Source organism: Danio rerio, chromosome 9, assembly GCF_052040795.2.
Source record: "Danio rerio strain M-AB ecotype USA chromosome 9, GRCz13ab, whole genome shotgun sequence".
In the NCBI taxonomy this organism is placed as follows: Eukaryota; Metazoa; Chordata; class Actinopteri; order Cypriniformes; family Danionidae; genus Danio; species Danio rerio.
In genome coordinates, this window is record NC_141029.1 from 14,806,397 (window position 1) to 14,927,500 (window position 121,104).

The following is a 121,104-nucleotide window of genomic DNA, read 5'->3' on the forward strand; positions in this document are numbered from 1 at the left end:
GCTAATGTGTTCTCCAAACATTGAGAAGATATTTCACCCCCTAAAAATAAAATCAATATCCATTACCTATAAGATGGATACTCTTCAGTTGTGCACCATGAAAGATATTTTGATATTCCATCCATATAATTGTCTCATTGGTGACCAAAACTGTTTGGTTCCCAATTTTTTCTTCTTCTAAAGATGAAAGTCATTTACACTTTTAAATAAACGATGAACATTTTGGGTGAACTAACATTTTTAAAGCTTCTCAATGGCTGGTGGAACTTTAATGACACCTTTCCCACAGAAACACTGTTCATAGTTCATTGCTTCTATGCAGTCTGGTGCCCCTGTGTCTGAGATGAACTCTGGAGCTCAGTGGGCTCTTTTACCATTTTCCTGATTGATTTCAGCCATCATCATTCATCACTGCTGATCCATCAGTGTTAGCCGCTCTGCTACGGCTCCTGCGGTTGTTCTTCTGTGGAGACCTCTGACTCTGGGGTTTGCTGCTGTTTTAACCACATGGCTGCGTACAGTCCCCCTTTGGCCAGCAGCTCCTCGTGCCTACAGACAGAGAGCAGTCAGAGACAACATTAGCAGATGGACCACTTATAGAAATCTGCCAGAGAAAAACTGGAGTAACAAATATGGTGGCTGAAGGACAGGAATCCCAAATCATCTACCTTGATATGTTCTAAAAGTAAGTAATTTTTTGTGTGTGTGTGTAACAGAAAAGTATGCAAGCTTTGGGACATACTAGTTCCTCATTAATGGACTGTTATGTTGGCTTGTTACGTGCCCTGTCAGTCAACTTGCCACATCATCCACATTTCTTTCATATTTAATTTCCAATCAGGAGATGCAGCAGCAAGTTAGGTCTCAGGTCTTTCATGCAGAGAAATCTCCTTAGGGGGTTGCATAAATAAGCATTTTGAAGTTAATGGCCACACATGCCTTTGTAAAAGTTCATGATGTTGTTGTAGGTTAAATATAATGTGGAAAACATGAAATGAGTATGTTCCAGAGGATTAGATTAATAAAGAATCATTCAAACATCTTTATCTAAACTTCTCCACTTAACCGTTGGTCTTGTGCGCCCACTTTGTTTGTAGTTTAACACTTTTTATCCATATTTGTAGTTCTAATCAAATTAATGTCCAACATGCAATGCATTGTGTATAATATTAGCCGTTACGGCTGATTTATACTTCTGCATCAAGCACACGGGTATAGTCAGGTGTAGTCTTTGTGTAGTCGCATGGCACTCGCCGTGGCTGACACAGACACACCTCTCGAAAAATGTAACTGTGTTCACATCAAAAGCGGAGAGTGTCAAAGTAGCTACAACTTTATGGTAACAAGCTATGACGTGGGTGGGTGGTAACCAGTCCAAATGTAGATGTCCATTGTTTGAGAGTCCAACTCTCCAACATACATGGATGAGTTTAGATCAAGGCTGATTTGGCTACAATTTAATATGTTTTTATATAAGCAAATATTGTAACACGTAAATGTAGATGAACCCTGTATGGATTCTCTGTTACATGTAAGAGCATCTGATTGGTCAGAGGATCAAATGAAAAGCTGAAAGGTATGATGATGTCATAGATCGTTAACAGAGATTGGCGATAAGAAGAAACTGCATGTTTATTTCAGGGGGGATTTCAGGGGGATTTAAAGCACAGCCTTAAGTTACTGATATTATTGCTTGCTTTTTATATGAGATATTATATGAGTTATTACTGGCTAAATAGAAGATTTGCTTGACTACAACCTAGACAGAAATCAACTGCCCAAGGCATTGCCAAGATGGATGCCAAAGTGGACTGACTTGCCTTTAAGTGAATTTAGAGCCATTTAACTTCACAGGGGGTCGGTAGCTTGAAAATGAAAGCGTCTTTCTGACTCCAGAGATCACTTAGGGGTGAGCAAACTCTGAAGACCTTTCCCATTTGTTTTCTTTCATTTTCTCAGATTGCTAAAACAGTTACGCCAGTCAAAGGTCAAGTTTGTTGAGGCATCAATTACATGGACGTACGACATCAAAAGTGATGCAGACACAGTATGAGGTGTTAAGCTCTGGGAGTGAGAGAACGTCTGAAAATGCTCAATGGAAGATCACAGTAGAAGTTTCATATAAAAACTCCAGCATCATCCTGCTAAATTTAAAAATATATTTTTTCAATAAATTGCCCTTCTTTGCATTTTACTTTAATGTTTTCAACTCATCTAGGCTAATTTATAATCACTAATATTCATGACTTTAGTTTTAAGCCATTAAGAAAATTGAATTAAGTTTGCAGTACATAGAACAGAATAGAATTGAATTTGATCTTAAATTCAAACAGTATTTTTAGCTAAACTAGTATGATTTATGACTTTTTTTTTCATTCTATTCTATATTCTATTCTATTGTATTATATTACATTACATCACATTACATCCACATGTTTTTAGCTGAGCAGAACTAGAAAGATTTACAGCCTTTAAAAAATTACTATTACTTTTCCAATTGTTTGTACTTACTGGACATTTTTTAAACAAATTATTTTCTGTATTTTCCACTGTTTACACTATAAAGTTATTATAAAACACATCTTGACTATTTCTCTCAGAACACAACTAGAATGATTATATCTACAAGTGTTTCACGATTACCAGTTTCAAGGTAAACCATTGTAAATGTTCTAAAGGTTAGTGTTAGGCTTGGGTGATACTCAAATTTTGATATCTTCAAATCATTCTGTCGTCCTCGCTATTTTACGTCAGTATACGGTATTACAGTGCATAATAAAAACGATTATTATTATTATTATTATAGGATCAGACAGCATTACCAAACTGTTGGCTTGTGCCTAAACCTTTCAGAAACTAAATACTGTATATGCGATATTTTGAAGTATTTCCATCTTTCGTGGTCACCTTTTTGTTGCACAATTTGCAAATTGCAAATTGCCACAATGAATGAATAATATTATAACAAATATATCAAATATATATATATATATATATATATATATATATATATATATATATATATATATATATATATATATATAGACTAACAGGGTTGTGCTTATTCTCTTAATGCATTATGGGTGTGTTTTGAGCATAACCTGCATTAAACCAATCATAGTGTCATCTCACAATCCCTTTAAGACTCAGTTTGGTTGCAACATGGAGCATTTGCTATTTAAATGGCCGACTTAGTAAGTGGACAAACTGAATGCTTCACTAGCGAGAAAAACGATTAAACAGACCATCTGCAGCATGAGGATAAAGAACGAGCCTCCTCCATTAGGCCTCTTTACTTTCTCTTTCTCTTTACTGCTTATACAACTCCATTCTAGACCGGGACACCCATGAGTCCACAAAGCGGCACAAATGGATTTACCATTTAAACAATGTGGTGAAAAATGGGAAAATTAGGGTTGCGCTGGTCTGAAAATAGCTACACATAGCGCCAAACACTTCTTGCACCTTATTACGCTGGGTATATGATAGGGCACCAAGTCATTTTGATAAAACTACGATAATATTGATAACTGCAATAAATCTGATCACAATATTAATAATATGAAATGTTCATACTGTTACATCTGTAATATCTACATACATTTTGTAATATCTACATACATACATATTTATTTGTAATATCTACATACATATATTTTTTTCATGCTTTCCACAACCATATGACCCCTGCATCCACCATCCCCATTAAATTCCCAGGTTTTTCCCAGAGCGCAGCAGTCTCTATTCAGGAAGCTGCAGCACAAGGTGTATCTATTAATTCCTCTATTCCGAAAGCATTAACCCTTCACCTCCCTGAATGGACGTTCCCACCTCGCTCTCTTCCTGTGAGCGCTTGTATTCCGATACGCTGTTCCTGTGGGTTAAAAGCCTGCGTGGCTCGTGTTTACATCGCGGTGTCAGTCAGGGTTGAATGTTTGAGGTGTGGAGTTACATCCCTGACGGCTGTGTGTGTCTTGTGGATGCTCTGTTGGCTGAAGCTCATATATCAAAGGGTTAGAAGTGAAGGACAGCGAGTGCAGGGTTAACGCCGGGGCTGAACGGCCAGGATGAATGGAGAAGTCCATTAGCGGGATGCTCACTATGGTTTAAAGGAGTAGCACCTGAGGGCCTAAAGCGAGACAGGACACACGGATCGGGCAGGGTGTGGACCGCTCGGACACTGAGAGACTATATCCTGTCTCTGGGAAGATGAGGACGCACTCAGACGCCCCTCGGGTTAAGACTACAGATGGACTGATAACAAGACGACCGCCTCTGGGACGCACACAAACTCAAACGCAGATCTTGGGTTTCTTAGGGGTGAAGAAGAAGACCCCCGTCTGTCCCAACACGTCTTATATGGTTCACTCTCCACCGAACTAAAGGAATTTCACTCAATTAGGAGAGAGGGTGTCACGTTTCCTCTTTTATATTGGATGTGAACGTACTGAGGGGGGGGGGGGGGGTCATTTTGTTGTTTGACTCTGTACAGTATGTTTTTTTTTTTCTTGAAAGCACAGATGGTGGACGATACACATGTACATGCACTACTGACCTTCCTTGTTCTGCAATCCGGCCATCATGAAGAACAAGAATCTGATCAGAGCTGACGATGGTGGATAATCTGCAAATACAAATGAATGTCACTGAAACCGACTAAGACAACGACAACAGTTTGACATTAAAACACATTTCATTTAAATGTCAATTTCCCTGACTTTCAACTGACTAAAAAGCTACATTTTTTAACAGAATGAACAGAAAAACAAGGTGCTGTTGAGCTTTGATAGTATTAAAATCGTTTTGGCCATTATAAGAGCAACATCAGATAATTTATCATTACCATTGGTTTTTCAGATGTTCAGTTTCCAGTCATTTAGTCATTATAGTCATCATATTTAGTCAATCAATTAGTCATCATAGCTTTTCAGTCAGTCAATGATGCATCCAATGCAATCCAAACATCAGCCAGCAAATACTATGGCTTTGTTTAGATTCAGCTGGCCGTGTTCTGCATCATTGGTATCACTTGGACTTTGTGAACATCCCTGATGGCAGAGTCTGTCAGTGGGTGAGTTCCTCCTTATAGACCATTTCAATGTGGTCAAGTCATTGGCGCATGAACATTTCCTGCTTATCAAACTATTTCCCAACTGTAACAAGAGGCAATGTAATCCTAACTTAATGTTAAAAGAGATTTCATACCATTATATTTCAATATGTGGCTCTTTTTGGATTCTCGGAAGCTTTAGAAATTAAAAATGTAAAACAGAAAATACATTGGGACCATTGTTTTTGTTTATATCCCCAAAATGGTCTATATAGTAGCTTTAGAGAGAAAAGAATCTGTGTTAAGCTCTGCAAATAGGCCTGTCCCAACTTGTGGCCTTTGCATGTCCAGTTTTCACGGGTCAATAAGGACAGAGTAGTGTGAACACCAGGCATAAATGTAACAAAAACTATACATTTAAAGCCAAAATGCACAAGTGTAAAGGCAGACTCAGTAGCTTTGTCTTATTTCAGAGGTGGCATTCTCCGAAGGATGCAGACTACAAAGGTGAATCCTTCGAAGTCTACACAAGCTGAACCAAGCATTTTGAAATAGGAATATCTAGCCTACAGAGGACAAATTTGGTCACCTAACAACCATAAGAGCTGCAGTGTTTAGATATCCAAACAAAATAAACCAAATAAATACATTTAATCTGGAGTTTTCTTTTAAAAGCGTCCTGCCGTTATCAGCGTGCAATGAATCTTGGGATGTTCGATGCCACAAAGGATCCATCGGTTGTGTTCTTGATTACCTGGAAAACTAAAGACACATTGTAAGGCTCCATTTGAAGGAGCCTTCGAATGGTTTTGAGATGAGACTGTCTTCGTCGCTATGACACAGCACCCTTCGAAAGCATCCCTCGGGGGATGCAGCCTCTTAAATGAGACACAGCTAGTGTGTCATTAACTTGACTCACTTTAACTGCATCATTTGAATCAGTGAATTAATAACTCAATAACAGATTCAACCAGATCCCTCTAGTTCAGGGGTTCCCAAACTTTGCAGTTCGTGACCCCCAAAATAACAATTCTAATAACTTGCGACCCCCATTATCCTTGGAGGTGGTTATAAATATATAAACCTTGCACACAACGGTGCACACACACCAATTGAAACAATATAACCACAAGCATATTGACAACACAAAATAGTACAATAGTCTAACAACCATATAATTGTTATAGTAATATTAACCTCATTTAACGAAATTGGTAGACACAATGTTTACAGCATAAGACCATTCTTGGTTTCCAAATAAATTTTTGGAGATCATTATCCACGTTCAGTTTGTGGCCTTTATTTTTAATGTATGGGAGTACCGTAAAGGTGTCAAAGTTTAACATTGTCACGTAAAATTTATCTGCTGCAAATAGCACTATTGCTGTGTCATTAATCTAGCGAATAACCCCAGGGGTGGCAACATAATAGAAAAGTTGACGGCTTTTTATTTGCATCTTATTTTTTATATAACTATTATATACTACTTTTATCTTCTGCAGGTTATGGATAAAATATTGTAATTTTAATAGTAACTCTGTGTACGCAGTACTGGTGTGTGATGTCATTTACTTCCGCATTCTTTAAATTTTAAAGGTCCATACTGGCCTAATACCGCAATAAATGATTCCATTTTCTTATCAGTTGGAACAGGATAACTTTTGCATAGATCATGATGACTTTTATCTTTTTTCTTAGTTTCATACTGACATGTGCAGAACCAACAGAGTTAATTACAGCAACCTACAGCGTATTTTTTGTAGGGATTCATTATAACACAGATAACATATACAAATATTTTAATCACTTCCAACAGTGTTTTATGAAAATTCAACGGGTTTTCTTTAAAATGATACCAAACTTTTGCATTTACACCTCTGCATGTGGATTTGGGAAGCTTTTGAACTTGGGTAGACAAAATCCAGGAGGGTTTTAATAACATAGAAAAGATTTTTGGAAATTACCAGGCGACCCCCATCATTGTCCCCAGGGGGTCCTGACTCGCACTTTGGAAACCATTGATTTAGTTCAAAGATGAATAATTCAGTGTGATTTGGGATTATCGTATCTCAAAGTGTGACGATTAATTTCAAAATACTGTACGTTTTTACGCACAAAGTTTAAAAAAAATAAATGAAAAAACATCTGTTTTAAAATGAAGTAAAAGTTTCCTAAAATAATAAATATAAAGTTTAGTTATTTAAGTACAGTACAGAATTACAAATGTTGTTTGCCACCGCTGGAAAGCTTTCCGGAAGTAGAATACAAAAGAGGATGGAATACAGTTAGCTTAAAAAAAAAAAAATCGCTGTTTTGTTGTCTTTGCCTTTAATGCCTGTCAGTGTGTAACAGCTTAAAAAAGATGAATTTCATCTTTCGTTTAAGATTTTTATAGAAGGTGATTTGTTAGTGTTTTATGTCATGTTACTTTAAAACTTGAAAGGGTTTCTGCTACTAATATGTCATTGTTTTGAAGATTAAGGGTTTAAGGGTTAGGTGGACAGTTGGGCAGTAAGACTATGTATTCCTTATTTTAAGGGCAATCACTGTATTCTTCAGCATACTAGCATAATAGTCTTTTTTTCATCTCATGCGATATTAAACAGCATTTGATATTAAAAGGTATACTAGGTCAAATTCAATTGGTGCAATTCAAACATATTTACATTAGATGTCACCTACGCTATCGCTATCGGTGTCTATGGAAGGAATGGTTCAAAAGAGTCGCCATTTTAGTACAGGGTATCACTCCTTTGAAATGAATGTGGGGCCAAGGTGAATTGGAGGACTGGCCACCCAGAGCCAGACACATACAGTATATATATATATATATATATATATATATATATATATATATATATATATATATATATATATATATATATATATGTATGATCAGGACATTTTACATCACTTTTCTACATCGATGGATAAGTGACCACATGGGCATTGCTGATAAAGAGGGTGTTTTTGCGTGCATGAAGATGTATTTCCTCCCTCCCTGTTAAATTTGATCTAATACCTGTCCTGAAACATTTTTTCCACTTTCACTTCTCATTCTAATGGAGGGAGCGATTGATTTGTAAATGAATCTCAGCTATGAACGCATGACGTAGTCGACAATAATGAAAGTTTCTGGCACCACAGCATAGTCATATTTCATTTACATTGTTTGCTTATTTTATTCAAGCAAACTAGCATAAGCCTACTGTAGTAGTGCGGGGGTTGGTGCTACTTTCCTTATGATCAGTTCACTAAGTGGCTGTATTATCACCAATACTTGTTTAGCACAAAAATTTGTAACATAAAAACTTAAACAAAATCTTACCTATGAAATGTTATACACTTTGTTTACTCGTTATTACACCCGTACACAGCGATAAAGTCCTGGATCTTCACCTAATCTTTAGTCTTAGTCTTGACTAGTGCGTTGAAAAAAATTTGTCCTGGGAGCACGGTACAAATCTGGTGGGGCTATTGACGTATGCTCAGGGTTCGTATGCGATATCTAGTGTATATATCTATTAGGGCTACAACAATGAATGGATTAATTCAATTAAAATTGATTACTAAAAGCGTTGGCAAATTAATTTCATAATCGATTTGTCAAGCCGCGCAACGCAGAGACATTCGATTATTAAAACAACTTTAGTTTGAAAGCAAAGCAGAGTGAACAATAAGACCAATAAGCTTTGGCGAGTTTGCTGGTGCTGAGCCAGAGAAAGACGTGTCACATTATCACAAATTTTGCAGTGTTTTTAACCACCCAATGCTTATTTTATGTTTTAGACATGTAAATACATACAAGTACTAGTAAAACAAGAAAGTCTATGGAAGTCTAACAGTCCATTCAAATGTAATTTGCCGATGTGCATTAGGAATGTTTAAGGGCAACATATTTGTGCACTTTTTAAAGATTTTAGTTGTTTTTGAATAAAGGGTTGGAAATTATTGTTATTTTTTCTTTTTTTTATCCGATTCATTGATTAATCAGACAAAATAATCGACAGAATCAATTATCAAAATAATCGTTAGTTGCAGCCCTAATATTCAAATGCAACTCATACTAAAATTCCAAAACTCAAATAGGTAACTGTCTTTTGTCATTTAACTGCCATTGTAATTGCTTTTTCTATTCTGTAGATGCAAATGGACAAAGTTAAGAGTACTCATAAATATCAACATTTAAACTTAAAAGGTTTAAGGCGATCAGTTTTTATATAACTTATTGGGTTTTACAGTGTCTGTCAGAGGGGAAAAAAACATAGCCGTCCTTTGATAGATCCACAAATCCATAATATTTACAATCTAGCCGTCTAGATCTTATCAGAGACAGGAGAAAGTATTTAAGTAATAAAGCAAAAAGACATCAAAAACATTACAGATGTCACCTTTAAAAGGCACAGACAGGAAACAGCCTTTAAAGTCTGTTCTTGTTACTGCATCACATCAAAACGAAAGCCTTGTTTGTATCCTGTTCACAAAGCAGAAAGATTCAGACGTCGTCGTACTGTAAACGCATTCCCTAATTTAAAGCAGCAGCAGCAGCGTCTTTAAGCACCAGATCCCCCTTAATCTAATCCACACACAGCTTCTTTAATTCACACCCGAAACCTTCTGCAGGTCATCCTCTCAGCTGCCCTTCATCTTCAAACAAAGGAGCAGAGACTTCTTTATTGATCGCTAACCCCAGAACCACCACCCAAAAACAGATCAAAGTGACACCACTGTCTCAGAGGTTGGACAGGATCAAAGCTCACAGACTCTGATCCTGATGTGTTTACAATTTTCTAAAGAGGAGAGCAATGAGAGACTGAGGGAAGAAAAAAAACATTAGAGAGAAGGAAACGGAGACGCCGGATGGGTATAGAGACGCTTTCGGGGAGCGATGGTGGGAGTACGAGAGTAGTGGAATGTGACAAGGAAATAAAAAGGTGACCAGCGGAGAGCGAGGTGTGCGAATGGATGTCAAACGTGCTCGCCCTCCTCATAAAGCAACACTACAAAATAATTCCACGCTAATAACTAGCAGACACACATGTGTTTTTTGTTGAAGGCTGAGCGGAGGTTTATCAAACACTATTATGTGGAGATGAAAAAATTCCTGGAAAATGATAATTGTCTGATGCATATTTGTAATGGAGCTCATTTGATGACTAACAAAGCCTCTGAAAACAAACATCAATTAAAGCGGATCAATTGTAAGGTGCTCAATTGTCATTATGGTTTTAAATAACTATCAGAGGAATGTGAGGAATACATAACTCAATGAAACTAGACAGTAAACAAAATTGCAAATACAAACGCATGTACAGTTGAAACCAGAAGTTTACATGCACTACAAAAAAGGCACATTTTTAAAACCATTTTAAAAAAGTGAGATGTTAAATCACACTGAATGTTTACTATTTTAGGTTCGTAAGGATTACCAATATGATTTACATTTGCTAAATGGCAGAATAATGAGCGATTTTTTTTGACAATTTTTAATTAATTTTTAGACAGTCAAGTTTACATACATTTCCTTTATTATTACTTTTTTATTAGCTTTGCCTTTAAACTGTATAACTTGGGTCAAACATTGTGGGTATCCCTCCACAAGCTTCTCACAATAGTTCTGAGGAATTTTGGCCCATTCTTCCTGACTGAACTGGTGCAACTCAATCAGATTTGTAGGCTGTCTTGTTTGCACACGCTTTTTCAACTCTGCCCACATTTTTTATATGATTAATATCAGGGCTTTGTGATGGCCACTCTAAAAAATATACTCTGTTGTCCTTAAAGCACATTTTAACTAAATTCACACTATGCTATCCGAAACATGCCCAGGCCTGTTTCACAGATCTTTTTAGAAGTGTGAGGGCTATGAAACAGTCGTTTAATAAAGTCATGTTTCGTCTTCAGTTTCAGGCTCAGTTCAAAAACTGAAGTTGAGACATTACTTTTTTAAGGGACCGTTTCATATGGATTCATTGATCATTCTTATTATTCAATGAATGCAAACTGTCATAGATTATTAAAGATGCAACCCCCTCACCCCATGACAGCTTCACATTTGGCAAACCTCCAAATTCCTGCAGCACAAGGACTTTATGATTGTTTATGAGCATCAAAAGTGGCTGATCTGTTCAGCTAAATATTTGATTGCGTGTCACTGCATCCCAAATGACTAAAACGATATAAATAAAGAAATCTCCACTGAGCTGAGTGAAAGAGCTTCTTACTGAACAGCGAATCATCGATAAAGTAATCACACTCGGGTCCAAATGTAATGTAAGTGCGGGCTGTCTGAGGAGACGGGAGGCGTGACAAGCTTGCTTCGGCCCGGTTCAAGGCAACTGTACATAGTGTGAGTACGGCCTAATATGGCAGTATGCTTAGGGTCATGGTCTATCTGGAAGACCCATTTGGGGCCAAGTTTTAATTTCCTAACTGATGTCTCAAGATGTTTCGTAATTATTTCTACATAATGCTCTTTCCTTTTGATGCCATCTATTCTGTGAAGTGGACCAGTCCCTCATGCAGCAAAATAGCCCCACAACATGATGCTGCTAAGCTTCCTCGTTGTCCTCCAAATGTAAGTCTTTATCCCAGTGTGGCTTTGCAAATTGTAATCTGGCCTTTTTATTATGCTTTTGGAGTAATGCTTCATCCTTGCAAAGTGGCCTTTCAGCCCATGTCAGTACATGACTCATTTCACTGTGGAAAATGAAACTCTCTAACCAGCTTCAGCCAGCGTCTTCACAGCGTCATTTGCTTTTGTTCTGCAGTTAATACATACAGTTCGCACCATATCACGTTTATCTCTGGGACACAAAATCCTTCTCCATCCTAAGCGGTATGATGGCTGGACATTCCCATGTTGTTTATACTTAAATAATAAAATTGGAGTAACATTGTTTGAATCTAAAATTGTTTGAATCTAAAAATTGTACCAAAAAAAAAATCTTGGCCGATTCTTTTGATTTTCCCATGTTGTAACTTGTAACACACGGAAGTCGTGTATTTGAGGTTTTCCTTAAATGCTAATCTACAGTTGTGCCTACAAGTAACTCAAATGTTGTCAATTATCCAATCAGAAACTTCCAAAACTTTGACACCATCATCTGGGCTTCTTCAGAGGGATAATAATCCTATTGTTAGTAAATCTTTGACTTTCAAGAAAAGTTATAAAAACTTCTCAAAAATATCTCTCTCTATTAAGCTATTAAGCAAATCTCTCTTCTGCTATTAAAGGTTCAGGACACCCTGGATAACTTTTTTTTTATATTAACAGATTTGTGTGTGTTGAGCATCAGTTAAGACAATGTTAGCACCTGTCAGCTTAAATTGTGGGGAAAACTGGATAATTTTGAGCTTTTGTCAGCTAATTTCAGCTTCCGGTTTTAAAATGATTTTTGGGGCGGGATCAAAATCGGCGACGTAGCGCAGTACTGCAAGTGCAATGATGACGCGTCGGTTTCTCATTATTATTCATAGCGCAGTTTTTTTATCCTACGAGAAGAGCCGGCTGCTTAATTATTCTTGAGACCTGCCAGACCTGCCAGAGTCAAGCCCGAGCTGTGAGACACGTCACGGACCCACGACACGGGCACACAGTATTTAGCCATACATGAAGGCTCATATGCGTTTGTTTCCATGATCCACGCGGTTTGTTGCATGTTTTCCCCCGCGATCTTGTCAGGGCCGATCATACAGCAAAGCTGTGTGTGTGTGCTGCTAGCATTTTTGTCGGGAGAGCAGTACGAGAATTAGAGAATGGCGGACGCTGTCTTTTATCAGGAGTTCATTCACATTCAGACACATCACTGTGCTGCTGTGTTTGCCTAAATCCTCCAGATTACCAGCAGGGCTAACAGTTAAAATAGACAGGTCAGGAGACCTGCTGCACTGAGTCTGCTGGATACGGGGATTGAGGGAGAAGTCCCCATTTATACGGTTTACATGAACACACTTATCTTTATAGTTATATAAATTGTGGTTATGTGTATATGAAATTACGAATAACAAATGTAGCAGGGCATTAAATCACTATTTATTTCTTTGCATTTTAACTTTGTAAACTATAAACTCATGCGTCTCCTCTTTGTGTCTCATTTTGTGAGCTAACTGACAACAGCAGTTATTCGCTCCCCTTCTCCCCTGCTGGCTACGCCCACTCCTGCCCGATGCTCCCAGGGCTCCACGCCCATTAATCATGCATCTTTAAAAAAAAAATCTGAAGTAGACTTTAACCGAAAGTGGGGGGTGTCATGGCCCTTTAAGCAAATAGAAACAATTTTGGTGATCTTAACTTACCTAAGATAAAACAAAAAATTTTAGTCACATTTAACATCTGACATTTATTTTAAATGGTTTTGTGCTTTTTTATAGTGTTGTAAACTTCTTTTAAATAACTTTATATAACTATATATAACTATAACTACACACACACACACACACACACACACACACACACACACACACACACACACACACACACACAAAGTCAGAATTATTAGAATTATTATATCAGACATACTGTGAAAATTTCTTTGCTCTGTTAAACATCATTTGGTAAATATATATAAAAAAAAACAATAAATAATCAAAGGGTGGCATATAAAAAAATACTAAAAAGATAAGAAAATAAGTGTACAAAATATAATATTTTCAGTGCAACAACGCTCAACAAGGCATGCCAAATGACGTGACAGGCAACCTGCTGCCTTCCCCACCCACCTCCAAACACTACTCCAGTCAGGCAAATGCTGCACTAGCTCGCAAAATACCTATAACTTTAATGTAGTCCTCCTATAACCAACAGCGGGTCTGGCGTTTGGGAACACTTTGGTTTCGGTCATTCATAGCTGTTTAGAAGACAGGGCTCAAAATTGCGACCATATGCGCCCGACATTTTATCTATGCGACGTCAAAATATATTTAGGAGTGCATAAAATTTATGTTGTGCGACCCGTTTTCACAGCAAAATGTTCACCGCGTGTGCAGAATTAGGAGGCATTCACGCATTAAGCATCTTTGCACCTAAAACAGCAAACGCAGTGCTTATGGTTTAAAACAAAAAAGTGAACAAAGCCCGCAATGCTTTGCCCCGCCTTCAAGCTCTTCTTATTGGCCCACTGCACTAGAACAGAAAGCGAATAGATTGGTTAACATCAGCTGTCAATCACTCAGTTAAAATGACAGGGAGCTACAGCCGCGAAAACGTAAAAGTCCGGATACGAGAGAATGAAAACAACACTGACAGATTTAGTTTTAGAAACCACCTAAAGTTACAAATAATGGCACATCTGACTAGTCATCATGTAATGAATGTCAATCCAACACTTACACTTTTCGAAGAGTGGATAAAAGACTTCCAGTGGTTAAAGTCCGCTTTGAAAATGACTAAAGCATTCACCATAAAGCCGGTGGGACAGTTTTCAGGTAACAGTGTTTGCCACTGAATCACCACATTTTAAGCACGAGATGTTTAATCCTTCATTTAATCATCCCGATGCTGTCAATCGCGCGACTAATACCGAATTCACTATCACAAAAGAGCATGCATTCACTGAAACAAAAGTGATATTGCAGCTCATGAAAAGCCCGTTACTGCTATTAAGATGACGTATGCAAACAATAAGTTATATCTCAATATCATCTGTGCAATATCAGACACCACCCGTGAAATCACAGCACAGTTTTTATTGTTAACTAATAATAGGACTGGTAAATTAAAATCGGAGAAGTTCTCTGGCTTTTTTCTTTTTTTTGCTGTGTCGAAAACATACCGAATCGTGACACCACTGTGTTATATCGAACCGAATCGTGATATTTGTAAATTTAATGTTAAATTCTGATGAATTTAATGTGTCTGTGCTAAAGAATACATTAATTTCTTAAAATTACTGTCCCTAAACATTTTATTAATGATACTTGATTATTATTAATTATTAGTGATAGCTACTTTATTTCTTAACGTCTTATTAGAGCCAGTTTATCTAATGATACTTTCATTTGCACTTTAATGCGTGTAAAGTAATGTAAATATTGATAATCAGTTGACAGTAGTCAACGCAACAAAATACTTTGTTTGTATTTTTATTTCGCTAAACTTTTATTTCACAACATCACAATGAATAGTGACATGCAGTCCTAGTTATTTTGAACTGGGGAAACAAGTTGATCTGTGCCATTTATGCAGTGCATGATTAATTCATGATTTAGTCAGATCTGACTGTACAAGTTCGAGTCTGAATAAAAAGTGAAAAAATTCACTAAATCAAATGATCCATCAGAGCCAGTGTCTCAAGTTAACAACTCACTGAATTCTGATGTATAAATCGGAATAAGCCGGAGACACTTTAGAGCTTCAGTCTGTAGGACTGAAGAACAAAAAAGTTATTTCAGCATTGTAAAAGGAAATTAGATATTAACTGCCAGTTGTTTGTGAACTAAATGTTCTGCTGAGGCAAAAGCTGTTTAAGGATTTCTGCAGTATAAAATGTACAGTACATACAAGATAATTTCTGTGATGTACAAAACCCGAACAGAATCCAGAAATAAAATGGAATTGAATGTAGTCAATTAATTTGCCAAATTTTGGATTAAATCATTTTCAAAACCCCTTAACAAATGTACAAAAGCCTGCTATTTCCAATGGTTTCATTGAGATATACAACGACAGAAATGCCTTTTCCCTGTTTGCATCATGCAATCACTATAGTAAGACACAAAATTATATTAATGAATACTGATTTAAAGTTGAAATGATCATCTCGAAGAGATTAACTAAGACTTTAAAGGCAAAACTAAAAAATCTGGTTCTAAAAGCTAAATACCCCACTACTCCAGCACTCCAACGGTTTTTAGAAATCAGCAACTGTTCTGCAAGATCTCTCAACACCCAATTGACTGGATGCAAAAGGTCACCTGCAATGACCACCTGAAGTCAAAAAACAAAATTTTGTCTTGCAATGTACTATAGCAACTGAAGTAGCATCATCGGATGTGAGCCATGATTTTGTAGAAGCTGTGTGTGCAGAGACTGATATTCCATCCCAGAAAATGAAGAAGTTGTGTCTGTTTCTCATAAAGAATGACAAACAAGGAGGATTGTTGCCTTAAAACGAAAGCAGCCTTTGTCAAAGCCATTTACCTCGCATCTTTGAGCAACACACAGAAGCCGTACTGAACAAGATCAGTGGGAAGAAAATGCTGGCAGTGGATAAAATGACAGATTGTCATTCAAGATTGCTGCATTTTAAACATTTATTTTAATTTGATTTCAAGATTTAAATGGGTTATAAAAGCATTTGGAGTACTAAAACTTAAGTTAACCATTTCCTCCAGGTGCTTTTGTTTCCCCCACAAGTCCAAAGACATGTGCTTTAGGTTAATTGGGTAAGCTAAATAGTCCGTAGTGTATGTGTGTGAATGAGTGTGTATGGATATTTCGTATGATGGGTTGCGGCAGGAAAGGCCGTCCACTGTGTAAAACATATGCTGGATAGGTTGAGGGTTCATTAATAAAGGGACTAAGCCAAAAATAAAATGAATGAATAAATGAATAATTTAATTTAACCATTAAATCATTGAAGGTATCCAGAAAAATGAAAACCAGAAAAACTTAATTTGGAAAAAAATGTAAAGGATTTTGAAAAAAATCAAATAGGCCCTAAAAAAGCTTGAATGTGGATGGGCTTATTTGTGTATTGCCTTTGAATCTGTTTTTATAATGTATGTTTATATTTGTCAGAACATATTTACACACATTTCTGGTTAATTATAACATACTTATGTGTGCCAGTGGCCTTGCGATTAGCAGTGTTGGGGGTAACGCATTACAAGTAATGCGAGTTACGTAATAATATTATTTTTCTAAGTAGCGTGTAAAGCAACCCATTACTTTTTAAAAATGTAATTTACTTTTTTGAAAATGTAATGCGAATTACTTTTTAGTTAAATAGTTTGCTTTAAAAAATAAATTACTGAATTAAAATTAAAGTAATCACAATGAATCAATGTCAATGAGAGAACATGTTCATTATTTTGATCGAAGAAAAGGAAAAGGGGATTATCTTAACGAACAGTGATTTTATGCATATGCAATAATCTATATATACGGCATGTATAGCTCTGGGGTCAGAAAGTTCTCAGATAACATTATCCTAATTATTATTATTATTATTTTTATGTGTTTCCAGTCAAATAAAATAAACAAAAACTCCTAAAAACAAATAACTTTTTGTAACTTTTTCCCCTCAAAACTTCTGTTTAATGTAGAGATACTTCTTAACATTTCTAAACATGATAGTTGTAATAACTAATTACTAATAATTGATTTTTTTTACACTTGCGTGATGACAATATTTTACTAGATATCTTTCAAGATACTAGTTTTCAGCTTAAAGTGCAATGTAAAGGCTAACATGGGTTAATTAGGCAAGTTAGGGTAATTAGGCAAATCATTGTATTCCAGTGGTTTGTTCTTTATACAATCGAGAAAAAAATATATAGCTTAACGGCACTAATAATATAGAAAAAAATTAAAAACTGCTTTTATTCTAGTCTAAATAAAACAAATAAGACTTTCTCCAGAAGTAAAAATATTATAACAAATACTGCAAATTCTATGCTATACTAATAATTTAGACTTCAACTGTACTTAGCTGTATGATCAGAGTTGGTGTAATGCGTTCCTATATTCTAATTACACTTTTGAGTAACGCAGTAATGTGACGAAGTACATTTTAAATGTGTGTAATTTGATTACAGTTAAAGTCAATGTAATTGCGTTACTTATGTTACAAATATAGTTATTAGAAGAAAAAAAAGAGCTTTTTTTAAAACTTGTTTTCCGCTGCAACGTCAGTTAACAAGCATGTGCTTTTAAATTGCTGGAGAGCGAGAGCTAAAATGGTTGCTGTCTAGAGTGGTTGTTTCTTCAAGTGGAAATACAGACATTACTTTGATTTCATTGAGCGTAAAAACAAAAATATTGCTGCGAAATTCAGTCTATGTCCAGCCTCTAAAAAACTTTCGACTGCTTTTAACTCAACCAGTAACTTTTTCAAGCACTTGTATAGAAAGCACTCTATGACAATACTCCTCTCACAAGAAGGATAGTCTAACTCCAAATTTTTTTCGGAAGTGAAGTTATTTTCTGAATGTGAAGAGAAGCATAGCTGCTTATGGGGCCTGTTCACATGTACTGTAGCATCTTTTGCGCGCGCGAGTTCATTATTTCCAATGGAGGTGCACAGCTTTCTCACACATATTCGGAGCGTATATTGCACGTGCTTGCATTTTCAAGCCACATCAGTTAAAAACCGTGAGTCACGTGACAAGTAATGACCAATTAGCTTTATGCTATGTACGGAATATACACATTTTGGTAGACTAATTACCTCAGGTATCCAGTTTTCCTCATGTCTTCCTTAGTGTTAAAAACAGACAAAAGGGTTTGAAACAAGTGAATAATGAGAGAATTGAAAGTTTTTGGTGAACTCTTTAAGTATTTTGAATATATCAAGCAGCTGTGATTAGCCCATTAATTACTGAAAGAGCTGCAGTTTATTTGACATTTTTATAGGTAAATTTTATGTTTTAAAAAGTAAATTTAAAGTTATTAGTAATCTGATTACTCATGAAGTAATTAGTAATGTAATCAGATTACAATTTTCCAGTAGTTATCAGTAATTTATAACCTGTTACTTTTTTTCCAAGTAATTTATCCAACACAGTGAATGATATATATATTTTTTGTTTTTGCCCTTTTACTAAAAAAAAACTAAATTGTTATTTTACCTACTTAACATTTTATTAGGAAATCTATTATATTACTCATTTATTAGACCATTTCCTCCACTAACGGTGAAACACCAAGCATGAGTCAGACTCTGAAATACTGCTAAATCAAAGTAAAAATTAAAATATTTAAATCCTTGACTGCTAACACCTGGTACGACAAGACCAATCACAATTGGAAAGCACTGAAAGAAAGCAAGCATAAAAAGTATGTGTGGTCAGATGACTAAAACCACATCCAGAGGTGGTCAGACACGCATGTGAAATCACATCACATCTGTAGCATAAACGCAAATTCATTCTGATGAATCACTGGCAGCAATGAAAGACCGCCCACTCACCTGTCAATCATCTACAGCACCAAACAGATGTTTGAAATGTTGCTGTCAGTGCATATATAACCATTACACCAGAACAAAAATAAAATAAATAAAAAATGGAGAAGCGCATAATTTAGCACTGCCAAAACTCAAAACAACTTCTTCAGTGTGTCTAAATTACCATGCAATTTTATGCAACTCAAAAAAAGTGCAGTGGGTAGCACAATAGCCTCACAGCAAGGTCACTAGTTTGAGCCCCAGCTGGGCCAGTTGGCATTTCTGTGTGGAGTTTGCATGTTCTCTCCGTGTTTGTGTGGGTTTCCTCGGGGTGCTCTGGTTTCCCTCACAAGTCCAAAGACATGGGGTATATGTGAATTGGGTAAGCTAAATTGTCCATAGTGTATGTGTGTGAAAGAGTGTGTATGGGTGTTTCGCAATGTTGGGTTGCAGCTGGAAGGGCATCCGCTGCGTAAAACATATGCTGGAAAAGTTGGCGGTTCATTCCACTGTGGCGAACCCTGATAACAGTCTTTCTCTATTGGTTTGGCTCATTTCTTGAAACAGGAATTACATTCTCAAAACAACATGGACAAACCTCCAAACCACTTGGCAATTGCTCACAATATCTCATTCATTTCAACAAATTGCAAATGTCGAAGTACATCTTTGCAAATGATTAGTGAATAGTGAATAGATCTAGTTGATCTAAACATTGGTGATTCTCAGTTTAATGGTTGTTCGCGCCAAAATATGTCAGCATCCTTTCATTGTATAAGTCATCACATGCACAGTAGTCTGTTCAATTGTCAAAATTTGTCAAGAACATAATACCATGAATATCATGATTACGTGGAACATTTGATACATTTACTACAGCAACTGACAGTCAGGTAAAACTAGAACTTTACTAATGAAGGAGGAATTTCACACATCTCAGATGACCATACAAGCACTGAAGGCTGCATATAATTTTCATTGTTTTTTGTTTGTGTGTTTATGTTATTGTATATTTAGTTTTAGTCTGATATATGGAAATTAATTTGTGTGTGTGATTGATAATGGTTACAATTTCCTTGGGAGCATGAGTGCAATGTGTGATGTCAAACCTTGAGGCTACTCTTACTAAAATCCATTTTATAAATAATAAAAACAATCTTCTAAATTTATTTTATTTCGTTTTATACACAATAGCATTGTCAAAAAAAAAAAAAAAAGAAAAACAGTAGAGTAACCATTTTCAAAAACTGGGCTAAGACTGAAAGGTGGACATGAGGGATATTTCAATGGTCCTCTGCGATAGTGACAAAATAGCTAAACATTTTGACTTTTAGTGATTACACAATGCCAAAGGTTTTTTTTTATTGGCACTGACTGCTTAAACGTGAAAGAAATTTAGTTTTGACACACAAGTGACAAAACAATCTTATAGTGTTTAGAATGTAATTCCTGTTTTAAGAAAGGAGTCAAACCAAATGAGAAAAATTGTAATAAAGGAACTAAGCAGAAAAGAAAATCAATGAATGAATGTGCAAATGTTTTGAGTTGTGAAAAAAAATACTGATTTTTAACTACCGTTGTGAAACCGAAGTATTAAATCTTTAATAAAATCAAGAAAAAATGCAATACACTCTGTTTTATAATCCTGCAGATATTAAAAGCATGTTTAATGGACTGAGGCGCAGACACGTAGGTGTGAACTATGAGCTAAGCATGTATGTCATGTACAGCTTTATCTCATTGGTGAGACAGCTGCTTGCTATTGTTTGGATTATCCTTCATGCACCTTTCATTTCGTTGAACTGGGGCGTTATTCTGAAGACTCTGGGTGTATAAGGACAAATAGATCAATTTAATTAAGGCTAGAGATGTGTCCCAGATGGCCCAACAAAAGCTTTCATCAATACACGATGTTATCTGATGGACAACGCCTTGAATGCAGACCAGCTGATGAAAGGATGCCTATATTTCAAGGCCTGGACACAGCGAACCACCAGGACAGATATAAGGGATTGGTCACATTTTGACCTTCAATAGTTTAGTGAAGTACACTCGGTGGCCACTTTATTAGGTACAGCTTATTAGTACTGCGTTAGACCCCCTTTTGCCTTCAGAACTGCCCTAATACTTTGTCATAGATTTAACAAGGTAATGGAAATATTTTTCAGAGATTTTGGTCCATATTGACATGATAGCATCACTGCAGTTGCTGCAGATATGTTGGCTGCATGTCCATGATGCGAATCTCTCCTTCCACTACATCCCAAAGGTGCTCTATTGGATTGAGTTCTGGTGACTGTGGAGGCCATGTGAGTACAATGAACTCATTGTCATGTTCAAGAGATCAGTCTGATATGATTCACGCTTTAGGACAAGGCACGTTATAAAGATCAGTAGTTTCTGAAATTTCCACAAACATGCCACGTTCAAAGTCACTTAAATCACCTTTCTTTCCCATTCTAAAGTGCATCAGTTTGGACATTTTTTGTTGTTGAGTATAGGGCCCTGAGAAGAATGTATCAAGGTCTTAGAAGCCACCCTGTGGTACAGGCCAGTTTTGATTTTTAGTTTGTGTTTGACATCATGCCAGCTTTTTTGACTAGGTTTTTTTCAAATGACGTCATTAATGACGCACAAGGTTCAGATGGAGGGCAGGAAGTGGTTCTTCTGCATTGCTATCAGAACATCAAAATACTTCTGTTTTATGTTGTTTATAATTGTTTACAAATTCTTTAAAATAAGAAATGCTTTATTTTAAACTTTCAAACGTTAAAGGGAAGAAAGTTCAAGTAACTGGCTGAAAAACAGAAGAAAAGGCGGCATGTAATAAACATTCACTCAACACATTCATGTGTACAAACTTTTTAAAATGCGATAATTCGTTTGACATTACCAATAAAGATTCTATACAAGCCTAGCTATGTGTGTTAATGTGTTATATAAAAATTAGAAACAAGCACCACTACAACACTACACATACAAAATCCAGGTGAATGTAAATAATGTGCCCTGCCATGTAATCGCTATAATGAAATCTCGGTCTCGTTTTGCAAAAATCCAAGTCTTTACTGTTGTTTTTGATGGATTAAACAACCGTAAAGCCTGATTTATACTTCTGCGTCAAGTGACCGGCGTAACCCACGGCGCATGCAACGCGCGTGGCTGTGCATTTATACTTCTGCGCGCTGTCTCTGTCGGTCTGCATTTACACGTCCGAAATGCTAGTTGGCAGTGAGGTGTTAATGTTCCTTTGTGTCGAGTTTCTTCTCTGCTTTTTTGCTTTTCCTGAACACTTCCGGGATGTACAAGTGGCTCAAACTCGCTCATTTTGAGGCAGGAACCGGCGGACGTGCAACAACTTTTAACTATGAGGTAAACACAAAACAAAACTTTCCATCCGGAGCTCCTTCACAGGACTCCACACTTGTAAACAATCGCTCGCGCCATTCGCGCGGCTCTCGGTCCCGCCCAGACTCGTCAGTGCTACCAAGCCGACCAATCACAGAGCTTACGCTACGCATCGTTGCGACGTGTAGTTACATTTTTTGAAAGGTGCACGTCAGTGACGGTGATGGCCACGGCGAAGGGCTATGCGTCAGCGCCGTAGCATACGCCGGTGTTTGACGCAGAAGTATAAATCAGCCTTAACGGTGACGTCTACATGTGCAGCAGTGATGAATATTTGTTGGTGGTAATTTCATTGACTGAACAAAAAAGAAATACAACCCTTGAGACAAAAATAGATCGTTTATTGAATTATTGATTGATTGATTATTGAAGCACTTTTTCCCATTACAATAATAAATAATTAATAATGTAGAGTATGTAGTTTTGTATGCTTTAATCTGTTATTTTGTGATGTCTGGAAGATATATCTGCTTAGGGAACAACTAGTAATTTATAATAAACATGTTTGTAAACCACATAGATAAGTGTATAATGTGTATATTTAAACTTTGAAACTGTAATAAATACTTTAACGTTAGTGTAAACTGTGGGGCATTGTGATTATAGCGTAGAAAACTGATGCCAATTGAATAATTTGTTTATTAGTACAGTTGTGTTCTACCACAGCAACAATATAATACTACGACAGTTTAATTTAAGTAATTATATATAGTATGCTTCCAAACACTATAGTATTTACTATAGTATTTGTCATTTAACGTAATAGTTTATACAGTACAGTATATACCGCTTCCATGACAAGCAAATGTATTTTAGTTCAGTAGAAAATTCTGCCCTCTTCATAATATAAGGATCATACCAACATATATGCTTATTTTCTATTTATATCTCCTTTGAAATATGGTGTAATTCACAAAAATACAGACTTTCCACTATGTCTCCCATTTAGTTTTTTACTTCCTGCCCTCCACCTGAGTTTCTTGTGTCACCAAAACCACATGATTAAAAACAACCTATTGTCTTGGCAAGAAAATATTTATTGCACTATATTTATTTAATATGCAAGATAGTTTCTTGTACGGAGATCCCATTCTCTTTGCTATTTGTTATTAATGTATGCACAAATTACTGGTTTTAAGTCCAAAGGAGATACTGGACAAATTATGAGGTCAATATTGCTCTGCTTTTGCAGCTTCCTGATTTCATTTGATTACACACAGGGCCAGGCACCCAGCAAAACCAAAAATTCCAGACGTTTGTGAAAAATTACAAGTGCTGGATGATCATTTCTAATAGAAACCATTGCTTGAAAACAGAACTTTGAGTCTGTAGTTTAAAGAAACTTTCTTTGTTTTGCAGACTTTATGAAGTCTACAGGCAAAATAATAGTATAATAATATTTGCTTCTGCTGTAAAAATGGAGATAAAATTTGGTAATGATATTCCTCTTTTCTTGAGGTTGACGACAAATGCTGATGATACAAAATTGGACCTTCACATTTACTCGTGAAAGAAAAGAAAGAAAAGAAAGAAAAGAAGATGTAAAAAAAGATGTTATTGAAAATCATTTGAGTGAGTTTCAGATTTTGTATATTTTGTTATGTGGTACATTTTAAAAATATATACATGAATATTAAGTTTTACATTATTAATGTTATTGCAATGCTGATGATTTACTGTTTACTGATCAGTTTAACAACTTCAGAGGCTTGCACTCAACAAAAATTAGTTTTAAAGGGATAGTTCACCTCTATATGAAGATATCCTTACCATATACACACACTCAAGTGGTTCTAAATGTTTATAAATTTCTTAATTCTGTTGAACACAAAGAAAGATATAATAAAGGATGTTGGAAAAAAGCAGCCCTTGATATCTATAGTGGGAACAAAAAATAGTCATGACAGCTTATTTCCAACATTTTTCAGTATTTCTACCTTTGTGTTCAACAGAAGAAACTCAAATATGTTTTGTAAAAGTTGAGCATAAGTAAATGATAACAGAATTCTTACTTTGGAGGGCAACTATCTCTTCAAGTTGCATTAGCAATTCTGTTAATGGATTAAGCAGACTTACCTATGTGCGACGACGAGAGTGGTGTGGTTGGCACACACCTTAGCAAGAGAAGCCTGAATGTTGCGCTCTGTTTGACTGTCTAAAGCAGATGTGGCCTGAAAGTAAAATTCCAGTTGCAGGCTTTAATACATACCAACATCATAAATTATCAACTTTTAGGAAAACATTTGCTTACTTCATCAAGCAAAATAATTCGTGGCGATTTCAGGATTGTGCGGGCAATCGCCACTCTCTGTTTCTCTCCCCCACTCAACTTCAGACCCCTCTCACCCACCTCTGTATCATATCCTGCAATAATGATACAGAGACAAATGTCACCACATGTTATTGTCATACTACATGTATTGTTCCTTCAAAACTTTGATTAATCATTACCTACTGTTCAAAATATATACAGTTGAAGTCAGAATTATTAGCCCCCCTTTGGATTTATTTATTTTTTAATATTTTACATAAAATTATACTTTAACAGAGCAAGGAAATTTTCACAGTATGTCTGATAATATTTTTTCTTCTTTAATATTATATAATATTTCTTCAGTTGAGAAGGTCTTATTTGTTTTAATTTGGCTAGAATAGAAGCAGTTTTTAATTTTTTAAAAAACATTTTAAGGTCAAAATTATTAGCCCCTTTAAGCTATATATATATATATATATATATATATATATATATATATATATATATATATATATAACCATCACTACACAATAACTTGCCTAATTACCCTAGCCTGCCTAGTTCACCTAATTAACCTAGTTAAGCCTTTAAACGTCACTTTAAGCTGTATAGAAGTGTCTTGAAAACTATCTAGTAAAATATTATGTACTGGCATCAAGGCAAAGATAAAATAAATGTAAAAAATCTTCTCTGTTAAACAGAAAATTCTAATAATTATGACTTCAACTTTATGTAGTTTATGTATATATACACACACACACACACACATTTTTGTGCATCTCCTTACTTCCGGGTGCAGCGCAGCTCGTGTATTTTGGGAAATTGTCTACCCCTTCCCCATAGCCCTACGCCTTCAAGTTGAAGAGAATTGGGACACCCTAACCCCTTCAAGTGAACGTGCAAAACGAGGGGTAAGGGTGAGGGCTAAGGGGTAGAATTGATATTGGGCCTAAATGTAGCCTCAGTTTCATGTCCTTGTTAGTAAACAATAACTGTAAGAAAGTGATGACTTGCAGTTGATGATCACATAGTTTGCCATTGTTTTGTGTTTATTTGCTGTTGCCTTTAATCTACTGTACACCACCCTAAACAAGTACTATGCACATGCATGTCATCATTGGTTTATAAGGCTCTTAAATTGACATGACAATGGTGGCATTTTCCAAAACGTCCACCTTAAAACCCATATTCAGATTTCCTGCTTGTATTATCAGTAATACTTTGTTGTCATGTACAGTTGAAGACAGAATTATAAGCCCACTTGTTTATTTTTTACCCCATTTTCTGTTTAATGGAGAGATTTTTTTAAACAAATTTCTCAATATAATAGGTTTAGTAACTTATTTTTAGTAACTGATTTATTTTATCGTTGCCATGATGATAGCACATGATTTTACTGTTTAAACTGATTTTAGCAGTTTAAAAACTGCTTTTATTCTAGCCGTGATTAAACAATTAAGACTTTCTCCAGAAGAAAACATATCAGACATAGGCTAAAAAATGTCATGTTCTGTTGAAAGGGGGCTAATAATTCTGACTTCAACTGTATATGAACAGGCAATACACATAAAAAGTCTCCCATTTTTGGATAAAAATGTAGTCAAGTAAACAGTCCCAAAATCTAGTTATGAAAATTCAGCAGTCCTATACCGTCTGGAAGGGATAATATCTTGTCATGGATATCAGCAGCCACTGCAGCCTCCTCTACTTCTTGATCACTTGCAGAGATGCGTCCATAGCGAATGTTTTCACGGATGTTGTCATTGAACAGAACTGTGTCCTGAGGAACTACACCAATGTAGGATCGCAGGGAGTTCTGCCTCACCTGTACGCATGAAAATAAACAAGAAAGGTATACAAACCAGTTACAATCTGTAATGTATGTTTTATTCACAAATGGGTAGGACTTTACAGACTTTTTACATAATCTTAAATTTACTAGGTACAGTGATATACCTAAAGCTACCTTTAAGCCATGTAGTTACTTTACATAATCCAACACATTCCTAGATCAAAGCCTCTAAGTTCATGTTAAGGTACTGTTAAAAAAAATAAAAATAAAAATAAAGAGGGGGGGTCAACTTGCACTTGATTGAGACATTTTGGTTAGTAATTATGCCATGTACTATTCTTTAACTTCACACAAAGTATATCTATCTCTGCTTAGCGCCACAATAAAACAACAGGTGAACCGTGGACAGGTGGGCATCGAACTTTAAAGTATTTCACCACCTGAGGGTTTGGAGGTCTCCACTGCCTTTGAAAGCCAAGGAGCCAGGTGCTGATGGGCTATGAAATGGTCCCAAGCTCTGAAGATCTGAAACACCAATTATAACGCAGGGTGACAATCTTCACATGCTGCCTGTTATTGGGAGGGGTGCGGCGATAGACCCCTGCCGAGATCCAAAGCCTGGCAAACTCTGTGAGGCAGTGCCAGCTCACATCAAGGGTTTCGAACAGCATAAAGAGAATCAGAGACAAGACAAAGTAGGTCTGGAATGGGCACAAATTTTAAGGCCGCGCTAAGCTGCCCCCCTTTTAGCAATATATCAAGAGTCCCGCTGCAGAGACGCTCTAACACCATTTCCATCTGGAGCCATCTGAAATACCAGTCTGGTATGTTTCTGCTTTAGTCATAAAAATACATATTAAGTTCAGTTTGTTTTGGCAGAGGCAAGAAACAAACCAATGTTTGCTCTTGAGCTTTTTGTATCCTAACAAATTTACAACCATAACGTGCAACATGAGCTGGGTTTCCATCCTAATGTGAAGCACATTTTTTCAAAGTTTGCAAAAAAAGAAAAAATCCCAAATGTGAATTAGGTGCATTTCCATCAAGTTGTTAGAGCAGCTGACTGTAGTATTGGTAACCTAGATGCAACAGTAGAAAAGGAAAGCATAATGGAGTTATGTGGATGTAATGTTCAGCAAATGTGTTTCCATCTCCCATTCTTCACATCAAGGTTGTTTTTTTTGTACAAGCCCAAAGCCACCACAAGCCCTACAGCCTGGATCAATGTTTAAAATATCTTACAGACCATTGCAGACCATTCTTAGTCATTTCAAGTGGTAGAATTTGTAAAAAGTTAAGACAAACAGAATGACATGAAATAGGCCAGGAAATAGGGTGTTTGACCATAATTATTATAAAGACTAATCATTATTTTATGCCTCTTATCTGAAGACCAGCAATGTGTAGACTAAAGGTTATTGCACACTGAATCGGAAAGTTTTGTCAGTAATTTTCACATGTTAAAAAAATTAACTCGACCTCACGGTGTGGGAATTGTATTGACAAACTGCTTCCGAAACTTTTCTGTCATAATTTTTCGAAAATTTTCCCACTTTTCGAATTTAAAAAAAAGCCCTTTCAAATGTGTTTTGACAGTTCAGAGCCACTGTACAAGTGAAAAGCTACCTGTAAATACAGAATTCCTATGTTGAGCTACAGATAACAAACAAATAAAGACAGAATGTGGGGGACAGTTAAGATATGTTGGATTCAGTGAATTTCAGTGATATTTGCCATGCTGCGGTTTGGTTCGTGTCCATGCTATATAATAGAAAGCTTGGTCCACTTTCGGTCTATTGCTTCAACACGCCAACGCGGCACCCATCTATTATAATGTCTATAGGTGCTGCCAGTCTCTGCTCAGGATTTGTTTGGTAAAGTATCACACGTAATGTATAAAAATTCCACTGATTTTCTGAAATAAACTTCTGGATAATCCAGCATAGCCTTTTGATAATGAGCTGAACTCTCCTTCCTCTCTATGCAGTATTGGATAAACAAAATATGTATCGTCTATAACTTTCTACTTTGGAGAAAAGAGGAGAACACATCACTGCTTAAACGGACTCTGAAATGTTTGTTTTTTCATAATAAATTAATTTGCATCGGGCTCAGTGTGCAAGGTTTCTTGATGTGACGAATTTTTTTACAAACGAATATGAAAAAAAACAGTCCACACAAATCGATATTCAATTAAATGAGATTATCCAAACAGATTTGAACTTGTGACAATGACCGTCTCAGACTGATAGTGAGGGCAAGAACTTATGATAACATCTAACATGCTTTCTGTGCTCTAATGGTCCACAAGAGCCATAAACATAACAGCCCACAAGATCCAAATATAAGAGAATTTCCAATGATGTAGAGTAACGAACTACAAATACTCCAATTACTGTAATTGAGTAGTTTTTCTACGAAATTGTAATTTAGTAAGTAGTTTTAAAAATATGTACTTTTACTCCCCCTTAGAACGAAAGAAGAATGAAAGGAAGGGCGGAATGAAGAAAGGGGCGAACAAGGAATGAAAGGAAGGATTCAAGGGAGAACTGAACAAAAGAAGCAAGGAAGAGACGAACGAACAAATGAATGAATGAATGAACGAATGAATGAATGAACAAAGGACCGAATGAAGGAAGGAATGACCGAACTAATGAAGGAAGGAAGGACCAAATGAATGAAGAAAGTATTCAAGGAAGGACTTAACAAACTAAGGAAGGAACAAAGGAACAAATGAATGAACAAATGACCAAACGAAGGAACAAAATAATGAGTGAACAAACGAAGAGAGGAACAAAGGAAAAAATTAAGGAAAAAATTAACAAACGAATGTATTAAGGAAGGACAGAACAAACAAACAATGGAAGGAACGAATGAATAATGGAAGGTAACTGAATGCACTAAAGAATGTTACGTTTACACATCCTTCAAAAACTGCACGTAAACGCATCAACCGATCACAGTATAATACTCTTTACTCACTACTGTTGAGTACTTTTGAAAGGTCAACTTTTTACTCATCCTTTGAGTAATATTTACAAAAGATACTTTTACTCTACTTGCACTACAGAGGAATGAGCAATTTTAGAAGATTTTTAGTTATTAAAATTTACAGAAGAGACCAACTACACAACTACAAACAAACAAACAAAAAACAAACAAACAAACAAACAAACAAACAAACACATTTAAAATTAGAATCATTGGAATTTGGGGTGTGTGAATTGGGGCAAAAAAAAAAAATAAATCTGACTGATATTAAGATTACAATTTCTGATTTAGCAAAACCTATGTATGTCCCACATGGGCAAACCCAGGTGGGTTTAATGTGAGCAACACATAAGCTTCAGAGTAGGTAAACACACAGAGCATAATTAATTCTACAATGCAGATGACGTGGGCAACCAAGGTAGGCTCAAAATAGACAACACACAGAAGTCGCACATGGGTTAAACACAGGTTCGACATGGGCAAATGCAATCAATCCCATATAAGTCCCACATGGGAAAACCCAGGTTAGATCAAACTCAGGTGGGCTCAATCATGGCAAAACACATTGCTTCAATGTGAGTAAACACATAAGCAGCCTAATTGGTTCTACCATGTAGATCCCATGTGTGCTCAATATGGATCCATCATTATAGTCCCAGAAGGGTCAAACACAGGTTAGCCATGGGAAAATGCAGATAATCCCATATAGGTTGTACATGGGCAAACCCGTGTGAGATTAATATGGGCAATACATATGGCTTAAGAGTGAATATACACATTGAGCCTAATTGGTTCCATAATGTACATCCCATGTAAGCTCAACACACAAGGGTCTCACATGGGTTGAACACAGGTTAGACATGGGAAAACCAAATCAATCCCCTGTAGGCAGCACATGGGCAAACCCAAACAGGTCCCACATTGGCAAACACATGTAGATTTCACATGGGCAAACTCATGTAGCTTCCATATGGGTGAACACATGTAGGTCTTACATAGACAAACCAAGGTGGCTCAATATAGGCAACACATATCATATGAATGGGTAAACGCATAGGGGCCTAATTTGTTGTAAAATGTAGATCCCATGTGGGAAACCAAGGTAGGCTCAATGTGGGCAACACACAAGGGTCCCAACATGGGTTGAACACAGTTTAGACATGGGCTAACACAATCAAACCCAGAATGGTCCAACGTGTGCACAACCAAATAGGCACAACATGGAGAAACTCCCTTAGGTCCCACATTCGCAAGCCCACAGGTCTCTAAAAGGAAAACCCATGCAAGTCTCACATGAGTAAACCCACATAGGTCCCACGTAGGTCTGAAGGTCTGCTTAGTATTGGCAACACGTATGACTTTAGAGTGAGTAGACACACATAGGGCTTAATTGGTGAAATTCAAGAAATTCTACCTAATTCTAAAATTCAAGCACACTCAATCACTATAACGTGATGCAACATTTTGATAAATGGATGAATAAATTAGCCCAATGACCTGTTGACTATATTTTGTGTCTACATAGTTTTCAACTCTGGTACATACAGTTTGTTTTCCTCTGCACTCAGCTCAAGAAACTGACCCAACGAATCTCACTGACGTCCAAACAGAATTACAATAGCTGCAGTAAGAAAAGCAGACTGTAATGTTACCCACAACAAGGAATCTCAAATTATTGTTAGATCACATTAAAGAAAAGCCCCCATTCTGAAAGCACTGATAATAACAGAGGCAAGCGTGTGGGGCTCTGGCTGTTCAGTCGACCATTAATCCATGTGGCGAGTGGAACCAGCCTCAGTGTTTTCACTTCAAACGCCTGACGAATTAGATCCCCTTTGAAGTTAGCTTTTTTGTTTTTTTCTTTTGTTTATTTTTTGCCTGTTTTCTAGTTCGCTTAATTCACCATCTTTCCATTCTTTCTACCCATTCATTTGGCTCTTAAAAAAGTCAATGTCCTTAATTTATGAACTAATTAACATCAGACTGGGCTGGGTGAGAGAGGGCTTACTGCAGCCATGTGAAACACAAATGGCTTCCCAGGTCTTTATGGGAGTGTAGCATCTGTCCCTTCACAATACAACTTTTATCCTAAGAGACGGCACTTTCACTCTGGTTTCCGGTCTTTTCAACAGTATTTTCAATCATTTTGTGGAAAAAAAAAAAAAAACATGATCGAGAAAATCAAGTAAACCGTATCAATTACTACTAACCGTTTTATTTTTATGCTGGTAACGACACCTCCCATAATTAATACATTTATACAGAAGAACTCAATTTTCATAAAACAATTGTGATGCTTATTCACAGTAGGAACGTAGCTGTCACAACGTCACTACCTATATATTTAACTTAAATATAGGTATCAAATATATGAACTCCCAAGAACACATAAATATATATATTTATTTATTTATTTATTTATATATATAATATTATAAGCCCCTTTTTATGATTTGATTTCTGATTGTCTGCAGAAAAATAGAGTTATCAAATACCTTGATTAATTTTTCAAAAAAAAAAAAAAATCTTATACTTGTCTTTTATATTCTTGTTTATGTAAAGCATTTTAAATTGCCACTGTGTATGAAATGTGCTATATAAATGAACTTGTCTTGCCTAAATTCAAACTTACAATAACAATTGTAAAAAAGCAAATTGTAAAAATAAATAAATAAATAATAATAATTCAACTTAATGTTCCTCAAACCCCTGTTTATTAAAATTATATAATACTTTTCCACAACATATTGAATTGGGTTTACAAATTTTGTGTTCTTAGTTTTTAGTTAGATTAGTTCCAGTTTTAGGCATGGTGGCTAAGTAGCTTAGCCAGCATCAGGACGTGGACGCACTAGTTCCATTTGTGGTTTCTGTTGGAGAGTTCTGTAACTAACTTAGTCAGCTCTGTTTAGTGATCATTTGACTTTTTCAGTGAAACTGATTTAGCTGCAGTGTTGTCTTGGCTTTACTCGGGCTGATTATTGGTCCATGCAATGCAGAAAGTAGCATGAAATGTAGTTGGTGCATTAGGTATATCTCATACACAATGTCATTGCTGATTCATTCATTTATTCATTTTCCTTCGGCTTTGTCTCTTATTTATCAGGAGTCCCCACAGTGTAATAAACTGCCAACTATTCCACCATGGGTTTTACAGAGTGGATGCCCTTCCAGCCTTTACCCAACACTGGGAAAAACCCATACACTCTCACATTCACACTATACAAAGGCCACCTAATTCACTTACTCTATACAGTATATACAAATTACAGTGTTTCTAAACATTTAGGATACGCGCCTAGTGAGGTTGAAGGAAAAAACGAGAGCGCTAGCATGTACAGTAAAGGAATGACATCCGATGCGGTAGAGATTTTGTTGTTGTCTTAGTAATAGGTTATATTGATTATATATTATTTATATAATGCTTTCAGTGTATTAATACAGCTTGTCACCCAGTGATAAGCACAGTTATTCGACAAAATTGACTTTAAAGTGAACAGCGTTCGTCTGACAGGTCCATTTGCGATAGCACCTTCCCAATGGATATTGGCTAAGACGAAATGGCCTAGCATCCAGCCCAAAATATACAACTATCTCATTGAAACTCCCAGTATTTTACAAGAGAGTTAAAAGTCTACAAGTCTTTGGATGCCTGCAATTTTGCTGTGTGGTCAAGTGCAATAAATAATATTCCATGATTACTAGATTCAAAACTATGTAGTGCTAAAAACCAAGGTTATGCCTAGCCAAAGACAAGAAAAAAGACGGAACTATACAAGGCCACAAGCAAATCAACAAGCAAAACAACTGCATTTTGACAGTGAACTGCACCTGTACAGCAGGGTATTTGAACTGACACTCTTACATTTTTATTCTTAACATTCAGTGTCTGCAGTTTAATTAACCATATTTAACTGTTTTTGCTGCAATCAAAAACGAGTAATGTGTATGATGCAGCATAGCCCGAACTTACCTAATATAACATGAGAACTGTAGAGTCCAGCATTTTTAATTAGATAGTCACTTATTCAGTTCCCTTTTATCCAAAAACGTCTGCAGTTGGCATTAAAAGCAGTGTGGTCTACGGTAAAAAGCTATGTTTTGTTACGAATTTGGCATCCCATAACACAACATGACATGTTTGCTATTGCAACCAGTCTCTTTTTGCAACCGGGAACCCGTGTGACATCATTTGTGATGTAGGTTAATAATTCCTCTATAGAGCATGTCTTTGGACTGTGGGGGAAACTGGAGCACCCAGAGGAAGCCCACGCGTTAACGGGGAGAACATGCAAACTCCACTCAAAAAATGCCAACTGGCCCAGCCAGGACTCAAACCAGCAACCTTCTTGTTGTAAGGCGACAGTGCTAATCACTGAGCCACCGTGCCACCCATAATTGCTTATCAAGTGTAACTGTTCATGAGAATTCAATTCAATGAAAATTCACCTTTATTTAGTGCTTTTACAATGTAAATTGTGCCAAAGTAGCGTCTCATATAAGATCATAGTACATTGAAACAGTGTAGTTCAGTTTTCAAGCAGCCACAATTAGTAAAACTAACACATAAGGGTGGCAGTACTCCATGTTGAGTTTGATTATTTTGACTACTGAAAAATCTTCATCTTCATTTGATGTGTTCATCAAACATATTTCTCAAAAGGACTATTCATGCCTTTTAACTGTAAAAGTTTAATGAGCAAAAACAGCCTTTAAACATGTATTACCAATCCTTTCAAAACCCTGCTTGATTTACAGTACTAGAATCCAGCTCCACTGACAGAAAACCATTCATCTATTTTTACTGTTGAAGCAGTAACATTTTGATGACCCTTCCTGCTGGGATCCAACAGGGCTTCTGTCATGCTCAACTATATGGAACACTTCATAAAACAAAGTTATCGATTCGGTTGTGGTTGATTACGGAAGGCAAGTGGTCGCCAGAGACATTTTCCAGTTTGATGATTTTTCTTTTGAACATTTTTTTGGACCATGGCATCTTATTTTCATGTAACACAATAACATGAAATACAGCAAGAAACTGAAGATAGAAACAAAGATTGGAAAAGGAGACGACCCTTTGCCCCTGCTGAACCCCTGTATTTCTGAGGCACTGTAATTCATTGATGTTACGTCTGACATAGTGGAGTGCTGAGGAAAAGAGACTGGAGTCTATAACAATCCTGTGAAGTGTTAAACAGAGCAACATGTGGATGTTCGTGTAAACAAGATGTTTTGCGTACATTTGGACCAGGTTAAGCGCACATGGGTAGTTCCCTCCCAGCCTTTTTGGTGTCTTTCAAGTAAACGGTTGCAGCCCTGGTTTGTGCGCACATCTGCTTGGATATGCACAACAACGCTTCTCACCAAGTGGATTCAATTTTAGCATGATTCATGTTTTGCATATCACAGTTTTGCTCATGTTTTTCCCATTTTGCAAACATCTGATATGGCCTGTTTCACTGTCTGAGTGTCTAGACGTATTGTTGAGTTCATTTGGCAGTGCTCAGGTAACTTAAACAACTTATAATCAAGGTCCAATTTACTTCTTACATTTTAGTTTTAAATCAAATCTGATCAGAAGTGGATACATTATATATTAGATTTTGTAGTGTAAACGCTCGTGGTCGAAAGAGTTAACCTAATCATTATCTACTGCCGTGACATACTGTATATCCATTATGGGACACGTTTTAAGCAAAAGTACAACAAAACAAAGTTGTTCAATAAAATCTGTAGATATATCTTTTGAATTCACCCATAAGTAGGGCCAGACAGAACCTGCAGAAATTTTTTCGCTATTTCTGCGGAAAAGTTTATAAAAAAAATCTGCGGATTAATGCTCAATGATTTTGAGAGTATTATAACTAAAAACTTAATATATTAAATTATTATAATTATTTTTTTTTACTTTTATTGAATGTTTACAATGCAAATGCTATTAGATCCACTTATTTGTTAAACAAAGCAAGTCTCTTGTATAATATATCTACTGAAAGACAGAAAATATGACTTTACAAACTGTATTGTAAATAAATCTTATCGACATTTTAATATTATTATTATTATATCACAATAATATTACAGAAACTAATTTAAAAACTGACTGACACACTTTTACACAAGCAAAACAAATAGACTCAATAGGTTAAAAATCTGCAGAAATCTGCGCCACAGATTCCATGTGGGCCTACTCATAAGCCATGTAACATGAGTTCCTTCATTTAATTGTTCTTGAGCCTTGAACTTTGCATTTCCACTCAAAAAGCGATCGGGATATGAATGTTAAAGATGCACCAATATAAAAATCTGAATGTGAAAATGGTTGATATCAGAAACTGTTTCAATTTGGAGACAGAAAGTGGATAAACCATTTTAAAACCAGCAGAAATAATACATAAAGAATTGGCTTAAATATATATCAACCTATTTTTTAACAGACTAATAATGATAATATTAAAAAAACAAATATAGCAAATATATTGTGCATCCCTTTTGAATGCATGTGGAAGCTGTAGTACTTTTAAGCTGACCATTTGTAATCGTGTCACAAACCAAAAATATATATAAAAAAAAAAGATGCTAATGAATAAACTACAAATATTACATTTATCTTACATACTATGCTGTAAGTGGCAAACAGCTTAAAGCAGCCTTGTGCTTAGAGAAGGGTGTGTTGTATATTCAAAACAAATTTATTGGCCACACCTTATTTAATGTACAATTCATGTAATTAACAAACTATTCATTAAGATTAATAGTACGTTATTTAATTAATTAACTATTAATTAATTAGCGGATCATTAATAGTTAGTAAGATAGGAGTTGGATTTGGGGATTGGGTAGGATTAGGAATGTAAAATTAGATTATAATTTATAAGTACTAATAAATAGTTATTATTTTAATTAGGCAGGTAATATCTGTCTACTCTCCACCAATAAGTTGGGGCCTCATGTACAAAGACTTGCTTTGAATTAATACTAAAACATTGCCTACGAGCAAAGCTTTAAATGTGTATATGCAGTAAAAAAAATCAGATGTATGAAACACTGTGTATGCGGCATATTCTCTTTGTACATCCGAATTAATGTGAAATTGAGCGCAACATGCCGAGCACAAAACCCCACCCTGCCCCCTCCCCCGTATGAATAAGGTAATGACTCCACTTTGGCAAAACCAAACTAAAAAGCAATGGCTAAAGCAAGCAAAAAAAGAAACTTCACAGAATGTGAATTGTAGGTGCTCTTATTGGAGGTAGACCAGAGAAAAACTGTTATTTGCAAGTTTGTACTCCGGAATTAATAACAAAAGAAAAAAAAAATAGAGTGGGAAAGTTTACCTGAAGCCATTTAGTGGGGTATGAACATCGCACTGTGAACGAAATAAAAAAAGAAATGGTCTGATGTAAAGGTGCAGGTTAAGAGGAGAACAGCGGTGCACCGGACAATGTAGACCGGAAAGGCGGGGGAACAGGGGATGCTGAACTAACACCCTTTGAGGAGAGAATTGCCTCAATTGTGGGCGACACTTTACTGTCTGGAGTAGTATCTGTGTCTGTGGGAGACACAGATGTATTAGAGGAACAATTTGTTAGGGCGATATAGTAGCACCCCTCCACTCTTATCAAGGCAGCGCCACCGGCATCTTAACTGCCCAATCGCCTGCTCTACAACTGACTGAGTGAGAATGGGCATCATATCTGCGCTCTTGGTCAGTTCATGGGTTGTTTTCAGCCTCATCTTTAATAGATAACCGCGGTCTCCTGATATACAGTTAAATAACTACACTCAATAAAATAAAAAAATGAATAAAACTTAGCTAGAATAATATCTTTAAATACATCACTCACCAAGAAGCCACACATCGTGCACTGTGCCACCTTGGAGCCTTCGCATTCGACCACTGACAATGTCCTCTAATAAGGCCAACACTGCCATTGCCATAGTATACATTTGCAAATGCTTTTATTTGTTCTAAATCACATAATTGGTTTAAAAAAAAAATAATAATAATAATATATATATACACATATATATATACACACACACACATATATATATACATATATACATATATATATATATACATATATATATATATACATATATATATATATACATACATATATATATATATATACATACATATATATATATATATACATATATATATATATACATATACATATATATATATATATACATATATATATATATATATATATATATATATATATACATATATACATATATATATATATATACATATATATATATATATACATATATATATATATATACATATATATATATATATATATACATATATATATATATACATATATATATATATATACATATATATATATATACATATATATATATATACATATATATATATATATATATATATATATACATACATACATACATACATACATACATACACACTGGTGGTAGATGAGGAGATTCCACTAAATTTGTAAAACACTTTGAGTGTCCAGAAGTGCTATATAAAATGTAAGGAATTATTATTATTATTATTACTACATATACGTATAAAAAAGGAAAATGAAACAAGAAAACAACAACAAATGTAGTACCCACTCGAGTAGTAGACTATTTCGGACGAGCCCAAGTATCTTATAAGAAAAATAAGTGTCAGTTAAAAGTAAACAAAAACTGAAAACAAAATGTCACCAAAGATAATTCATTTTCGAGGGCACAAAGATATTTGAAGACTCAACGTGTGAAACTACTTGCTGAGTAAAATTATTCTTGAGCTTAACTGATATTCTGATTAAAAAAAATATAGTAAAAATACAGAAAATATTCAAATCAAAAGTAATAAAAAAGTTTTCTGAAAGTGTTTTAGAACACAACTTACTGTAATCATTAACCTTCCTTTTAAAGTTTTTTATTTTTATTTTTTTTTAAGGTAAGCAGCTCTGTGTGTCAGATAGATGTAGGACATACACTTGTTGGGTGTGTGTGTGTGTGTGTGTGAGAAAAATCCTGTCAGCTGTCAGTGTGGTGTCTGTGTTGCCCTGCTCCCATCGCTTTACAAGATCAATGAGTCCCAGCGGGCTCTCCATGCCACCCTTCCCTAAAAAACACTGGCAAACTTTCATTTTCTACCATCAAAAGCCGCTTGTAATTTCTTTGAAAAGCAGCATTTACAACCCTCAAAGTTTCTTATTCGAAAATGTTCAGCATTTAACAAAGCTTTCATGTTAGTCATTATTATCAAACTACAATCTTTTCCTTTCCCCCTGCTTTGAACCTACCCGTGTTATTTACTCTCTGCATCTTGCATGCATTTCAACAATTTGTTTGTCTAACGATTTTCAGGAAACTCAGAGAGACGGAATGCACTTGTGCGTTTATTTCAGTAACAGTGTTCATAAAGCAACACTCGTTCAGCTGTGAACTCAATGAGGAATAGCTGAAATTTCTGAGTCATATTTTCCCCTCGCCTCGTCTGACAGAATGGATTCATGACTCGCGTGTAGCTCTTACAGACATGAGGGCGTCAATGCTCAATGGAAAAGGTCGAATCAGTGACCAAGAGCAAAATGAAAACAGCCTTGAGGAATCCACGGCATCAAAGGCCTCGGGATTCAAGTGTTGATCCATTATTTCCGTCAAAACGATTACCTGAGAAAACAAGCATGAGGAACGGCCAACAGATGTTTCTCACTAAGAGTGTGCGTGTCTGTACGCTGTGACTGATATCTAGAATATTAATTTGTCAGACGAATTCTTGTTCAAGCTGTTACCTCTGTTTTACTTCTACAGTTATATGAAATCAAACAATAATAATAATAATAGTATTAATAATAATAATAATAATAAGTATTTACTTCAGAAACAAAATATAAGATTTTAGTGTCCCTACAACAGATTTCTTCTCATATCACCATCTTGCTGTTTGCATTAGAACTCAGTTATCAGAATAAGTCATATCAGTACTTAAAGTCTAATGAGTGCAGACCTCTGGCAAGACAAAACTTAAGTTGATTTTATATTTTAACTGTTATCGGTTTATTAATAATATAAATTATAATTGTATTTATTTTGGTAGGAATAAATCTATTAAGATCTATTAAATGTGCAGGCTTCCATTTTCATTTTGTGGCTTTTTTACCTTAATCTTTTTTTTTTTCTGTCCAGATTCCAGTCAATTAAGTTTATAAGAACAAGGTTGCAATATTTTACAGAATTCTTTAAGGAATGCAAACATAAAATGTGAGACCACTGCATGGATAGAGCGGCGCACCTCTACATACTCATTTCTGGTTATTTTCAACTATACAACTGGGAAAATAAGTACAGAACACGTCACCATTTTTTTCAGAAAACATATTTCTAAAGGTGCCATTGACTTGAGACTTGTCCTTGGATGTTGGTAACAACCAAAGTAATAAATATATGCAAGGAAAACAAAACTAATTAGTTTACAAATTAAGTTATGGGGAATAAAGCGAAGTGACGCAGGGAAAAAGTATTGAACACGTGAAGAAAGGCAGTAATAGCAGAGACAGCACCTGAAATCTCTTAGTAGTTCTTCAGCAACCCTCTGCCCTTCGTCATTGTAAATCAACATTCGCTGCTTTAGTCCAATGTCTAAAATATTAGGATGATATTTGATAAATATTTTGATAATTTTTTAGGATGATAAAAATGAAACCAGGGTGGACATTTCAACAAGACAATGATCGAAAACACAGCCAAAAAAAAGAAAGCCAAGCTGTAGAATGGCCCGGCTAATTACCTGACTTGGATCCAATAGAAAATAGAAATTAAAGATCATATTTGATAGATAGGACCCACAGAACCATCAAGATTTTTACACGGTTGAAGTTTGTGATAAAAAAGAAAGGTTTTGACCAAAATCTGGTTCAATTTCATGTCAATAGCTCCTAGAAAGACCGTTTTTAAAAGTTAAAGCATATAGAAAATACAAAAAAAAAAAAAATTAATTAATTAATACAGCTTCTGACCATAAATTGAGTTTTAAATATATAAGTTTTATTATGAAGCAAAAATAAAAAAAAAAATGAAAAAAAAAATGAAAAAATTAAATGAAAAAAAAATTTGGCCTGTGAAATGAAACTGAACATTTTATATAACAATATTTTAATCGCATAGTCTCTGCAAACAGTCCAGAGGACACAACAGCATGAGCCTTCCTATATGAAACAATAAATGATATTACGATATGAAACTTTAGAATCTGTAAGGAGTAGGAATGTAACGGTATCAAAATTTCACGATATGGTAATACCTCGGTATGAATGGCACGGTACAGTATTTATTGAATCATTTAAAGGAAAAACAAAACTATTGAAGAGACTCAAAAAAGTGCTAGAATGTTCAGGTTACCTCAACATTGAACAGATCAATGACATACAAATTATCTATTTGTAAACTTTCAAACAGGAACTTAAATTATTCAATTTTCATAACAAAAAAATATTAAACCATGTAAAAAATAAAAATAAAAACACCACTCGAAAGGACAAGCCATGAGTGAGATAGAGGTCTCTTGGTGGTACAAGTTAATGTCTCCATCAATCTGAGCAGTGTGCGGTGTTCTGCTGTCCCCTTGACTAAAAGAATCCCCATCATGTTAGACGTATTCCCCAACTTGTATTTCAGCAAAGTCTGGCAGTGCCTGCATACCCTTTTTTCTGTCACCTTTTCTTCTTGTTTCTTTTCAAAAAGAAACTGAAATGCTTCCACACATCTGATTTAAAACCCGCTTTAGGTTCGACCATTTTTAGCTCTTTTTCTTTGCCGCTACTAGCAGCACCCTCCATTTCTGCATTACTGGATCTGTAGCAACAACAGACCGCAAAGGATGATGGCCACGCCTGGGCTGATGAAAATTGTAGTTTCCGCTACCTCCCATTATCTCCATTCGCCTGAGCAAACTTTTCACCAAAAGACCTATGATTTTATTGAATCACAACCACGGTAATATTGAAAGAAATTGCTATTGCGGTATGACGGTATTTACAATATTGATACATCCCTAGTAATAAGTCAAACATTCTAACTTACTGATCAAACACACTGTTATACATAGCATCCAGGATAGACATAAAAACATTTAACATCCAGGATAGACTTAAAAACATTTAGATTTACAGTTCACCACACACATCCTAACTTTCCACTGTAAACAAAGTATCAAATAAGGTAAAAGATTGAACGCTATCATATTCCAGTGAAGTAAAATACGGTTCATTTATTGTACTTTTGTTCTACATAAACAATTTACACAAACACAAAGCATTTCAGACCCAGTCACATCATATTTCACAATCTGTCAGGAAATTACAACATTTTTTTTTTTTTAGTTTTTTTTTTAAAAGTGCTAAATCAATAGATTTAATTATTTATACAGAACTGGCAAATGTATTTACAATGACTGAGGCAAGTACGCTATAAGTAACTGCAACTTACATACCTTAAAATGACATGCATGCCTTCGTTTCCTTGAGTGGTACGGTTCAGGTCACCTTAGAAAAGCTTACATTTCCACATACCGAATGTACTGTAGCAGCCAATGCCATTATCGTTTAAAGGACAAAGTCATATGGGCTGTTCACATATAGCCTCTTAAGTTCATTATTTCAAATATAGACGTACTGCAATCACACGCAAGGACATGCAGCAGATTCTGTTCTTGCTTCTTAGCATGTTGCGGTTTGTTACAAGATGACGACGAGGTTTGCATGTGCCAATGACAATTGTCTATAAAACAATCAGCATTCGGTTGTAAGTCTACCTTCACCCCTTTTGGTACAATTCTGCTGTGCACGGTACCCTTTGGAAAGGGTGCCAAATAAGTGGTATGGTACAGTTCACATTTTGAAACCTGACAAGTGCTGTATGTAAGTTTGACACCCAGTGGTTGAACTAGGTATTGCATTCCTGGATCAAAACAAATGCAAGTGCAGGTTGCCAGATTAAAGACCAACAGTCTGACGATCAAGTCTAAAGGCTGATTTAAATCATGTTCAATATAAAAACAACAGCATGCGACAGAAGGTATATTCTCCATATTAAAAGGATTTTTTTTTTTTTGTAACCAACACCTTGACTTGATATAGTAAAAATGGCTTCTATTTCTTGCAACTGAACAACAGAAAACTGACAATGATCACCTCAGGTGCACCTCATGAGCTTTATTCCGTGTTTAAATGCTAATAATGTGAGTTTTAATTCCATTTTACATGACATGTATTGCCATATACTAAAAGCAGCAGCAGACAGCTCACCTCAGATCTTGAAAATAAAACACTGTAAAAAACTATGAAATAATGCAAACCAACACAACTCAGAGATTCAGCATCTACATTTGATAATGTTAAAGAGGTTTAATATGTATTAGACAGATTATAAACCTTACCATTTTGTGAGTGAGTGCATATTCTGTGCTTCTGAATGGCTGTATTTAAATTTCTGCCGTGTTCCGTCTGGTGTGAACAGCTTAATTGATCATCACTGCAAATATTGTCATGTAGCACGTTAAGACATAGGGGAACAATGTAACCTGCTCACCTAATGTATACAATCATAATATTTATATAATTTGCTAATTAATAACCTCATGTGGAACCCTGAATCTGTGTCTCATTTCAGAGTCTGCTACTGTCCATCAGAGCTCGCATTTCGGTCAAGAATGCATCCTTTGAGAGCCTTTCAGAATGAATGAATGAAACACAGAGTTTTCCAACAAGGCAACCTGGGGTGCTGAAATATAATTGGCTAAAGTGGCAGTGGGTGGGACCAAAGAACCGAAACAAAGACAGCCATCCCGGCACGTAACTAACACTTTCAAAGCAGGATAACTAAATTTAGCATTGTTTTTCAAAAAAACAAGAATGTTCACTTTGCATGCTTCTTATTCATCTGCAAACATATTATGGTATTTTTTATTCTTTAGAAAAGTCAGAGCATACAGCACCTTTAATGTGTACCTTAATGTTATTATATAAGAATTATCACTGAAAATTTTACTTTTGAAAACATTTACTTTGTAACTCACTACACACAAGCTGCTTACATGTTTGGAGGATTGCCTGAGGCAGTAAATTAACAACAAATACTATTAAACAAAAACTAGTTTTAGGGGAACAATAAAATACTTGTTGCCATACTCGACCAATAAACTCTCTCGAAAAAAAACAAACAAACATTCAGACTGATATGTACCAATAAAGTCTGACTTTAATCAGATTTCAAAAGTACTTAAACAAACAATGTTGATTTGGTGCCTGTCTAAACCAGCTCCAAGTGCCAAAAAGTGCATCTCCCCCAAATAAATATTTTGCATTCATGGATAGTTATGTAATTTCACGCAACATACTTCATTAAGTGCAGTACTTGGCGAAAGATCTATTCATTTGCAAGCGCACGCTTTAGGAGTCCAAACGCTAATGTTCCAGTGAGTTTAATGAGTTGGATCTGGCCAGTAGTGAGAGGGATGAGAGGCTGAGCTGATGACAGCTGCTCTATAAAAGTAAATCTCTCCTCATGCCTGTACTGTGAGAAAGCGCTCGCTCCCTCTTGAGTGTCCTGGCACGCTGACCTACCCTCATGCTTCCTGCTGCGCTCCAAACACATTAACACAGCAGGAATGTGTGGCCATCGTGTGCAAGTGTGAAGGCGGTGGTTTGAATGCTGGCTTGAGGTTCTCATGGATTTGACATGATATCGGAGAGGCTGTGAATGTGTGTGTAGGAGAGGATGAGAGAGACGCAACAATTTACTTGTCCTCCCTTTCCATCTCCTCTTCTGTCAGCCAGTACAGCTTTTCAGCAGTACTTTCTCCATCTAAATGACAAACAACAGCTTCCATCCCCAAATACTCTCAGACAATCGATTTTCTCAACTCACTCTAGAGCAAAAGCCCATAGGAGGTTGGATAAATTATGATTTTTTCCACAAATTTTTTTAAGTACTGTCACTGTTAAAGTGCCACAGCAAAAGAAATGCAATACACTTTATGATACACCAAACTAGTACCAGGTTGGGCCCCCTTTTCCCTTCAGAACTCCCTTAATCCTTGGCATAGATTCAACAAGGTACTGGAAATATTCCTCAGAGATTTTGGTCCATATTGACATGATAGCATCGCGCAGTTGCTGCAGATTTATCGGCTGCACATTCATGAAGCAAATCTCCCATTCCACCACATCCCAAAGGGGCTATATTGAATTGAGTTTTGAGTAAGTGAGATGTGGTCTTCTTCTGCTGTAGCCCGTCCGCCTCAAGGTTTGATGTGTTGTGCGTTCAGAGATGCTCTTCTGCATACCTCATAGTGTAACAAGTGGTTATTTGAGTTCCTGTTGCATCTCTCAAACCAGTCCGGCCATTCTCCTCTGACCTCTTGCATCAACATAGCATTTGCGCCCACAGATTTGCCGCTCACTGGATATTTTCTTTTTTTCGAACCATTCTCTGTAAACCCTAGAGATGGTTGTGCGTGAAAATCCCAGAAGACCAACAGTTTCTGAAATACTCAGACCAGTCTGTCTGGCACCAACAAGCCACATTCAAAGTCACATAAATAACCTTTCTTTCCCATTCTGATGGTTGGTTTGAACTGCTTCAGATGGTCTTGACCATGACTACATGTCTAAATGCATTGAGTTGCAGCCATATGGTTAGCTGATTAGAAATTTTTATTAACGAGTAGTAGTTGGACCGGTGTACCTAATAAAGTTGACTGAGTCTATATAAACAGTACACTATCATTCATAAAGTTGAGATGTGTCAAAAGCTTGGGTAAGTAGATTTATTTTTTTTATAAGTTTGAACTTATATATATAAAAAAAAAGTAAATACAAAAAAGTTTTCACTGTTTCCACAAGAAACTTTAAGCAGCAAACAGTTTTTAGCATAAGAAATATTAAGAAAAGTTCCTTAAGTATCAACTCAGCAAATTAGTATGATTTGTGAATAATCATTTAACACTCAAGACAAGTACATATGCTGAGATCACAGAAAAAAAATATTTTATATTATTCAAGTTATTTTATGAGAACTTCAATGTACAGTGCATCCGGAAAGTATTCATAGCGCTTCACTTTTCCCATTTTTTTAAGGTTACAACCTTATTCCAAAATGAATTAAATTCATTAATTTCCTCAAAATTCTACACACAAAAACTCTATAATGACAATGTGAAAAAAAGTTTTTTTAAATTGTTGCAAACTTATTCAAAATAAAAATCCAGAAAAATCACATGCAAGTATTCACAGGCTTTGCCATGAACATGAAGCTCTAAATTGAGCTCAGGTATATTCTGTTTCTACTGATGATTCTTGAGATGTTTCAGCAGCTTAATTGGAGTTCACCTGTGGTAAATTCAGTTAATTGGAGATGATTTGAAAAGCCATACACTTGTCTATATATGGTCCCAGGGTTGACAGTACATGACAAAACACAAACCAAGCATGAAGACAAAGGAATTGTCTGTAGACCTCCGAGACAGGATTGTCTCAAGGCACAAGGGTGGAGAAGGTTACAGAAAATTTTCTGCTCCTTTGAAAGTTTAAATGAGCACAGTGTGGCCTCCATCATCCATAAAGGAACAATTTACCAAAGCACATCACCAAAATATCAGTGGAGTGGCTTCACAACAACTCAGTAAATGTCCTTGAGTGGCCCAGCCAGAGCCCAGACCTAAATCCTATTGAACACCTCCAGAGAGATCTGGAAATGGCTGTACACCATCGCTTTCCATCCAACTTGATAGAGCTTAAGAATTACTGCAAAGAGGAATGGGCAAAAATTCCCAAAGACAAGTGTGCCAAGCTTGTGGTATCATATTCAAAAAGACTTGAGGCTGTAATTGCTGAAAAAGATGCGTCAACAAAGTATTGAGCAAAGGCTTTGAATACATACGTGTGATTTTTGAGGATTTTTATTTTTAATCTCAAAAAATCATTTTTTCACATTATCATTAGGGAGCATTGTGTGTATAAATAAATTAATTTAATCCTTATCTGAAATTTGAAATGAAATGTGTCCTAAACCAGGGCAGGACAATAATTGGATATCAATATATAACACGGTAGATTTTTTTTCAATAACGGTGATATGAGTTTTAAACTCATATCCGGTATTTTGATCTCAATTTGTTTATATATATATATATATATATATATATATATATATATATATATATATATATATATATATATATATATATATATATATATATATATATATATATATATATATATACACACATATATATATAATTTTTATTGTTATTAATACATGTATAGTTATCTTTTATATTATCATTTGTCGCTGAATGACGTTCAGAGCTCAATCGTCAGAAGGAACGTGATGTCACTTGCGTGTTGACGAAATCACAGACACGTTAAGCTTCGTTGCAGAAAGTTTGCACTAAATACAGATGTATTTGAACAAGCTTCCACAAGTAAGAATTTAGATGAAATAGTGGATAAGAGAGGAAAGACTAATGCAGTGGTGTGGAAGTGGTTCGGCATTTTAAATTCCGATAAACGTATAGTTTCGATGCTCTGCAAAATGTGTCAGAGAGTGGCGCCGACTTGCATCGAGAACACAAATCTTTTTCACCTGATAGAAAATACTGAGTCAGAAGATGAGGCATCATAAAAGTTTAAGCCAACCTCCCTGACAATGAAACCAGTGGTGTCAGAAGAGAATGCAATGAAGAAAACACAGATGCTATGAGGCGCTGTGTAGGATTTAAATCAAACTTCGCTTATTAACACATACATAAAACGTGTGACGTGCATATACACTTAAATGTTCAAACGTGTATGAAACTCGTGCATATACACATAAATGATGCATGCATACACCCACATAAACTCGATCTTGGCATGTAATCGATCCTCGCATAAACACCCAAATTACCACTCACATACACATACTCGCTGCATGTTGACATACAGAACTAGCGCAAACATACAAAATAAAATATACTAATATATTTATCAGGAATATTGTAAAGGTTATAAAATAGAAAGAATGTGATTAATAGAGGTATCAAATCGGTTAAATAATGAAAATGTGTTATATAAATTTATATAAAATATTAGTCGATATAAATAGACTATATAAAATATTTTGTTAAAACTTATTTAATTAGGTAATTATACACAAATATAAATAGACAGATAGAACCCTCAGCTTATATATATAGCCGAGTCTGACAGTTTTATTAATTTGATAGTTTATTTCACATTTTTTGTTTGTAAAGGCTAAATAAAGTAAATTTTTTGTACTGTTTTATAAAAAAAAAAAAATAAAAAAAAAGTTTTAAGAACCTAGATGTTATTAAAGACTTTGCAAATTCAGTTTGCAGACATTTGTGGGTACAGGCATCCATTGTGTGCGGCCATGCCAGTTTTTTTCCAGGCTTTTTAATATCGAAATCAGAATATCCTATCGACCAAAATTAAGAAATATTTCGTCACACAACCTTTTGCCATATCGTCCAGCCCTACCCTAGATAATTTAGACTGGACAAGGTTAGATTGGAAGAAAGTTCAGTGCAGTGATCTAATGAAACAAGATTCCTTGTCTATCACATACTGTAGAAGACAGATTACCAGCAAAGGCACTGATACCTGGATACACTGTTGAGTCAAATAAGCCTGTGGTAGTGCTTTTATGTTGTGGCTGGTGTTTTCTTGGGACACTTTAGCCCTATTGTCTCAATAAAACTACTTCTGAGAGCTGGGACCATGTGTGCCCCTTCATTGTTTGCTGTCAGTGATGGTCATTACCTACAGTATAACGTGTTTTGCCACGCTGCAATAAACGTCAAGGTGTGGTTCTAGAAACATGCTGATGAAATTCTTTTAATACCTTGGTCCCCTAAATCACCTGACATGAACCCAATCAAACATTTATGGTTCAACTTCATCACTACCACCTGGCCATGTATGGGATCTGGATGACTTAATGCAAACGTTATGTTACCAGAGCCCTATCATTACTTCGTTCAATCAATGTCTTGCCATGTGGGCAAAGTTTTATGGGTTAGAAATCTTACAGGTTATTAGGCAGATGGTCATAATGTAATTACTCATCAGTGTGTCTATTATTCAGCTGTGTGAAAAAGTGTTTGCCCCATTACTGATTTTTTTTTGTTGTTTTTTTTGGCATGTCTCACTTTGTTTCAGATCAAACCAATTTAAATATTAGCCAAATATTATGCAAGCAAATACATCATGCAGTTGGAAATGAAGGTTTATATTATGAAGGGACAACAAAATACAAATTACAGGGCCTTGTGTGGAAATGTTCTTTGTTTAAACCTAATCCTAACTGGTTGGGCCACCATTAGCAGCAAAAGATGCAATCAAGCGTTTTTAATAACTTGCTACGAGTCTGTACAGCACAGTGGATACATTTTGGCTCACTCATCTTTGCAGCACTGTTGTAATTGAGCCACAATGGAGGGGTTTTTGTAAATGAACTGCCTTTTAAAGGTCATGCCAAAGCATCTTAATTGGTTTCAGCACAGGACTTTGACTAGGCCACTCCAAAGTCTTTATTTTTTTATTCTTCAGCCATTCAGAATGGACTTTATAAGCAATGTCCTGCTGCAAAACCCAAACTTGAGGTTACTAACAGACGGCCGGACATTCTCCTTCTGGATATTTTGGAACACAGCAGAATTTGTGGTTTCATTTATCACAGCAAGTCTTTCAGGTCCTGAAGCAGCAAAACAGCCCCAGAACATCACACTACTACCAACTAACACTACTACCACCACCAGGTTTTACTGTCTTGTCAGTCCACAGAGGATTTTCCCAAATTTTAAGAAATCATCAATGTTTTCTGGAAAAACTGGGTCATTTAAATTAGTTTAATGCTCTGAAACGTTAAAGTCTGCCAATCATGAAATAACAATGCCAGAGCAAATGGCAGTTTCAAGAATGGTCTTAAATGTTAAACAATTTAGGGCTATGAGACATGGATATTAAGTTTGTTCATTTAAGTACATGTAGTTGCAAAAATACAAAATGTAAAAAAAGCAGTAACAGGATTAACAATTAAAAATAAGAATTAAATATAACAACTGTCAGGTTTTAATTCTAGTTCAGTATGCAATCTGTGTCCTTATCGACAATCACCTTCCATTAGATAAACATACGATAAAACTTTTTGCATAAAAAGTCATGTGAAACAGTTATCCATGATTTAGCAACTTCACAGTTGGATTACTATAATTCTCTACTGTACTGCATCTCTAAATAACTTTACTTCAAGTGGTCCAAATTTCTGCTGCCAAATATTTAACTTTTAATTACTTTCTTTATTGTCCACAAGTGGAAATTTATCTTTGGCTTCACCACACAACCACATTTCATAAATCACATTTAAAAAAACTCAATATAAAACCCTATACATACTTTGAACCAAGTATTTAAAAACATTTGATACACGTTTTTCTTTACTTGAGGTTGCCTAAGGGTGCTTTTACACCTGTGAATCGATTCAGTTGTTCCGAAACAGAGATTACAAATGTTACATTGTTGCTCTTTGAGCGGTTTGCTTTCACACTGCAAAGTTTCTAATCGGACCAAAAGAGCTAAAACAAGTCACGTGCGAGTAAACTCTCCTCACATTGGTCAGAGTGTCAGGGTTTATTTTGCAGTGTCCCGCTCAGCTGTCAGGAGAGGTGGTGGTTTAATGGTGATTGACAAGGTGCGCGAGCGCGCGACGTGTCTGAGGAGAGATGCGGTGGGGAGGGGTGAGAAGGGTGCGCGACGATTGCTATTTGAGGACCGGGAGGGAGACGCAAGATTACCGGGAGATCATCACGCGTTTGCGGGCATCCGGAGACTCACGAAACTTCCCGCCCTACTCATAATTCTCTCTTCATATAGCCGTAAGCCTATTACATATCCATAAAAAAACTGTGATATAACCGCGCTCGGATCAGATCGCTTTCTCACTGCAATCGAACCGCTCCAGGGTTAGTTTCAATCGAGCTGAGTCCACCTCACTCAGGCGGTCCGAGCGATTACTTTGGCGCGGAACAGAGCGCGATTGCCCTGTTCACATATGCCAAACGAACCGCACTAACTGGGCAAACGAGACAGGTTCCGAAACAAAAGTGTAGGTGTGAAAGCACCCTAAAACGTCTTTTTGATGGCAAGAGCTGAAATTTTATATTTAAGGGTTGGGAACAATCTTCAATGATATCATGTGCTTTCTGTTTAATTCTCATTGAACAAATTTCATTTGGTTGTCTTTGTGTTTTACCTACAATTGCACTGGCAATTTTTACTACTCAACCGAGTTTTTGCTTTTCCTTAATTTGCAACAGTCCATACCATGCAATCATGTTAAAACTCACAATACTTTCAACCAAGTTCTTGTATACCATCTCCAGAACATCTTGACTCACACCAAATTGTTGTAACCTCCTAATGCTATCAATAAATGTTCCTAAATATTTAAAACATCTAGCTGTATCCATTTCATGTTCCTCAAGGACGAGAGGTTTCAACCCTTTATTAAGTACTAGCTTATTTCTACTAATCATCATCTCCTTGGTTATATTAAAATTTATCTCAAGTGAACTCATTTTACACCAATTTTAAAGCAAAGTTATAACTATAGTACAAGGTATCTCTGTCTTTTCCGGTTTTAGTCAACCGGCCAATAGGTGCCATATTATCTGCATGTTTAAATAACTCAAAACCTAAATCCTAAATAACCTAAAACCTGAACTCCTGCAATTCCTGAAAAACGGTTGCAAATATGTCACTCCCATCCTTCCATATGTCACTGTACTCCTTCCATTTCAGGACTATGATCAAGATTCTACTGTTTATGTTTAAGTGCCTACACAATTTGTCTCCTAAATATCTATCAGATCTCCTGCATACCTATAATGCTCCAAGAAGTTTGAGATCTTCCATTTTGAATTTATTGAAAGTTCCTACTTCTAAGCCAGATACAGGGGTGACTGAGATTTTTCGATGGTGGGTTTGCCTGTACAACTCATAGTCACCTCTTTACCTGTTTTTAAATCTTTTGTTTTTAGCTTTTAACAAGTATTAATCTGCTGTTAATATTTTTTTTTACCTGTCTGCACTTGCTTCATAAAGCAGTTATTGCTATTTGTACATCCTTCAAGTCTTATCGTTTTATTTTACATTTTACGTACAGCTGTTTGGTATGCCCTAGCTGTTTTAAAGTATAAATTCAATAAACTTAAACTTAATATTATTGACAATACCCTTTAAACCCTGTAATCTATCCACCAGACAGCCATACGCATTTAATTTTCTTTGTTTCCATATTTGTGCTAAATTTGCCAAACATATGCTTGGGAGACGTGTTTTTCTGCATAGGCATGGCTGTGAGCAAAACCAACAACCTTCTGTCCTGGATCAGACCAGCAGTCCAAAAGTGAATCTAGCAGCTCTGAGCCGAGACAAGCGCTGTGCAAGAGGCCACCGTCTCCCTCAGGACACTGGAGTAAAAGCAGCTTACAGCTCCATATTCATTATTTACGTCTCTCTCACTATGATTAATTCACAGGGGGCAGGTGTACTTGGAAATAAGAGGGGAAAAGTAAATCACATTCCTAGAACCTGTCATGTGTAGTGCTGGTTATATGATCTGTGGTTGCATCTTCCAGCACTGGTGTGACTGCGTTGCAGTTAGCATTGTGACAGCTTGTACGCTCTGGTATAACATCACCTCAAACAGGCTATTGTTACACGCTGCACTGTACAATCACTTAGCAGTTGTTTTCCCACAGCTATTCAGAGAGGTAAACTGCACAGTCATGTTTGTGTAAGCAGACAAGAGCAGAGTACTAAAAGTCTGACAGAAATAGATATAAAAGTCTCCCTTTATTCTTGGAAAGACTTCACAGTCTAGTCGACATACGAGACACTATAGTAAAAACATTATTCATTATCAATGGTACTACAGCACCATGAAGAGCACTCTGAGATTCAGATGTCTGAAGCAAACTAGGGAGGAAATGAATTTTTCACATTTTAATGCAAGTTCTTTGTCCTCTTCAGTCAATCAGCTATTCCTCCCTTCTAACACCAGATTTTACTCTGGTTTTCAACCTTGAGGTCAGCAGAGATCCAGGTAGGTTGAGGAACATTTCTTGTACGATTTAAAAATATTTTTTTATATAAATGCTGTCTAGACCTATATCAAATATGCAGGTTTTCTTATGCATGAAAAATTAAGTGAAATGTGACCTGAACACAAAAGGTGACCTCAGCAGGGACTTTGATAAAGGTTAATAACTACACAATAGGGCAGATTCGTTTGATTTATATGGACTAAATGGTTGTGATAGTATATTATGATAGTATGTGACAGTAAAATATAGCTTGTTGAAAAAAAGCATACTAAAATCCAGTAAGAGATTACAAATATTCAAATTACTTTAATTGAGTATAGTTTTTCTCAGGAATTGTAATTTACTTAGAAGTTTTATTAAAATGTGTGCTTTTACTTTCCCTTAAGTACATTTTTAGTGCTGTATTGGTACTTTTACTTCACATTGCTTCCACCTGCAGTCACTACTTTGATTTTTCTTGTCTATGGTGATTGGCTGAGTAGGTCCTGCAATTCCTGTCCAATCAAACTGCACACAGATAATAAAATCACATTATACTGAACAGCCTCAACATGGGCGCTATATAAATGCAGGAAACACTTTGAAAGCATTAAAAATGTATAAAGGAAATGGCCAAAATCTTTACACACAATGACCCAGGTCTGTTTAGACCAGAGATGCCCAATGTAGGGCTCGCGGGTTAAAGTTGGCCCATTGAAACTTTTGATTTGGCCCACTATCCCATATGAAAAGACAGTGAGAAAGATGAAGCGGGTTGGTTTGAATGCCTTTAAAACCAAAAATTTGTTAATAATTTGACAAAACCTATTTTGTTAATTTTTTGCTGAGCTACAAAAAAAAGCTAACTGAAATTAAATGTTTCAATAAAATGTTGAAAATGAATCTGATTTTTGAAAAATGTAAACGATGTCACTCAACAGATAAATAAGATTTTTTTGTATTTACTGTAATGGGTTCATTATTGAAGGTTAAAGAATTATGCTATATCAGTTCATATAATGCAATGTTTTCTAGTTATTTTTAAATATTATGAAATAAATTAGGAAATTACCAAATGGCAACTATATTTACCTTCGACCCACTAGCCTCAAACAAGGTTGGTTTTTGGCCCTTCATAAGAAAATTTTTGGACAACCCTGGTTTAGTTACAGTTACACAATTGCTGAATAGTCTTAAACAATAACTAAATGTACTACAGATTGTTGTTTACACACACCAGCACAAATTGCATATAAACACATTGACCTTTTACAGCATAATACTCACTACTCTTGAATACAACTTGAATATAACTATAAAATGACTACTTTTTACTCATACTTTGAGTAATATTTAGAACAGATACTTTTTTTATTGAACTACAATTTTGGGCAAGTAATGGTACTTTTACTTCAGTATGATTTTTTTTAGTACTCTTTCCACCACTGCTGAAATCTTCAGTGATTGAAAAGTTGCCCATATACTCAAGCCTGTATAATTGTAAAACAGTAGGAAAAAGTGTTTTTGATTAAAGAATGAATTCATTATACTCCAATAGAGTGTATCCGTGTGCCATACTTATTTTGTGTAAGGAATAGGGCACTTGTGTGATGTAATGAAGCTGTTTGGAAGGCACTTTTTCTAATAAAAGATTGCAATTTTATCATTAAGGCTGGGTCACATGACTATAAACAATAAACTTGATCATACTGGCTGTACCCTTCACTAACAAACTTCTGGAAGGGCCTTTTGCTTGCTTTGGTCACATGGAAAATAGGCAAGACAGAAGATTCAGATTACAGATGTGCAGACAATTCTGCAGCAATTGTGTGATGGTTTCATGTCAATATGTACCAAAAACTAATGTTTCCAGCATCTTGGTTAATATACACCAAAAAAAAATTATAATAAAATAAAAAGAAATTAAGGCTGATGGGAGTCGAAACAAATACTAACAAGTTGTAACTAATGAATTATCTGGTTAGTGTATACATTATGTTCCATAATAATCACCTTTGATTTCATAGTTTACCATTTCGAAGCTTGTAATTATTGATTACTTAAATGATTAAGAGTATCCCCATCTTAATTCGAGTAATGAAATATTTAAAGGTTTGAAATATGTGAGAATAAATAGCAGTTCAAATTTTTTTACTAATTTTTTAACCTTTAAGTCATTGTGAAATCAAAAGTGGCAGCATTTACAGTACTTTAATTATTCACATTAAGAAAAGCAATGTGAGCTAACAATCAAGTTAACTAACAGATTTTTTTTTTTTTAAGTCTTGGTTTTCTAGAATGAAAGTCAGAACATTTTCTGGAAAGACATTCCTTCACTGATGATGTCAGTATGGCTGTCTAAACTCCTGTCTAACTATAAGTGAGAGATGGCATGGTGAAAAACTAAACACTACTTGTTATTCTTATTTATTATTATTATAATCCATGTTATTATTATTATTATTATTATTATTTACTGTTATTATTATTTAATCCATGCAAGTTAATCCACTGAAAAAAATGTTTTGGTAATCATAAATGAAAGTCCCTTTCTTACCTTTAGTTTACTATAGGAGAATGATGCACATAAGAAAACCCTGCCCCCTACTAACTATACCATTTTAATTGGAAATACATATACATAGTGAAATATAACCCAAAACCAGAAAAGGTTGGGACAGTATGGAAAACGCAAATAATTCTAATTCTAAAGAAATTCTAAATTTACTTTGAATTGTATTTTATTGCAGACAATATGAACACAAAATATTTCATGTTTTGTCTGGTCAACTTCATTTCATTTGTAAATATACATATGTAACCCATTCCAAAAAAAGTTAAGAGAGGAGCAATTTAGGGCTAGTAATTAGATAAATTGGTTAATATTGATGTGAATTGAAGCAGGTGATACAGACGATGTCAACAGGTGATTGTAATTATGATTTAATACAAAAGAAAGATCCAAAAAGGTCTAGTCCTTTAGGAGCAAAGATGGGCAAAGGGTCGCCAGTTTGCCAACAAATATGTGAGAATTACTAAAATGTTTAAAAACAATGGTCCTCAAATAAAGATAGGAAGACATTTTGAATTTCACCTTAACCAATGCATAACACAATTGAAAGATTCAAGGAATCTGAAGGGATTTTAGTGCGTAAAGGACAAGGGCGCAAGCCTAGGCTGAACGACTGAGAACTCCAATCCCTCATGTGGCACTGCATCAAGAATTGTACTTCATCTATAAGCGATATCACCACATTAGCTCAGGACTAGTTTGGCAAACATTTGTTAAGTACCACAATACGTAGTTACATCCACAAATGCCATGAAAACTGTAATGTGCTAAAATGAAGCCCTTTGTTAGCATTGTCCAGCACAATCAACTTCTCTGGGTTCTGAAGCACCTGGGATGGACCATCACACATGGGAAACATGTACGGTGGTCCGATGAATCAGTATTTTAGGTATTTTTTGGGATAAATGGATGTCGTGTGCTCAGGACCACAGAAGAAAAAGATCATCCAGACTGTTACCAGCAACAAGTCCAAAAGCCAGGGTCTGTCATGGTATGGGGTTGTGTCAGTGTCCTTGGCAAGGTAACTTGCACCATTAATGCTGAAAAGATTTGGGAGAACAATATGCTGCCTTCTTTACGCCCATGAATAATTCAACAAGACAATGCAAAACTACAATCTGCATACATTACAAAGTCTTGGTTGCGGAGGAAGAGGATACAGGTACTTGACTGGTCAGTCCCTAAACGTCTTTTAAATGTTGTGAAAGGGAATGGCAACATTACAAAGTGGTAAATTCTGTACTGTTCCAACTTTTTGGAAATAAATAATGTGCTGTTGTATTGTCTGTGGTGAAATACAAGTCAAAGTAAATTTAGAAATCACTTCTTTCTTTTTTATTTTCGGTTTCCATACTGTCCCAACTGTTTTCGGATTTGGGGATGTACTGTACTTCTGGTTCACAGGGACTTTAAAAATGATCTTCTTAAAAATCTAATGAAGCTCATATTACATAACCTTCTTAAAGAAGCTATATTTTCTTTTCATTAACCTGTCCATGTAATTGTTGTCATGTTTTGCTGACCTTTGCAATGTCTTGACCATCGATGAGGATACAGCCACTCTGTACATCATAAAACCGGAAAAGCAAGCGGATAATGGTGCTTTTTCCTGATCCAGACGGACCAACCTGTTAAAGACATTAAAGAAGATGAACATCTTGCTCATTTACACACACACACACTGTATTTTTTTATTTTACTTCCAGGACACTATATTCATAGGTATGAAATTCAGATTTAATTTTACCAGAGCAAATGTTTGCCCGGGCATCACTGTGAATGATACGTCACTGAGAATCTCTTTCCTGTAAAGAATCAAACAATCAATCCATTTAAAAAAAATAATAAAGATGACTTTATTTTATATAACTTTAAACATGTTTCTTCAGAATCATGATTGTCAAAAGTACTGTTCTCGAATAACAAGCTGATACCACAAAAAGAAAATAAGGTTGCCTTCACTGACATTAGCATAACTTACCCAGCAGTGTAACTAAAGCACACATTCTTGAAATCAACTCTTCCTTTAGTGAAAGACAGGTCTCCTGCGTTCACAGTATCTTTGACCTACAGAAGAGGGGAAATTGGCATTTAGGACAGGAGATCGGGGTATACATAACAGAAGGCACACATACCAGCTGGGCACTGGGTTGACAGTGAATCAGAAGAATACATTACAACTGAGTCCATAGAAAAAAAAAATGGTGGCTTCTGTCTGGTCAAGTTTAAGAATCAGTTTGCAAATGAGCTACGACAGTTTGTGAATAAATGAAAAGAAATGTGAAGATCAAATACGGGTTTTAGTAAGGTTATTTGCATATGAATAGAATCTAAAGGGACTGGGAGTGTCTGGGAGTGACTGGCTGTTGGTTGTGTGATTTTGGGGTGAGGGTTCCCAAAGGATATGAAATCTTGAGGTCATGACTATAAATCAACACTCACTGGCCCACAAGATCAATGCTGGCACATCCAGAAGGGGCAAATTGTGGATTTTAGGAATCAACTAGACAACTGCAGAAGATACACAGGGGGGAAAAGTAATGCACTGGAATTTAAAACCACACTCTGGGTGAATGGATCTAATGTATAACTATTAAAGTTAAATTTAATTATTTAATTAAGGAATTTAAGGAAAAACTAGATCAGACAATTATTTTTTTTCTGTATGAACTAGTTGACTCAAAACCTAAAGTTTTAATGGACTCACCTCTTTTTCCTCTGTTAGCAGATCAAACATGCTCTCCATGTCAACAAATGCACTTTGTATCATTCTGTCAAATACAATAGTGACATTAAATAAGCCAAGGGCAAATTTAAAAAAAAAGCATGCACGTGTTGTAAAGGCACAGATCTCTTTTGTGAGCAGCATTTGCATTTCAAGTAACACATTTGAAAACAATGTGTTTTTGCTTCCACTCAAAAGTGCACATTTATAGTGCAACAGAGGCCAGCTAGCAAAGTGCTATGCAGGTAAACCTCACTCATCTGACCTGAAAAAGTGCTCTAGTGACAGACAGATGCTCTACGGGATATGGTCTTAAGCCTCCTTGTTAGAGCAACCGACTCCCATGCAAAGAATCGCTGGTTCGATCCCAGCTCAAACCGGGTTATGAGCAGTAGGACCAGTGGATTACATGTGATCCACGAGCCCCCCCATGTCCTACTGCACCCAGCCCGGTCTGAGCTGGGATCTAACCGGCAATACTTTGCATAGGAATTGGTTGCTCTAACAAGGAGGCTAAAGACCATGGCCTCTAGAGCATCTTTTAAGGTCAAAGGAAAGAGGTTTTACCTGCATGGCACTTTGCTAGCTGGCCTCAATAGTATGGTGTAATAGTATGGTGTAAAAATGGTCCATGGAGGATTTGAAACTGAAATTCACTTGAACATTTGAGATTCATACTGCATCTTGTTAAAATGGCATATCAGAAGAACCCATTTAAAAAAATGCACAGGGAAATTGTCAACACCCTATATTGTCATTTTCTAGTCTTACCTATAATATGTGCCAAACCAATTGAGTGGCGTGTAGAGCTGAACAATGTAGGTTCCGAAGAGAACATAGTCACCAACCTATGAGAACACCAGAAGAGCGTGAACAAAAATACCCCTCCAGACCAATAAGAAGTAGATTTTACAGTATGAGTGGAGATTACTATACTTGAAACTTGTCCACAGTAACATAGTATGCACAAAGCAATGATCCAGCCAAAAGTCCTAATCCAATAATCAGATTCTGTGTTTGGTTAAGAAGGGCCAGGGAGGCATTGGTCTTCCATTCACATGCCTAAGCAAAAAAAAAAAAAAAAAAACTCAAATCAGCATCTCATATTAATTGGATTTGCTCAAGAAGTGTAATCCTGTTAAATGATTACATCACCTGATATTTCAGGATAGCATCCTCAAAGCGCCTGACTTCAAAACCCTCTGAATTATAGTACTTAACCTGCATGGAGAAATGCATTTTTGCAGGGTTAAGTGTTAACAAAATTACATGACCCAGGGTTTGTCAGCATTTATGTTTTTTTATATTATCGGTTTGGGCAAATTTTACAACCATTTAGAACATTTTCAAAACTCTTAGTACTTATAAACACAACATATCTTCAAATGTGCACTTTTTAAAAAACAGGTCAGCATATTTACAATTGTAAATTGTACACAATAAATGTTTTATCTACATAAAAGTTTAATCTATATATCTCTATACATTTAATTGGGACCTCTTACTCAAATGAATACATTTGTCTTTCATTTAATTAAACTGATTTTTATGTCTAATCAATGAATCGATAATTATGTTCACAGATTTTCAACTTTCGTAAGTTACTAATAGCTGCTAGAGCTTTCAAATCAAGAAATACCAAATAATACATTAAATACTGTTTTGCTTGTCCAAGTAATTTACTTGATGTGTTCTTTGATCACATTTTCATATGGTATAAACAACTTTTTTCAATGACACTTATGTCAGTTTGTATGAAAGTGTAACATTTGAGGTAATGGCTAAGCATAAAGTTTTACATTACAATAACATTCATTCAGCATCAAGGGTAATCTAAGACCTTAAAATGTGTTCTAGTGAAAGAACTGATTGTTAAATGTTGTGTTGAAAAAATATCGTACTGTTTTGGTTATTAAACTAAATGTATGATATTTGGTGATTAAATCACATTTACTCACTACATATCACAATGATCTTGTGTTCTGAGAGGATAATTATGTGGCATGAAAGTATTGAAATCAATGAATAATGAAATCAGGATATCAAGATTTAAAAGAATGCCTGATGCTTTTGCAAGAGTGATCAGTTTAAATGTTTTGTATCAATACATTCAAAAATGTACACCTTACTTATGAAAATAGTGCTAAATGAAAAAACTGTTGGTGCTTACAGTTTCAAAGTTGAGAAGCGAGTCCACAGCTTTTGACTTTGCATTGTTGTCTTGCGTATTCATTTCTCGCCTGTATTTGGTCCTCCATTCAGTGATGATGATTGTAAGAGCTGAAAACAAAAGTCAATATTTACTAGAAATCATAATGTGCCTGTTGACTGTCATGCAAAAAAACATTCATTATGTAAACAGTTCCAATTTAATTGTGCCAATAAATAAAGCATCAAATGCATGCATTTGTACCTTTGTTGAGATAACTACCATGTACAGACATACTACTATCGAAAGATGTAAATAAAACATAATAAAATGAGTTTTAAAAGCTATAAAATGAAACCCTCAGTTTGGTGGGGAGTTGTCATTAAGCAAAAATGAAAATCTTTGGATTTGTTTGATTAGGCTATGTAGGCTATTTTTAAAATTTATATTTTATAAGAACTATTAATAACTGTAATTTTCTAAATGGAAAAAGGTTGGTTTGTTGGTTGCACACTTAGGGCCCTTTCATACACCCAGCGCAATAAGACACAAGACGTGTTTGGTGCAATTTATTGCACAACCCTTACACAGGGTACCCCCAGGATCATCCAAATGAAATTCAAGGCTTTTAAGACTTTTTTTTAAAACCATTTCAAATAAAATTTAATGCCAACTTCGTACCCATTCTGACAGAAGTATGAGGGGAAAAATGTCAAAAGCTGTATAAAGTTTGAACCCTAGAAAATAATTATGTATTTGACTGCTTGAATTAAATAAAACAATTTATTTCAATTTTCAGTTATATTTAATACATACGCAAAAGTGGGGTCGCCCACCCAGTAGCGAATATGAAGATCCAACTGAAGGTCAAACATGACCACAAACCCCTTGGGCTCATTCACCTGGTCAGCCAGTTCTTTAGTCATAAAAGGAGACTATCCAAATTAAGTAACACATGCAGTTTTGTTACTTCCACACAAGAATGTAGCTGTAATCTCAGAGTCAGGAAACGTGGTTTTAAAAACCTCTGTAATGTTCTCATTCGATGTGAAAAAGTGGTGCTCAGAGATTGTTATAAGGACCCACATCACATCTGCCTGCAGAGTTGGTGTTGAGCCACAGTAGATATGGTCACCTCCACTAACCATAGTAATGGGTGCACACGCTTTCGCGCTTTCTGCTATTACTGTATGTGGAGCATGAGGTGCACTCAACATTACACTGCATACATTTTTAATTAGACTACATTAGTAACAGTTAATTTTGTTATGGTACGAACTTAACACTAACAAAGGTAAAATAAATGAATAAATTAAGACCTTTGTAACGAAATCCAAAACTTTATATAACAAATTCAAGGCTATTAAGGCCTTAATTTGAGATGATCAAATTTAAGACTTTTTCAATGCTTTTAAGACTCCGCGGGTACTCTGCAATACACAAATATCTTTAAATATGAAAACAATTATTATTTTAAACATAAATAGAAAAACTACTGCCTCCATGCCTTCATCTCAGGGCACCTTCTTCGGTTTATTTATGACAGTTTGCTTTTGTATAATGTTATTATTATTACTATTATTTATTATATGCATATTTATAGTTGTTTTAATAAATACAAGCTTAGATGCGTCCACCTATCGGGTTTTGTAGACGCATCACTATAGGAATAGGACAAGGGTTTGGAAATAACTCAGTTTTTTGACCACACTTTGTTGTTATTATTAATTTATAATCATTAATTATAAATTAACAATTTAATCATTAATTAATCATTTGCTGCAAATTAGAACTGAAAAAGGTTTTATTGTTCTTTATTCTCGCGCTGCAGATGGTCTTTTTAAAGCCTGGTTTATACTTCTGCGTCAAGTGACTGGCATAACTCACGGCGTATGCAACGCGCATAGCTGTACATTTATACTTCTGCGCACTGTCTCTGTTGGTCTGCATTAACACTTCCGAAACGCTAGTTGGCAGTGAGGTGTAAATGTTCCTCTGTGTCGAGTTTCTTCGCTGTTGTTTTGCTTTTCCTGAACACTTCCGGGATGTACAAGTGGCTCAAACTCGCTCATTTTGAGGCAGGAACCGGCAGACGTGCAACAACTTTAACTATGAGGTAAACACAAAACAAAACTTTCCATCTGGAGCTCCTTCACGGGACTCCACACTTGTAAACAATCGCTCCATCAGGCTCGCACCATTCACGCGGCTTTCGGTCCTGCCCAGACTCGTCAGCGCTACCATGCCGACCAATCACAGAGCTAACGCTACGCGTCGTTGTGACGTGTAGTTGCATTTTTTGAGAGGTGCACGTCAGCGACGTCAACGGCCACGGCGAAGGGCTATGCGTCAGCGCCATAGCATATGCTGTCGTTTGACGCAGAAGTATAAATCAGCCTTAACTGTATTCTCGCTAGTGAAGTGTTCAGTTTTTCCTTTTACAAAGTCCCCCATGTAATAGCAATTGCGCCATGGTGCTACGCAAATGACTCATGAAGGGAATGGGAGATTAGACTCGCGTTAACGTCCCGAGAGGTAAAAAAAAAAATACGTGGCACATTTATGCAGCCAAACATAATTTTTTTAAAATAATATTTTTGAATTGTTTAACTGACACCAATAATCAGTTAAAAGCACCCATAGATATATACATTAGATGTCGCCTAGCCTATTGTTGTCTATTGGACGGAATGAGTCAATAGCGCCGCCATCTTGCTACAGGGTAGCGCTCCTTTGAAATGAATGCGGGATCAAGGTACATTGGAGGACTGTGGCCATCCAAAGCCAGAGATATACACATATACACATATATCTATGATCGGGAGTTTTCCTGGATGTTAGTATGTAATTTTTTTCTAATTACAAAAATTAAAATTTTACATCACTTTTCTACATTGATGGATCAGTGACCGCACGGGCATTCCTGACAAAAAGCTTGTGTTTCTGTGTACAGAAATGTACTATTCACCCTCCCTGTTAAATTTGATCTAATCATGTCCTGAAACACACCTCCTCTCCTGCTTTCACTTCTCATACTGACAGAGGGAGCGATTCATGAATCCCCCGAACGACTCTTTCACTAACGTTAGCCGGCAATAATACAAGTTTCTGGCAGCGCAGCATCTCGTTGTCATATTTCTTTTGCATTGTTTGCTGATTTTATTCACCAAAACTAGCATAAGCCGAGTGTTTAGTGCGAGTTGGAGCTGCTTTGCCGTATGGTGAATGCAATAAGTGACTGTTATCATTAATAACGTTACCTGATTAGCACAAAAGTTCAGAACATACAAAAACAGAAAAAACGTATTATTACCTATGAAATGTTCTGCCTTTGTGCTTTGTTTGCTCGTTACTACACCCGTAGACAGCGCTAAAGTCCCGCATCTTCACGTAATAACACTGTCTTGACTGGTGCGGTTGAATGACACTTGTCCTTGGAGCACTGTTCCAATGTGGCGGCGCTATTGACGCATGCTCAGGGTCCCTATGCGATATCTAGTGTATATATCTATGAAAAGCACCCTTTCGGTTAACAATTACTCGGTTATTATGAACATCCCTAAAAGTAACACAAAAGCTTTTGTTGTGATGGCTTTTTGTCATTTGTTACAGTGTATTTGTGCTGCACTTACTGAGGTAGAGAAACATGCAAATGAAGACAATGAGGCCAAACCAGGCACTGAAGTACGTCACAAAGTAGATGATGGCAATGACAATGTCAGCAATAGTGGGTACAATGCTGAACACAATATAGCTGCAACCCAAACCAAAAAAAAAAACCTCAAACATTTCATTAAGAAAAAGATTTAAACATTTACATTGTAGAAAACAGCATGTAGGGTAAAATCTGTAAGTAATCAGACCTTAACAAGTTGTTGACTGAAGATGTCCCACGGTCAATGCTGCGCAGGACATCTCCGGTGCGGCGACCCAGGTGCCAGCGAAGAGACAAGCCATGCAGATGAGCGAACAGACGCACCTGCACCACACGGCTGGTGTACTGCTGCACATGAGTCCATAGGAAGCTGCGCAAGTTACTGACAAACCCCGATGTCCCTGAGAGAAGTGAGACAGATGATGATTTGCACAAGGTGTGACATTTGAAAAAGAGCTTATCCTTTATTTTTCTAAAAATACCACTAAAAATTAAGCCTCACCTACCCCTCCGCCCTGGAAGAACTTAAGGAGGACGTAAACACAGACTGTGATGGCCAGGGTTCTCCAGTTCTCCATTGCTGACAGCTGATTTACTGGAATAACATGATTGCAGAAACAAAGAAGAGAAAATGAGAGTGCACCAAAACTTGTGCTGGATTAGCTAAACATGATTTGAAATATTTAATGCTTATTAAGGCTGTTTACTTAAAAACAGTAAGATCTGTGATATAGTCAAACAAAAATTTCAAGTAAACAAATTTTGGTTTTTATATTTTAAAATCAAATGCATCCCTGTGACATTAAAAAGAGCTGCGATGCTTATAGTGACAGTTAACCTAAAAATGAAACATGATTTAATTGGACCAGCTTTAGCTTTGAAAATGAAAATTATGAAAAGTAATGGCTGTGACATCATTTCAAAATGCTTCTGAAATTATATAACTTTATATCTCAGTCCAAGGTTGCATTCATTTTTTCTTTAGAGCATCCCAAATATGTTCAATAGGGTTAAGGTCTGGACTCTGTGTTGATCAATTCATATGTAAAAATGTATATGTCTTTTGATTAACCTGGTCATTCAGTACAGTATATTCAGGTAGTCAGCTGAATAACGTGGTTATTTAGCATACTCGGGAAGTCAGCTGACATTCTTTGGGAACATAACATTGCTGAATCTAGACCTGAAACCCTGCAGGATCCTCAGACCACAGCACTGCCCCTACAGGCTTGTATGGTAGGCTATATGTATGATTGGTGCATCACTACATCAGCCTCTCTTTTTACCCTGATGTGCCTATCATTCTGAAACAGTGTAAATCTGGTCTCATTAGACCACTTGACCTTCTTCCTTTGCTCCAGAAGCGTTATTTTTCTGATTAGCCTCACTGATTAGAGGTTTTCTTAAGGCTACACACCTGTTTAATTCCAATTCCTTGAGCTCCCTTGATGTTAATTTCACTATCAAACATAGCCACAAGGGCTACTATTTTTTTTATGATTTGATTTCATCAGACATTTAAGTTGATTGCTGATCTGGATTAATCAAGATCTTTTTTCTGACCACTTTACTCTCTCAAAGATCATGGTTCCCTATTATCCTTATTGCTTTTAATAATGTGTTAAACAATTCTTAACCCTATTTTTAGTAGTTTTAGCAATCTTGTCTTTGCTGGACACCTGCCTGTAATTTGACATATGAAGATCAGTGGACATAGAATGAGTCTTGCAACATGGTTATTACAGAAATGAGAACTTCTGCATCAGTTACATGTAAACAACTTGTTACCAGCTGAAACCTAACAATTCATGCAGTAATTATTCAATGAAAAGCTCTTAGATAGATAATGTAAATCCAGGTGGTTACAGCTTTTGAACAGGCTTTTTTACTTTTAATTTGCACAATCTAGATTTTACAAAGTAGAACATGAAGTAAATAATGAAAAAAACTGAAACTGTGGTCTTAGTGATTTATAAAAAGCTAGTTTAAGGCTACCAGCAATTTAAGAGTCAGCCATACACATACAAGCAAATCAAACGTAATACTTAAATCTAGAGCTGCACCACACTGGAAAAACCTAGCATTGCGACAAATAAATACTTATTGTGATCATCCTGTAGGGGAGTGCATTTGCATAATATATTATAAACATCTATTCTACAAGCATTAATAAATTCAACAAATAAAAATATACCAATTAAATAAACAGTGTTTTATTGACTGAAATAAAATAAAACAGCATTTTCTGAGGAGTCTACCTGTATTTAAGTATAGAGTAATTGAGTAAAGAAAATGTAAAATACCGCCTTCGTTGTATAAATAATTAAATAAAGTGACTCATGATTAATTTTAAAGTTACAAATACTACAATTTTTTAAATCCTTAAAAACTACTTGTGAAATTATCCAATTATAATCCAGACGATGTGACTATTGACGATGTGACTATTGCAAATATTATTGATGCTGAAATGATATATTGTGCAGCCCTACTTAAAACTAAAACTTTACTTCCTGAAGCAGCAGTTTATATATACATACATACATACATACATACATACATGCATGCATACATGCATACATACATACATAGACGCATACATACATACATACATACATACATACATGTCTATATATATATGCACACACAGTTGAAGTCAGAATTATTAGCCCCCTTCGATTTTTTCTTTTTTTCAATATTTCCCTAATGATGTTCAACAGAGCAGGGACATTTTCACAGTTTGGCTGATAATATTTTTCTTCTTCTGCAGAAAGTCTTATTTGTTTTATTTCGGTTAGATTATTGGTAAAATTATTAGCCCTTTTAAGCTATTTTTTTTTATCTACAAACCATTGTTATACAATAACTTGCCTAAAAACCATAACCTGTCTAGTTAACCTAATTAACCTAGTTAAGCCTTTAAATGTCACTTTAAGCGGTATAGAAGTGTCTCGAAAAAATCTAGTAAAATATAATTTACTGTCATCATGGCAAAGACGAAATAAATCAATTATTAAAAATAAGTTATTAAAACTATTATGTTCAGAAATGTGAAGAAAAAAATCTTCTCTCTGTTAAACAGAAATTGGGGAAAAAATAAACAGGGGGGCTAATAATTTTGACTGATATAAAAACTTTTTTGACATTATAGATGTGTTTATAGTTCGTTCTGCTCGATGTAATGCCAACATTTGGGCCTTTTTAATTGAACGATTATCCCTAAGGCTGTCAAAGAAAGAACATACTGCAAACACATTTTACTGCTGTTTTCCCAATAACGAGTTTACACAAAGCATCATCCCTTTAATCACACATGCACAATAAAACTTTACCATCCTGAGTCATGCATCATCACATGCCTTCAGTTCACGCAACCAAAATTTAACAGCTGCTCAAAACTGCAATCTCACTAACTTTCAATGGAAATTCACAACAACAACAAAAACACTTGAAAAGGATGCAGTCTGAGCCAGCAGCCACAGCTTAATGTATCCAAAGAGCGAACACTTTGGTCTGTCCTGGGAGCCGAGAAAGATCCTCAATCCGATTCATTTACATTCATGGCCGTTTTGATTGTGCACTCAGAATCAAATGAGGAAAGAAAAGGTGAAGGGCTGAAGCAAGAAAAGAAATCAAAACAATACAAGAAAACAGCCAGGGCAAAAGCAAGAACTCTCTTCCTCTCTCTTGAGCAGGGGGCGTAGAAGTGGATGGTGAGAGAGCTGATTTTTATCCTTGGCATTGGGGCAAAGAGAGCGGTGGACAAAAAGGCCCTTGTACCAGCGTGTTAACTCGGCTAAAAGCCCCTAATGCCCCCTAATCGTGACTGGCAGGGTTGGTGACCTCCCCTATTACCCCTCTCAATCTCTCTCTGCCACACAAAAGCTCACTTTTCTCCCAGCGCGGCTTTCATGTGCCTCCAAATGCAAAACTGTAACTCGTCTCTGATTATAAAAGCACACACACATCCCTTACTTGAAGAACAGATCAAATGAGCAACGTACAATTAAAGAACGAGAATGATAAGAGAGAGACTGAATAATGAATCAAAACACGGAATTTGAAAAATGGGGGTGAAGGTAGGGGAAAAAAAAGAGGCTAAGAAAAATGGGTGGAAACAAAGTATTGAGCCGTAGAACGGTTTAGCATAGTTGGGTTTTGTCCCACGTTTCTTTTGTAAAAGTTTTGATACTTTGCGGCTTATGCGAACCAAAGGCTTTGACTTCTTAAAGAAGTGAGGTTTTTGGGGGCTGTTCGCTCACCCAGCTGGCCCGTTACAACAAGAGTCTGAAATCTGGAGAGAGGAGAAATCTGACTTCACTAGCATATGTAGCCTTCCACATATATAGTTGAAGTCAAAATTATTGGCTCTCCTGGGATTTTTTTTTTTTATATATACAGTTGAAGTCAGAATTATTAGCCCCCCTGAATTATTACACCTCTTATTTATTTTTCCCTCAATTTCTGTTTAATAGAAAGCAGATTTTTTTCAACACATTTCTAAACATAATATTTTAATAACTCATTTCTAATAACGGATTTATTTTATCTTTACCACGATGACTGTAAATAATATTTTACTAGATGTTTTTCAAGACACTACTATACAGCTTAAAGTGACATTTAAAGGCTTAACTGGGTTAATTAGGTTAACTAGGCAGGTTAGGGTAATTAGGCAAGTTATTGTATAACAATGTTTTGTTCCGTAGATTATCAAGAAAAAATATAGCTTAAAGGGGCTAATAATTTTGTCCCTAAAATGGTGTTTAAAAAATCAAAAACTGCTTTTATTCTAGCCGAAATGAAATAAGTAAGATTTTCTCCAGAAGAAAAAATATAATCAGAAATACTGTGAAAATTTCCTTGCTTTGTTAAACATATTTTGGAAAATATTTTAAAAAGAAGAAAAAAATTCGAAGGGGGCTAATAATTCTGACTTCAACTGTATGTATAAATATATAAATAAATATATATATATATATATAAGGTTTTTAAGAGAGCAAGGAATTTTTCACAGTATTTCCTATAATAGTTTTTTCTTCTGGAGAAAGTCTTTTTAAAGCCAACTTAAGGTCAATATTATTAGCCCCCATAAGCAATTTTTTTTGATTGTCTACAGAACAAACCACTGTTATATAATAACTTGTCTAATTACACTAGCTTCACTTAATTAACCTAGCTAAACTTATAAATGGCACTTTAAACTGAATACTAGCATCCTGATAAATATCTTGTAAAAGTATTAAATGCGGTCTTCGTGGCAAAGATAAAAGAAATACACTATTATTAATTATTAAATCAATAATTATTAGATATTAAATCTTTATGTTTAGACATTTGTTGAAATTCCATGATCGACCATTCAGGAGAGCTAATAGTTCTGGCTTCAATCGTACTTGTTTCAAAGAGCCTTTGCTTAAATGATTTAGCTGTAGGTAAATAAGTAAATCAGATTCTTCTGAACTTTAAAGGCCTCAGAACAGTAAAAATCCAACTATTTCTTCATTAGTGGATGAAAACTGATCATAAAACACCTCATTTCAGCAGTTCAAGTCTTCTCAGGTGGCAAGAGAATTTGTTGAAAGATGCTGTCCTCTACTGGTGACGTATGACAATGCAAAAAATAGCTTTCAGCTTTGGATAACATTTACTAGTATGAAGCTGTGACAGGAGCAATTAACATTTTATTTAGTTTATTCAGTTTAATTCATTCATTAATTTTCTTTTAGCTTAGTTCCTTTATTAATCTGGGGTCACCACAGCGGAATGAACCGCCAACTCATCCAGCGTTTCATATGTCATATGAGTACCATATGTTTTACGCAGCGGATGCCCTTCCAGCTACAACACATCACTGGGAATCATCCATACACACTCATACACTACAGACAATTAGCTTACCCAATAGCGCATGTCTTTGGACCCGGAGGAAACCCACGCAAACACAGGGAGAACATGCATTGCAAACTCCACACAGAAATGCCAACTGACAAAAGCACAGCAAAAACCACTGCACCACCATGACGCCCTATTCAGTTTTAATGTAAACATTTTTTTCTTTTATTTATCATTATTATTAATATTGTAAATTATAATTAATCCATTTATGTAATTTACTACTTGAATGAACTTATATGATCTTAAAAGTTTCAGGTAAAAGTTGTTCTTTTTTGTTTTTGAAAGAAATAAATAGGTTTATTCAGCACTGAATGGGTCAATAGGGGGAATAAAGACATTGATGCTGTAATAGAACTCAATTCAATTAAATCATGTCATTTTTATTTAAACAAATGTGTAATTGTTTTTGTGAAAATAATGAACTGCACAAATCTTTTTTGTTTTTCAATTAATAACAGTATATAATCATTAAAAGGTTTCCTGAGCATCAAATCAACTTGATTTCTAAATCATCTATCATGTGGACTCAATGTTGGTGTACTGATGCTAAGAATTCAGCTTTCTCATCACAGGAATATATATATATATATATATATATATATATATATATATATATATATATATATATATATATATATATATATATATATATATATTTAAATATATTACATCATAATTAATTTATGCTGTAAATACTCAAGATACTCGGATATGTATAGAACTGAAGGGTGGGTAAACGGTGGCAGAATTTCTATTTTCAGGTGAACTGCCCATTTAAAAACTATTAATAACTAGAGCTTAACATGCTGTAATAAATAAAGGTAGAAATGTTGAAAATTGGGGCAGCATGGTGGTGTAGTGAGTAGAATAATCGCCTCACAGCAAGAAGGTTGCTGTTTCGAGCCTAGGCTGGGTCAGTTGGTGTTTCTGTGTGGAGTTTGCATGTTCTCACCGTTTTCACGTGGGTTTTCTCTAGGTGGTCTGGTTTCCCCCACAAGTCCAAAGACATGTGGTATAGGTGAATTGGGTAAGCTAAATTGTCTGCAGTGTATGCGTGTTAATGAGAGTGAATGGGTGTTTCCCAGTGATGGGTTGCAGCTGAAAGGGCATCCGCTGCGTAAAACATATGCTGGATAAGTTGGCGGTTCATTCCACTGTGGCAACCCCAAATTAATAAAGGGAGTGAGGTGAAAAGAAAATGAATCAATGATCGTTGAAAATTGGAATTTTGTTAACATTCAACAAAATATACATTAGTAAGAAATCATACAAGCACTAAACGTTTAAACAGTAGCATACTTGGACTGAGAGCATTTTGCTTCCTGAGGTGATGAGATTTTACATTAAAAAAAAAACTATTTTAGTTGCATATTAATGAAATTCAACCTCTGAAACCTCATAATTAACATTTTATAAGATAAAACAGTAAGAAAAACATAGAAATTCAGTTTTTAGGAATTTTGTCAATTTGGAACTTCTGACAGAGTTGAGGAGCAGTCTTCTTACCTATATTCCTGCTGTAAATGGGTACAAACACATTGATGACCCGCTCAAGACCCAGCAGTCCAACACACAGAATCACTAGAACCTGCAGCCACACACTTCCCCGGGGCCACATGTATGGCACCAGCAGGCACACTTTCCTCCTGAAGTCTTGCCAAGCTGACCTTCTAGAGATCTGTTCCACGTTGCCATCTCTTTCATGCTAAATTATATACACATTTTAGGAACACATAGAGGGTAAATTCATTGACAGTGATTAGAAGTGAAGTGGTTTATTATGCATTGATTGTTGTTCTTACCTCCACAGTCAGTGCAAATGATGCTTTCTCAGTTTCGTTTCCCAAGGCATTTTGTTTTGTGCGTTTTTTGGAGTTCTTGTTTACCATTGTTTAACTTCGTATGGACATTTACGCCCTCAAAAACAGAGTCTGAATACATCATTCCATCATCGTGAATTTTAAAGTGCAAATGTGCGCGTGTAATGTTTTCTTCTGACCGGCGATGTTTAGCTGAAAGGGAAACGCAGTCTGCTAATCATATGGCCAGCTTTCACGTGACTGATATACTTGCAGTCATGTGGCTGGATGTTAAAATGAAACCGCTGACGCTTTTAAACACTCGAAAAGGCTGTTTTTCTACCTTAGGTGTTGTGAAAGAATGGTTGTCGAGCTTCAATTGCCGCTTGCTTGTGTTTTCATAAAAACATACCTCCAGGGGGCGCGTGGTGGCTCAGAAAGGCAAATACTCCGATTAGCTTGAATTTAAAGTTAATTGTGGTCTACAAAGTATAACGTTTTAAATGTTTATTTTATTTTATTTTAAGGATTGACAGATGTAATTACGTCAATGCAATTACATTACACTGCATTCCGTTACAAACAATTAAAGAGAACGGTGATTGGTCCAGACTGAGCAACGTTGAGAAAAGTAACACTTGTCATATGTCAATGCTCAACTTAATATAGAATTTAGTTAAACTGTTAGAAAAAGTACTTACATTTCAATTATCATTGTGATAGTAATTTTAAAATACTGAACGATATTTTTTTGTATCTTGTGAACAACAACAAAAAATATGTTACACAGGTTTGGGTTCACCCAGAAAAAAATATTAAAATATTATTTAATCAAACTTCACTTGTCACAAACCTGTTTGAGTTTGCTTTTGCATTTGAAAAAAAAAAATTATTTGAAAAAATATTTGAAAATAAAAAACCTAACCATTGACTTCTATAGTATTTATCTTAAAAAAGGGACATGCTTAATGCCCTCTGTTATTTTCTTAGCATTTAATGCATTGCATTCCTTAACATTGCTAGTTAACATGAAATTTATGAACTATAATCAATGAATTAAAATGTCATTCCATAATATCATTAGAAATGCCACAATGTAAAAATACACTTAAAACAAATTAGAAAAAAAAAACTGTTAAACTCTTGTAACTAAGTAAACAGCTACTGTTAAAACGTTTGTTAAACTGAAATACTTTGCAGTTTCATTTCAGTTGTTTTTTCTTTTCATTTGCACAAGAATACAAAAATATTTGAAAGAATAAAATAAAGTTTAACAAAATAAGCCATAATTTACAAGAGACAAAAAAGCCCAAAGGGCTCATGTAGATACCTAAATAATAATAAAAAGCAATAACAAAACAATTTAACAAATGCTAAATTCCAATTTTAAGTGAGTAATACGCACAAAGAAAATTACTGAATTAAATATGAAAATTATGAATGAAATATATATACACAACCATAAAAATAGAATTAATCCATACAGAGTTCTTACAAAACAACATTAAAGTGATTCATTATGCATTTCATAAAACCTGTTAAAGAGGAACAATTTTTTATTATATGAGCTAAATTATTCCATACTTTAATACCCCAAAATCTAATCGAGTGATTCATTAGAATCGTGATTCATTATTTTGGCATTTTCATTTTTATGTATCAGTAAATATGGTAGATTTTTCCAGTCATAGGGAATTAGGTCTACAATACAATGAACAAGACCATGAACAACAGTTTGCAGAGCTCCACATGAGAACATTATAAGAAACTTAATATTTCAAATGATAAATTTGTACATAAAACCTGTTGAAATGTATACTTTTAATAATTTATTGGCTAGCTGTTAGCAGATGATTTAATTGCAAGTTATTTATAATTGGAGAACAATAGAAGCAATAAAACAAAACAAAAAAATGAGCAACAAGTGATAGTAATAACAGTATATATATTTTTTTTCATTTTATATTAAAAGAGGTAAAAAATGTCATTGGCAAATTTTCAGCATAATTACACCAGACATGCTACATGACGTTTCAGAAATGTAATTTGATGATAATTTAGTGTATTAAAAACAACTGAGCTGCCTAAAGTTTTTTTGTGGGAAATCAGGAATTGGTTTCATTGAATCTTTCATGAATCTTTCATGAATAGGAATATTTTATAAGTGTTCTTCATTAGCTCTAATCTACCTAAATCTTCTACTAATGCAGCTATTCCATATCAAATTCCATCATGTCTGTATATATGTTTTCACCAGTCCCTTTCTAAAGCGCTACACCTTTTTATTTTATAGTTTGCAGCGCCACCTTGTGGATACAAGCCATTAATACAGCCAAATCTCAGCCTGATTTTACAAGAAAACGTAAGTATTTTCGTTTTGGGTCATCAGGATATTTGTTGTTGTTGTTATTGTTTTTGCGTTGAAGGTGGCCAACTTTCTTAACAACAGCCAACTGACATTTATTGCTAAAAAAAGTAATGTGACAACAACATAATGTATTGCTTTACTGTGGGGAGAAAGACTTTTAATCTGTCATGATTTGGACCACAAAGCAACAAGTTGCAGTTGAGGCTTTGTGGTAGACCGTTTCTAATAGTTTGTCTAGAAATCCATTGGTTATGCAAAATGCTTGTTGCGGCACCTGTCTGGGTGGCTGGTCTCAGATGATCTTGGAGGTGAACATACTGTATGTGGAGGTCCTGGGCTGGTGTGTTTACATGTGGTCTGTAGTTGTGAGGGTATTTATGGATGTACTGTACTGTCAAATTCTACAAAATTCCTTTGGAGACAACTTGGGCTGGAGAAATTAACACTCAATTCACGGGCAACAGCTCTGGTGGACATTCCTGCAGTCAGCATGCCAACTGCACATTGCCTCAAAATTTGCGATATCAAGCAATACACCATTAAAGAGGAGGGAACAAACATTCCACAGGCCACAATTAACAACTTGATCAACTCTGAGAAGATGCTAGGTTCCACTGCGTTCGAAAAATGTTGGCTACCTTTTAATAACTTCACGTAAGACACTGGTATCACTAGTACGTAATAATATGCAATGAATACATACTAGAAACAAATTTTAAATGAGGGTGGGGGGGTTGTTGGATGGTGGGCAGGGCCGGATTAACCAATGGGCCTTAGAGGCCCAGAGGCCCGTGCGCACTTGGAGCCCCTGCGGGGGGAAAAAAAGACCAATTTCGGAGTGTCTTTTTAGGCTATTGCAAATAGTGCACCTAGTTGGAATAAGCTTTACAACCATCGTTGCCTGATTGACAGAAACTAGATGAGTAAAGAGCGAAGAGAATTACGTCGTCAGTGGCGTACCTCCTAAAGCGCACCGCAAAATCTTTTGATGTGATTGATCAACCCGGTTCGAATCCACCATCAGCTGAACTCCTGCAACTTTTTCTCTCCCCATAACATTTCAGATTGGAAATATATTTATTTTTAATAGGAAGGAAACATTTTGTAAAAAATAATGTACTTGTAATATAAAGTCACAAGTGCCTCTTCAAAAATTGAAAATAAGCGAGTAATGCTAGACGAGGTTTTTATAGTGAGTTTGGAATAATTAGATTGGCTTACTAATGATTATAGATGAGAGACCGGCAGCAATCAATCATATCACATGCTCCTCTCGAAATTAGTTTGTGAAACTTCGCTTATGCATTACTTTATTTTAATTGTGGTACCAAGATGATTTTTAGTTGTAGTGTGAATAAAAGTGCACCTTCTACATATGCCAGAAGAGTTTGTGATGAGCCCTTGTTCATCATATGACTTTCTCATCACCTGATTTTCAGTTTACAGTGTAGATTATACTGTAAAATAATGCATAGTGGAACAACAGACTTTCAGTGCTTTGTGTCTTTTTACAAAAGCAGTTTAAGGCCTATTTCTGCTTTCAATCCTTGCTCTTTCTTTCCCCCCACATGGGAGGAAGGAGAAAAGAAAAGCAGCTGCCTTTCCCAAGACACACAAAAGAGGGGTGGAAAAAACAGAGAGGGAAAAAGAAAAACGTGGGTGAAGATGAGTGGAGAGTGTAGCGGGAGAAGAAATCTTATCATTTCCAGTCCACAATGGGCTGGTTTCTATGACAGGACAGTTACAGATCTGTTTTATCTTATCGTGGCTTTGTGTGTGTGGTAATGGCCTTCCGCCTGTCAACTGGTCATTATGAAGGCTTTTGTCCCGTTGAGCGAGTGTGTGCTGTCCATCACGCAGCTCATTTCGCTTCACTCTTTGTTGTGCGCTCCAGTTCTTATTGCCGAGCCTAGTGGGAAAGTGTGGATGCTGTCTCTCTCCAGTGGTGATTTTCCTCTTTGTAATCCATCTGAAGCAGCAAATTGCAATTTTAGGGAGACGGGAGGGTGAAAAAAGAAGGTAAAAATCAATTTAATCCTAGGGAGTCCGGCAGGGAGAATGACTTGAGCCACCTGGAGAAATGATTGGTATTTTCGATTCTGTGCAGGACACAAAAGGGATCAGCTTTATTTGATCTCAATCACTCCATCTATTCTGAAATCATTTTTTCCTCCCGCGCTTTCACATCTGTACTGTATATATTATCCTAGATTTTCAACTCAGTCGCAATCATCGGTACAACTGGGTCTTTCATGGACTGTTTTTAATTTTGAGGATGGGCTCTTCTGTGTAACAGGCACCTGTTGGCTTTCTGTCCAACCAGTGCACATACTATACAGATGTGACAAAGAAACCAGTGTTTAATATATGCTCGTTCATTAATGTGCTTTTCCCAGAGATGGGTTGTGGCTGGAAGGGCATCCGCTGCATAAAAACTTGCTGGATAAGTTGGCGGTTCATTCCGCTGTGGCGACCCCGGATTAATAAAGGAACTAAGCCGACAAGAAAATGAATGAATGAATGATTAATGTGTTAAAATGCAGTGTTTTTTTAAACTGCAGTACAGAAAATGGTATCGTATGGAATAAAAATGATTGATTTTGTTCATAAAAACTAACTTTATAAGCTATTTTTGTATTTTAATTGAGTTTATGTTTTTATACTTTGTTTATTTTAGCTATGTTCAAAATAATAAGTCTCATGGAAGCCTCTAATGCATAGACTTCATTTTTACTAACTGAAAAATATTGTTTCTCACATTTAATATCATACGAATGAAAATCAAATCAATGGTATTATTAATTGGGTGATGTTATCCCTACTGATAAACATTTGCCTTGACTCTATCATGTACAGTAGCCAACATAGGCTCATTCTTTAAACGTAGCCCTACATCCATTTCTGCAGATCGTGAATTATGCAGCCAGAAACAGTGTTGTGCAGGTTACTTTCAAACTGTAATACATTATAGACTGTTACTTACCTTACAAAACTACTGTCTCAGAATTGTGATATGTTACATTACTCTTATATTACTTTTTAGTTACTTTCATCAAAATAACTACAGAATTAGAACTAAACATTCTAAAATGACTGTACTGCAGAGCATTTTACACCCAGTAGAAGGTGATTTGCTATAGCAGAATGACTGTAACCTGTCCAGGCTACTAACAATATAGTATATAATTGGCAATGTGAAGGCTCAAGACAGTGCCAGAAAGGATGACTGTCAGAATTACAAATGATCTAAGTCTGTTAAAAGTATGGTGGGGGTAAAGTGGTTATCTGGCAATATCTGTGAATAGCTTAACTATTCATATTAGACACAACAGGCCTATATGTAAACTCCATTACCATGACAAGATGTAGATTTTTTTTAGTTTCTTATTGTTGCCATTATTTTATTCACTTTAAATTCAGGTTCACAACACAAAACTGTCATGCAAAGTAAGCATGATGAACATAGCTTTCTCAATATAATACTTGTGCACCAATTTCCTCTGTTTGTGGACAAAACTGCTTGTGAGCTCTTAACTATATGCTGCTCGCATGCAGATTTTCTTACGCTCTCTCAAATATTCACTGCTCGTGCACAAATTTTCTTGCGCACTCTCAGGGCAATGCTCGCTCAGTGCGATTATATGCAGACTCACATTTTGTGTTTCGTGTTCCTTCTTCCTTTTATGCTTTTTGATGTGACTTATATTGGTGCACTATTTATTAACAATAACCAAAATACTAAAATAGACTTACATATTACATTTTTAATCTAATAAACCATAACATTTTTGGCTGTATATTATGTGATAAGATATTTCCAGTTTCAAACACTTAAAGACACAGACAATAGATGCTGAATGTAAAGAATCATGGCAACTAAAATAAAGTGAACTAGTCTCTGCTGTCTTTCACATTGTTGATGAGATTTTCCCTTACCTCTTTATTTTGGGGAAAAGTTGTTCCACAGGGCCCCTGAATACATATCGGCATGTACAGTGTTTTAAACAGTACTAAAGTAAACGTAGGCGTAGCAATATGTAAACCATATCAACATTTTTGGGATAACAATTTAACAGGAGAATCTCTGAAGAGCAAAAGCACAAAAAGAGGAGGAAACACTAGGCAAAGATTGTGAGTCTTCATCATCTGACAGCGCGAGAGCAGATCATTCGCACAAGAGCAGCAAGTGTTTTGAGTGCACGGCACGCAAGGAGTTTTGTCCCTAAACAGAGGAAACCGGTGCGTTCGCTCGCTTATATTACATAAATGCGCGCTTGACTATTAATACTGTGCTTACGACATTTGTCAGTGAAATGACTCTGTATGCACGTACATCCATCTCACGAATGTACTGTCTTTTGCCGTTTTCATCTATTTTCATCTATATTGGTCGGTCAATCAGTACTTTTCAAAACCCTATTTGTTGGGTTTAGGGAAGAAGGAGGTTGGGTCAGTCGATCGGTCAGACAGACAGTCATTCAGTCAGTCAACAGCGACCTCTGGTGGATTTACGTAAGTACAGCTGAAGATCTGCGGAGAAGATCTGAAAAAGCGTACACAGTGGTGGATTTGCGAAAACAAAAACTGCAAAAAAAAAATACCTAGCTCCTGGGACGTAATTGACGCTCTCCAGAAATATATATAGCGGTACATTTTCAGAATGAACCTGGGTTGACAGTAGCTAAGAAGATCCACTCCTGCTGCAGAAAACACCCCCAAACCAATGACACTTCACCTCCAACATTACTGAACTCTTTAGGGGTTAGTCTTTGCCCAGTTTAATGACAAACATGATGTTTCCTACTTGCTTTCCTCATTAAAGTGACAAAAAAAAAATTATCAGCCAGAATTAGGGGAAGCTCTTTCATTCACCTAAACCTAGGTGATATCTTTAAAAAAAAGTATAATCAAGTATTGATAGATAATGAATTATGATGAATTGATTGTGGTCAAGGTAAAAGCAATAAAAAAAAAATAGGCACGAGTGTCAAGGAGCAAACGCATTGTGTATGTGTGCTCTCAGCGCACGGATCAATATAACATAATTTTACTGCTTAGACAGACAGTTTTTAATCACTCATTGTTAAAATTAATGTACAGTATTTTATAGAGGATGATTATTTAAAAAAAAATGGAGAAGTTTGCAGGGACCGTTGCTTATTTATTAGGGATGTAACGGTATCAGAATTTCACGGTACGGTAATACCTCGGTATGAATGTCACGGTACGGTATTTATTGAATCATTTACAGGAAAAAACAAAACTTATGAAAATACTCCAAAAAAGTGCCAAAAGTGTCAATGACATACAAATTAGCCATCTATCTGTAAGCTTTGAAACAGGAACTTCAATTTTAATAACAAAAAAAATATTAAACCATGTAAAAAAAAATTTAAGTTTTTAATTTAGTATTGTTGAAAACTCATCACATTCAACATTTAATCACTCACTCACTTAGATAGAGATGGGTTTAAAGGAAAATTATCATATAAATATAATCTGGTAAAAGCTGGTATCTCTGGGCATTTACAATGTCCCCTGCATCAGAAAAAAAAACCTCTCATTTGGTACTGAGGTTTCTGGGACAAGAGAGATATGACTTATATGACTTATTTCTTGAGCGCCGAAAACGGAGCTTTTTGGAAACGCTGGAGAAGCCGTTTTCATTCTAAAACGCTGCTGCTCCGTCTCAGTGTGGATGGGGAAAGACGAAGACATCTGAAAACGGAGGCGGGGCTGCAAACGTTCGCCTATCTGATTGGGGCTTTTCCTCAATATTAAGTAGCCCACACACAGTTCAGTCTCGCATCCTCTTCTTGTAAGTTAAGACTTCGCAAGTTTGATCAAGGCTGCAGTCTCCCCCTTCTCAGTTTGATATGGAAAACATACCGAGGACACGCGTAAATCTTCAAAGGGAACAGTGTACTTTATAAATTCATTCACATCACCCTGGCTACGTTGTTTCACTTTCTCATCAATAAAATGTAAACATGATATAAGGGACTGCCTATTTTCTTTTTAATATTAGCAACTTAACAGACAGCAGAAATGTTGAGGCGCCGTGCTGCATATATGAGCGTCATCTTCACTGTGTGCATATTTATAACAAAACGGAGCCTATAACTGCCTCCTTTCAATTTCAGTGAAAATACGAAACACACCCTCTCTTTTGCTGAATATCAGTTTTAATAATCGATAATTATAAAAGTATAACATACAATAAGTTTATACATTGTAGGAAATAAAGGCAAGCGATCAGTCAATGTACCTGGATTAATCATTAACTTATCTTTGCGCTTAACCAAAACATGTTACCCGTGAACAAGTAACTTAATAGATTCCAATGACCAAAGTCAGGGAATTGGCCTATGTCGTTAGATAAAGACAACAAGATGAATTAAATATCACGCTTAGCAAATATAGCGAGATCAGATCCAGCGGGAGATGCTTGATGAGCAGTCCGACAAGCAGAGCTCTCATCTGGGTAGAAATGCTGGAGCGCTTGCCCGAGAGTGTGTGTGTGGTCACGTGATGTGCGTTTTCAGCGTTTTGGTGTGGACGGAGAGCTGTTCAGAAACGCTGGGTAAAACGCGAGTGTGGACGCGGATCGTTTTCATTCTACAACGCCGTTTTAAAACTAAAATGCACTCTTGTAAAAGGGGCCTTAGAGTTTTACAGCTCTTTTTGATCCCCGCTTCTAGCAGCACACTCCATTTCCGCATTACTGGATCTGTAGCAATGACTGTAAAAAATATGGACGACGCGACAGCCCTTTTTCCCATTGAACGCCTTGAGGGCAAAACGCCTGCTTGACGGGCACAAACTGTCGCAAAAGACTGCTGAAATTGGAGCCAGACATGCGCAGAAGGATTGTCTGATGGAGCCAGAGGAGGAGCCGCGAAAATGAGCAGAGTCGAGCTTCCAATCAAACGCTTTATGTAAAATCAACTACGCCCCCCAAACTTCTCAGCATGCGTTTGCTGTCATATCAACACAAATGGATGTAATAACGTTAACAAATATGAGGGTTTTATATATTCAATCGCGCCAGCTCCAGGCCGCAGCGCATAACTTACTCGCGGCGTCGCGGGGTGATTCCGGCTCGCATGCGGCAGCGCCTGCTCGCTCGGCCGCCGCATCAGGCTCGATTGACTCGGACTGGAATCGGGCAGTGAGTCCAGGCATCCGGAGTAGGTCCAGCAGAGGTAACATTAGTCAGTCTGAGCTCTAAGAGATAAGTCTCCGGCAGGCGAGAATCTAGCCGGAACTGTGTTTTGCTATCTGGGTGGCTAGGCGTGTATCAGCAAACTAATAAAGCCCGAAAAAAGCCCTGAACTTAGCGAATAAACAGTGTTCCACCAGGATCATGTATGTCAGAAACTATAGTTTACTGCTAAACTCATTTTGTCATGGTAAAATAACACAGAGATCGAATAATAACATTTCAGTCTACTTCAGTCTCCTGCCGAAGCTCAGACGCCGCGCTTTGAGAAACTGTCAATCACAGCTGTGTATCACGATGACACGCCCAGCATTAAATTACTGCTAAAAACAAACTGTTTACAAAAATGAAGATCTGCACCTATTTCAGCACAATAACCAGTGCCTTATTCGACCAGAACCATCTTTCGGGACATTTTATTGCAAGTGTAATATTTTTTTTTATTTGGGCTCAAGTCTCCTTCATTAACACGGAGGAGGCGGGCTTTATGACTTGTACTGCAGCCAGCCCCCAGGGGGCGATCTAACGGCCGAAACCTTCACTCAAACGTAGGCTTGCGGCACACTTGATCTGTAGCGACAACAGACCGCAAGGGATGATGGGGATTGTAGTTTTCGCTACCTCCCGTTCGCTTCATTCGCCTGAGCAAATTTTCTCAGAAGACCTATAGTTTTACCGAGTCATGCGACTTCGGTAATATCGAAAAAAATTAATATTGCGGTATGACGGTATTTACAATACCGTTACATCCCTATTATTTATTAAACTTGACTTTTTCTTATTTGTTAAAGTTAGACCTATAATTGAGCTTTTTACTTTTAAGTTGTGAATAATATTTTATTATTTGCTGTGACATTTTTGCATATGTGTGAGAAAAAAAGAATAAAACACTGAATATTAAAAATTATGTAAAGCAAATGAAAAGTAATAGCATTTGAATACAAAGATTTTTGTATAAAAAATGGGTAGCAGGCATAATTCAGTTGTTACCACGGCAGAACTGTAATACAATAATATAAGTATAATGCATGATTTTGTACATTGCCATGCAGTTATAATGGTTTATGTATAATTATTATAAATACATAATTATTTTGTGGTTGGGATATGTATTTGTACGACTTGAGATGCAGAGAGGAGCTGACCATGACGATGGGGTTCGAATCTAAAAAAGAACAGTTCCAGAGAGCAGGTAAGACAAAAACATAAAATAAACAAGTAATTAATGGAGTGAGAATGTGGTCAAAGCTGAAAACGTGGTAAAAAAGAAGCGAGAGTTTTTCTTTTTCAGGATTGCTTTTTAAAACTGTCGGTTGGGTTATGGGAAGTGGGTGGGTAAGTCAATCTGTGCTTTTGAAAAAACTATTGGTTAGGTTTAGGAAAGGAGTAGGGTGGGTCCGTTGATTAGCCAGCCAGTCAGTCAGTCAGTCAACAGCAGCCTCTGGTGGATTTACACAAGAACAACAGGCACGAATGGCACTCGTGAGAGAAATTTGAGATCTGAAAAAGCAAACAAAATCGTTTCGTGAATTTGTGAAATTAAAAACTGCAAAAAACGTAGCTCCTGGGATGTATTTGGCGCTCTTTAAAATTGTATATGGAGCACATTTTTTAGAATAAGCCTTAGTGTTAAAACTGATCTTTTAAACCTGTCTCTTTTTTAAAATTTCCATTGTGCAATACAATACCAAAGTCTGTACTTTGTTCATATGGAAATAAACAGTTGCAAACTACTGTATGTACAGCACTTATTAAGCTAAATAATAAGTGATGACTACTTAACCTATACACTATTTTGAAACTTTCTACAAAATGTTACATCAGTTTATATAAAACCTTTCATCCTTTACAAAGAATAACTGCAGTAAACTGTAAAAGTAAATATGCAGTCCAACAGCAGTGTATTGAAGTATAACTGCAGTAAAATTAAGTACAATTGCAAAATTGCAATACAATGAAGTACAGTACAATGAAGTTCAGCAGTAGTATAAGTTGGAGTAAACTGGAGTACAAACAAGTAAGCTCCATCTTTAATGCACGGCTGTAGTCTAATATGCCAATGGTGTGGTAAGAACTGTACCGCACTAGTGTTCCAAGAGTTTGTTCTTCAATATCTATCAAGAATATTTTGCACTTTTTTCAGGGATATTTTTTTTGGATTCAAGCAATTGTCTAAGTAGAGTTTTAAGAGTTTAACAGCAAAAACAAATAATACAAAATAACTGCAGTGAACTGAACAGTACAGGCCTATATACAAGAATAAGTGTGGCAAAATTCAATGCAACTGCAAAATTGCAGTATAGAGGCATAAACACAGTTCAACTACAATACAATAAAGTTCAACAGCAGTATATTCTGCAGTACAACTGAAGTAATAATAAACAACTGAGAGGGGCAACATAGTGGTATAATTTATTGTACTTAGGGACATATGTATTACAAGTGCACTTCAGCTTTATTATGCATTGCAGTATTGTACATGTAATTCTGTAGTTACTTGTACTTCTGAAAAGTGCAGTACAATATATTCTGGTAGTACTTTAGCAATAGAACTGAAGTACTGAAACCTCATTTTAAAACCATTGTCCACCGAGCAGGAAAAGTAGTAGTTGTACTGCAGTTGTATTGTAGAAGTACTTCAGTTGTATTGCAGTAGCAGTCATATGCATTATAGTAGCTGTGGTACCACTGCAGTGTACTGCATTGTAGTAGTAGTATCACTTTAGAACTATTGCAATAGGTGTACTGCAGCTGTACTGTTAAATTGCAGTTAATACTGCAATATACGTAAATAATGTTATAACTAATAAAAGTAAAATAAAACTGCAGTATTACTTTACAAAAAGTGCAGTATATTTTGTAAGGGATGTTAAGGCCCAAACCCAATTCTACTCCTTAGCCCTTCCCCTTACCCCTACCCCTCGTTTTGCGGGTGCCCGTGAAGGGTTAGTGGTGTGCGTTCTTGTTTTACCGTCATGCTTTAAAAAAATAAAACGCTAAAATAAAAAACACTAAATTTTGCGATCTAGAAAAAAGCTTGCAGAGAAAAGTCTAGAGGCTGTCAATGGGCTTTTTACAGTGTCTTCTACAATGTTAATGTTGTTTTCGTGTGTTTACATAGATGAATATGGCCGCTGTATAAATGCACAGTACAGTTACGATCTTATTACCACATTAGATCGTTATGATGACATAATACATGCCAGCAGTGATTTCCTGAAGATATATACCAAACAATAACACAACTGGAATAAATACAGCAGTCGTGATCACCGATCTCATATGAAGCAAGAGATCGCGAGGACATATGATGACGTGTACAGGTGCTGTAGTACTGTCCCAATTCTTGGGGGAAAATTTTGAAGCCCTTCCCCTTAACCCTCGGTTGTAAGGGCTAAGAAGAAGGGGTAGGGGTACAAAAAAAGAATTGGGATTAGGCCTAAATTTAATTAGCTTAATTAAGTAATACTGAGTACTGTGTGGAGACTGCTTATTACAAATGAAAACATCATTAATTCCCTCATGGTGTGAACACATCTATATGCTACTTTGAAAAGACAGACATGTGACATATGTCTGTGGTCTTATGAGAGGAGGATGGAAGAATGTGAACAACCTTGATTCAGACAGAGCTTGCTTGCGTTGGGGAATCCTGCTGGAGCATTTGTGGTTTGTAGAAGCAAAAAGCCAGACTTTGCCCCGCTCTCAGAACAACCGCTCTCTAAACAGCCTAAGATGTTGAGCTCTGCGTGATGTCCAATGATCAATAAATTCAGTCAGAAAAAGTGAAAGCATCTCTGCCTGCCCTGGTGCTTCGTCTTTTATCTGCTTTTTGTGGTCTAACCGAAACAGACATGAACATGAAGTCTGTCCAGATCAGATCCACATTGCCTCACATAAAGGAAACGGATGGCTCAAGATGTTTTCTTCAGCTGTATATACTCACAACCTTACATCTTCACTCTAGAAACAGCAGCATGTGACAGATAACTCACAGAAAACACTCCTGACACCCATTCAGAGCTGTACACAGGGCTGGATAAGATCTCATCTCATTTTGTGGTTTGGCCGAACACAATGGACTTACTGTCAGTGGTCCATAAACCGTCCTGCTTGTGTCCTACAAGAGCAGATAAGATCTCGTCTTATTAACACATTCAATTTAGAGTGCCTCAGAATGGAGAAAATAATGCATCTGTCTCAGTCAAATGGCCGTTCAGCTGCGATTGCGATCGTACATCTGCAGTGCCATTGTCATTGTATAGAGAGGAAATGGCAGCATGGATGTCCAATCTCAGATCACATTAGCTGATAAAAAAAGTAAACCACCTTTATACAAGGGTTGGTAAAAAGGTCATTCCCTTAGTTTAGCATTAGTTCTGTGAAACAACAGGCCAGTAAGAAAAAAAGTACAAGAGTCAGAAACAGAAACAAAAAAGTGCAATACATCCCACTCATACCTTAGATCAGGGGTGTCCAAACTCGGTCCTGGAGGACCAGTGTCCAGGACTGTTTAGGTCCAAACCTAATCAAACACAGCTGAACCAGCTAATCAAGCTCTTGCTAGATGTACTAATAAACTTCCTGGCAGGTGTGTTGAAGCAAGTTGGAGCTAAACTCAGCAGGACACCGGCCCTCCAGGACAGAGTTTGGACAAGCCTGCCTTAGATTGTATCTTTTTTACATTTTGCATGACTAAAAAAGACTTTTATATCTAGTAAAATTTCTTGTAGTTTATAAAACAAAATATTTTAGTCATTCACTTTGCTTCAGTTTAGTCCCTTATTTATCAATGGTCGCCACAACGTAATGAACCACCAACTATTCCGGTTTGTTTGACGCAGTGGATGCCCTTCCAGCCCCAACCCAGTACTGGGAAACACCCATACTCTCTCAACGGGCCTGGGCAAGGTACGAATGGCATAGTGTGAGTAAGCCCTAAGGTCAATTTTGCTTACCCAATTCAACTACAGCGAATGTGTTAGGACTGTGGGGGTAACCGGAGCAACTTCTATGCAAACTCCACACAGAAATGCCAACTGGCCCAACCCAGTGACCTTCTTGCTGTGAGGCAACAGTGCTAACCACTGAGCCTCCGTGCCCCCAACAAAATATTTTAGCAGATATACTTATATCAAGAATCATTTCAAAACGGCAGCAACACCAAGGCTCCAAATTGCAAACTTATTCAATGAAAAGAGACTGGCACAAAGCGTGTTACGTTTCAAGCCCACCTGCTCTTCATCAGACACTGGCAGTTTCTCAATTCCAAGAATGCAGAGAATGCATTTTTGTGAAGACTGGTCTTGCCAGGTCACCTCGGAAGAATGAACTCAAGAGACCAAGGCTACGTCTGAAACCGCATACTTCCATATTATACAGTACGTTAAAACCAGAACGCGAACAGAGAAGTATGTATGAATTCATAGAATTCAAAAATCAGTATCAGTAAGTACCCGGACTTACTACTTCCGGTGACATTCCATGCACGCTGCGCTATCCCATGATGCCCCGCTATAGAGAATTCATGAATGGGACTGAAGCAACGCAACTGACGCAGGTAGGTCATGTGACCATAACAAAATGGCGAATGTAGAACGTCAGAATTCCCTTCATACTTTTCACATTCATAATGTATAGAAAGTACTTTTCTAACGGCCAAGTAGTACGTTTAAATTCGCAAGCAGTACCTACTGAGTAGTAGGTGGTTTCGGACGCAGCCCAAGAGAACAGAAAATGCGCCATGTGAGAATTGAGATGCTGCATTCTTCCTGATGGCCGCGTGACCTTCACGCACTTTTAATCGAAAATTATTTAAATATTACAGCATTTATACATTGATTTATTGTTTCCCTCTTTTCAAAATATATACTATGGATAAAGATCTTACAAATATACGTTGCACAATATAAATAAAACTGATTTTAATATGAACTTCATCAAATAAACACCCTTAATGCGTTTATTTCTTTAAGATTTTCATGGTGATGTTCATATTCACAGTGTCATTTAGGGAAACTCCTGAGATAAATAAGTTATTTGTCTGTACTTAAATACCTATGTAAAATGCTGCACTTACTACTTCTAGTCGCAATGATTTCTGGGACTTCTAGAGTGAATGCAGTGCTCAAGTCTGCATTCATGCATCTTCGATATCAAGAACACATCCCTAAAGTTTCATGCATCCTCCGTTCTTGCAGTCTTGAGTTTTGGAACTGAACTTAAGCGGTTGATGATGACTTTACACAAGAACACGAAAATGCAAGATCTCTGAAGAATGCTTATTGAGAAACAGCCAGTGTGCACAGTAAGGCACACTTTCTTGTACACTTTGGTATCACATGATCTCCTATTATCTCACAACAAGTAAAAACGAAAAAAAAATACACATTTATAAATTATAAAACTTAGATATTCAAAAGCGAAAATACAGAAACACACCACAGTATTACATCACAATTTAAAGAAAACAGAATATAACAATAAAATACAACAAAATAATACAATAAAATATACATCAAAATAAAGCCAAAAAACTTTACCCAAACATTAAAGAATTAATAAAGAAAAGGACGAATGTTAAAATCCTTATTTTAACCTCTTGGAGACAATGTACTGCGTCTAGAGCGAAAATCCAAAAGGCAATTTGTTAAGATTGGACTGTGGGGGATACTGGAGCACCCGGAAGAAACCCACGCCAACACGAGGAGAACATGCAAACTCCATAAAGAAATGCCAACTGACCCAGCCGGAACCAGTGACCTTCTTGCTGTGAGGGGACAGTGCTAACCATGCCACCGTGCCACCCAAAGTTGCATTTAAATGATAAAAATAGTGCTAAAAAACTGTTAAATATTATTAAAATTTAGAGTCCACAAGAGCTCCACAACAAACATATATTTAAAATCAATGCTGAAAATGGTGCTGATTAATATTTTTAAAGAGACAGTGATTAAATTTTTCTTTTATGATTAATTCATTTTATGATTAATCAGGAGACTTCTACAAAGTCTTTTCTTATGACCGCCAAGGGTAGATGTTTAATCAGTACAACAGAATTACACATAAGTGTCACTGGGGGGCAGTCTAAGTCTATGGATGACACTGCTAGCTGGGCTATGTCTTTGAAATTCAGCAGAAATCAGTACAAAGAGCTCATGGTAAGCAGGGGAAAATGTCAAGCATTCTCTTGGAACACATTCATTCATGAAATTATACTTGCTTCAGGATTGCTTTAATGACAAAGAGAAAAAAAAAAACTCTGATATAAACTGTGGAATCTTAAAACAATGAGTGTTTTAGAGGGAAAATAGCTGATTACAGCCATAATGACTGTTTGTGAATTAAACGCTTCTCCGAGGAGCTGGAGACAGAGGAATGCTCGGGGTTAATTAATGGAAAGAAAGCATCCAAATTAGCTCTACACTCATTCATCATGAGTGTGTGTTTGATCCCAAGTGAGCCATCTGACTCCCTTCAGATCTCTGCCTTAAGTTAAGGCCAGAAACTTCTGAAGCAAAAACAGAGAACAACCGCCTGGGCACCAAGAGTACAGAGGAGACGGTGGAGGAGAACTCTGATGTGTTTGTTTATTTGTAAGGGTCTTTTATTCTAGTTAATGATTTATTCTGGCTACCAGACAACGGCTCAGATTGGGAGCTGTTTCATTTAATACAGACCCAACACTTTACCCAAAGAAACTTTATTTACATTACTTCAGCTCCTGTCTCATCACACAACTGTTCGTCTGGAGGAGCAGATAGTTTTCATGAGAGATCAACAATGTGGAGAAGAGAGACGGTCTTTTTATTGTTGTTCAGTTCAATTTTATTGACAAAATCTGTTCATTTTAAAAAGAATCCTTTTAATTGTTAGTTTGGAATGGTGGCCAAAAAGATTTCACAACAGATTTACAAATCTGCCATGCGGACCAATAGAAATCTGCTGTGAGCAGTACTTTATACTGTACATTACAACCTAGCAAGCATTTTTTTTGTGTGTGTGTATAAAAGATGTCATAGACAACATAGTCTCATTCAAAAAACGTAGCCCAATACATTATTGGAGATCGTAAATCATGTAGCCAGAAGTACGCATGGCTGAATTTGTCTTTAAATGAATGTTACTGGGCAGTATGACGCCATTCCAATTTGCTCCTCTGTATGGACGGCCCTGTTACCAGTTTCTTCAGTGGCTTGCAGCGTATGTCGGCGGACTTGAGACGCTGATAAGAGCTGACTGTGACGACGGGGTTCCAGTCCGGTGAAGAATAGATCCAGACAGCAGATAAAAAAAAAAAAACAAAGACAAAAAATAAAATAAGCAAATAAATAACAGGGTGAGAATGTGGTAAATTCTGAAAACGTTGGAAAAATCAAGGGGCTTTTCTTTTTTGGATTTCTTTTCAAAAAACTGTCTGTTGGGTTTAGGGAAGTGGGTGGGTGCTGGTCAATAGTTGCTTTTTAAAAACACTATGTGTTGGGACTATGGAAGGGGTAGGTTGGTATCGAACGGTCAGTGAGTCAGTCAGTGAGTCGATAGTAGCCTCTGATGGATTTACGTGAGAAGAGCAGTCGCGAATAGCACTCTAGAGAGAAATCTGAGATCTTGAAAAGCATGCAAAGTGCCCTCTGATGGATTAGTAAAAACTGCAAAAAACAAAAAAACAACAAAAAAAAAACATACCTCCTGGGATGTGAAAATATAATAGATGTCTTACAATAGTCCAAAAATAGAATAGGCATCAAATAGACAAGAATGTATGACTACACAAGCTATGCCTGTCTAATATGTCTATGGCCCCATTTACACTGCCAGTTAAATGTGACCCAATTCCGATTTTTTTGCTCATATATAACACAGATTGGCTCTCAGATTGGATCAGTTTCAGGCCTCCTTCATATGTGTAAATAAATCAGATATAAATCATATATGTGACAATGCGACTAGCATGTAAACATTTATCCAAGCATTCCGTTTTGCACGTCATTAAACTTGCGACAATGTGGTATTTCTATGCGGTTTAATGACATAGAAGGAAGAGCGTGTGTGGAGACGTTGACACGGTAAACAACAACTGTCACGGTTTATGGATCTGTGTGTTCCTCCTGTATGTTATGTATCATGCCTTGTGTGTTGTCATGTGTGAGGGTGTGTGTTTGTTTACCTTTTGTGTTGACAGCGTGCTAGGATCAGCTGATGTCATCAGCTGACTTATCATCCTCCAGCTGAACCTCATTTGGCTGGCTATAAAATTCCTCCTGTGGTATGTGCTGGTTATCAGTCCGTTGTTGTCCTTGTTTGTCCTTGTTCCTGACTGTTGTCTCCCGGTATCATCCGCTGTCTGTTTGATGTCATCGCTGTGGTCAGTGGCTCTCTTTTGTTTGAACTTTCGTGTGTCCTTTGTTCATTAAAACACTCGCATTTGGATCCTCCTTGTCTTGATTCGTGACAGAACGGACTGATCAAACATGGATCCAGCGAGTGTCTCCGGTCTGGCTGAGGTTGTTGCACACGCTACCACACGCATGAACAGACATGATGATCAGATGGTCACCATCAGTTGCGCTGTCCAGGCGCTGGTCACTCAGATCTCTGATCTCACAACACGGTTGCAACGTCTTCATGCTGTCGGTCTTCAGCAGCCTGTTGCAGCTAACCTTAGCCCATCTATGCCGGTTCCTGAGCGAACAGCTGGATTTTCCGAGCCTCGCCTTCCACCTCCAGCGTTCTACTCCGGAGAGCCTGAGTTTTGTCGAGCCTTTTTAGCGAAGTGCTCATTGTACTTTTCCCTGCAGCCTTCCTCGTTTTCCACGGAGGAATCGAAAGTGGCGTTTGTCATCACGCTTCTCACCGGGAGAGCGGCGCAGTGGGGAACTGCTGTGTGGGAGAGGAAACTCCCATGCTGCTCTTCATTTGACACCTTTTCGACAGAGCTTAAAAAGGTATTCGATCGAGGTTTGGCGGGCAGAGAGGCGGCACGGGCGCTAACAGAATTGCAGCAGGGGCAACGGAGTGTCGCTGACTACTCCATTGAGTTCCGCACCCTGGCGGCCGAGAGCGAATGGAACGCGCAGGCGCAGTGGGACGTCTTTCTCCATGGGTTGGCAGACCAGATAAAGGATAAAATATTCGCTCTGGATCTTCCTAAAACCCTCGACGAACTCATTGATCTGGCCATTCGTGTGGATTCTCGTCTTCAGCTCAGGGAGAGAAACACGCGACGCACGCACGCTCTGGTGAGATCACCTTTTCCGGCTGTCACGGTAGTTCCGGGGCAGGAGGCCACGCCCCTCGCGGATCCCGAAGGCATGCAGATGGGCCGCTCTAGGCTGTCGCTGGAGGAAAAGCGCAGACGCCGCAGCAAGGACCTGGTGTTTCACAGCGGTGGTGTTGATCACATCGCGATTGAGGGTAAAAGCCAGAGCCCGTCAGTAGAAAAGAGTTTACTGACGGGTGGAGTATCTTTGAACAAATCTTCCCTTGCAGCTACTCTTTTGAATGTTATGTTGGAGTGGTCATCTGGCAATTTTAGTACTCAAGCAATTATTGACTCTGGGGCGGAGGGAAATTTTATTGACTCTGCTTTAGTAAAAAAACTCAGACTTCCTGTGATTTCTCTCTCCCAACCTATATCTGTTCATGCTCTTAATGGTTCTTCTCTTCCGTCCATTACTCATTCAACTGGTCCAATAAGACTGATCACCTCTGGTAACCACTCTGAAATTATTCATTTTTTTTTAACAGAAGCTCCTGTCACTCCAGTAGTCCTTGGGCATCCTTGGCTGGTAATACACAATCCACATATTAACTGGAGACAGGAATCTGTAATATCTTGGAGTGAGAGCTGTCATGCTACGTGTTTGTTGTCTGCCTGTTCTTCTGTGTCTCGTTCTGTTTTTCAGGAAGAACACATGGATCTGTCAAACGTGCCCAAGGAGTACCTCGACCTGAAGAGAGTGTTCAGTAAGTCTCGAGCTGCTTCTCTGCCTCCACATCGTCCCTATGACTGTGCTATAGAGTTATTGCCAGGTACGTCTCCGCCTAAAGGCAAACTTTATTCGCTCTCTGTTCCAGAGAGGGAGGCCATGGAGAAATATATTTCTGATTCTCTAGCAGCCAAGATCATCCGCCCTTCTTCATCACCAGCAGGGGCGGGGTTTTTTTTTGTGAAAAAGAAAGATGGCTCCCTCCGTCCTTGTATAGACTACCGAGGGCTGAACGCTATCACGGTAAAGAATACATATCCTTTGCCGCTGATGTCTTCTGCCTTCGAACGTCTGCAGGGGGCATCCTTTTTCACGAAATTAGACCTCCGCAATGCTTACCATTTGGTCCGCATTCGAGAAGGCGATGAATGGAAGACTGCCTTTAATACCCCCAGGGGGCACTTTGAATATTGTGTTCTTCCTTTCGGTCTGTCCAACGCCCCTGCAGTCTTCCAAGCACTCGTGAATGACGTGTTGAGAGATATGCTAGATCAGTTTATTTATGTTTACCTGGATGACATACTGATATTTTCTCATTCTCTCCAGGAACACGTTCAACACGTCAGGCGAGTGCTTCAGAGGCTGCTAGAGAATGGGCTTTATGTCAAGGCGGAGAAATGCGTTTTTCATGCACAGTCTGTTCCTTTTCTGGGACATATCGTGTCAGTCGAGGGGATGCGCATGGATCCAGAGAAAGTTCAGGCTGTGGTAGATTGGCCAACCCCAGATTCCCGCAAGGCCCTGCAGAGGTTTCTTGGTTTTGCCAATTTTTACCGGCGTTTCATTCGCAACTTCAGCCAGCTCGCCGCACCTCTGACTGCCTTAACCTCCCTCAAGACTCCGTTCAGGTGGTCCAATGCAGCGCAAGTTGCGTTTGATCGTCTGAAAAGCTGCTTTGTTTCAGCACCTATTCTTATTGCCCCTGATCCATCACGGCAGTTCGTGGTGGAGGTTGACGCATCAGAGGTGGGGGTCGGTGCTATCCTGTCCCAGCGCTCTTCCTCGGACGGCAAGATGCATCCCTGCGCGTATTTTTCTCATCGTCTCAACAATGCTGAACAAAATTATGATATTGGTAATCGAGAGCTGTTGGCCGTCAAGCTTGCATTGGAAGAGTGGCGTCATTGGCTAGAGGGTTCGGGGGTTCCCTTTATCGTTTGGACCGATCATAAAAATCTGGAGTACATCCAATCCGCCAAAAGATTGAACTCTAGGCAGGCGCGGTGGGCTTTATTTTTCGGACGTTTCGATTTTTCCATCTCGTACCGACCAGGTTCCAAGAATGTTAAACCTGATGCACTTTCTCGAATTTTTGATCACTCTGAGCGCGCATCATCTCCTGAGACCATCGTGCCACGCAGACTTTTTATCTCTGCTGTCACCTGGGAGATCGAGTCGAGGGTCCGCATGGCCTTAGAAGGGGTAACGCCTCCGCCTGGATGCCCACCGAGTCGTTTATTTGTGCCAGAGGAATTACGGTCTGACGTCATCCGTTGGGGTCACTCTTCCAAGTTGGCCTGTCATCCAGGGGTGAGTCGTACCTTGTATCTAATCAAACAACGATTCTGGTGGCCAGTTATGGCTCGTGACATAAGGAATTTTGTGTTGGCTTGCTCAGTTTGTGCTGTTTCTAAGACTTCCAATCGCCCCCCCGCTGGACTTCTTCAGCCGCTGTCAGTGCCATCGAGACCCTGGTCCCATATTGCGCTAGATTTCGTTACGGGTCTTCCCCCCTCCAACGGGAATACGGTGATTTTGACCGTAGTGGACCGGTTTTCGAAAGCCACTCACTTTATTCCTCTGCCCAAATTACCATCAGCCAGAGAGACAGCGGCTGCTGTCATTGACCATGTCTTTCGTATTCATGGCCTCCCGACGGATGTGGTTTCTGACAGGGGGCCTCAGTTCATCTCTAAATTTTGGAGAGAGTTTTGTCATTTAATGGGGGCGACTGTTAGTCTTTCTTCTGGTTTCCATCCTCAGAGTAACGGTCAAACGGAGAGAGCCAACCAAGATCTTGAACGCATGTTACGATGTTTAGTCTCTCAGAATCCATCCTCCTGGAGCCAGCAGCTCTCATGGGTTGAGTACGCACATAACTCATTACCAGTGTCTGCCACGGGCCTCTCTCCATTTGAGTGTAGTTTAGGGTACCAGCCACCTGCTTTTCCCAGTCTGGAATCCGAAGTCGCGGTTCCCTCTGCCCACGCCTTTGTCCAGAGGTGTCGACGTACTTGGAATAGGGCCAGACAGACCCTCCTTCAAGTAGGTTTGCGCACCAAGGCTAAAGCCGATCGCCACCGGTCTAAGCCTCCCGTTTACGTTGTCGGTCAAAAAGTGTGGCTTTCATCTAAAAATATTCCTCTCCGCACCGTATGTAACAAACTTGCACCTAAATTCATTGGCCCGTTTTCTGTCACCAAGATCATTAGTCCGGTGGCAGTCCGCCTCAAACTTCCTCCAGCGTACAGGAGAATTCATCCCGTTTTTCATGTCTCTAAATTGAAGCCCGTTTTTCATACGGCCATTAATCCGCCCACTCCGGTTCCCCCCCCGCCGCGTCTCGTAGAAGGGGAGACGGTTTATTCGGTTAAGCGCATTCTGGACTCGAGACGGAGGGGACGAGGATTCCAGTACTTGGTGGACTGGGAGGGTTACGGTCCAGAGGAGAGGAGTTGGGTTCCTGCAAGGGACATATTGGATCATTCTCTCATCGATGATTACAATCGCCAGGTAAACTCTTCTGGGAGCGCCAAGAGGCGCTCTTAGGAGAGAGGGTACTGTCACGGTTTATGGATCTGTGTGTTCCTCCTGTATGTTATGTATCATGCCTTGTGTGTTGTCATGTGTGAGGGTGTGTGTTTGTTTACCTTTTGTGTTGACAGCGTGCTAGGATCAGCTGATGTCATCAGCTGACTTATCATCCTCCAGCTGAACCTCATTTGGCTGGCTATAAAATTCCTCCTGTGGTATGTGCTGGTTATCAGTCCGTTGTTGTCCTTGTTTGTCCTTGTTCCTGACTGTTGTCTCCCGGTATCATCCGCTGTCTGTTTGATGTCATCGCTGTGGTCAGTGGCTCTCTTTTGTTTGAACTTTCGTGTGTCCTTTGTTCATTAAAACACTCGCATTTGGATCCTCCTTGTCTTGATTCGTGACAACAACAACAGAGGAAACATGGAGGAGGAAAGTGGTCAGTCACAACAATTTGCTTCCACCAGACCTGAGCTCTCTCTTGTACCCACAGATTCCTCTGAATGGTGGAAGACACCATATATAAACCATAGGCGCAAGCTGCAATGACGGCTCTTTCCCTCCTCCTCTGCCTCAAAATAATTTTTAAATTGGGTGAACTTTGCATATTTCGCAGAGCTTAAAGCAAGACAAGTTCTTGCATCGTGGCTAGTTTGGTGCAGATGCTGAACCCCCATTTACGCCTTTGCAATTTCCTAAATTGTATGGGAAGTGTAAACACGATTCGGATAGGAGTCACAATTAAAAGGGCGTGTAAGCGGACAGGCAAAAAAGTCCGATATAAGTGTCAAATCGGAATTTGGCATCAAGATCTGACATGGTAAACTGGGCCTATGACTAGTCAGACTACTGTTAGATGTCTATTATATTTTTACTGAGGATCAAAATTTTATCTTGTATTAGTCAAGGCATCTATGTTGGGACATCTATTGAATTTAAGCAAACAAATGCTGGGTAGTAGACAGTAATTGACATTTTATCTGCATCTTTTTGCCTTTTTTTGAGAGGTCAGAAGATCAGTCAGTATCTGATGTGACTATCATTAGCCTCATGCAGTGCAACACATTGGTTGTTGATTGTAGACTGTGGAATGTTGGTCCACTCCTTTTCATTGGTTGCTGGATATTGGCTGGACCTGTAGCATGTTGTTGTTTACTCCAATCTAGAGCATCCTAAACATGCTCAATGGGTGACATGTCTGGTATATGCTGGCCAAGCAAGAACTGGTATGTTTTCACACTTGCAACATGGGTCTATGCATTGTCATGCTGCAACTTGAGGTGATGTTCATGGATCATGAATCACACAACAACTGGCATCAGGATTTTATCATGGTATCTCGGTGCATTCAGACTGCCATCAATAACATGCAGCTTTGTTTGTTGTCCATGATATACAATCTGCCCATACCATAACACCACCTCCACCATGGGCCACTTGATTCACAACGTTGACACCAAACCACTCACCCACACGATGCCTTACCTGCTGTCCGCCATCTGTACCTACCCTGTACAATGAAAAAGGAAACACCTCTCCATTTGAGTGAGCATTTGCCCACTCAAGTCTGTTACAAAGATGAATTGCAATCAGGCTGAGACCCTGATGAGAATGATAAACAAATAGATGAGAAATTCTATGGTTATGCAAACCATCCGGTTGTCCAGTTTCAGATAATCTTGGAGGCGAGCATGCTGGATGTGGAGGTCCTGGGCTCGTGTGGTTACATGTGGCTTGCGATTCTGAGGCCAGTTAAATGTACTGCCAAACTCTCTGAAGTGCTTTTAGATATAGCTTATGGAAGAGAAACATTGGATTCACGGTGGAATAGCTGGATATTTTTGCAGTCAGCATACCAATTGCATGCTCCCTCAAAACTTGCAACATCTGTGGCATTGTGCTGTGTGATAAAACTGCACATTTTACAGTGGCCTTTTATTGTGGCCATCCTGAGCCACACTGGTGCAATAATCATGCTGCATCTTGATATGACACCCCTGAGGTGCATTGATTATCTCAGCAAAATAGAAGTGTTCACTGATACATTTCTAGGCAAATGTTAAAATAGGAGCAAAACCAAAAATGTTGCATCCTTGTGAAAAGTATTTAGTCATTTTGCTTTGAAACATCCTAGTTTTTCATAAATAAAGTGCTGCAACTGTGTCATCAAAGCCCAGAAGACTAATTCACTATTGGTTCATATGGATCTTTATAATGGTGTTGTTGGAATCAAGAGTAATACACAATGTGATAAACTTCCACATAACTTCCACACAGCCATGTTAAACCCTGTCAGCATTCTGCCACTCTGGTCTTGTTAATTCTTGTTTTAGTGGCAAGATTTGGTTTAGAGTCCAGACACTAGTTATGTCATGTCTTATGTGTTTTGCTCGGCTTGAGCTTTCTCGAGTCGAGCACTGCTTTTCTGTCATTGTGTTTCTTTTAAATGAGTGCCGTCTCAGTCGCGCTGCGAGGTACGAGCGTGCTTCTAATCGTGTTTTGTGTTTGGTCTATCGGTGTTTACATTGTAGCCCTGTGCTTTAGTGTTGTGTAGTCTTTTATGTGAGCACATGGTTGTGTTGTTTCTTTGTGCCATGTGCTCTGCCTATTGTCTAGTCCCACCCTCCTTGTTAACCCATTATTAGTTTATTAAGTTCACCTGTCTGTTTGATAATTATTTCTGCTTATATTCTACTCATGTCTGCTGTATAAATAAATAAATAAATAAATGAAAACCACAGGCAAATCCCAGAGGAGTCAACATCAGATTAGTCTTCCAGACTTTGGTCTTCAGATCTAGACTGCAGTATTCTATAGCCAACTATGTTTCAAAAACAGCTCGACCATTTTAAGCTGGCTTAATTTCCCAGCTTGAGAGATCAATCTCTACTTCAGTCCATGGAAAATGTAAACTATTTGGTCAACTTTAAATTACTTCAGCTTTCTTCAACCTAAAAATTAAATTTTCTTGTATTAAATTAAGTCTGAACGATGCAGTGACGCAGTAGGTAGTGCCGTCAACTCACAGCAAGAAGGTCAGTTGGCATTTCTGTGTGGAGTTTGCATGTTTTCCCTGCGTTCGCATGGGTTCCCTCCGGGTGCTCCGGTTTCCCCCACTGTCCAAAGACATGTGGTACAGTTGAATTGGGTAAGCTAAATTGTCCATAGTGTATGAGTGTGAATGAGTGTGTATGGATGTTTACCAGAGATGGGTTGCAGCTGGAAGGGTTGCAGCTGCATGAAACATGTGCTGGATAAAGTTGACGGTTCATTCCGCTGTGGTGACCCAGGATTAATAAAGGGCGAAGCTGAAAAGACAATGAATGAATGAATGAACTTAATTATTTTCTTTAAGTATTTTTTTCAAGTTGATCCAATGGTTCACTTGTTACAATCTATTTTTCCAACAGGGATGGCATTCTTCTAAACGCTTTGTGTGTGAGCACATATACATATAAATACCATAAATATGGTAATCATTTAAATGACATTACTGTGAAGATGAATACATACTGGACTGGAAATAATGTTTGATGTCAAATCTCCTGTGAGTAAATGAGTGTACTATTTACATACTGGTTTGAAATCCATCTCTTTTGTAAATGAGCTCTTTGAGATTTTTTTTGTTTTCTTTGCTCACAGATTAACCCGTCACATTATTTACAGTAGAGGTAACACGCCACTCTGTAAAGATGCCCAATTCATAGTTTCCGCATGAGCTGCCTTTGCTCTCCCACAAGACAGACTATAGAAAGCTCTTCATTCATGTGTGTCACCGGTACAGGTTTGGCCAGCACCGTGCTGGACTCTGAGGAGCAATCACTGTACATTTCAGACGGCATCACGAGCCTCCAGCTGCTACCACAGCAAACCCGTGCAGCTCCCTGTCAGTCTGCGTGAGTGACAGCCGATCCCCCTGTGCGACGCTGATTGGCGGTGCCCGCATGGCTGATGGTGATAAAACCAGCGCGCTGCTGTTTGCACCCTTCCCGCTCTTCAGTGCTGTCACTCCGCCCGCCAAGATGACGGCGCTATTGAATCCCGCCTGTTAATAACAACAATGCAATACACAGTGGGCCTACTCTTCCGTATTTCCCTATCTAGTTGATTTGTTTGTTTATTCATGGCCATCTTTGAAATGACTGTGATTTTGAAAGTCCAAGGTGACTTTTGGGCAGGCGCTTCAATATGTCAATAACCATAACTTCACCATGACAAGGCTAAGATAGATTGGCCCTTTGAGCTTCATGTCTGGCTTCATTACTGTCTTTGTGGTGAATTTTCCTCACATAGGGACAGCGCTATGTTATTTTTGATAGATGTCAGGGCCTTGTTTTGGCAGAAACCAGAGGAACAGGTTTAAGCATGAAATATGTTAAATGGTAATTACAAAAGCATAAATTAGGCTTTGTTTCCTCTTTAGGATACAACTCTCAGAAATCTGGGATCTGCAATATTTTAATTATTAAACAAATGAAAACTTATATTTAACAATGACTGTAAATTCATTAAAAAGAACAAATGAAGACAAACAATATTTTTAAAAAATGTGTTACTTTTTTAAATCATATAATCCTTTTAAATTAAGTTTAACATCATGCTTTTATTGTACTTTTAGCTAAGTTTTTACAAGTTTACTAAATATAGAAACTTTTTTAATGTATTTTGGGCAAAGCTAGGAATTTGGGTACAATCATACATTTTAATTTAGTTTTTTTAAGTTAATGCGATGCGGTGGCGCAGTAGTTTGTGCTGTCGCCTCACAGCAAGAATGTAGCTGGGTTGCTGGTTCGAACATCGGCTCAGTTGGCGTTTCTGTGTGGAGTTTGCATGTTCTCCCTGAGTTCACGTGGGTTTCCTCCAGGTGCTGCGGTTTCCCACACAGTCCAAAGACATGCGGTAGGCTAAATTGTCCGTATTGTGTGTGTGTGTGTGTGTGTGTGTGTGTGTGTGTATGTTTCCCACAGATGGGTTGTGGCTGGAAAGGAATCTGCTGCGTAAAAATGTGCTGGATAAATTGGCGATTTATTCCGCTGTGGCGACCCCAAATTAATAAAGGGACTAAACCAACAAGAAATTAAATGTACAGTATGAATGTTAATCTCCAAAGTTTAGCATAGACACATTCTGAAAATGTAGCGCTACGTTTCTGGAGATTGCGAATTATGTAGCCAGAAGTAGGTATGGTTGCATTTTATTTTAAAACAAACGCTAGGGGGCAGTATGATGCCATTCCTTTTCGGGCTTACCAGCTGACTACTTACCACCATTACCAGTTTGTCCAGTTAGCTCACCGTGAACATCATGGTAGCAGAAAGGACCTGACCTGGGTTTGAGTCCGGTGAATAACGGTTCCAGAAAGCAGGTAAGACAAAAACAGAATCCAAAAATCACATAAACAAGTGAATAACAGGGTAAGAATGTGGTAAAATCAGGCGAGGAATGCTTTTTCCGGATTGCTTTTTAAATTTGTCAGTTGGGTTTAGGGAAGTGGGTTGGTGGGTAAATCTCTGCTTTTTAAAATACTATTGGTTGGGTTTAGGGGAGGAGGAGGATGGGTCAGTCAGTCAATCGACAGCGGCCTCTGGTGGATTTACAAGAGAAGAGCAAGTGCGAATGGTAATTGTGAGAGAATTTTGAGATCTGAAAAAGCATACACAAACTGCAAAAAAAAACATAGCTCCTGGGACATATTTGGCAGTTTTCTAAAACTGTATATAGCAGTATGTTTTCAGAATGAGCCTGGGTTGGTAAAATTACAACAACAAAAAAAGTTGTGTCTTTCATGCTGGGCTAGTATGTGACAATGTCACCAAAGAAACAATACAGTATGTGCGACCTTAACTACTGTACCACTGCTTCGCCCAACATTGTTATTTTAGTGGACTGTAAAATGTACAGATAAAATTTGTATTAAAAAAACTGGCAGTGGTGGTTGCTAAAACTTTATCATTAAAAACATGGTAGCAACATTATTACATTTACAGTAAATTATTGTAATACCGTAAAACTATATCTTTCACATCATTACAGGGTGCACATTTACTACAGTCAACACAACATTTTTGTGTAACTTTGTACAGCCTCTAGTAAATATACACACTGACAAAACACAGTCTGACTGGCAAACACAGTTGTTTTCACAGTTTTTTTGGGCCACAAACTATTTTATTTGATTACAGTTTAACCGCTGAATCACGTGGATGTTTTGACAATGTTTTTGGTTTCTTTTCTGAACTTTGAACATCAGAACTGTTGCTGTATGACAACATCTGCTAAAATTTACAGTAACAAACTGATAGCTGTGGTTGCCAAAACCTTATAATAAAAACATGGGAAAAAAAATCTAAATTTACTGTAAATGCCATATTTCTGCCTCCTCAGGTCAGGGTGCGCACTTACTGGCAGGGACGGCGCGTCCATAGAAGCAACCTAGGCGGCCGCCTAGGGCGGCAGTATAGAGAGGGCAGCGTCAGCGACACCTCCATCAACAACCGCGTGTCCTCGGTTATATCCACGCATAGGGCGACAGAATAGAGAGTGCTACGTCCGCGACATCTCCCTCAGCACCCGCGCGTCCTCAGTTATATCTGCGCATAGGGCGGCAGAATAGAGATCCGCGACACCTCACTTCATTTTCATAACCGGTCACTTTCGTTTTCACATTGGGGTTGAGGGCGGCGTGATCGTCCTCTGCCTAGAGCGGCAGTTCAGCTTGCTCCGGCCCTGCTTACTGGCAATACGTTGCACTGTCCATAGTCAATATACACCCTGGCAATCCGACCAGGAAAATAAAAATGTGCATTTTTAGGGTTTGTGATTTCAAAAATGTTCTTCAAATGAATAAAGTTGAACCAATGAAGTCACATTGAATGTTGTTTGACAGTGTCTATGGATTCTTTTCAGAACTGTTGGTATACATGGAGAATGAGGGAGCTCTTGGATTTTATCTAAAATGTCTTAATTTGTGTTCTGAAGATGAACGATTCTTGTCAAAACTAACCCTTAGACTTAATGTCAATACACCAAGGTTTTAAAGTTAACATCTACAAACAAAAACACCACTAAAAGCAGGTGGTGATGTGAAATCCATGATAAACCAAAACATATTTCTTTTTTAAATCAACTTTATGTCCTAGGAAATCACACAGCAGCAGTAAACCTAGGCTACTGACGCTTTTTAAACTGTTTTATTGCCATATCTTGTAGATTCCTTGAATAATGTTGATAACTTCTCAGCAGTAAAACAATATAAGAAACGTAAAGAGATTAAAACAAAGTGTCATAGAACCTAAACTCCGGAACAGAAGAGTATATTGATTCACAACAGGAAACTAGGAGGCGGAACAAGAAACAACATCAGAATTCATGTCCTTCAACAATCCCACAGGAAAGAGACTCAGCTGTGTCCATGTGTTCCTGTTCTGACTCACTCAGTCCCAGCAGGTTACCACACAAAGCAAAAGGAAGCCACACACCTAAAATCTGATCGGTAGCTTTTATTTGCTCAATTAGTACAGGCAGACCTATCTTTAGATCATAGAGCTCGCAGAGAGAGGACATTCCTACAGCGCTCATATGATGTCCACGTCTCTCAGCACCTACTGTAAGCCTACAGCTGTGTTTGAGCCACAAAACAGACAAACTTCACATGCGACAGACAGGATTTCATTCAGACTTAACTACCGTTCTAGCGGCCCATAGTGTGCTAACAGCAGGATAGTGGCTGGGATGACATTTCTATTGTGTTAAAGATAGTTCCCAGTATGCAGCTGCTTCAGAGACAAGTGTTCGCTATTCTTCTGTTATCTGTGTTTGGCTCGCTCGCATCCTCAAGCACAGGGCTAACAAATTTGATGTGACGTGATTTCTTATGATTCTTGATTTGCCATAAAAACCACAGAAAAGCAACAAAGTGTTTTTTTGGCTCAGAGCAGAGGGTTCCAGCATAACACAGATCTGAGATGAGCTCCCCACATATACATCCAAATCCAATCCGTATGAAGGAAAACATCAAAAAGTGCTCTCAGATCAATTGTACAACAAAAGGACAGCTTCTACCCACACCGAGTGTGTTTTCCTGGTCTACTCCTCATCTGTGTCAAAGTGGTTACCAGCTTCTGTTTCCATACCAACCGTTACAGAGTGTCGATTACCTAAAAGACACAGAGATGAGAGAAGCTGCTGTTTTTTTTTTTTTGTTTTTTTTGCAGGTCATTTGATGTGACAATTCAACGGTTTAGAGAAAGTGACTTGGTTAATTACACCTGTAGATCTATGAGGAAGTTTATCACAGTTCAACAGCAACTTTACAAGGGGAGAGTGGGGCACAAAGTAACACTTTTTGGTTTTGGTCAAATAATGAACAAAGTAATGGGGTAAGATAAACCATGTTTTTTTTTTTTTTTTTTTTTTTACCAATAACACACAAGCCTTTCCAACAAAAGAGCACTGAAATTATGATCGCCAGATCAATGGTTTTTGTGCAGTTTTGCTAAAAGTGCCATGAGTAAAAATGTTACTATTTACCCCACCTGCAGGGCAAGTTGTAACAGACAGGGGGTTAGTTGTTACATGCTTACAAAGGCAGATTACACACAGTTAATTTAATTTCTGTTTACTTTAAATAGTAGCTATATATTCTTCAGTAATTGGCTCGTTGTTTATTTATTTGTTAATTGGATAAACACTTTTGAATCTATTTGCATTATTATCCATTTATCCATTATTATACAATGCATTAATTTGCATTATTAGCAATATTTTTTTTTCAATTTTCTATTATTTATTTTCTACTAAAACATTTTTAATTAAAAAAGTTCTCAACATTACACTCAAAATTCAAAAAAAGATTTTGTTAGTTTAATTGGTGTCCAACAATGTGCAGCTTATTTGTAACACCGTTACAACTAACCCCGCTGTGTCATGTTTTCCTCAAAACTGGCTAGCAGTCACTATGTGTTACTTACATATTTCAAAATGGTTTAATCTTTTAGCCTAGAAGACTGTGGCCACAACGATGTAAGATTTTACTAACATACTTTCACAGATTTTATTTCAGATAAAAAAATATCGACTATAATAAAAAATACTTTTATTCTGCAAAAATGGTTTCTCCTGTGTTTCTCATCCAAATTTTGCTGAACTTTTACAATAACTGGCAAGAAGACGTCTGCCGACATTGTGGTGAAAACCTCGGAAGCATGCTATGATTAACCCTGAGCAAATACCTTAACACTCTGTGATACATTTAACCCTGCGTTACTTTGTGTCATCAGAAGATAATGATAATTAATCACAATAAATAAAGGTTTGATTTTTGTTCCTGATGCTTCTAGAAACCAGATAAGTAATTGTTACTCAGAGAGAGGCGTTGCTCTCTGGAGAAGTTAGGACTAGCTCAACTTTTCAAGCGCCGATGGAAAAGTCAGCCAATCAGATTGCTGTATGCAAATACACCATCTAGACAGTGGCCTATTGTTGATTGAGTGAGTAGTGGGTGGGGATTTTTGCGCATCATTCTCCCATGGCAAACTAATGGTAAAAGGGTTGTGTTTAAGAATATTGTGCGGGAAGCTGTCAAACAGACGTCATCAGTGAAGAACAACCATTCCACAAATGGTCAAACGTTTATTAAAGATTACCAAAACAAACTTTTTTTTTTTTTTTTTTTTTTTTGCAGTGGATTAACTTGTATGTCCAAACTCGGTCCTAGATGGCCATTGGCACAATATTTTCTCTGTTTATAAGTACTGTTGAAAACATTGGTGGTGTTTCATTTGGCTTAAAAAAAAAAAAAATCACAGAGATATTTGAGTTGTTCACTAAATTCAAAAGGTTTTTATTTGGAGCTGCTTGATTGATTATGTGCATGTAAAAGGAACTAATCTTGCAATGTTAATTCAGTGTATATAGTCTGCTTATATTAATCATTTAACAAACACATTTTGTCATTTTGTCAAGTTAAAAGAATACCGCAATATTGTTGTTATTTTATCATCCAGCCCTAGTTTGACCCATAAGATAAAAAAGGAAAGAAAAGAGAAGGCTCTCATGGAATTTAGCAAAAAGCATTTTTGGTGGCTCACACAGTAATTCACCCCCCAAAGACATTACTGTAATATAACTGTATAAAAAAAGGAACTTTCTGTCTTGAGACCGTCAAAATGAGTTGTGGGTGATATTATGGTCGGTGTCACCCGCGGCAGGGTTACTTATAAAAAAAAAAAAAAAAGCTGAGTCCATGCTTGGCCGCAAATAAGTTTTAAGTGCAATAAAAATGAAAGAAGACTGTGAGGAATATGACAGACTGAGTACAATCCCTGCTGTCTGCTTGCCTTTCCTCAGGCAAGGATTAACCGGCTTTAACAATATCCATATTCCATAATAAAGCCACCTGACTGCAGTGAGGGAGGCAGATCTCTAACCTCTTTGCTTTCTCTCTAATGTCATTTTTCCTCAGGTGCACAGCATGTAGTCAAAAAGTATGATTAATTTTAAATTAGATAAGTCCCCCATAGACACGCTTATTGACCCGTCTCACTTGTGTATAGACTTTCTGTAAATTTCTCAGAATTGATTGTGAACTGAAAAGCAGGTTTATTTTTGCCAAGAGAATGTTTTAGTGCAAAACGTCATGTAAGAGCAATGTACAAAAAAGGAGCCTTTATTACACTTAACAGAACATATGTTTTCATTAGTAAACTTTATGCAGTTCTACAGCATATGATTGTATGCTACTTTACAGAGAAAAACTTCTATTGTTGGCGTTTGTAAATTTTTATACCAGTTTCTAAAAAAGAACATCAAGTTTAATGTATCATACACACACTACCCCGACAAAAGTCTTGTCGATCCCAGTTGTAGGAGAAACAAGCAATAACTTGACTACTAGTTGATTATTTGGAAAAAGTGGCAGAAGGTAGATTTTTTTACAATGAATAATCTATTGAACTGCATCCCAATCATCACAAATGCTGCAGAAGACCTATTGGAACCCAGATTGATCCAATATTCTCACAGAAATCAGTCAAGTTTAGTGAAGGAAAAAAAAAAATCACGGTTTGGGGTTACATTCATGCGAGAGATCAGCAGAGTGGATGGCAACATCAACAGCCTGAGGTATCAAGACATTTGTGCTGCCCATTACATTACTAACCAGAGGAGAGGGCAAATTCTTCAGCAGGATAGCGCTCCTTCTCATACTTTAGCCTCCAAATCAAAGTTCCTGAAAGCAAAGAAAGTCAAAGTGCTCCAGGATTGGCCAACCTAGTCACCAGACATGAACATTATTGAGCATGTCTGGGGTAAGATGAAGGAGAAAGCATTGAAAATGTATCCAAAGAATGTTGATGAACTCTGAAAGTGCTGCAAGAACTCTTTCTTTGCCATTACAGATGACTTTATTAATCAGTTATTTGACTACACCGCACCATAACTTTATATTCTATACTGTACATTGTTTCTGTTCAGTGGCAAGACTTTTGTCTAAGCAAATTCAGACCTTACTGGCTTGATTAAATCATTTAAAATCAAGGCATAATAATATTTTATTTAGGTAAAATAAGAGTAAACTATAAAGGCCTTGGCCTTTCATATAAGCCACTTCTGAAACCAAATGATCAACTAGAAGTCAAGTTAATATTTTTGTTCCTAAACTTGGATAGGCGACAAGACTTTTTTCAGATAGTAAATATATGTAGTGTCAATTTATTTTAATATCATATTTTTACAATACTTTTTATAGTGTCCTTTGGCTTTGGCTTTATAGCATGCAGTCTATAAAGTACCCTTTCCATATTTCAAGACACAACTGATCTTAACACTGTTTAGAAACTAGGACTGAACAATTAGTATCCCCTTTACCTTTTGATCTATGAGGTAGTATAAAAACATCCTTTTAGTTTCAGAACTTAAAACTTTTTTGTTAGCTCAAAAACAACTTTTACTGAAACCAAGCTACAGGAGCAGAACCACTTTTTTGTTTAGAATTCAAAAGCAATAACCAATAAACAGTGTTTCGAAAGCAAATGTAAGAGAAAAGGCTCTGTCACCACACAGTTTTACCTTTATTTTACATTACTTTGTCTCTTTTGGAACTTTGCTTGAGTGCTCTGCTTCTCAAGTAAAACATCCAGAAATGTTGTCCATAGACAAGAGATAGAAAGGTGAGGCAAACACATACAGTATTTAACTACAAATCATCATAGAGCCCGTAAGCTGGTTTATGGTATTTATTCAATGTTTTGCAGAGTGCTATATGGATGCTGACCGGGTGCAGGTTCAAGCTGAGATGCATGCAATGCTCTTAATGCACACATATCTCACCCCACACTACCTTTCACATTGCTTACACTGGATCCATTGAGAGCATAGTGTCTGACATTGCATGTCTGTGATATGCAGTCTCATCTTGCAAATTCAAGTTTGCATCCAGATATTATTGATTTTGCTTGTACAAAACTTTGTACATAAACTTGCAAATGGATTTTTTTACTAGACTATCACTTTGTGTTCATAGTGAGACATTATGTTAAATCTAAAAGACAAAAACATCTTTTTCTGAGGGATAAAAATCTTTAAAGGCGAAATTACAACAGCAGATTGTGTTTCTGCTGCATCCTGTTGTCACAGTGTTATGCTGAATGCAGTTGTTGGAGGAAGTATGGGAGTGTGCTTATTTTCATTGGCGGTTTCCGTGGAGCTTGACTGCTATAGTCCCAGTTGAGTATTTTGCAGCGCTGCCAGACGTGGCAAGAAGTTGAGTTTCACACATGAACACCATCCAAACAATTAGTTAAGTCCCGTGAGGGTGACATGTTTGTGTTGCATATTGTATGACAAACAGGAAGTCATGTGGTCAGAACTATCATGGGGGTGTTTGTGGTGAAAAATGTCTTTAGGATAAATCTCACATTCCTTGACAACAGTTAAATACACCAGCGAGAAACAATTCTCTCAAATCCCTACTGAAAAATGATACCAAACCCTTAAACCCTTCTCATTTTCCAGGATGCTTCTATTGACCTCTGGGTGTATGTCCCTAATCTCACCCTGACCATCTGCGAGTGCACGAAACACCTCCATTAGATCCAGTATGACCACGAGAATGGCCGACCCCCGCTGTGAGCCTTCTAATCTTGGGTATTATGTCCAGTCTGGCACATCCTACTGGACATAATACACCAAACAAAGGGCCGAATGCTGCAGGCATTTTGCTGAACCTCATTCCTTTGAAAAAGTATGTCCGCTGGCCTCAGTGATTCTCCATGGAAAACAAATTACCTCAAAATCACAAACATGTCTTCTGGCAGCACGAGTTAGGTCTAGTCAGTTGGTTGAAGCACTGCTCGAAGACAGGCACATGGAAAGACCACAAAGCATTCAAGCAGAACTGTGCTTTTAAAATGTAAGACAGGATCCTTTTTTGATCGGGCCAGCTGCAAAGAATAGCGGTTAGGGGGTGGCATGAAAAGGGCAGGTGTGTTGGCAGGCTGAGATGGGCATGAAGGAGAGAGAGCAGATGGGGCTTTCTGTCCATCCTTATGTGCTGGGTGTGTCTTTGGTAACTGCAAAGTAGGCCACACTAAACAAAACACACATGAAAAAGTCCTGTTGGCTTCCTCAAAAGTCTAGAAAATTTGTTTTATGAAGAGGAGGTGATCCTTTATCTTTTGTTCCAGGCATCCATAGCAGCGCTTCCATGAACATGAAAATCCCTTTGAGAGAGCGCACCATGTAAGGAGTGAGGAGAAAGGGGGGCGGAGACGCTGGAAGCCACCGAGCTGAAGAACTGACGTGCCGGAACGGTGAATTATTCCCGCCATCCTGACCGGCCTGAGAAAAGCTGCCGTCTTCTCTCTCTCTGCCCTTTTATTTTCCACTGACGTGTGTACCAGCCCTCTTTGGCTTGCGGATATAAATATTTAAAAAGCAACTGCACTGTCTCATCAATCTGCAAGTCAGTTGCCATTACAGCGGGATGCATGCGGATTTGTACTTGCTAATGGACACCTAAACAGGGTCTCATTCTTTGCTTTCCACACATAAGACGGCGCGTTCGTGTTTGTGTGTGTGCTCAGACGTGCACGCAGGGGGAAGATAAAGACAGTCTGCCCTCAAATTAAGACCTGTAGCTCGGTTGCTGTTAATCCTTCCTCCCCCTCAGTGGCATACGGTGCCAGTGCGCTGCGTAGACCTTAATAAATGTGCCGACGGTGAGCTGCAGTGAAATGTAGAGCTCATAAGAAACCAAAGAGGCTAATAAGTCAGACGCCATGTGGATTTAGTGTACAGCACACGGCGCGATGGGATGGAGCAGCCACATATTAGAAATGCCAAAGAAATTGTTCAGATCCATCAGAGAAGCGAGAGGAAGTCTGGAAGAAACAATAAATTGGGAACGAGGGTCTTAATTTTATTCGATGTAATAAAAATAAAATATCCACATGCCTATATGCACATACAGAAAGTCGTTACATTTCCAGTCTAAATTTAAAACCCCGGTCACATAGACTGATAGCACACCAAAGTTATGATGATTTGAATGAGATGTGTTGTGAATGAGATGGCTGTTAATAGTATTACAGAGAGAGTGTGAAAGAATGAATCGTAAAGACAAAAGCCTTCAAACGACTTGACAATCAATAAAGAAGCATGGCCATAGATTTGTGTGCTGCTGAGCTTAGTGGAAGGGCTGAAGGGAACTAAACGTTATAGCCTTACCAAGTCTCCTGACAAAGAACTGTCACAGTTACATGACCACCTACAGGCGGTAATATCATCAGAAGAGAGAATTTTTTAAAAATGTCAACAGTATAGTGGGATCACTAGCAAAATCATCACATTGTGATCATTATTTTCATCATCACTTTTATCACAAGCATTCTTACTGTTATCATCACCATCACTTCCATCAGCATTATAATTGTCACCTCACCATCGCATCATCATCATCACCATCACTATTATCAGCATTAGCATGTTGGTCATCATTGGTCATCGCAACATTATCACCATTGTGGTTACTATCTTCATGTAATGTAATGTGTAATTATATAGCGCATTTATCATTTATGGGCATACACCCAAAGTGCTTTACAATCACAAGAGGGTCTCTTGTGTCCACCAGTGTGCAGCTTCCACTTGGATGATGCGATGGCAGCCACAGGACACGGCACCAGTGTGCTCACCATACACCAGTTATAGGGGGGTGAAGAGACAGTGGATGGGGATGATTGGGAGGCCATGATAGGTAAGGGCCTATGTAGGGGATTTAGCCAGGACACTGGGGTTGGACCCCTACTCTTTAGGAGAAGTGCCATGGGATTTTTAATGACCACAGAGAAGACCTTGGTTTAACGTCTCAACCGAAATATAATCATAATCAAAACAACCTCACCATTACCATTCCTCTTCACAGTTTAATTGACAGGCAATCTGACCAATCAGAACACCTGAATTCTGTGTCATTTTAACAGCCATTAACATGAAAAATGATGAAAATGTGCATGTATGGGATTTGCAATGCAGACAGCAGGAACCCAAAAAGGCTGGGCTAAATACAATTTTATCCTCCCAAAACCTAGAGAAGTGAGTGAAATGGATGGCTGCGTCCGAAACCGCATACTTTCATACTATGTAATACGCTAAAAAGTTTGTGAATCAAGAAGTATGTCCGAATTCATAGACTTAAAAAAAATGTATGCCAGAAGTAACCGGATGACCTACTACGCCACCCTAGGTAAACCCCTAGAGTTTACCCACCCCTGGGTAAGCTCTGGCCACCCCTGTGGTCACCCCTGTAAGATTTTTCTGTTGAGATTATTAATTGAAATGTACTTATGTAAATTCCCAACATTTCAATAAATAAATAAAATTTAGCCACTAAAATATTGTTGGTGCCACTGACATAGCTGATTCACTGCATCTCCCCCTCCCCCAGTGGCAGATTTAGGCCCAAGAGGGGCATCTTGCTGAGGGCGGAACGTGGAGACGGTGCGCAAAAAAAAAAAAAAAAAAAATCCCTGGTAAAAGCATTGGGATACGATTTCCTTTATGCAAGTGTATTAACTTCGAGTGGCAACCCCTCTATATATTTTTGTATTCTTTAGAAATGTCATAACTAATATTCATGCAAAATATTTCTTAAGTGATTTTAGAATATCATTCCAACTGTTAAATTGTTCCCAGTAACATTTAGGATAGATTTCTGTTGTTCATTTAGAATAATAATTGTATAATAATAATTAATTTCACAACACAAAATAAGAATTACCAACATCTTTACATGACTATATTACATAATGTACATCATCTTGTTATTACTATTAGTATTATTATTGAAATATCACCATCGTCAGCATCATATTATCATTGCACCAATGCCACTATCATTATCATTCGATCATCATCATCATAAGGATCTTCAACAGCATCACCAACAACACAGCAGGGAATATAATTAAATGTCCATAAACACTCTGCACCAGTATCTCACCCAGTCAGACAGAGCATAGCCTCACCTATCAGTCAATTCAGGCTGGATTGTGCATGAAAGAAGGTCAGAGAATACTTTATTGTTCATGTCCAGCTGTATGCCCATCTTTTTATCCTCTGCTGGTATTTTCCTATTTTGGCGGTAGAGAGTGTTAGTTCCAAAGACCTGTTCGCTTGCAGTGCTACAGTTTTACCTGTGAAAAAACCTCACCGGGATGATACTGCACTAAAGCTTCAGTCTCTGCTCGATATATATTTCACACAATAAAAACAGATCGCTCTGTGACTCAAAGTGTTGGTTATGGCACAAAACAGTACCACCAAAGGAAACGTCTATTTGAAAGGTTGTGTTTTTAAAAGGGAAACACTCTCCACATTCCCAGACTTGCCTTGTGTTGCAGAATGTGAAGGTGATTTCATTTGGGCATCATCTGGTCAGCAGGTAGGTCACTGCATTGATTTTATTATTATTATTAAAATTATTATTTTTTTTTTGTCTGTAGTAAAACAATTCTGTTTTCCTTTCATATTTTAGCCTATTATCAAAGATGTTCCTTTCACCTCAGGCTGAAATCTCATAGGGGCACTTGCTGGCAGCAACATTCAAGCCTAAAATCACAATTAGCCACTCTCTCTAATCCTGAATTTCCAGGGTTCATATGATACAGCCAGTGTGCTAATGTGCACAAGTGTGTGATAAGTGTGGTGAAAGTCCTCTTAGGGCCTACTCACACTATGCCATCCGTACCGTGCCCAGGCCCGTTTCCCGGATCGTTTGAGAAGTGTGAGTGCGCTGAATCGGGCTCAAGCACGGTTCACTTGGCCGGCCCTGGCCCGGTTGGAAGAGGTGTGCCTGAGCGCGGTACACTTGGGCTTTGGCGCGGTACGCTTGTGTGTGAGCGCAAAACGCGCCAAATCCTGAAACTGAAAGCGATACGTGACTTTTAAGGGGTTGTTTCATATGGATTTATTAATCATTCTTACTGTTCAGTGATCGCAAATGCCGTAGTTTATTAAAGACGAGAACTCCTCACAGCATGACAGCTGCGCACCTTCAGCAGACCTCCTCATTCCTGCAGCACGAGAGCTTAATGATTGTTTATGAGCACCAAAAGTGGCGGATCTGTCCGGTGAAATATCTGACTGCGTGTCACCGCATCCCTAAGGACTGTTTGGCGAAATATTTGACTGCATATCACTGCGTAACAAACGACTGAAAGGATATAACTAGAGAAATCTCCACTATGCTACTGGGTGAGAGTGTATGGCAAGCCGTTTTAGCATTTAAACCATGTTCTGACTATCCATAAATATATTTAGAGAGAATTATATTTTGACTAGTCATAATTATAATTCGACCAGTCAGATTGGAGATATCTGCAAATATATTATTACTGACTAGTCATATTCCTCCATTGACTTCCATTGAATATTTGCAGATATCTCTAAATGAGTTTTGACTAGTCACAATTGTAATTAGAGATATCTCCAAATGAATTTTGACTAGTCAAAAATCCAATTCAAGATATCTACAACTGTAATTCGACTATTATCTTCAAATATATTTGTAAATATCTCTAAATATGACGAATTAAAGATATCTCCAAATGTTTTATGACTAGTATAAACTCAGAGATAACTCTAATTACAATTGTTACTAGTCAAAATTCATTTGGAGATATCTCTAATTACAATTGTGACTAATTAAAACTCATTTAGAGATATCTGCAAATATTTTTCAATAGAAGTCAATGGAGGAATATGACTAGTCATAATATATTTGCAGATATCTCCAATCTGATTTCGTACTAGTACAATTGTAATTGCAGATATCTCTAATTGTCATTCTGAGTAGTGGAATTATAATTATGACTACTCAAAATATAATTTGAGATATCTCTAAATATATTTATGGAGTCAGAACAAAGATTTAAATGCTAAAAAGGCTTGCCATAGAGAGAGCTTCACTGAACAGAGCAGCAGCGATGACGTAAGCGTGCCGAAGCCCGATATGGTGTGAGCGCGGGCCGTCGGGGGAGACGGGAGGGGGGACAAGCGTGCTTTGGCCTGGTTCGAGGCAACTGTACCTAGTGTGAGTACGGCCTTAGTTGTGATCTCTCTAATCAATGATGACAGAGGCCTAAGAGCAGAATAATTATTTATTTTGTTCCTAAAGGTACAGCACTCGGGGGAATACATTCAACATTTCACGCATTCTTTTAGAACGGCAGTTACAGTTGCCAATAGGTATCAGTTTATAATATTTTTCTTTTATCTTAATTTTTATTTAACAGAAAAAGTAGTAAAGTTTATTTATAAACTAATTTCGAAAGGATCACATGCTTATGATAGCCACAGCCGTATCACCCTGCAGCCCAAGACTGGTTACTCACTAAACCCAAGCAGGACTGAGCCTGGATGGGAGAATACTTGGGAAAACTAGTTTGTTCTTGGAAGTGGTGTTAGTGATGCCAGCAGGAGGCACTCATTCTGTGGTCTGTGTGATTCCTATATGTCCCCGTGAAAGTGAAGGGAACACTATATTGTCAGTAGGCGCAGTATTTCGGATGAGACGTAAACCGAGGTCCTGACTCTCTGTGGTCCTTAAAAAATTCCATGGAACTTCTCATAAAAAGTAGGGGTTTAACCTCGATGTCCTGACCAAATTCCCTCCATTGGCCCTTACCCATCATGGCCTCTCAATCATCCCCATCTACTGAATTGCCTGTATCACTAGTTGGTGGTGTGAGCGCACTGGCACACTTGTCCTGTGGCTGCCGTCACTTCATCCATGCTGCATCTGTGTCACATCATCATAGACGGTGCACACTAGTGATGGGGTGGAGAGAACCCCCCCCCTCATCATCTTGGTGAAGCGCTTTGGGTGTATGGCCATATACAGTAAATGGCAGGCAGCCCAGTGATTAGCGCTGTTGCCTAATAGCAAGAATGTAACTAATTAGTCGCTACTGAACCAGTCGACATTTCTGTGTGAAGTTTACCTGTTCTCACTGTACTCGCGTAGGTTTTCCCTGGGTTCCCCTGTTTCCTTCCACAGTCTAAAAACCAACCACCTAAGTAAATTTAACATTCTAAATTGGCTCCATAGCTGAGCCCTTAGTATGCTGTATATCTCTCTTTAGCCATCCCTAAATTTGTCATTACCCATAAATAAGCAGTGGAGTTTATTGAGATCTACCTGAGCTCATTCTCCCCTGGGGAGGTAGGGGGCCCAGGGCTTGAGCATCTTATGAGATCAATTCTCTCTCCCAAGACAGGATGCCAAACAAGCTTTATTATTAATCATCAGCTAAGTGTGAACCCTTAAAACTCAATGTTTGGAATCACAAGGGTGAGTAAATAGTGAGTTCATTTTAATTTTGGGGTTAACTATCAGTTTAACCTTCAGTGCACTAAATGACTCCACTTTCCTCGGAAGTCGCCACAGAGGAATGAACCACTCTTTTAATGGCAGATGCCCTTCCAGCTCTGAGAGTGCACCGAATCATAAACTACCAATGCTGGGAAACACCCAAACACTCTCTCAGTCACTCACACACATACATTACAGCCAATGTACGTACAATAAGTTTGAAGATGTCCGCCGACTTGTACAAATTAATTCATCTACCTTTAAATCAAAGCTTGAAGAAGGCTACAAGATCATCTTCGAGGGTTATTAGTATGACTACATTATGCCCTATGTTAACAGTGTCCAGAAGCGCTGTTGACTGCTCTTGGTTCGGAGGCATCTGGGAGGACCATCACACAGTGGAAACATGTGTGGCCAGAGGAATCAGTAATTCAGGTATTGTTTGGGGGAAAAATAAATGCCATGTGCTCCTGACCAAAGAAGAAAAAGATAATCCCGACTGTTACTAGCAACAAGTCCAAAAACCAGGGTCTATCAAGGTATGGGGTTGTATCAGTACCCTTGTTAAAGGTAACTTGCACTTCTGTGATGGCACCATTAATGCTGAAAAGTATAGAGATTTTGGATGCTGCCATGTTTTCCAGGGTCATCATGCATATTTCAATAAGACAGTGTAAAATCACATTCTGCACACTTTACAAAAGTTCTGGTTGCAAAGGAAGAGGAAACAGGTACCTGACTGGTCTGACTGCAGTCCTGACCTGTCTCCAATAGAAGATGTGTGGTTCATTTTGAAGCACAAAATGTGACAACGAACACCCCGTAGTGTTGCCCACCTTAAGACTTGTATGCAGGATGAATGGGACAAAATTACACCTGAAACACTTCATCACTTAGTGCCTTGATTCCCTAAATGTCTTTTAAGTGTTGTGAAAAGGAATGAAAACATTACAAAGGGCAAGAACCAAAATGAAACAAACAAACAAACAATAAAAATCATGAGGAACATGTTAAATAAAATGAAATGTATTGTCTGCAAGGAAATACAAGTTAAAGGGCCATGAAACCCCCTTGTTTCAGCAGGGTGTTTTCACACCTCTACTTTGGAAAAAGTCAGAAAAGTGGGCGTGTCCAGCTCTGTTTAGGGGGAGTGTCGGAGGAACTAAAGTGGGATGGTGTGGGAGTGTTTATTTGTGCAAGCGCGAGTTTCAGAGTCAAAATACACACCCACACAGACAGGAGAAAGTGATGGTGTTTAACCTACATGGACATCTGTAGTCGAATTATTTGCCAAATTATTAAATGTTGGACTTTAACTGCAGTTTGGCTCTTTCATTCAGGGAATTCATTCATGCCTCTCGCGACAAACGAGATATTTGATTCGAGGAACTGCTGCAAGCGTGTATTTTTCATGCAATGTTTGATACCGCACGGCGAATGAGAGAAAAAAAAACTGCATTTCCCGGAAACTTAGATGCACACGGCAGGTAGTGTCACAAAGCCGCGTGTGTTATTCCGGTCACAAAATGCGGTGCTAACATTTCTGCACTCAGTGCAATAGTTAACTTAATTTGATACGAACAAACTGAATAAACAAAGAGCACTGGTCGCTCACTTACCAAATCTGTAGAGACAGGACAATCACCAGCAAATAGAGCCGCGTCTTTATGAAGAGAATACTACAAGCAAATCCAGATTTCAGCGTTTGCAGATGAGAACAGCTCTCAGGTAAACAATAATCCTCCTTAGACACGTAAGTTATTGTTGTCGCGCGTCGCATACACTGTTAATCCACACGTGATCCAGATAAGCTCTCACAGAGAGAAAATGAAAACGAAACTTAACAGCAGCAAACTATAAAAGCAACACTTCACGCTTGTTTTGCCAACACAACGTGGCGTCTTTGTGGTGTAAACATGGTGACAATAATGAATATTAATGAAGTTGCACAATAGAGAGCGCTGATTGGTTTGACCCAAGCCTTACTCATGCATTAATGCATCACACTGTAAGACGTAATAAGACTCACTCAGGCACAGACTCCCAGTCTGCACGCTGGAATACAGGCTATTATGTCATGGCCGTGACGCAGCTTCAAAAATTCGTTTCAAACAGGAAGTACAAATTTGCTTGAAATAACGCAAAAACAACCAATTTACACTTTTTAGTGAAATATAGGTGTCCTAATAGTGTTTTTAGCAGTGTGGGACACATATACGACTGTCAACAGCTCAAAAAATGTGTTTTGGTGTTTCGTGACCCTTTAAAGAAAATTTTGAAATCACTATCTTTTTCTGTTTTCCATTCTGTCTCAACTTTGTCTGATTTGTGGTTGTATTAATGCAATGGTTATCCAAGCTAGCTCCTTTGGGGTTTCAAGGTATAGGGCCCTATCATACACCCAACGCAATGTGGCGCAAGGCGCGGCACAATAGTCTTGCTAGTTTCAGCTTGGCGCAAGAGTCGTTTTGAGGCGTTGCGCTACGCTGTTTAAATAGCAAATGCATTAGCGCTCATATATGCGCCCATAGGTGTTCTGGTCTAAAAAGGAAGGCATTCTGAGGCGCACTGCTGGCGCGTTGCTATTTTGAAAAACTATAATAGATTTTTCATTAGACCAAAACAAACCCGGTCTAAACTCTGCGCAAACCTGACCTCGCTTACGCACTGCTTAATACGCACAAGAGAGCAATAGGCAAATATCTTTACATATGAAAAAAATGTAAATATTAAGGATATATATATATATATATATATATATATATATATATATATATATATATATATATATATATATATATATATATATATATATATACATATATATATATATATAGGATATAATAAGAATAGATATAGGATATAAATATAAAGGATTAAAATATTACAAAACATATTTTCTAGCATACATAAATATAAAAAATCACTGCTTTTAAGTCTTCTTCATCTCAGGAGGCTTTTTCAGTTCATTCATAACAATTTGCTTTTGTATATTGTTATTATTATTAGCAGTATTATTTATTATATCCATATTTATGTTTGTTTTATTAAAAACAAGCTTAGATTTGCTCACCTGTCAGGTTTTAGATCATATGGGGCACAGCATGTGTTTTAGGATATGACTCAGGTTTTTGAGCACACTTTGTTATTATTGTTCATTTATGCGTTTGCTGGAAATTAGAACTGAATTTAGAAATAGTTTTAAAATGAATATTTGCACTTTACAAACAAAATTATTTATTTATAGACTAATTGATGTCTGTGCATAAAGGTTTCCCTATCCAAGAGTGAATGTGAAAGAAGATCCATTATCTCTCATTCTCACACAGTGGATGCTCTGTTTAACAGTTTTCTGTTAAAAAAAAAAAAAACTGTTAACTGTTTGCTAGTAAAATACTCATTTTTTTCCACTTAGACTTACTTTGCGTCCTGTAAATAGCAAATGCGCTCTTGGCGCGACACAGCTGCCTCTTAAAGGGAATGGGAGATGAGACTCTAATTGGTTTATTCTCAAAACACACCTATAACTCATTAAGAAAATAAACTCAACCCTTTTAGATCATGCGCCACGGCGCAAAGCAGATTTTCCCGTCCTTAAATTAGCAAAAATGCGTTCTGGCACGCCCTGAAAGCGTTTGCGCCCTGCGTTTTGCGCTCTATGCATGGACCGTCAAAATAGAGCCCATAATGTCTAACAAGGTGAATATGATGGTAAAAGCTAGAGCATGATGCTTCAGGTCAATGAGGAAAAGAGAGGAACCTCATTGAGTTGGAGAACTTGACCTAGTAACCTTCTTGCAATGAGGGGACAGTGCTTCATACTGAGCCACCATGTCACCCCCACTAAAACACTCATGCATATAAAATGATAATGACCCAAATACATCCAGAAAACACAATTTACATGGACTATTAAAAAGATAGACGGTGAACGTATGGCTGCATATAAAGCTTTTCCCATTACCTGATGAACTAACACTTAATTCAGATGATTGCTAGGAATGCCCAAACACACTTTTTAAATAAAAATCTGTTTACCTTCTGCTTCCACTGCCTTTTGGAAAAAAAAAAAAAAAAAAAAAAAACACGAAAAAGCCCACCCCACAGCAAGTTTAATGGACTGTCTACAGTGCAACTGAGATGTACACACAAACGCACAGCTGCAGGTGTGCATACTGTTATCATATCGATATAGGGCTTCAGTTCATTTAATTGAACTGATTTAGAGTATCCTGCTCTGGGCACATATTGAGAGAATTTTTTAAGCTCAGGCTCACTGAGGTGCCACTGTTTATTAGATGTGTTGTCTTTATTGTTGAGACAGTTTAATGGAGCCACCTGAGGGGAGCCCCGACTCATCTCAGTGGTGAGCTAACAAGCCACTATTAGCCATGCTATTCTTCTAATGCCATATTGTCCTGCACAGCACATATCAGACTCAGTTCTATACCTAGATAGAAAGCAGATATTTAGACAATTTCTTTTTTTTTTTTTTTTTGATTGACAAGACTCTTATATAAAACATGCAATCAAATCAACTTATTAATATGTCATGATCTACTGATTTACTTTTGCCATGTTAGTTAATTAGTTTTTAGTTATTGGTGACTATTTATCAGCTTTTAGTGTTTTCCCCTCGACATGTCCTGTTGATTTAGCAAACATATCAGTGCACACTTTATTTTGATGGCCCGTTTGTTGAATTTAAATTACATTGCATCTATATGCAAACTAATTCTCATTAGATTATAAGTAGACTGTTAGGTTGGGGTTAGGGTTGGGTTAAGGGCTAGTGTAAGTTGACATGTACTTGCAAAGTTTTTATGGTCAGTTAAATGTGTGTTTAGCAGCAGTATATGAACTGATATTAAGCAGACAGTCAACTAATACTCAAGTGGAACATCAAAATATAGTGTTGCTAAATATTACAAGGAATATTATATAATTAAAGTTGACTTTACTTTAAAAAGTGAGCAAATCCTTTGCCTTAACCACTTAAACTCTGCTGCTATTTGGGGATTTCCGCCTGGATTTTGCATACCCAAATTTAAAAGCTTCCCAAATCCACATGCAGAGGTGTAAATGCAAAAATTTGGTATCATTTTAAAGAAAACCCTTTGAATTTTCATAAAACACTATTTAAAGTGTTTAAAATAACTGTATATGTCGTCAGTGTTATAATAAACACCTAAAAAAGACGCGCTTTTTGTATTTATTTTATAAACTCAAATTTGAAAGTGTAACTTTTAGGTTCTGTGTGGTCTAGCGTGCTGTAATTAATTTTGGTGGTTCCTGCACATGTCTGTAATCATAGGAAAAAAGAAAAATGTCTCTACCATAATCTATGCAAAAGTTATTGTATTCCAACTGATAAGAGGTGCTGTACAAGCCACAGGGACCAATCCTTGTTTACATATTTCACTATTCTTTTGTTTGATCAAACATAATTCACTTTGTTTGGACCACATCAGACATATAAAAGGATTACTTATGCACATCACCTCAAAAACAGAGGAGAATGGCCCTGAAGGGGACAGCATAAGGTAAGAGATGACAGCTGTCTGTGCTATCTGGGGCTGCTTATTGATCATGAATGTATTGTTTACATTTCTGCGCCATGGAAACACCACAATTCATTCAACAACTGTTTGGCATATGAATATAATTCAGTAAAAAGAATGCTAGAACTGTATGAGCACCGGCAAGAGCTTCATTTGAGCTATAACTTGTACAGTACATGTGTCATATGAAAAATATGAAAATGAACCAATGTAAAATACCTAGCTCGGGTATCCAAAATACTGTGTATTTAAGTGTAAATAACTTTTATACAGTAGAATAAAAACCAAAGTGATGCATATGTGCATAAAATATAGATTCTACACTTTCAAACGACACCACTTACGGGGGTCTGGTGCAACGCTAGCTGGTGCAACGTGGCGGGTTAGCAGAGTTAAAATGGTTAAAATGATGAAGTAAATGTAAAATATGTGCATAATTATACAAATAAATGGTTAAGTCAACTTAACAGTTCCAAGTTAAAACTGGGTTACTCACTGTAAGTTAAGTAAACTTATCACTTTTAAGGCAACAGTTTTACAAAATCTTTATGCAAAGTAATCAATCCTTTTTTTAAATTAACAAATTCTTACAGTATACTTTACAGAAATTTTAGTCAAATTATGAATGCACAGATATACCAAAGACATGAAACTGAGGCCCGTTGTTTTCTCATCCATGAACATCCCCTTAAAAGTTACAGCATTATAAAATGTACAGCCCCATGTTGCAAGGATCTGTACACAATTCCTGGAAGCTGAAAGTTCGAAAGTTATCACTCGACTGAATGGGCATAATCAGTGGTTATCAGCTG

At 37.3% G+C, this 121,104-nt stretch overlaps 1 protein-coding gene and 1 long non-coding RNA gene across 3 annotated transcripts in view; both read right to left on the reverse strand.

Annotated features, from left to right (window-relative positions):
* Window positions 1-237: 237 nt before the first annotated feature.
* Window positions 238-71,948, reverse strand: abcb6b (ATP binding cassette subfamily B member 6 (LAN blood group) b). The gene is given in 19 exon segments (XM_087267582.1): window positions 238-443; window positions 446-549; window positions 4,556-4,624; window positions 24,643-24,737; window positions 24,818-24,930; window positions 26,471-26,645; window positions 56,830-56,934; window positions 57,054-57,111; window positions 57,288-57,373; window positions 58,014-58,077; window positions 58,803-58,879; window positions 58,968-59,093; window positions 59,187-59,252; window positions 60,202-60,311; window positions 63,813-63,934; window positions 64,044-64,236; window positions 64,338-64,430; window positions 71,240-71,438; window positions 71,536-71,948. Coding segments are annotated over 19 exon segments (1,977 nt in total). The 5' UTR covers window positions 71,623-71,948; the 3' UTR covers window positions 238-408.
* A 30,084-nt stretch (window positions 71,949-102,032) lies between these two features.
* Window positions 102,033-121,104, reverse strand: part of LOC147835264 (uncharacterized) — a 49,269-nt gene continuing 30,197 nt past the window's right edge. For both annotated transcript variants that reach the window (XR_015499269.1, XR_015499270.1), the window contains one exon: window positions 102,033-103,017. This is a non-coding gene — a long non-coding RNA (uncharacterized LOC147835264). The remainder of the gene's footprint in view (window positions 103,018-121,104) is intronic.